The following is a 142,272-nucleotide window of genomic DNA, read 5'->3' as shown; positions in this document are numbered from 1 at the left end:
GATGCAAGTGTGAGGAATAGAGAGAAATGGAAGGAGCCTGGAAGGTAAGAAGGAGCTTGAAATATCAGAGGAGGGATCCTCAACGTAAAAGGGAGTCACTGGAATTTGTTGAGAAGGGCAGGGATAAGACAGTGATTTAATAATTCTCGTTCCCAAGTTTATGATTCACGTAAATGTGAGTTTCTGTATGTCAGGCTTTCTTAAAGCAAAGTACAGCCTGCATCTGATGTTCACACTGTGTCAGAGCCAATACGTACTCAACAGTGTATTACGGGGCAGTGGGCATTATTCGAATCCTTTCTCAGGACTTAGCAAGGTCAGTGAAGAACACAGTAAAATGTGATTAAACAATCAGATGGTGATGAGTGAGTTGTGCCTGTGTATAAAATCTCTCCAGTAACTCAGAGCCAAAACCTAATTCATGTGTGGAAAATAATTTAATAAAGAAAAATGCCACTGCTGGGATGCTGTGTCAAGTGTAAAAGAGTTATTCAGGTATTTTTGACTTTTAAAAACTATGCACAAAAAAGGAGCAACCAAACATCGAAACTGTGGTCAGGAAGTATTTTTCAGTTTTGCAAGTTATCACCTGTTCTCCAGGTGCTTCTGCACTGACCCTTCCTCTTGAGCTGGTCAAGGACTTGACATTGAAAAACAAGTATACTGCAAACTGCCTGACTTTTCCCAAGTATGATTTTACAGCTGGATTTTAATACAGTTTGCTAGTTTTCCTGTACATTCAGTATCTTCTATTGAAACAACTTGTTGCTTCTGTTCGGTCATGTCTGTCTCTTCCTAATCCCATTTGGGGTTGTCTTGCCAGAGATACTGGAGTGGTTTGCTATTTCATTTTCCATCTCATTTTACAGATAAGGAAACTGAGGCAAAAGGTTAAGTAACTTGCCCAGGATCACACAGCTAATAAGTGTCTGAGGCCAGATTTGAAGTCAGGAAGATGAATCTTCCTGATTCCAAGCCCAGTGCTTTATTCTTTGCACTGCCTAGCTGCATACTGTAACAACTTGTTCCACTTTAAATGATCCCCCCAAAAAAAATCCAGAAAGAAATTATAGTTACCCCTCTTAAAATATGGGGTCTTACCTGGGTTCCATAGACTTGTCTTTAAAATATATTTTTAAAAAATATTTTGATAATTGCATTTCATTATAATTGGTTTCCTTTGTAATCCAATCTATTTTATTTTAAACTTAAAATTAGGAAGAAATTCTGGAACCTTATTAGACTTACTGTGCCAAAAACATTTATAAAATCTTAGCAATTTAGTCATCCATCCACCCATCCATCTATCTATCTGTCTGTCTGTCTCTGTCTATCTGTCTATCTACTCTATCATCTAGCTAGCTAGCTATCTTTAAGACATTGAACCTCTACTAAGGGAGTTGTGAGTCATCATCTTTTATTAATTGTACCTTTTTTCTTGAGTGTTCTCAAAGGAACAATTTATTTCTGAACGCCACTTAGGCTCACACTTATCTCAGGCAAACATGAGCTGGGGCTTGGTGTGCTTACTCTTAGGGAAATCAAGTGGTTGGTTACATCCCTAGCTGTTAGAAATGGGTGTTGGTGTGTTTATTCTTAGAGACTTGAAAGGGTTGGTTACATTTCATAACTGCTGCCCAGAGGATGGAGGCTCTATTCTCTAGTGATGTCATAGCTGTGTTTGTGCAGTTAACTCTTAATTGCTTGGAATAATGGAGGGAAGGAACACAGAATATGGAACAAAACAATTGATGTGACTTTGGAATGCAGAATGCCAGATATCATATACACCTTCATTTAGCCTTTTTTCCTTCCTTCCTTCCTTCCTTCCTTCCTTCCTTCCTTCCTTCCTTCCTTCCTTCCTTCCTTCCTTCCTTCCTTCCTTCCTTCCTTCCTTCCTTCCTTCCTTCCTTCCCCAGGCTTATAACTATCATTTATATAGTCTTTTAAGGTTTGCAGAGTCCTTTACATATATTAACTCATTTGAGCTTCGTTATACCTCTGTGATGTAGGTGCTTTCCATTTCATAGAAGTGAAAACTGAGGCACAGAGGTGTGATCCTTTATTGCCCCTTTCAGACTAGACTATGTATCATCTGATTCCCTTTCCTTTCCTCCCCTGATATTTATCCCTCTTGTTTCTTCTAATCACTGCTGCCATCTGAAAGAAGAATGGTGAACTGGTAGAGAAAGTATTTATTGAGGAATTACTGTGTACAGACCCCTCCATCAGGTACTGAGATATGAAAAGAAGAAAGAAAAAGGGAGTCCCTGCTGTCAAGGAGCTCACATTCTAATAGGGGAACAGCACAAGTTTTAGCTTCCAGTCATATGGAAAGGTTGTGTGATCCTTGGAGTATAGGAGTGTAGGGACAAGACAGATGGTGATGCATCTTTTGTGTGTTTTTCTTTTTAATTTTATTGATGTGTTTTGTTTTAAAGGATATTTAACTACTAGTTAATATTCTCCAAATGTTCTGAAAGAAAACTCTGCTTTAGTTGCAAAGCTGGGTCCTAAGTGAAGCTTTATCATTGTAAGTGCTATCAGTGGGAGCTGTAGCTTCCAGCTGTAACAGGCTGGTCATTTTCAGTGATTAATTTAGAAGCTAATTTCCCAACTTTGATTTTATAATAGCTCATCCTTATAGGTTTTCAGAATATGTGCATCATCCCATTTCATCCTCCCAGTAACTCTATGAGGTAGGGATTATTATCCCCATTTTGCTGGGGGAAGACAGGGAAACTGAGGTGAAGGTTCAATGTTACACAAACAAGTGTCTGAGATAGTATGTGAACTCAAGTCTTCCTGATTTAAGTCTAATATTCTGCCTACTACCTTACTATGCCAAAACTAAGAGGAGCTTTATTAAATGTTCTACTTCTATACAAAATCAATCAGTTAATAAACAATGAGTACCTGTTATGTAACAAGCACTGTGCTAAATGCTAAGGATACATGAAGAGGCAAAAGAAAGTCCCTGTCTTTGAGTTTACAATCTAATGGGGGAAGTGACATGCAAACAAATATTTCCAAAGTACAGGATAAATAAGAAGTAATTAACAAAAGAAAGGCACTAGAATTAAAGGGGGGGGGGGTCAGTGAGGAAGGCTTCCTGTAGCATGTGAGGTTTTAGTTGGGGCTTAAAAGAAGCCAGGGAGGTTAGTAGTTAGAAGAGAGGAGGCAGAGCGTTCCAGGAATGAGAAATAGCCAGAGAAAATGCCTGGAGCATAGAGATGGAGTGTCTTGATCATGGAGTACCCAAAAGGGCAGTGTCACTGAATCAAAGAGTATGTGAGGAGTACAGTGTAAGAAGACTGGAAAGGTAGGAAAGGTCTAGGTTATGAAGGACATTGAATGCCAAACAGATCGTTTGGTATTTGCCCCTGGAGGCAGTAGGAAACCACTGGAAGAGTTGATAAAGGGGTGACATGATCAGACTTGATTTTGGAAAATCACTTCAGTGACCGAATGGAGAAGGGATTGTACTAGGGAAGAGATTTGAGGCAGGTAGATCCACCAGCAGGCTATTACAGAGTGGTGGCCAGTTTTTTCAGTCCTTTGTCAAATGATGGGGCATCCTCTGTTTCCAGTTATTTGCTACCACAGATAGTGCGGCTATGGATATTTTAATATATTTGTTTCTGCCTGACTTCGTTAGGGTCTATGCACAATGATGGGATTGCTGGGTCAAAGGCATATGGACTGTTGAATCACTTTTCTTGCATAATTCCAAATTAAAATTCGGACCACTTTACAGATGAACTAACAGTACATGCTCAGTTCTGGTGGGAGGAAGTAGAGGTTTAGTTGTGTTAAGAGATGTTAGAGGAAATACTCTAAAAGGCTACAGACAAATTATGTGGCCTTTATGTAATACCAAATGGCAGAATGTGGCTACAGTAGACCAAGACAAATGGAAGGAAAACACCTTATTTGTATAAAGACGTTACTATAGACATATAATATAATACATTATTATATATTATAACATAAATAATAATGTAGATAATAGATTAATATAGATGATATAACCTCATTTGCTATTCTATTGGAATATAATACAATATAACACAAATTTGTATTTTTATGTTTATTCACACATTTATGGGTCGGCTACAAAGGACCCCTATTGTTTTATTCTGTTATTTATAGAATATTTGTTATATTATTACTATTTATCACTATTGTTTTATTAAGTTCTAGTTTGTGCTTTAATTTCTGTAGTTCCAGTAAATTTCTTCTTTATTCACAGGGCATGAGGGTAAGGGAGAAAAGTCCACCAGTAGCATATAATGGAAAGTGCAGGTTGTTGGTTAATAAATCTCACTGGGAAAGAATAAGTATGCGGGGTGGGATAAGGAAGTGGTCAGAGGCAACTAGCAAAGACAGCATTCTTTTGGTTGATTTCTTAGCATCCTGTTTCTACCTCTATTTACCACGTATCTGCCTAGTAGTGTTTGTAGCTCTGATACTTCTTAAGAGAGACTGCTGTCTTATCTCCTATCCTACTGAGACTGCAGATATGATCTGTGTGGGCTCCTCCTATCACCTCCCTTGGAATTTCCTCTGTGGGAATTAACCAAGTAAAGTTAACATCAGTTCCTGTTTGCTATTCATTCTTCATGATAAAAATTTTTTAAAAGTCTTTATTACTGCGGGGTATATCGTTTTTGATCACCTTGAAGAATTGAGGTTTAACAACTCTTAGACACTGAGTAAAGAACACCTAGAAGAAACAAACAAGTAAACAAAGGGAGGAACAACTTTGAATTCCCTGAATCCCCAGGTGTTACTTTTTCATTAAGTTAAATCAGACTGTAATCTTATTTTTGCAATCTCTATTTACTTGTCTGTTCTATAGGCAACAAACTTCCCTTCTTCTTATGTCTGTTGCTCTCCCACTTATTCCATGTACTAGCTCTCACTGAAACCTGGCCTCTCCCTGATGATGCAGCCTCTCTGGCCACTCTTTCCAGTACTGGCTGCAACCTCCTTTTACTCTCCTCAGCTCACTGGTTGGGGTAAGGGAACTGGAATACTCCTTACTCCCCATTGCCACTCCTAGGTTCTCCTCAAAACAAGAAAGAAGTAAAGGAAGTGAATAGAATTTTAGAAAAGTTAGATATGGTAGACCTCTGGAGAAAATTGAATGGGGATAGAAAGGAATATACCTTTTTCTCAGTGGTACATGGCACCTACACAAAAATTGACCATGTACTAGGGCATAAAACCCCCACAATACAGTGCAGAAAGACAGAAATATTAAATGCATTCTTTTCAAATCGTGATACAATAAAACTTGCATGTAATAAAGGGTTATGGAAAGATAGATTACTTACCACCCAACCAAAGTCCTGGTAGTGATTGTCTGCAGACCCCCAGGTTATTCCCTTTCTTCCTCAATGAGTTTTTCTCTCCTTGCTAGAAGACTTCAACATACATATTGATTCTCCCTCAAATACCCTAACCATTGTTTCTCAACCTATTCACCTTTTATGAGCTACTCCTCCACCCCACCTGAGCCATACACAAAGATGGTCCTAGCTCTGATCTTGCCATCACTCACAAATACACCACCTCTAAGGTCACAAAGTCTGAAATCCCTTTATCCAATCATAATCTATTGGCTTTTTACCTCTTCTTCTGCCTTCCCTTACATACACGAAGAGTAAGTACTCTTCATTTATACCATCACCTCCAGTCCCTTGACCCCTTCAATTCTCTTCCAGGCCATCTCCTGCACTAGCCACTCTTTCCTCTTCTGCCTATCTTGACTTTTTTGGTGAATCAATTCAACTCTATGCTATTCTCTTCTCTTGAATCCCCAGCCCTCTAATCATATTATGATTACACATTGGCCTTGGATGACTCCCACCATTCATCATCTTTGTACCTGCAATTAAGGTGGAGAAAAATCACTCAAACATTTTGACCGAGTCCACTACAAATATATGTTATACTACCTCAACTGGACCCTCACTGCTGCTAGGCAATCCTGCTATAACTCCCTTATCAACTCACTATTCCTCTCTCTACAGCAACTCTTCCAGACTTTTTCATCCCTCCTTATATTTCCCATGGTTCCCTTTTCCCCTAACTCTTTCAACTGAGACTTTTGCTTCATATTTTACAGAAAAAAATGAAGCCATTCACCATGAACTCCCTCTTGTCCTCTCTTCCTCATCTTCTACCACTCAGGTACCTTCTGCCACTCTCTTCTCCTTCACCCTTGTCTCATGACGAAGTGGCCTTACTCCTTACCAAACATTCTATTCCGTCCCATCTCCAACAGATAGTCCCTTCTGCCATCCCTACTCTTTTCACTTATTTTCAATTTCTGTCTCTCTCCCTCCCTCCCTCTCTCTGTCTCTCTCTGTCTCTTTCTGTCTCTCTCCCCCTCCCTCTTTCTCTGTCTCTCTCTGTCTCTCTCTCTCTGTCTCTCTCTCTCTCTCCTGGCTCATTTCCTACTACCTACAGATATACCCTGTGGCTTTAGACCATATCATTTTACCAAAATTGCTCTCTCCAAAATTACAAATGATCTTAGTTGCCAAAACAAAGGCCTTTTCTCAGTCCTCGTTCTCTTTGACTTGTCTTCAGCCCTTGACGTTGTGGATCACTCTCTCCTCATTGATACTCTCTTCTCTCTAGATTTTTGGGATACCACTCTCTCCTGTTCTCCTCCTACCTATCTGTCTACCTATCCTCCTTTGCTGTAACCCCCTTCAGATCACACCCTGAAAGTTCTGCCCTGATGGACAATAGCTTGGAAATGAGAAGTGAAACATAGTGAGTCTGTAGGATGACTCCTACATTGTGAGTCTAAAAGATGGGAGGATGGTGTTGTCCTGTACAGTAATAGGGATGGTAAGATGTAGGGAGGGTTTAAGGGAAAAGATAGAGAATTCTGTTTTGGACATACTGAGTCTAAGCTGTCTGCAGCAGCTAGATGGTACAGCAGATAGGGCACTGACCCTGGGGTCAGGAGGATCTGAGTTGATATCCAGCCTCAGACACTTACTAGTAATGTGACCATGGATCTCCAGCCCTGACTTATCTCCTGAGCTCAGGAGACCCAGCTTCTATCAGCCAGTTGAATATACTGCCAGAACCACAAGCTCCATGTGTCTAAAATGAAAATAAAATTCTTTCTCTCTTAAACTTCTATCTCTTGTAGCACTGCTATTGCTGAAAAGGAAAATGGTGTAGACAAAAGGGTGATGGACTATGGGCTAGAGGACTTGGAGTTCAGGATCCTGCTTTGTGTACATCATTCTCTTTGACCTTCACAACCACATCATTTTGCTGATGAAGAAGCCTACCTAGGCTAGTCAACTTGCCTAGGGTCACACACAAATGAGTGTATGAGGCAGGATTTGAATACGGGTCCATATGACTCCAAGGCAAGTACACTATTGACTACAGCACACTACGGATCCCTAATTAAATCCCTCTAGGTCTTGAAAAAATGCGTTATTTATATGTCATGTGGCTTTGCCTAGGGGAACCATATCAGTGAAAACTCCAGCCACTCTGGCTTAATGCAAGCAGGCAAATCTTATCAAGTAGTCTTATCCATGAAGCTTTAGACACTTAGTCCGAAAATAGACACACACACACACACACACACACACACACACATACACTAGTATGAAAGAATTAAATCAGTTCATTGTCTTCCAGACTCTGCACATTAGATGCTGGGCCTAGAAACTATAAATCACATACATGTAAATGACATAGAAAGCTCTAGGTTGCTTCCCAGGAAGGAGAATGGAGAGGTGGTCAAACAGAGAGGGTCAAGGTGACCAAGTCTTTGCTGCATCTGTCTTGCATATAAGAGGGACAGCAGAGCCCACAAAATCTCTAAGACTGTCAAGAATAGGGAGAGTAGAGTTCAGCCAACTTGGTCACAGTGGCAATGTGGGATTCAGAAAAAATTCCTGCCTAGGCCACCTGTAGACACAAGAAGAGCCTCATTTCTGTCTTCCAAGAGGTTAAGATTGGGGCAGCTCAATGATACAGGGGATAGAGCTCAGGGCTTAGAGTCAGGAAGACGGTGTCAAAATATAACCTCAGGCCCTTCCCAGCTATGTGACCCTGGGCAAGTCACTTTACTTCCATTTGCTCCTTGGTTCCCAAAACGCTTTAGGAAGGAACCATCTGAATCATCCTGGGGAAAGGAAACTTGCCAACTAAGAACCTGCTTGCTTTAGATCTTTTCAGCAATAGCTTGTTCAAATAGAGTAAACTTTGAATAACTCAATTAAGAAGGGCCATCAGAATGTTCTTTGGGGAGCCTGAAGAGTCCATTTGCAGGGTGGACAAGTGTCACTAGTTTATTGCCAACTATATCTAAAATCATCTGGATTCTACACATGCATAGGGCAGTTCAGTGGCCCAGTGGATAAAGCACCAGGCTTGAAATCAGGAAAACTCTCCTTCCTGAGTTCAAATCTGGCCTCAGTCACTTCTAATTGTGTGACCCTGGGCAAGTCATTTAACCCTGTTTGCCTTAGTTTCATCACTTGTAAAAGAGCTGGATGGAAATGTTTTACATGATTGCACATGTATAACCTATAAGTGATTATTTATTGTCCCAGGGAAGAGGGAAGGAGAGATAGAATTTAAAACTCAAAACTTTTAAAAAATTTTATTTTAACCTGCAGTTGAGGGAAATTATATGTATATATACGTATATGTACATATATTCATATACATACACATATATAAATATATTATCAAATATATACACACACATACACACACACACATATAAATAAAATGAGCTGGAGAAGAAAATGTCAAAACACTCCTACTGCCCTTGTCAAGAAAACCCCAAATGGAGTCGCAAAGAGTTTGACACGCCTGAAATGACTGAACAACACACATGAATAGTGTAAAAAACATAAAACAGTGAACTGGACCCTGAATTTTCTTAGGTTTAATCTTCTGTTTCTCATCTCATCTGACCCAGTCAATATTACATCATCAATATGGCAATGGATTTTAGTGCCCTCAGGAAGTAGGGGCCTTTTTTCACAATTCACCTCCTCCCTCCCTTTCATTTATCTTCTTGGTAGCCCCGCCCCAGTGATGACCAGACTGCTACCACAGAGCTTCTGGGTCTTCAATAGGAGCTGGCTGCCCTTTCAGAGTATAGCTTGGCCCCCTCTTACCCCCTCCCCCAGCGACCCTGGTGTGGCTTGTTCTCTGGACCATGCCGAGCCAAGATGAAAGTGAAGTGGATTTGTTGTCACAAAATGTTTTGTGTTTTAGTGCCTTCGTTATCAACCTCCTGGGAGAATAATTACAGGTACGTTAATCTTCCAATACGTTTTCATGAACTTTTTGACTATTAATATTTCTTTTGTGTGAATGAAACAAATTTCTGCCTTATACCTGATCTACATTTGTGTACTGAATACTTTCTACTCACCCTTTCTTTCTGTGGGAAGACCTTAGACAAATCAGACAAATCTAAAAATTCTATAAGTGATTTTCCCTTGGGCTCTGGGTCAACAGCTAGAGAATCTGAGCAAAAAGGCTCCATGATAACCTGCTCCAGGATTGAAGCTGGTACATGTACAGGAGTCCGGAGTTAGGTGGATGCACCCAGAGCTCAGCAACCACTCTGCATGACAGCATATCAAAGATTTGGGGAGATAGCTTAAGTTTGGCTTGACAAACCAAAGGCTGGCAAGGAGGCCATGAATTAAATGAAATTCAATATTTTTAAGTGTCTCTTATACGTTGTGCTTGGCCCTGGAAACATGAAGACAAAAAGTAAACAGTCTGGTTCCAGAAAGCTTTAATTATGGATGTTGGGAGTCGGGGGAGGAGTGGGGGGGCTACAAGAAAGCATCGTGGAATAATAGATCTATAGCTGGAAGGGACTTCAGAGAGCCTCTAGTTCGGTCTCTTAATTTCATGTGTACACAAGTAAGCAAATTCAAAGTGTGTACAAAATAATTTTAGGAAGGAGAGTAGTACTTAGAACTGAATGAGTGTGTGGGGGGGGAGTTGGGTAAGGTCATAAGGAGGAAGGGATGCCTGAGCTGTGCCTTGACAGAAGATAAGTGTTTTCTGAGGGGGAAGTCAGGAAGGAGTGTGTTTCAAACAGGGAGGATCATTTGTGCCAAGGTAAGGAGATAGAGATGAGAGATGGAATGTCACATGGAAGAAATAGCTAGCCGGCCAGTTTGACTGGATCAGAGAGAGCAAGAAGGGGAATAATATGAAATAAGAGTGGAAAAAGTGGGTGGGAGCTAGATTGTGAAGGACATTATACTGCAGGCTGAATGGTTGGTATGTGTTGCTGTTAACAAGAGGAGGAAGTTGGACAGGGAATGACAGAATGTGGGAAAGTTAGATTGAGTGTGTTTGCCAAGATGTTGACAAGAACACAGGGAGAAGAAGAAAATACACAGACTTGTTCAGTAGGGAGGTAGCTAGTTCATTTTCCTGGAGCTACTTTGATGACCTTGGGGCAGAAGCAGGCCTAGAGGTGAGTTGTGTCTGACGACTAGTGTGAAAAGCAAGAGATTGACTCCCACGTGAGCAATCTATAGCCTTATCTATCTCATCAATGGGATTTTTTATAATTTCTATTTTAATTTTTTTATTCTTAACTTAAATACCTCCAAAGTGGGCATTTCCACTCTGTTGTGTTTGTCCATTGTTCTCAAAGAGAACCATGACATCAAGATGATGACATGACTTGCAGTTGACTTTGATTTGAGGGAGGGAGGGCTGTGCTGGTCACCAGCCTCACTTTCTTCTCCAGAGCCATCTGGATCCAGTGGTCAGATGTTCATCAGGATGACTGGGGATGGCCCAGGATGCAATCTGGGACCCTGGCCATTTCAGACTAAGGTCTTCTCAAGTTCTCATTTTGAGTGAGGCAAGCCTCTTTAAGAAGTGAATTAAGAGATAGCCCCCTTAATAAAAAAATAAAAAAAAAAATCAAACTGGGAGGGGAAGATCCTTAGGATTCCAGAGTAAAAGAGAAATGGTTACTAGTTAGTATGTACATACATTTTGTATGTAAATATACATACATGTGCATTTCCATACACACAGAGCACAAAAAGATTGTATTTTGAAACCATGAAATCTCTGTTATGTACCCTCTTGCTTAAAAAAAAAATGTTAAGTTCCACACATTATATTCAAAACTGTCCTGATTTTCTGTGCTTACTTTTGAACACCCTTTTATTTTCCTCTGTGCGTTTTTTTTGAGGCAATTGAGGTTAAGTGACTTGCTCAGGGTGACACAGCAAGTAAGTGTGTGAGGTCAGATTTGAACTCGGTTCTTCCTGACTCTAGGGATGGTGCTCTATCCATTGTGTCATCTAGCCACCCCTTGTGCGTTTTAAAGTAATGGTTCAATAATCTTTTTTTTTTTTTTAAAGCATCACTTGTTGCTAACCTCTCTTAAATCTCCCCATACAATTAAAAATCGGGAAAAAAAATTTTTCTGGGTAACAAATTTGCTTAGTTAAGCAAAGCTAATTCACATACTGGTTGTGTCCAACGATGTTAAATGTGTGTCTCTACACCTTGTGTCTATGACTCTTTGTTAGGAGGTAGGTTACAGGGTTCATCATAAGTTCTCTGGAGACATGAAAAAAAGGAAACAAGCATTTATTAAGCACCAGTTATGTGGAAGGCTACTGTGCCAAGCACTTTACAAATATTATTGATCCTTACAACAACCCTGGGAGGGAACTGCTATTGATATCTCCATTCTGCAATTGAATAAACTGAGGCAACCAGAAGTTAAATGACTTTCCCAGGGTCACACAGTCAGTAAGTATCTGAGACCCAATTTAAAGTCAGCTCTTCCAGAGCCAAGGTCCAGCTCTCTGTCCGATATGCCATCTTGCCACCTAGGTGGTCACTGCTTTGATCAAAGGTCTTAAGTCTGTCTTTACCGTATTGCTGTTATTGTAGAAATTGTTCTGGTTCTTGTCACTCATCACTTCCTTCTGCACAGTCACATAACACTGTTTGTTCAGCCGTTTCCCAATTGCTGGACACTCCCTTGTATCCAATTTCTTTGTCCTTCTCTTTTTCCTTTTAATCCTCTTTTTCAGGAAAAAAAAAGTTTGACTAGTTACTATTCTTTTCCTTATAACTCACTCCTCTCTGTCTCCTCTTATTTCACTGTTGAGTTTGATGTTATTTCTACAGCAAATAGTGTGTGTGTGTGTGTGTGTGTGTGAGAGAGAGAGAGAGAGAGAGAGAGAGAGAGAGAGAGAGAGAGAGAGAGAGAGAGAGAGAGAAGAGAGAGAGAGAGAGAGAGAGGGAGGGAGGGAGAGGGAAAGAGGGGGCTTTAAAACTTTGTTTCAGGTACGATTAATTTTCTTTTGATGCTTGCTTTTCCTGTCCCTTCCTCTATTTGTATATATGTCTCATGAACCCCAGTTATGTGAAATAGCAAGTCCTACACCTCTCTTCCTCTTTTCTAGTGTTTTCCAAAATCCTCTTTTCCCTTTGCCAAGTCCTCAGAATAGAATCAGTCCACCCCAGGTCCTCTGTTTTTCTCATTTAATTCTCTCAGGACCCTTTGAAGATACATTACTTACATTACATACTAGTATGAAAACATCCATATTTTGGACCCATTAAGTTCAAACAAGATGTCCAAAATCTAGCTTTTTTTTCCTTTTCCTACTGTAATATAGTCTGATGCAAACATCAATCATTATAAATTGATACGAGGTTCACATTCTGGAACTTAATATAGAAAGAGAATGCCTGGTGGTTCACTCAAAACCACAAAAGCACTGATTATATAGTTAGTCTAGATGACTTAATGCATCAAACCCTAGGATAGTCAGTCAGTCATCAAGCATTTCACCAAGCTCTTGTTATGAGGTGTTAGACACTGTGTTAGGCAATAGGGATACAATGAGAGGTCAAAATAGAAGTTCACATTCTAATGGAGGAGTCAACAGGAAAATGATTATCTGTGACTCCATAATGACATCATTACGTATGAAGAGACAGTGTAAATAAAAAGTGATCTCCAAGGGAAAGCCCTGCTTGGGGGGGACCTGGAAAGCTTTCTTGAAGAAGGTTGAATTTAAGCTGAGTAGCATTGTAGGCATGGGGGACAGCCAGTTACAGGGAGAAGAATCAGGAGATGGGGTATCATGTATGAGATACAGCAAGAGAGATTGGTGGTGCTGGATAAGCCTGTGGAGGATCATCTCTCCCTCAGGTTCAGCTGCAACCTGAGGTAGGAATAAGGAGGAAAAGGAAAGGAATGGTAGAAAGGAGAGAGAGGGCTGGGGCAGCTTACAGTCCTCAGAAGGCAAAGTAGAATTCTGGAGCAACGAATTCAAGGAGATACCAAAATAAGCCATCACCTGAGGGGACTAATTAATTAACAACGTAGATGAACCCCGCCCCCCAGGTTGTTTTGTTTTTTTTCTGTCTGGGGACAAGGAGATCAATCAATGGTTTCTCAGTGCCAAAGATCTTTTGTGACTCAGAAATAAAATGATCCGTACAGGTGCCTACAGTCTGGCATAGTTGCAATTTGGATTTTGAAACTTTATATCCCAAATGGGCAAGAAAATAACACAGAAAAACAAAGACACTAGGACAATCTTTGACACACATTAGCTATGAAGATGTCACCTCTGTACTACAAAATGACAGACTTCTTTAGATCAATTTAAAAAAAAAACACCAAACCTTTTCTATCCTGATGCAAAAACCCTTGTCTGTGTAAAGATGACTTTGAAAGTCTGGTCCAGTTCAGGTCAAGTCAGTAAGCATTTACTAAGCACCTACTATGTATGTGCCAGGCACTGTGCTAAACATGGGGATAGAAAGAAAGGTGGAAACAAACCCTTCAGTCCCTCAAGAGAAGAGGCAGCTAATGGCACAGCAGACAGCGGGCTGGGCCTGGAATCAGGAAGACCTGATGAAAAAAAAAAAAGCTTGGTGAAATGCTTAATGACTTGATGACTGACCTCAAACACTTATTAGCTGTATGACCTTGGGCAAGTCACTTAGAACTGTTTGCTCCAGTTTTCTCATCTGTAAAGTAAGGATTATAATAGCACCTACCTTGAAGGGTTGTTGTGAAGATCAGATGAGATAACTGTAAAGTCCTTAGCACAGTGCCTGTCACATAGTAGGGTTACATAAATGATTATTCCTCAAGGAGCTCATAATCTAACGGAGGGGACAACATGCAAACAACTATGTACAAAAAAAGACATACAGACAGGACAAACTGGAGATAATCATAGAGGGAAAGCACTTGCATTAAGTTGTTTCAGTCATGTCTGACTCTTCATAACCCCATTTGGGGTTTTCTTGGCAGAGATAACTGGAGTGGTTTGCCGTTTCCTTCTCTAGCTCATTTTACAGATGAGAAAACTGAGGCAAACAGGGGAAAATGACTTGCCTAGGGTCATGAATACAGCTAATACGTATCTGAAGTCATATTTGAACTCAGGGAGATAGGTCTTCCTGATTCCAAGCCCAAAGCTCTATCCACTGCATTAAGGTGCATTAAGAGTCTTAAAAGCTTTTTTTAGAAGGTGGAATTTTAGGTGAGCCTTCGGAGAAGCCAGAAGGGGAGATGGGGAGGACATCACACTGGAAAGCAAATTAGAAATGGGGTGGGTGATCTGAACAGGAATAGGGGGTTGGAGTGGAAGGCATTAGTGAGATCCAAATATATAAAATATTTCAGAGATGGAGGAATATTAGAACAAATAGAGGCCAGATCGAGCATAGCAGGATAACCAAAAATGAACAAACTAGTCCCCAAAACATATTTACCGAAATGCACAAATTCAGGACATCAGTAAGTTGTTTACCCCAGTTTTACTACTAGTAAGTTGAAGTGTTACATGGGGATTTCATTGGTATGAGGAGGTTTGAGTTCTAACATCATTACTAACTGGTTGGATTTCCACTACTTGTTATGGAAGACGGTACTGAGCAACAACACATGATGGGGACAACCCAAGTTTTTACCTTGAAAGAAACAGTTTGCCAGTTTTTTTCCTTCTGAAGGGCATGAATCTGCAGGTCCTTTTGACCAAGAAAAAAACTGCAGGTCCTTTTGACCAGGAAAAACTTCAGGAGCTGACTCAAGTTGTTCTTGTTACAAGAAGAATGTTAGGAATTCAGTAGCCTCCCTATTCTACTAAAAGAAGAAGCCCTCCTATCCTGTTAAAGTAAAACCAATGTTAATTCATGGCAGCTAGTGTGACCCTGGGCAAATCATTTAATTCTGTTTGCCTTAGTTTCTCATCTGTAAAATGAACTGGAGAAGGAAATGGCAAATCACTCCAATATCTTTGCCAAGGAAACCCCAAATGGGGTCATAAAGAGTTGGCCTTGACTGAAATGCCTTGAGGAACCACAAAAATTCATGAAAACCCCAACAGGTTGGGAACTAGCTGACAGTTCCCTAGGAGTTCATCATCCCCTCCCCTGTTCTCTATCCCCTCCCTTCCCCCTGCCCCAATGAAGCACCAGTCCCCCAGGTCCAGGCTCTTTACTCCCGTTCTGCTCAACCCAGATAATAACCCTACAAAAACCCACCACACTTTACCAGTTCTTGTGTCCCTTTCCACAGGGTACCTGTGGACCTTAACCTGTTTCCATCTCTCTCTTTCTCTCTCTGTCTTCCTGGGAGTGTCTGTCTCTGTCTATCTGTGTCTGTCTGTCTGTCTGTCTGTCTGTCTGTCTCTTCTCTCTCTCTCTCTCTCTCTCTCTCTCTCTCTCTCTCTCTCTCTCTCTCTCTCTCTCTCGACAATCGGATTAAGGCCAAATTTGCACTCAGGTCCTCCTGATTGCAGGACGCTGTGCTATCTACTAGGTCCCCACCTGCCTGTCCATCTTTTCTTATTGTGTTTCTTTATTGTGAATATTTACTTTCTGTCTTATGTGTTCTATGTTTCATTGTACAGAACTTTAGTATTCTGAAACTTACTATACCTATAATAAGATAGAGCAGTAATATGGTAACAGGAGAACTGCAGAAATCAAGCAAGGAAAACTAGAATTTGATGTTATTGTAGCATTCAGTTTTGCCCAAGGGATCCCTTCCCAGTAAAACCAAACCAGAATTTTCAGGAAGAAAACAGCATGAAGGATCCCATTTGTACTGAGAAGAAGAAAAAAGGACAGCTAGAAGTCATTCTTTCGATACTCATGCTTTGTGTGCTCTGCTGGAGACGTAGGGTCAGGGATCAGATAAAAGTATAGAATGAACAGCTTGAAACTCAACTGGGAAGTTTCCCACTATCGTAATAACAGACACACAGAACTCTCTGAGAGGGGTTGAAATGAAAGGCAAGAGACGAAGGGAGACCCCAGGGTCTAGCATTGGATGTTTCAGAATATAAAAACAGTTTTAAAACTAATTTCTGTCACAATTTGGAAATCCACCTAAAAAAGTTATATTTGAGTTACTTTTGAGTCATAAATTTAGTCCCTTCTTATCTTGAATGTAACAAATTGCAGGAACTAGATATATATTTTTTTCCTTAGTATTTCTACATTATATTTTTCCAGCTTTTCCCTTCCCTAATCATTAGCTAGTGATTAGTCAGATTAAGGAGAAGTTAAAAAAATGAACTGTGATCGGGTCAGAAAATCAATCAGAAAAATTTTTAAATTTCATAACTGAAAAAACCCATTATTTAAAAATAATTTAAAAATTATTATTATGATTTTAAAGACTGCGGTTTCCCATTTTACTTAGGCTGGAGGTATAGGGGCTACTCCCAGTCAGTTCCACTCTGATGGAACTGAACTTTGACCTGATTTGTTTCTGTCCTGGTTTGCCTTTCTGTATGCAATCTTCTTAAGCCATCTGTCCTGAGTTCACCATTTTGGGACTTGACTTAATGCAGACATCTGATTAATCAGCTTTAGCCCTATGCAATCCAGAATTCCTCAGGTCAGGAGAGCCACCAGTCTCCAACAACCAGGATGTACCACCATGCAAAACCCCATTATTTCTTTTAATGATTTTAATTAATTACGAGGTATTGCTGTTCTTTTTTTTTTTAACTTTTAAACTTAGTTTTAGTTTTAAACATTCACTTTTATAAAATTTTGAGTTCCAAATTTTCCTCGTCCATCAACTCCCCCAGCCCCAAGACAGCATGCGTCTGATATAGGCTATACTTGTACAATCATATTAAACATACTTCCACATTAGTTGTGTCATAAAAGAAGAATCAGAACCAAAGAGGAAAAACCTCTAGAAAATGAGAGAGAGAGAGAGAGAGAGAGAGAGAGAGAGAGAGAGAGAGAGAGAGAGAGAGAGAGAATAGAATGCTTTGATCTGCATTGACCCCATAATTGTTTCTGTGGATGTGGATAGCATTTTCCGTCATGAGTCCCTTGGACCATTGTATTGCTGAGAAGAGCTAACTCAATCATAGTTGCTCATTACACAATGTTTCTCTTACACCATACAATGTCCTCCTGTTTCTGCTCACTCCACTCAGCATCAGTTCATATAAATTTTTCCATGTAAGTTTTTCTGAAATCTGCCTGCTCACAATTTCTTATAGTAAATAATATTCCATTACATTCATGTACCACAACTTGTTCAGCCATTCCCTAACTGATGGGCATCCCCTCAATTTCTAATTCTTTGCCAGCACAAAAAAGCTGCTATAAATATATTTGTACTTGTGGGTCCTTTTTCCTTTTTTTATGATCTCTTTGGGAAACAGACCTAGAAATGGTACTGGTGGATCAAAGGGTATGCACAGTTTTATAGGACTATTGCTTTTCTTTACTGAGCAAAACCCCAAATGCAAAGCAAAGACAGAGTTTAGGACACTATTCATTCAATTTACACAACAAATAAACACAAATAAAACAGCTGGATTCCATTCTTTCCTTCAATAGTAGTGGGAGAAAGTTTTCTCTCTTCTGTCATTTCAGCATTCCACTTTTGACCTTGGTAATCTCTAAGTAGTAATTTTCAGGGTATTTGAGCTATTCCTATTATAGAAAATGATGACTATTTTAAAGGAACTGAGAAAGATTTTTTTCCCACTGCAACCTTGGGTTCTCTCTTTTTTTCCCCCAAGTTCAGAAACTGGCAGAAGGGTGAACCTTGCTCAGGGGGATTGGAGAGATTTACTTTCACAACTATCCACAGATTGCAAGTTCACTGAGAATTGATGTCACACTCTGGAAATTATGGCTGAATGAGAAAACATTCCTTGTGCAATTTTTTCATGATGAATTTTCCTAAAGCATAGATCTAATCATGTCGCCTCCTTACTCAATAAACTTTTTCAGTGGCTTCCTGTTGTTTCTAGGAGCAAATACAAAATAATTCTGTTTGGTATTTGGAGTCCTTCACAACCTAGCTCCATCCCACTTTTCCAGTCTTCTTATTCTTATATCTTACTCATGGCGCAGCTAGGTGGTATGGTGGATAGAGCACCAGTGCAGGAGTCATGGCTAATGGCACAGCAGACAGCGTGCTGGGCCTGGAATCAGTTCAAATCTGAGTTCAAATCTCACCTCAGACACTTGACACTCACTAGCTGTGTGACCTTGGGCAAGTCACTTAACCCCAGTTGCCTCATCCTGGGTCAACTCCAGCCATCATGATGAATATCTGGTCACTGGATTCAGATGGCTTTGGAGGAGAAGTGAGGTTGGTGACCTACACAGCCCTCCCTTGCTCAAAACAAAGTCAAGTGCAAGTTATGTCATTATTTCTCTGATGGCATGATCTTCTTTGGCAACAAAGGGTGAACATACACACCTTACTCACCACTATGCGCTCTTTCATCCAGTGACACTGACTTCCTGACTGTTGTGGGAACAAGACACTCTATTTCTCAGCTCTGGATATCTATATGGCTGTCCCCCATTCCTGGAATGCTCTCCCCTCTGATTATTGATCTTCCTGGAATCCTTTAAGTCCCAACTAAAATCCAAACTTCTTTAGAAAGTCTTCCCCAAACCCTCTTAGTTCTGGTGCCTTCCATTTCTTAATTATCTCCTATTAATCCTATATACAGCATATGTGTTTGCATGTTGTCTCTTGCTTTAGATTGTAAACTCTTTGGAGGCAGGAATTGACTTTTGTCTCTTTTGTGTTTTTTTTTTTAAATTTATTTACTTATTTTTAGTTTTCAACACTCATTTCCACAAGATTTTGAGTTCCAAATTTTCTCCCCTCTGCCCACCCCAAGACAGAATGCATTCTGATTACCCCTTCCCCCAATCTGCCATCCCTTCTATCACACCCCTCCCATCCTTTATCCCTATCTCCTCTATTTTCTTGAAGGACAAGATAGATTTCTATGTACCCCATTGCCTGTATTTCTTACTTCCCAGTTGCATGTAAAAACAATTTTTAACATTCGTTTTTAAAACTTTGAGTTCCAACTTCTTTCCCTCCCTCCCCACTCATCCCCACTGAGAAGGTAAGCAATTCAATATAGGTTATACATGTGTAGTCATGCAAAAGATTTCTATAAAAGTCATGTTGTGAAAGACTAACTATATTTCCCTCCATCCTATCCTGAACCCCACTTATTCTATTCTCTCTTTTGACCTTATCCATCCCCAAAAGTGTTTAGTTCTAATTACCCCCTCCTCCCATTAGCCTTTCCTTCTATCATCCCCCCCACAGCCCACTTTTCTCCTTCTCCCCTAATTTCCTGTAGTGTAAGATAGATTTTCATACCAAATTGAATGTGCATGTTATTCCCTCTTTAAGCCAAATGTGATGAGAGCAAGCTTCGCTTTTCCCCTCTTACATCCCCCCCCCTTTCCTCTCTATTGAAAAAGCTTTTACTTGCCTCTTTTATGAGAGATAATTTGCCCCATTCCATTTCTCCTTTTCTCCTGCCAATATATTTCTTTCTCACTCCTTAATTTTATTTTTTTAGGTACCATCCTTTCCTATTCAACTCACCTTGTACCCTCTGTTTATATGTATATAATCCCTCCAACTACCCAAATACTGAGAAAAGTCTCAGGTTATAAATATTGTCTTTCCATGTAGGAATGTAAACAATTCAACTTTAGTAAGTAAGTCCCTTATTATTGCGTTTTCCTTTTCATGCTTCTCTTGATTCTTGTGTTTGAAAGTCAAATTTTCTATTCAACTCTGGTCTTTTCATCAAGAATGCTTGAAAGTCCTCTATTTCACTGAATGATCATTTTCTCCCTGAAGTATTACACTCAGTTTTAGTAGGCAGGTGATTCTTGGTTTTAATCTTAGCTCCTTTGACTTCTGGAGTATCGTATTCCAAGCCCTTTGATCCCTTAGTGCAGAAACTGCTACATCTTGTGTTATCCTGATTGTATTTCCACAATACTCAATTTGTTTCTTTCTGGCTGTTTGCAATATTTTCTCCTTGACTTGGGAACTCTGGATTTTGGCTACAATATTCCTAGAAGTTTTTCATTTTGAATCTCTTTCAGGAGGTGGATTCTTTCAATATTTATCTTACCCTCTGGTTCTAGAATATCAGGACAGTTTTCCTTGATAATTTCTTGAAAGTTGACATCTAGGCTCTTTTTTTGATCCTGGCTTTCAGGTCGTCCCATAATTTTTAAATTGTCTCTTCTGGATCTATTTTCCAGGTCAGTTGTTTTTCCAATGAGATATTTCACATTGTCTGCTATTTTTTCATTCTTTTGGTTTTGTTTTATAATTTCTTTTAATCTTTAAAGAGTTATTTTCTTCAGTGAGCTTTTGGATCTCCTTTTCCATCTGGTCGATTCTGCTTTTTAGGATATTCTTCTCCTCATTGACTTTTTGGATCTCTTTTGCCATTTGGGTTAACCTATTTTTTAAAGTGTTATTTTCTTCAGCATTTTTTTGGGTCTCCTTTAGCAAGCAATTGACTCACGTTTCATGATTTTCTTGCATTGGTCTCATTTCTCTTCCCAATTTTTGCTCTACTTCTCTCGCTTGATTTTCAAAATCCTTTCTGAGCTCTTCAGTGGCCTGAGATCAATTCATATTTTTCTTGGAGGCTTTGAATGGAGGAGCTTTGACATTTTTTTAATATATTTTATTTGTATACTTTGGTCTTCCTTGTGACCAAAGTATGATTCTATCTGATTCTTTTTCCAGTTTTTGCTCATTTCCCTAGCCATTTGCTTGACTTTTGAGCTCTTTGTCAAGGTAGTTCTCTGCTTCCAGTGGGTCTGGGGGGTTGCTGTCAGCCACTCGATTCTCCCACAATCTGTGGGCCTAGAGCTCCAGAAACAATGGCTGCAGCTGCCTCTGCTGCTGCTGTGGGTGCCTTGAATTCCTCTGCCCCCCCCCCACCTCAGTCACCCTAGGGCTGGGGTCGGACCACTCCACTCTCCTGCACTGGTCCCACAGGCTTTTCCCACCGACCTTCCATTTTATCCTCAGGGTTTTGGGGTCATGAAGTCTGGAAACCACCACAGGTATGAGAGATTCACTCTCCCCAAGGCCTGCTCAGATTCCTGCTGTGCACTAGCTGCCCACACTGGACTGTGCCCTGCTCCCAGTCTAGCGTGATAGACACTTCCTGTTGACCTTTCAGGCTGTCTTGGGCTAGAGATTTGTTTCATTCTGTCATTCTGTGGGTTCTGCTGCTTCAGAATTTGTTTAGAGCCATTTTTTACAGGTATTTGGCTGGGCTTGGTGGGAACACTCTAGAAAGTCTATGCTGTTACTCTGCCATCTTGGCTATGCCCTCTTTTTTATTTATTTTTTAAACAAATTTATTTATTTTTTAGTTTGCAGCCTTCACTTCCATAAGCTTTAAATTTTCTCCACCTCCCTCCCCAAGATGGTGTGCAATATGATATAGGTTCTACATATGCATTCTTGTTAAACATATTTTCACATTATTCATGTTGTATAGAAGAATTAGAATGTATGGGGGAAGAACCATGAGAAAAAAAAGCTGAACAAAAAAAGAGATGAAATAGTAAGCTTCCATCTGCATTCAGACTCCATATTTCTTTGTCTGGATGTAGATGGCATTTTCCATCATGAATCTATTGGAGCTATCTTAGGTCCTTGCATTGCTGAGAAGAGCTAAGTCTATCAAAGTCAGTCTTTGCACACTGTGGCTGTTACTGTGTACAGTGTTCTCCTGGTTCTGCTCAGCATCTGTACATATAAGTCTTTCCAGGTTTTTCTGAAGTCCACCCACTTATCATTTCTTATAGCACAATAGTATTCCATTACATTCATTTAACACAATTTGTTCAGCCATTCTCCAATTGAGGGGCATCCCCTCAATTTCTAGTTTTTGGCCACCACAAAAAAAGAGCTGCCATAAATATTTTTGTACATGTGGGTCTTTCCCCCCATTTTTATGATCTCTTTGGGATACAGTCCTAGAAATTGTATTGCTAGATCAAAGGATAAGCACATTTTATTAACCCTTTTGGCATAATTTCAAATTGCTCTCAGGATGGTTGGATCATTTCACAACTCCACTGACCATGCACTAGTGTTTCAATTTTTCCACATCTTCTCCAGCATTTGTAATTTTCCCAATCTTTTCATATTAGCCAATCTGATGGGTGTGATGTGGTACCGAAGAGTTGTTTTGATTTGCATTTCTCTAATCAATAGTGATTTAGAGCATTTTTTCATATGACTATAGATAACTTTCATTTCTTCCTCTGAAAACTGCCTGTTCATATCCTTGGACCATTTACCAATTGGGGAATGACTTGTATTCTTATAAATTTGACTCAGTTCTCTATATATTTTAGAAATGAGACCTTTATCAGAGATACTGGTTGTAAAAATAATTTCCAAATTTTCTGCTTCCCTCCTAATCTTGGTTGCATCGACTTTGTGCAAAAACTTTTCAATTTAATGTAATCAAAATTATGCATTTTGCTTTTCATAGTGTTCTCTATCTCTTGTTTGGTCATAAATTCCTTCTTTCTCCATAAATCTGGCAGATAAACCATTTTTTGCTCTCCTAATTTGCTTATACTATCAGCCTTTATATCTAAATCATGTACCCATTTGGACTTTATTTTAGTATATGGTGTAAGATGTTGATCTATGCCCAGTTTCTGCCATACTGTTTTGTAGTTTTCCCAGCAGTTTTTGTCAAATAGTGAGTTCTTAACCCAGTAGCTGTGGTCTTTGGATTTATCAAACAATAAATTACTATAGACACTGACTACTGTGTCTTGTGTACCTAACCACTGATCCACCACTCTTATTTCTTAGCCAATACCAAGTAGTTTCGATGATTGCTGCTTTATAATACAATTTTAAGATCTTGTATGATTAGGTCACCTTCCCTAGCATTTATTTTCATTAATTCCCTTGATATTCTGGACCTTCTGCTTTTCTAGATTAATTTTGTTATTATTTTTCTAGCTCTATAAAATAAGTTTTTGGTAGTTTGGTATGGCACTGAATAAGTAAATTAATTTAGGTAGAATTGTCATTTTTATTATATTAGCTTGGTCTATCCACAAGCAATTAATGTTTTTCCAGTTATTTAGATCTGCCTTTATTTGTAATATATAGATTATATATTATTAAATATATATAATATAATATAGATATTTATTTGTAATATATAGAAATGCTGATGATTTATATGGGTTTATTTTATATCCCTCCACTTTACTAAAGTTGTTTACTATTTCAAGAAGTTTTTTTTTTTTTTACTAATTTTCTAGGATTCTCTAAGTATACCATCATATCATCTGTGAAGAGTGATAGCTTAGTTTCTTCTTTGCTTATTCTAATTCCTTCAATTTCTTTTTCTTCTCTTATTTCTAAAGCTAATATTTCTAGTACCATACTCAATAACAGTGGTAACAATGGATATCCTTATTTCACCCCAATCTTATTGGAAATACTTCTAGCTTATCCCCATTACATATAATGCTTGCTGATAGTTTTAGGTGGATGCTATTTATCATTTTAAGGAAGGCTCCATTTATTCCTATACTCTCTAGTGTTTTTAATAGGAATGGGTGTTATATTTTGTCAAAAGCTTTTTCTGCATCTGTTGAGATAATCATATGGTTTCTGTTAGTTTTGTTTTTGATATGATCAATTACACTGATAATTTTCCTAATATTGAACCAACCCTGCATTCCTTTTATATATCTTACCTGATCATAGAGTATTATTCTCATGATAAGTTACTGCAATCTTTTTGCTAGCATTTTGTTTAAAATTTTTGCATGTATATTCATTAAGAAAATTGGTCTATAATTTTCTTTCTCTGTTTTGACTCTTCCCAGTTTAGGTATCAGTACCATATTTCTATCATAAAAAGAATTTGGTAGGACTTCTTCTTTGCTTACTTTCTCAAATAGTCTAGAGATACAAAGAAAGGCAAAAAACAGAAACAAAAAACAGTCTAGACTCTCAAGGAGCTCACAGTCTAATGGAGGAGACAACAAAGTATTGACAAGATAAATTGGGGATAATGAACAGAATTTACTTGAAGAAATGACCTGAGTCATTTCCCCAGGGCAGAGCACCTTCATAGAGACCTGGGCAACTTCCTATAGAGGATAGAATAAGGAAGGGCTGCAAAGGAATATGGGTAATTTGTCTAAAAGCAATGTGTGCTTATAATTGTATGATATATAAGGGTGTCAATCTGGTTGTTCAGTTCACTAGAGAGTACATGATGGCATGTTCCACGAACAATTGTGTATAGGAGATCCATCAGCCACATTCTACCATTGGTTCTGACCAAAACTTGGACTTGGCAGGACTCTCATCTCTAAGAGTATACCCTCTTGCTAGATCAATGACTTTGGAAGTCTAGTTACATGTGTCTCCCTAGCAATGAACAAAATTGTCAATGAACCAGGCATTTTTCAAGAGCCAGGACCTCAAAGGAGGAGTTCTTTGGGCTAGTGGAGAACACAGGGGTGTTGGGACTTTGACAGGAGGATTTAGTCTCTGGGAGAATTACAGCCCTTTGTTAAGGGCACTAACATCCAAAGGACCTAATTGAGCACCATCTTGAATGTACCATTTAATTTAAGAACACTGGCCTCCCATCTTGTTAGAAGAACCATATTACATCACCCAACTTTGGATGAAAGGTGATGGTTTGATTTTGCATCATCTGTAGCAATTAGAGATTAGAATCAGAAGAGTAACCATTTCTTATAAAAGTTTAAAAGTGAATGTCCACTTTGGGGAGCTTGAAACTACAGAAACCTAATGGTTTGTTTGGTCTGGCCACCCTGAGCTGCTGCCAAAAAGCTCCACTAAGGCCTCTAAAAACATGAGCCCCACAGAGTTATAAAGGCACTGGGGGAAAGACGGCTAGGTGATTTACATTATGTCTTCCAGAGCAATAATGGTTAGTGATTCCTTTCAGATCTAGAGAAATCAAACAAAAAGATAAGCCAGAAAGACAGTAAGGACCTTAATAGAACTTTAGCAAAGTTTGACATGACAAATTTCTGGAGATTAATGAAGAGGAATAGAAAGGAGCATATGTATTTTTCAGCTGTGTCTGTCACTTTTATAAAAATTGACCATGCACTTTTGCATAAAGACCTTGAACAAATAAAGAAAAGCAGAAACACTAAGTGCATACTTTCGTGGCACAATATAATAAAAATCATACTCAAAAAGGGGCCTTTATAAAAAAAGATTAAACTTAATAGAAACTAAATAATTTAATCAAAGTATTGGAGGGGTTCAAAGGAAAAAATCACAGAAACATTAGATAATTTCACCAAAGAAAATGTCAAAAATAAGACAGAATACTAAAACTTTTTGGATATAGTCAAAGCAAAGCATTGTCCTTAGAGGAAAATGTATATGTCTAAATACTTTTATCAACAAAAGAGATAACAGATCAATGAATTGAACACGAAAATAAAATAGTAAAGCAAGAAAAAAAATTTAAACCAATTAAATACAAAATAGAAATTCTTAAAATCAAAGAAAAGGCTAATAAAACTGAAAGCAAAAAATTACGTTGAATTAGTAAATAAAAACAGAAGTTATTTAAAAAAAAACAAAATAGATAACCTGTTTACTAATTCATTTTTTTAAGTGAGAGGAAAATCAAATTGCCAAAATCAAAAATGACAAAAAGAGAATTCACTGTTGGGGGACATGTAAAGCTTAGTACTTTGAGATTATGCAGTGAGCCCCAGGTAGTCCCTTCCCTAGCCTCCCCAAGCCCCAACTCTGTTTAAAAGGAGAGACAACTTCCTATGTTGCTCTTGAACATGTCTTGGAATTCTCCCTCTCTGGGACTTATGGTGATGGATCAGGGAAGGCCACCCCTTCCCCCCAGAAGCATGGTAGAGCTGATGACATCTGGGGCACATCTATCAGCATAGACAGACTCCAAATTAGCTGCCTCTTCTGCTTTGTGTCTGAGCAGAGTTGAGTGAACAATGATATGGAGATGGACATTCCTCACTGTGGTAAACCCAAAAGGTCAGGAGCTCCTGGCTCCCTCATTTGGAGCTATAGCTTAGCAGGAGTTTTTACAATTACACCCTTAACAGAAAGGAGGATTACCCCGAGGAAGAGGATTCCAAACCTTGGTCAAGCATTCCAGAAAAAACAGTGGACTTTTAGTGAGTTGTTCAGGTGGTGGAGAGAGCTGGTGTTTGGCTGGGGAGGAAAGGAAGGGCCTTGAAAGTGGGCACAAGGATGACAGACACAACCCCGGAAAAGGGGGAAGTCATTGGGCTCCAGTAGAGTGGACATTGGCATGGGCCCCAGCAAAGTGGGGAGTAGTGATGACTGATAGAGACAATAAATATCACCTAGATGCTGACATTGACATCAATAATGGCAGCCATGTAGGGAGTCCTTTTGTAACCCTGTAACCCTACTGACAAGGCTCCACCATATTGCTGCTAAGATAGTATCCAGTGGTCGGTAAACAACTGGTAAACCTAAGAAGGGTTTGGGGGTTGGTGGTCTGGTGGCAGCACAACAGGAGTTTGGGTATTTGGCTCAAGCATTGGGACTGGTTGCATGAAGGGAAGTAAAGACCCCTTAGCTAACTTACTATAGATGTCACTGACTCATATGAGCATTAGTGAATACACTGGAAGTGTCCCCGACAGTCCTTGTGTTACCTCTGCATATCATCATCATTTTAAATCACAAAATTCACTGCAACTTGCCCTTGATACCACCTCCACCACATAAACTGCATTTCTTCAGGGGACTGTTGTGTAGCTTATGTGTAAAAATACAAAACACGTAAAAATAGAAATCTGAAAATCAAGGAAAAAACAAAACAAAACCAAAAACCAACCCATAATAAATGAAAGTGTCTATCTATATTTTTCCTTCCTCTATTATTGCCTATATCAGGCTTCCCACACCTCATGTTCAAGGTAGTAATGACTCTGAGGCCATTTAAATATCGATGGTCCCCTAGAACCATAATACTCCCTAGTATAGCACAAACCAGATTAAAATGTAATTAGAAAATAGTTAAAATAAACATATAACATATATGTTATAGATATGTTATATGTTATAAATAGATAATATTACATTTTATAACTAAATCAATATATGACCACAGGGATCTTTATATACGGCCCGCATTTCTACTTGAGTGTGACACCACTGCCCTAGAAGACTGGCTATAGTCTTTGATAAGCTCAGAATACAGAGTATTAAGAGAGTCCTCTATTCAATAAGAGCTGCTGGGAAAACTGGATACAAGTTGAACAGAAAATAGGTTTAGATCAGCAACTTACACTTATAGTTCACAATAAGTTCCAAAGGATAAATAAATACAAAACTGAATACAAAAAGTCGTATCATTAAAAAATGGCGGTGGAGGGGGCTGGTGTTTGGCTGGGGAAAAGATGGAATATTTTATTTCCACTTATTCCTTTATCATAAATTGTTTAATTATCCCCTACTGAATGCATACACACTTCATTTCCACTTCTTTGCTACACACACACACACACACACACACACACACGCTACAATAAATATTTTTGTATTTATGGGTCCTTTATTTATTAAGGACATACCTACTAGTGATATCACTGGGTGAAAGGATATCTTCATAGTTTAGTGACTTTGGGGATACAGTTCCAAATTGCTTTCCAGAATGGTTAGGTCAATTCATAACTTATTTGCTCCTCCAGCAAGGGTCATTATTCTTTTTTGTCATCTTTGCCAATTTTATGGGTATGAGGTGGAGCCTCTGAATGGTATTAATTTGTACTCCTCATCTGATTAGTTATTTGGAGCAATTTTTCATATGTTTCTTCACAAATTGTCTTTCCTCTTTTGAAAACTGCCTGTTCCTGTCTTTCGACTATTAAGGAAAAGCTCTTGTTTGTATATGTTTTTGTCAATTCTCTATATATCTTGGATATCAGACTTTTTATCAGAGAAATCAGTACAAATCTTCTCCACCAGTTCACTGTTTCACTTTTATTTCTAACTGCACTGACTTTGTGTCAAAGAATTTTAATTTGATTTTATCAAAATTGTTCATTTTATCTCCTGTGATTCTCTCTGTTCCTTGTTTAGTCAAAAATCTCTTTCCCTATTCATATTGTTTCCCTAATCTGATAATAATATGACCTTTTCAATCTATGTAATGTATCTTTTTGGAGTTTATTGCAACTTATGGCATGAGATACTGTTCTAAACCCAATTTCCTCAAATTGATTCCCAATTTTTCCATTAATTTTCATCAAGTAATGAGTTTTACTCCAAGTACTATTAAATTAGGATTAAATTATCAGTCTCTCTTACCTCACGGTGGGTGTCTAGCCTCTTGTGAGAAAAACAAATGGAACTGATCTCTTGCTTTTGTGGACGAGGAGAAAATGCCTGTATGTAAGTAGGATTTTGTTATCCTATTTAGAGTTGTTTCTCAGGATCCGTGGCCTTGGCATTGTCTAGTCTCTGGGTGTTAGATAATAACTCCCAGAATAGTATCAAGGATTCTAAATAGTAATTCCTAGGACCATAGTGATGGGTAGTCTTACTGAGGCTGCACAGTAAAGATATAGGGGTGACATAAGTAATATTTACTATGCTTGCACAGAATGATGATTTGCTAAAGTTAACCTGTGAGCTTAATGCTGGCAAGATACTTTCTTTGTCTGTTGCCCTATAAAGCAAGTGGGCACTGGTCAGTGAGGGGGGGAAACCACAGGGAACCCATAGGAGAATCTGTGTATGTGCCTTGACTATGCCTCATCAAGGCTTGAGGAGATTTAGGGGAGTGCACAAGCTGTGCCTGTCTCGATCGACTCTTACAGACACAGGGGTAGTTGCCCCCCTTCTCACCTGCCCTTGTGAGGAGGGCGATTAGGAAATGCTATCGCAGCTGGTTCCCCCATTATCAGCAACCATTTGAGAAGGCTAGACTAGAATAAAGCTGTATTAATTACTTCAAAGATGTCTGCCTGTCTGAGCATGTCAAGAGTGAACCTGTTAGAGGCTGGAGCCTGAAAATTCCAGTGCCTTCTGTGTGTTATCTGTGAAACAATACCATTAAGTCCTACAGGAAGAGAAGAAGCACCTTTCTATTTGAACATCTCTGATGAGGTCAGAGAAAGGTCATTCTATCAAGTCTCCATCCTAGTCTCCTGCCTTGGGATGAAGGGAGCAATAGCACTGCTTCAGCTCCAAGAACTTATTTCCTCACCTGACTGAGGACCCAAGTGGACTCCACCCTAAGGCCAAACTCCTGTGGACAAAGAAAATCTCCCTAAACTCATTCCTCAGTGATTAACAAAAACTTCCCTGTAGCCACACTCTCCCCATCCCAGTGATTCTGAACTCCATCGTTTAACTCCATTCCCCATTCTCCATCCTTCACTGCCCACTCTCTTATTCCCATTCCCTTCCACCCAAACTCTCCCCTCCACCCCCATATATACACAACATCCCACTGTAAAGCTATCCACCCATCTACTATGCTTTCTGGAATGCCTGCTTCATAAGCAGCAAACTTGCTTTCATCTTAAATCTTTCCCTTTCCCACTCCTTCTATTTTCTGGTGTTCACAGAAACCTGACTTCCTTCTGATGATACAGTCTCCTTTCCAGTGTTGGCTGCACTTCCATTCATTTTCCCCTGACTTAGTAGCTGAGGTGGGGCATTTGGTATACTCCATGCTTCTCTTTGCCACTTCCAGATTCTCCCTCTACCATCATCACCAGGAACCTCTCTTTCTTTGAGGCTCACTTCATCCATATCTATCACCCAATCAAAATGGTGGTAAGCTATTGTCTACTGACCTTAAAGACATTCTTCTTGTTTCCTCAATGAGTTTAGTGCCTACCTCACAGTCTTCTTGTCCTCTTCAACTTCTATCCTCATACTAGGGGACTTCCACATAAATATTGTTACTTACTAATAAAACAAGTTACTTTTTTATCTTACTCATTTCATATGACCTATTCCTCTACCTCTATGAAACTCAGCCACATACAAAGATGGTCATACCCTTGATCTTGCCATCAAGCATAAATACCCCACTTCCACATTCATGAATTCAGAATTTTTTTAGTCTGATCATGATCTATTGTCATGCCATGTCTCCCCCTGCCTTACAATATCAAAACCTGTTCTTTGTCCAGACCACGACCTTGAATCTCTCAACCTCTTAGTTCTTTTTTAGGTCATTACCCCTGCAATAGCTACACTTTCCTCCCTTCCGTGTCTTGCCCCCCTGGTAAACCCAGTTCCATTCTACACTGCCCTCTCCTCTTGATCCTATCATTCAATAAAAATCATTTTTTTTCCTCTTGCATCTCTCTCTTCCATTGGGAATAGAAAAAGAAAAACAAAATCCTTGTAACAAGCATCCAGACAAGCAAAACAAATCTTCAAATTGGTCATGTCTAAAAAATATGTTTCAATCTGTACTCTGACAAGAGGTGGATAGCATATTTCATCTTGGGTGTTCTGGAATAGTCTGTAATTATTTTAAAAGGAACTATTCCTGCTTTGTTTTGTTGGTAACATACAGAAAAGCCATTGATTTTTAGTTATATCTTATTTCTTGCTACTCTACTAAAGCTACTATTTCAATTAATTTTTTTTTTCTGAATACAGAAGAAGAACTAACCAACCTAAAGTGGTGGTGGTGGTGATGGGGAAATAATAAACCATAAAGGAATAAGATGAAGGATTAAGCAAGGATATCTATTATCACCACTATAATCTGATAAAGATATATAAATGCTAGCTATAGTATCTTATTGGAAAGGTCTTTTCTGTATCTATTAATATTAATGTAATTATTGTTTTGTTATTTATGTAGTCCATTATATGTATAGTCTTCTTAATATTGAACCAAACCTGTATTTCTAGTATAAAGCCAATCTTGTCATGTGTGATCTTTTTTTAAATCCAGCATTGTAATCTCTTTGTTAATATTTTATTTAATATTTTTGCATTGATATTCATTGAGGATATTGATCTGTAGTTTTTCTCTGCTTTATTTCTCTCTGGTTTAAGTATCAGGACCATATATATCCTATGTTAAAAAAACGTACAATCCCTTCTTTGCATAATGTGGTAAAGAACACATGTAATATTGGAAATACTTATTCTTAAATTTTTTGCTGTAATTCTCTTATAAATCTATCTGGTCCTGAAACTGTTTTCTTTTGGGGTTTTCATTATGGCTTATTAATTCCCCATCACCATCACCACCTTAGGTTGAGTTATTTATATTCTCTATTTTCTCTTCTGATAATATGGAACATTTAAAGTTTTTATAAATATTAACAGATTTCACTTAAGATACTCATTTGGTTGGCATGTAATTGGGCCTAATTATTTCTAATAATTTCCTTTATTTCTTCTTCATTTATTGTGAATTCTTCATTTTAAGTATTGGTAATTTGTTTTTCTTTTCTAAACAAAGATTATGTAAAGTTTCATATATTTTGCTAGTTTTCAAAATTAGTTCCCAAGTTTGATTTATCAATCCACATTTTTTTGTTTTATTTCTTTTTTGATTTTCAGAATTTTTATCTTTGTGTTTAGTTGGGCTTTTTTATTGTTCTTTTCTTTTTCTGGTTGTATGTCTGTTTTATTGATCTTTCTTTACCTCTCAAAATATTTTCATCAACAAGAGAATTCCTTAAGAGTACTTTGTCTCATTGTGATGTCTCTGGTGTAATGATCTGTTGCTTCTATGACTTATTATTTGACTACCTGAGAGTTTCTTAGGGTAGTCCACTATTCTTGCTGCCTCTGCACACAGTGCCTTTAAGATTATATTGTCCTATCTCTGGTCCTGCTAAGAGGCTATAAGCTTGTTTGCTTGCCCTCGGACTGATACTAGCTTTGGTGGCCGTTAAACTTCCTATTTCCTATGGGCTTCTGGATGACTTTTTGTGCAGTTGTGAGATGGAAAAAGTCACTGTAGTTTTTCACTGGATTTCTTTGTCATTTTTTGGACTTATATGAACTTCAGGTTTTTACTGGAATAGAAATGTGGGAGCTGTGCATTGTGTCTCCACTTATGTAGTCATATTTACTGGAAGTTTGGATTTTTATGTGTCAAATATATTTCAGGTAAACGATATATTGTCTAACGTCATTTTTTAATCCATTCTGCCATTCTCTTCTCTTTTATAGGTGCCTTTTTAAAGGCAGCATTTCCTACTATCAAAAATAAGGTACAAACAAAGCTTAGAGAGATGCAGGACTCTTGGCTTAGCAAGAAGGCAGATGAAATTCAATTTTATGGTGATAGTAACTATCTGAAGCACTTTTATGATGCCCTGAAGGCTATTTAGGGTGCATCTCAACTACTCAGGGCTGATGGAGCCACACTGATTAGTGATAAGGATATGATCCTAGAGAAATGGGCTAAACACTTCCATAGTGTTCTCAAAAGACCATCATAATCAGTGTTGAGACCACTGACCTTCCCTCGCTTAAGTTCCAACAGAAGAAGAGGTTCTGAATGCCATGAGGCTCCTTTCATGTGGCAAATCACCTGGTGCTGATTCTGTTCCAGCTGAGATTTGCAAGGTAAGGGACCCATTGTTTATACAAAAGCTGACTGAAATTTTTCAGGTTATATGGCAAGAGGAGGCTATCTTCCAAGAGTTCCTCCATAAAGGTAAAGGAAATAGATTGTCCTGTGACAATCACAGGAAGGGATCTCTCTCTTAGTCATTGTTGGCAAGATTCTTACCAGAGTCCTCTTTAATAGGCTGATCCTTCATCTTGAAAATGATCATGTACCTGAGAGCCAGTGTGACTTCAGAAAGGGCCGAGGAATGGTCGATAAGGTGTTTGTTGTCCAACAGCTCCAGGAGAAATGCCAGGATCAGGACAGAGGTCTGTACACAATGTTTGTAGATTTGACCAAGGCCTTTGACACTGTTAGCCGTGAGGGCTTATGGAAAATTATGTCAAAATTTAGTTGCCCAGAGAAGTTCATCAGTATTGTACGTCAATTTCATGATGGCATGTTTGCCCGGGGTCTGGATAGTGGGCAATGCTCTCTTGCCTTCCCAGTTACCAATGGAGTGAAACAGGGTTGTGTGCTTACTCCCATGCTTTTTAGCATGATGTTTTCAGTCATGTTGTCAAATACTTTCAATGAGGATGAACACGGCATTAAGGTCAGCTACCGTACTGATGGTAAATTCTTCAATTTGAAAAGACTACAAGCCAAGACCAAAGTGGAGGGAGTGTTGGTGCATGATTTTCTGTTTCCAGATGATTGTGCACTCAATGCAGCCTCTGAAGTTGAAATGCAACAAAGTATGGATCAATTCTCTGCTGCTTGTGCTAATTTTGGCCTAATAATTAACACCAAAAAAACACAGGTGCTCCATCAGCCACCACCACACCATCCATATGTGGAACCTTCAGTTACAACATATGGAGAAGTTTTGAATGCTGTGGATAAATTCACTTACCTTGGTAGTATACTTTCCAGGGATGTACATGTTGACTATGAGGTTTACGCACACATCACCAGAGCTAGCTCAGTGAATTTATTCTGTTCATTTTTGTGTCTAAGATTAATTATTTCTTTCCCTTAATCATTTTCACTTATACTTTTTCCTCTCTTTCCCTCCTTCCCCTCATTGAAAATAAGAAGGAAGTAGAGAAAGAGAAGAAATCTTATCTACCCCAATGATCTACATTTGAAACAGCCTGTTTCCACTCCTCTCTTCACCTTTTACAGCCCTTAATCTTTGGTTTCTATAATTCTTTCTCTCATTAATTTTCCTTTGCAACCCTCCCCCCAACCCCATGAAATTTGTTTTGCCTATGACTCTGCTCTCCCTTTTAAAACCCTGCCCCTTCACCTACCTATTTACCTATTGAGTTTAATATTTAATTGAATTCTTCTTTAAGAGTTTACTTAAACCCCCTTTGTGTGTATTTAAGTGTGTGTGTTCAAATTTCTTTTTTTCTGGTTCAGATTACAATGAGGTTCATGAGAGGAATAAACCTCTTCTTCCTTATTTATAAATTCTTCTCTTGAACTGTAATTATGTGAAATAGTAAATTATTCTCCTTATTCCTCATTTCCCCTCTAGTTTATTTCTTCTCCCCCAACCCTTTTATTTTGTTTCTTTTTTTTTTATTTTATTTTGTAATGTTTAACAATCACTGCCATACAATTGTGATTTTATCCCCCCCACCTACTCCCCACTCCCCCCCTCCCTCCCCACGACTGCATACAATTCTGTATAGATTCTACATATACTTTCCTATTGAGTATATTTTTACTATAGTCATGCTATGTAGTCAGACTAAGATAAATGAAAGAAATCGTATAACAAATCAGAACATGATACACAAACACATACACATACACAAACATGATCTGCTACAATATGTGAGTGACTTCCATATTTCTCTCTCTGAGTGTGGCAGGCATTTTGCCTTGAGATCCTCCATTGGGATTTTTTTTTTTTTTTGGTAAGAAGTTCTTGTGTTATTACAAAAATCTAAGTCTACCAGAAAAAACTCTCACACACTGTGGTTGTTGCTGTGCATAAAGTTCTCCTGGTTCTGCTCCTTTCACTCAGCATCAGGTCATATAAGTCCTTCCAGGCCTCTCTGAAGTCTTCTTGTTCATCATTTCTTATGGCACAATAGTACTCCATTACATTCATATACCATAATTTATTCAGCCATTCCCCAATTGATGGACATCCCCTTGACTTCCAGTTTTTGGCAACTACATAGAGTGCTGCTATAAATATTTTTGTACATGTGGGACCCTTTCCCATTTTTATGATCTCTTGGGGATATAGTACTAGTAGCGATATTGCTGGGTCAAAGGGTATGCACATTTTTGTAGCCCTTTGGGCATAGTTCCAAATTGCTTTCCAGAATGGTTGGATGCGCTCGCAGCTCCACCAACAATGAATTAGTGTTCCAACTTTCCCACATCCTCTCCAGCATTTATCATTTTCTTGTTCTGTCATGTTTGCCAATCTTATAGGTGTGATGTGGTACCTCAGAGTTGTTTTGATTTGCATCTCTCTAACCAATAGTGATTTAGAGCATTTTTTCATATGATTATAGATAGCCTTAACCTCTTCCTCTGAAAATTGCCTGTTCATATCCTTTGACCATTTATCAATTGGGGAATGACTTGTATGATTATACATTTGGATCAGTTCTTTATATATTCTAGAAATGAGGCCTTTATCCCCGAGCTTAGCTGTAAAAATTCTTTCCCAATTTACTACATCCCTCCGGATTTTGGTTACATTGGGTTTGGTTGTGCAAAAACTTCTCAGTTTAATGTAATCAAAGTTATCCATTTTGCATTTCATAATGCATTCTATCTCTCCTTTAGTAAAGAATTCTTCCCTTCTCCATAGATCTGATAAATAAACTATTCCTTGCTTCTCCAGTTTATTCATGGTATCAATCTTTATACCTAAATCATGTACCCATTTGGACTTTATTCTTGTGTACGGTGTCAGGTATGGGTCTATGCCTAATTTCCGCCACACTGTTATCCAGTTTTCCCAGCAATTTTTGTCAAACAATGAGTTCTTATCCCAGAAGCTGGGGTCCTTGGGTTTATCAAACAGAAGGTTGCTATATTCCTTGCCTACTGCATCTTGAGTGCCAAGTCTATTCCACTTGTCTACCTCTCTGTTTCTTAGCCAATACCAAGTGGTTTTGATAATTGCTGCTTTATAGTACAGTTTGAGGTCTGGTAGCGCTAGGCCACCTTCCCAAGCATTTCTTTTCATTAGTCCCTTTGATATTCTGGACCTTTTGTTTTTCCAAATGAATTTTGATATTATTTTGTCCAGCTCTAGAAAGTAATTGTCTGATAGTTTAATTGGTATGGCACTAAATAAGTATATTAATTTGGGTAGAATTGTCATTTTTATTATATTAGCACGGCCTATCCATGAGCAACTAATGTTTTTCCACTTACTTAAATCTGACTTTATTTGTGCAAAAAGTGTCTTGTAATTGTGTTCATATAATCCCTGGATTTGTTTTGGCAGGTAGACTCCTAAGTATTTTATACTGTCTACCCTAACTTTAAATGGGATTTCTCTTTCTACCTCTTGCTGTTGGACTTTGTTGCTAATATATAGGAATGCAGAAGATTTGTGTGGGTTTATTTTGTACCCTGCAACTTTGCCAAAGTTGTTTATTAATTCTAGTAATTTTTTACTTGAATCTCTGGGATTCTCTAGGTAAATCATCATATCATCTGCAAAGAGTGATAACTTAGTTTCTTCTTTGGCTATTTTAATTCCTTGGATATCTTTATCTTGTCTAATTGCTACAGCTAACATTTCTAGTACCATATTAAATAATAGTGGTGATAATGGACAACCTTGTTTCACCCCTGATCTTATTGGGAATGCATCTAGCTTATCCCCATTGCATATAATGTTTGCTGAAGGTTTTAGATAGATACTGCTTATTATTTTATGGAAAGTTCCCTTTATTCCTACATTCTCCAATGTTTTTAGTAGGAATGGATGTTGTATTTTGTCAAAAGCTTTTTCTGCATCTATTGAGATAATCATGTGGTTTTTGTTAGCTTTGTTGTTGATGTGATCGATAATGCTAATAGTTTTCCTAATATTGAACCAGCCCTGTAGTCCTGGTATGAATCCTACCTGATCATAATGTATTAATCTCGTGATAAGATGCTGTATTCATTTTGCTAGAATCTTATTTAAAATTTTTGCATCTATATTCGTTAGGGAAATTGGTCTATAATTTTCTTTCTCTGCTTTGTCTCTTCCTGGTTTGGGTATCAAAACCATATTTGTATCATAGAAAGAATTTGGGAGGACTCCTTCTTCCCCAATTTTCAAGAATAGTGTATGTAGTATTGGAATTAACTGTTCTTTAAATGTTTGATAGAATTCACTTGTGAATCCATCTGGCCCTGGAGATTTTTTCCTAGGGAGTTCATTGATGGCTTGTTCAATTTCTTTTTCTGAGATGGGGTTGTTTAAGTATTCAACTTCCTCTTCTGTTAATCTGGGCAATTTGTATTTTTTAAAATATTCATCCATCTCGTTTAGATTATCGAATTTGTGGGCATAAAGTTGGGCAAAGTAGTTTCTAATTATTGTTTTAATTTCCTCCTCATTGGAGGTGAGTTCACCCCTTTCATTTTTAATATTAGTAATTTGGTTTTCTTCTTTCTTTTTTTTAATCAGATTGACCAAAGGTTTATCAATTTTATTAGTTTTTTCATAAAACCAACTATTGGTTTTATTTATTAATTCAATAGTTTTCTTAATTTCAATTTTATTAATCTCTCCTTTGGTTTTCAGTATTTCTAATTTGGTATTTACTTGGGGATTTTCAATTTGTTCTTTTTCTAGCTTTTTCAACTGCAAGCCTAAGTCATTGATCTCCTCTTTCTCTATTTTATTTATGTAAGCATTCAGAGATATAAAACTTCCCCTAATAACTGCTTTTGCAGTATCCCATAAGTTTTGGTATGTTGTCTCACTATTGTCATTCTCTCGAATGAAATTGTTGATTGTTTCTATGATTTCTTCTTTAACCCAACCCTTCTTTAGAATTAGATTATTTAGTTTCCAATTGATTTTTGGTTTCTCTTTCCATGGCCTTTTATTACATGTAATTTTTAATGCATTATGATCTGAAAAGGATGCATTGATTATCTCTACCTTTCTGCACTGGATTGTGAGATTTTTATGTCCTAGTACATGGTCAATTTTTGTAAATGTTCCATGTACCACTGAGAAAAAAGTATATTCCTTTCTATTCCCATTTAATTTTCTCCAAAGATCTATCATATCTACCTTATCCAGAGTTTTATTTACCTCCTTAACCTCTTTCTTGTTTATTTTGAGGTTGGATTTATCGAGTTCAGAGAGGGGGAGGTTGAGGTCCCCCACTAGTATAGTTTTGCTATCAATTTCTTCCTTCAACTCCCCCAACCTCTCCTCTAAGAATCTGGATGCTATACCACTTGGAGCATACATGTTTAGTAATGATATTGCTTCATTGTCTATGGTGCCTTTTAGCAGGATATAGTTTCCATCCCTATCCCTTTTGATTAGATCTATTTCTGCTTTTGCTTTGTCTGAGATTAGGATTGCTACTCCTGCCTTTCTTACATGAGCTGAAGCACAATATATTCTGCTCCATCCTTTGACCTTTATCCTATGTGTATCCCCCCGTTTCAAATGTGTTTCTTGTAAGCAGCATATTGTTGGATTATGGCTTTTAATCCATTCTGCTATCCGTCTCCATTTTATGGGAGAGTTCATCCCATTCACATTCACAGTTATGATTACAATCTGTGTATTTCCCTCCACCCTCTTTCCCACCATTTGTGCTTTTAGCTCTCCCGTCTCCCTGCCCCTCCTCAATAGTATTCACTTTTCTCCCCCTCCTCCTGCAGCCTTCCCCTCCTTCTTTTGACCCCCCTCCCTTTTAGTCCCCTTTACTCTTATTGCTTCTTTCCTCCCTTTTAGCCACCCTCCCCTTTCTTCCCCCTTCCCCTCCTACTACCTATAGAGCTAGTTAGGATTATCTACTTAAGATTATTGTTCCCTCCTTTGAACAAATCAGATGAGAGTACCTCTCAAACAATGCTCATCTCCCTCCCCTCCTTCCCTCTACTATAGTTTTGTACTTCTTCCTGTGATATAATTTGCCATTTTCTGCTTCCCCCTTTCCACACCTCCTATTACATTCCCTTCTCATACTTAAATCATATTTTTGACATGACATCATTTACTTTATGCCCGTTCCCTCTACATATATCCCTTTTATCATAATAGCTGCACAGTTCTCAAGATTAACAGGTATCATCTTCCCTTATAGGGAGGTAAACAGTTTGCCCTAATTGAGTAGCAAGTTTTTGTTTTTGTTTTTTCCCCTCTGTTTACCTTTTTATGATTCTCTGGAGACCTGCATTTGAAGATCAAATTGTCTATTGAGTTCTGGTGTTTTGGTCAGGAAGCTCTGGAAATCCCTTATTTCGTTGAATGACTTTCTCCTTGCCTGAAATGTTATGCTGAACTTTGCTGGGTAGTTGATCCTTGGTTGAAGTCTCAACTCCTTTGCCTTACGGAATATTGGGTTCCAATTCTTTCGATCTTTTAATGTAGAAGCTGCAAGGTCCTGTGTGATCCTGACTGTGTGTCCTTGATATTTGAATTGTTTCTTTCTGGCTGCTTGTAGTATTTTCTCCTTCACTTGACAGCTCTGGAATTTGGCAACTATATTTCTTGGGGTTTTGAGTTTGGGATCCCTTTCGGGAGGGGAACGGTGGATTCTTTCGATGACTATTTTGCCCTCTGAGTCTAGTACTTCTGGACAGTTTTCCTTGATGATTTCCTGGAAGATATTGTCCAGACTCTTTTCTTCATCATGGGTTTCTGGCAGGCCAATAATTCTTAGATTTTCTCTCCTGGATCTATTTTCCAGGTCAGTTGTTTTTCCAATTAAATATTTTACATTTTCTTCTATCTTTTCATTCTTTAGATTTTGTTTGACTGATTCTTGTTGCCTCATTGAGTCATTAGTTTCTACTTGCCCAATTCTAATCTTCATCGTAGTGTTTTCTTCAGTTAGCTTTTCCATCTCCTTTTCCATCTGACCAATTTTTCCCTTTAAGGAGCTATTTTCTCCATTTAATTTTTGTACTTCTTTTTCCATTCGACCAATTTTTCCAGTTAGGTTTTGGGTTTCCTTTTCCATCTGATCAATTTTCCCAATTAGGTTTTGGGTTTCCTTTTCCATTTGATTAGCTCTTCCTTTTAGGGAATTATTCTCTCCAGTTAATTTTTGAACTTCCTTTTCCATTTCTTCAATTTTCTTTTTCAGGGTGATGTTCTCATCAGTGAATTCTTTTTTTATAGTTTTAAAATCATTGGCCAGTTTTTCTTTTATATCCTTCTTCAGACGTTCCAGGTAATCTAGTTGTGCTTGCGAGAAATTCATAGTCCCATCTGAGGTTTCAGATGGAAGTACAGTCTCAGCTCTAACCTCTTTGGTGTTTGTGTTTTGGTCCTTATCCCCATAGAAAGATTCTATGGTTTTTTCACTTTTTGTCTGCTTTTTCCGATTCATGATGTTGGCTGAGTGTTGTAGCTTTTGGTTCTTTCAGTCAGAAGGTACAGATCTTTAAGTTGAGCTGATGTGTGTCTAGGCTAAAAGCAGGCTTTTGTTTTTTGTTTCCCCGATCAACCCTGGGGTTAGCTTGTTAGGTATGTGGGAGGGGTGGTCTGTCCTCAGGATATCTCCTCAGCTGACTTGAGGCAAAGGCAAGGTCAGGGGATGGTGATCCCAGCTTCCCTATTGTCTTCCCTTTTCCCCTGGAGGGCTGGGGCACGCCTAGAAGCTAACGCGTGTTCCCGCCCCTCCTTGGGCTCGTCTCCCGGCTCTGAGGCTTGCCTGGGTCTCAGTGCGAATTTTCTCTGCCCTGGGTCGTCTGTCCCTCCAGCCGTCTCCGCTACCGTAGGAAGAATCCCCCTTTGCCACTTTTCCAGCCTCTGGTGTTATGAGACCACCCGCCCCCTTCTGCTGTTCCCGCTGATCCAGGATTAATCTGGGGAAGAATTTTATGGTTCCCTCATGGTCATCAGGGGGGAGGAGAGAGCACTTACTGATCACTCTGCCATCCCAGTTCCTGGAAGTTCAGGTAGTGACCCACCGAAGTCCGTCTTCAGGCTGAAGATTTCAAGGGTTGCTGCGCTGATGTCTGGCACTCAGCAGCTCTCACCTGCTCGGCCTGGCTTATCTCCTGCTCCGCTGGTCTCGCCCACCACTCTCGGGCTCCTCTGGTCCCCTCCGCCCTGCCGCGCAGACTGCGCTGCGCTGTGCACCGGGGTCTTACCCCAGCGGAACAGATCCCTCCCGTGGACCCTCCGGTCCAGCCTGGGCTCCGAATCCGTCAAAGTCCGTCACCCACTGGATTCTACACCTCCAAAGTCTGGTCAGACTCTCCCCCCAGAGATATCCAGAGGAGTTTTTCCAGGAGCTTAGGTGAGTCGTTGCTTTCACTCCGCCATCTTGGCTCCGCCCCCTATTTTGTTTCTTAAACCAACCAAAAAAGACCAAAAATAAAGCAAAGCAAAGCCATAATCAGGCTATGTTTTTATATTTTTCTTAACTCCCTTGTGTCCTAGGTAGATTGTGACCTTTTGAAGGGATATATGTTTCTTCTTTACCTGTTACAAATGTAAAACTTTCATCATTTAGTTCCTTCCAATTGCTCAAAAGAATTTACCTTTCTCGCTAGTTTTTTCTTTACTGTTTTCATTTCAAAGTTTTTATTCAGTTTTGGTCTTTTTTATCAGGAATGTTTGAATGTCATTTATTCACTTAATTATTAATCATTTCCCCCTGAAGTATACTCAGCTTTACAAGGTAAATTATTCTTGGTTGTAAGTTTTTATCTTTTGCCTTTCAAAATATCCTGTTCTAAGATTTCATCTCCTTTATCATAGTTCTAGCAGAGTCTTTTGTGATACTGACTGTGGTTCTTTCATATTTCTGTTCTTTCTTTCTGAGCATTTAGAGTACTTTTTTATTTGACATGGAATATATGAATTTTGGCTATGACATTCCTGGGTGTTTTCCCTTTAAGTTTCTTTCAGGAGGGAGGATCATCTCCAGTCATCCTAATCTATAATCTTGCCACTGGATCCAGATGGCTCTGGAGGGGAAAGTCAGGTTGGTGACTTTGCACATCCCTCCCTCACTTGAATCCAATCCACTTGTAAGTCATGGCATCACCTCCCTGATGTCATGGTTCTCCTCAAGAATGAAGGACAAACAACAACTTTCAGTAGGCGACCAGTGGACATCTATCATTCACAAGTTTCAGATCTGTTTATAGTGACTTTCAATGCCTACCTGATGCAACCTAGTTTCTATCCTCCCCTGACTTCTGACCATCCCTGTGCAGTTCTGGAGCAGCTGACTTTTATTTCTCTTCTGTTTTCTTTATGATTGCTGAGTGTGGGATCCTCTCCAAAGACTTGCTGGGGCTTGTGTTGGGAGAGCTGGACTCCTCTATAAGTTTTCATGTCAACATCTTAAGTCCTCGTTACTCATCTATCAGGGAGAGGCTTTTGTCCTTCTATTTTTCTTATAAAGCTCATATGTAGCTATACAGTTGTATATAACTTGTATATAACAATATAGTTACTTATACAGCTTGGATACCAGATCCAAATCTGAGATATTTGGTCCAACCAGATATCTTTGGTGATAATTATTTTGTAGTATGCCTTAATATTATGGGATTATAGCTTTAGAACTAAGATAAATCTCAGAGATCTTCAGCTCATTCCTTTTATAGATGAGGAAACAAAGAGGTTAATTGACTTGGCCAGGTCACGAAGCTAATAAGTGTCTGAAGCAGGATTCAAACTGAGGTTTCCCTGACTCAGTCCAGCACTCTGTTCACTATACCATCATCACTTTCATTAGTTCTTTTTTCTTTTTTTAGTGTACCCTTTAATATTTTTGCAAAATTTATTTTTCCCATTAAAATCTCAGTATGATTTTATTTAGTTCTTGTTATTTTATTAGTATTGTCTTAGATATGAAAATTATTTTAATTCTTTTCAATAGGGGAATTTCATCCATTTACATTTATTGAAGTATTTAATTCTATTTTGAAGGAGGGCAATTTTTCTTTTTATTGTTGTAGATCTTGTCTGAAAAGAGTGAAATCTATTTGAATGGCCACTAAACCATTTCAACTACTAAAAACTAGTTAATGAAATAGGTTATATTTATGTTTAGGCTACTTATTCTTATAATTCTCTGAGGTTTAATTCCCTTTTTGTCATAGGTAGAGATTTTGCCTTTGAGATTACCAGATTCTCCCACTTTCTCTCATTTTTAATTGTTCCTTAATTGTCTTAAATGTTTTATTTATTAGTAAATTTACAGATCCATTATTCTTCATTTCTTTTTTTGTGTTAAATATATATTTTTAACCTGAACTCTAATTTAACTGTCTATAACAGTTCACATAACTTATATTTATGTGTAAGTATAAGGTGTTTCCAGGAAGATCTTGATGGGCTCCTCTTCTGGGGCCCATATGTTTTCCTGATTCCCTGATACTCTAATTCCCTGAAGGTCTACCTTGGCCCTGAAGACTCTCTAGGGAGCCATGTTAATCCAGCAATCACAAAGCCTCTAAGAGAGGAGGGGACCATATAACTCCAGAGAAAGCAGGAAATAGAGTTGGAAGGCTGGGGGCCAAGCCAGGACCTACATGAAGACAAGAAGGCAGGGATGGAGCAGTACCCTAGACCAAGCCTCCAATATCCAGAGGAGGGATTCCTGGCTACTATGGAGAAGCCAAACTTCTTGGGTCAACTCTTTCCCAGTACTTCTTCTATCTTTTCCATTTATACCACTATAGTTCAGGCCCTTTTCTCCTCTGGCTTGGACTACAGTAGTCTTTTAAACAGGTCTCCTGGCTTTCAGTCTCCTCTCCTATGAAATCTGAACATATACTTTTGTCATATTTGCTTCTTCAATTGTTTCAGTCACACTTGACTCTTTATGATCCCACTCGGGCTTCTCTTGGTAGAGATACTGGAGCAGTTAGCCATTTCCTTCTCCAACTCTTTTTACAGATGAAGAAACTAAGGCAAACTGGGTTAAGCGACTTGCCCAGGGTCACACAGCTAGTAAGTGTCTGAGGCTGGATTTGAACTCAGGTCTGTCCAACTCCAGGCCCAGCACTTTATCCACTGTACCACCTTCTTTAGTGTTGTCTTTTATGAGGTGAGCCTAGCCTTGTGGCACAACAGGTTGGTGTAGTGGGAAAAGCTAGGCTAGAATTCCAGCTCTGACCTTTATCAACTGTGTGACCTTAAGGAAGTCACTGCATCACTTTCTCATCTGTAAAATGCACATGGAAGTAAGACTTGTGCTCACTACAGTATGGAAAGTACTTTGTAAGCCTAATAGTTTTATAGAAAATTATAAGATATGGTTAGTACTAAGTAGGACCATAGATTGGGCCTTGGAGGTCTACTCCAACTTCCTGTTACAGATAAGGCAACTGAGGCTCAAAGAGCTTAATTGTTCACACACTTGGATGAACATACCCAAGGACACACTGGTTGAACTCCACATCTGAAGCTGTCTCTACCATGGGATCCTCTATTTCCCTTACTATTACTATGACCTTGGGCAAATCAATAACTCCCTGGGCCTCAATTTCCTTATCTGTAAAATGAGGAGGTTAGACTAGATGACTTTTGAGATGTCTTCCTACTCCGTATGCATGGTCTTTCCCTTTTGATTCCTAGACTCAACAAGTATTCACTAAGGAACTTTACTTCCTGGTCATCAGTTTCCTTCTCAGTCAAATGAGGGGATTGGACCTCTGAGGTCCCTTGTCCTACTAGTTCAAGTCTCTCCTAGCTCTAAATAAGGGATTCTTAACTTGGGGTCCATGGGGAGATTTCAGGAGGTCTGTGGATATGTGTGGGAAAAAAATTATATCTATATTTTTAGTAACCTCTAACTGAAATTTATCATTACCTTATGTGTTGAATGTAGGCTACAAAGCGTGAGTCTGAGAAGAGGTCCATAGGCTTTACCACCCCACCAAAGGGGACCAGGACATTGAAAGGTTAGAGATCTTGACTAGATCTAGGATTTCCTTGAGGCTGGAGACTATGGCTTCTTTTGTAACATACCCGAAGTCACCCAGATAACAAGGGTCAGGGCAAAGATTCAAGCTTCGATCTGACTCCAAACCCAGATGTCTTTCCCTGGCACCATACTGTCTGTGTCTCATTTGGACTCTCCCTGGGAAAGCTTAGCCTCCAAATTACAGAGCTAAAGAACTTGGAAACAAGTTGCTATGAAGACCTCGGGGAGATACCTTGGTGCTCTAAGACAGCCTATTTATAAGGGAAAAGATAAATAAGCTTGTCTCAAGACTCTCAATAAGTAATCAACACTTAAGAAAGTCATCTGCTAATGAGATGGACATTGTTTGAGTCATGAATGCCCACAGGGAGGTGGGGGCTCTCTGGATTCTTTCTCTGAACACTGAGATCCTGAAGGTGGAGGCCTCAACACCCAAATCTGGTTTTCTCATTGCTCCTCTACCCCTTGGTCTGCCTTGGCAGAATGTTATTTGTTTGACATCTTTCAAATGTATTCTATTAGCATTAGGGACCTGCGTTGAGGTCCCTTACTGTTTAGGACTGAGGTTGTCAACTGGATGATCTCAGATTGTCCCCAGTGTAAGGGTGGGCCAGGCTGGCTTCACTTGAAAACCTGTATGATCTGAGGTGATGCCTGGATAGATTTCTCTGTCATTCAGGGCACCCATGAGAGTTTGCTTTTGTGGATAGTCAGGGTCTACAGTTTTTTAATATGTGGTATATGAAAAAGACTTGGATTTGGCACCAGAAGATCTAGGTTTGAAATTTGATTTTGTATGAGTGTTACCCTGGACGTATCACATAACCCCTTTAGGCCTCAGTTTCCTCCTCCTGTGTAGGATTCCTTTTACCAAGGAACTCCTTGGGTAGAGGGTCTTGACCAGCAAGACCCTCATCTCAGAAGCAATGAATGAGGCGGGAGGCAGGATGTAAGGCAACTCCGTTTATTCAGCTGAGAATCAGGGTTTTTAAAGGCTGTAACCACAATCACGTGCAGGCTGAGCTCATCCCATTACTTCACCATCTCATGACTTACCCACATCCTTGTGCTCAAAGCAAGTAACGAAGCTTATCTTGCTCCTGAAGCTAGTTCCTAAGTTCCCAGACCCAAGTGCAACTTTTCTGCAAAGAACATCAGTATCTGCAGGAACATCAGGTTCCAGGGTCATGGAGAGCTTCTGCCAGGGTTTGTGTAAGCACAAGTCCCATGGGAACAGGCTTTGCCTCAGCTATGGCCTTGATTACAGGACTCGCACTCCCTTTAGCCCTCTACATCTCCCCCCCTTTTTTTTGTAAATGCAGATAATGAAGGTGGGTATGAAAGCAGTCATCTGGGAATAGACAAACATCACAATGGGAGGCCCACAAAGGAGTAATAAGAGAACTGTTACAAGCAAGGGTATCATGGACATGAGTCAATGTACAGATGATTCGAGGGGATTTACGTTTCTGAACCATTTCCATATTTCTTCAGCTGTCATATGTGGATTCAGCTCTTCTTCCGCAGCCTTATTAATGTCTATGGCTAATTTATGGAGCATATCAATATCCAATGCCATCGAACTGTTTTCCCATATTCCATTGAGGTGATTTCTGATATTTGTCCAGTTATAATTACTACTATTATACTTCCCTGGAGTTACACAAAAGAAGTTATATCTATAATTGCACTTCCTGGCTAATCATGCTTCTAGGATGTCCAGGTCATCTCTTATGGCCTCAATGGTATCTTTTAGGACATTGAGTTCTTTATACATTTGTAGATCAATTTTGGATTGGGGCTCAAACCCTCTGCCCACATTTCTCGCTAATTCTTCTACATATTGTGCATTTTGCATATTGCTAACTAGCATTCCTAAGGCCATAGCAGATGTAAAGAAACAAGCATTGTAACTCCCATCACAACACAGCTAATACATGGTTTTTGCCTCATCTTAACAGCCAGATGTTGCACCGTCTCTTCTGTAGGTAATGCATACTCTTGAGTTTGATACCAAGTATGGTTTACTTTAACAGGGAACATAGCATATGTGGGTTGTTGTACAATCATTGCAAATGAGTCTGATTGAGGATTGATACATTGAGATATAGTACAATTTATACCATTTATAACATATACCCTTCCTTCATATCCCATGGTGGTGTGTCTACCCTATCTATTGTTTGGTCTTTGCAAGGAAGGAGTGGTGGCCTAATGAGCGGGGATCCTGATAGATAAATGCAGTCAATCCCAAGTTGGGGGATATTTTCTATTTGTTCCATCATAATATAAAGAGAAGTGATATCTAGGGTGACATTCAAAGAAAAATTGAGAATATAGATGTGTCTGAGTCTAGGATACACAACTGATCAGTGAATAGTAAATGTCATTATGACCCAGTACGTAGTCAATTCAGTACATAGCTGGCAGTTGAGTTCTATATGTGCAGCTGACTACTACAGGAGGAAGGGAGATAACGGTTGTTGCTAGGGCAGGCTGTGTCCTTGAGGGAGAAACTGCCTGAGGTAGTATTTTAAGGCTAGAGAGAAATATGATTTTTAAATGTGATTTTAGCATTAGGGCCCAAGTAAATGCATCCAAACACCCTATCATTCCCCCCCCCCTTTTTAAATGGATGAAACCCAAATCTTTTGGGGTAAGGGATGAAGGTCTCGGTTTCTGCAACTGCTCCTTGCTGAGAGTGGACGTAGAGCTGTCCCTGCCTCTCTCCCTGGAGAGATCTTAGTGGTCCAGAGGGTGATGGGTCATGAACAGTAGGTCATATACAGCCAGAACAGTCATCTTCATAGTGGAAGACACTAAACCTGGAGGAGACAAATCTGGCAAGGAGGTTAAGCAAACAAAGGGAAAAAATGACCAGAAGGAGTTAAAAATGGTAGTTACATCATTTTGCTGTTGTCTGAAAATACTTCCCTACACTTTCTCGACATACTTAAACTCTCTGAGACTGACACAAAAGTACCCAGAGCAACAATCTGGGGATCGGAGGGGCTTTGATGACCCCCATTTGCCCCAACTTCCTATCTGCTTTCCATAGTTTCAATCAAACCTTTTATGTACCCAAATCCTTTGAACCCATCATGCAGACTGCTTCACCGTCCTCAATCTTTCTACCATAAACAGGATAGCTCACAAGTTATTACTCTTCACTAGCATAGCTGTATGGCCTTACACAAAACAGGTTCCTAACTTGAAATTCACAACTGAATAGATTTTCATTGATGTTTCACAGACGTGTTTATCTTTTTCTAGATAATATTCATTCTGGAAGAAAAACTCGTAGAAATGAAGTTGAGAATACATTCATACATGAATTTCAACTGTTGCTTATCAAAACAGCAAGATCTTTTCTGCTTCATAATGCCTTATCTTGCAAAATGAAAATTTTAGTTGGTTTGGTTCTTCCAGAAATATGTCTTCTTCCTTTAAAACAGTGTAAATTTTATCCCGATTTTGAGTCACTAAACATTTATAAAGAAAATTAGTTGAAACCTGTTACAATGATAGTGTTTTTGTCACTGTGAAACAATAAGCCTTTTTAAAATTAAAATTCATTAAAATTTAGTTGGTACAACAATGTCCTCAAGTAATAAGAATTCCTAAAGTATTCAAACAAACCAAAGTCTTAATTATTACAGAATTCCTAGATACCACAAAATGCTTTAGTAAAAATGCAAAATGGAATCTCATGTTGGTAATAGTAAGAGACTGATGAGACATACCAAATATGACAGGATAAAACATCCTTGACTTTGTATGAATCCGAATAAGAGTGAAATTCTCCAATCATTCAGTGCCCCATGTCCAGCTAGTGGTTACCCACTTACCCTAAACTCCAGGAAGAAAACAAGGGCGGTGGTCCTGCCTCAGGCACTATCAGTTGCAGGCACCTTGGGTGTGGTCCTACAATGGCATCTGAGAGTTCCTGGCTGCCTACAATTCTCCCATCGTGTTTTTGGTAAAGTGGGCTTTCCACATAGCATGGTGTATGTTGGTCAATGCATTGCTTAGAGCCTTGAAAAACATTTTTAAAATAAAAGGTAAAAGGCACAATAGCAATAACAAAGCAATAAAACTAGAAACAATGGTAGAGAGTATCTTTTCCACCCAAAAGGTGCTTCTCCCATCTTTACTTTCCTTTTGCCAAATGTCCTTGTATTAAAGCTACTTTTTGTTCAATTGGCCTTGAGACTGCTAGCTAGCTCAATTTAGCCAACTGGCCTTGAGACTGCTAGCCAGTTCAGTTCAGCCTGATGAGATATCTACAACTGGTAAAGTATTTACAACAAAAATCGCCCTTATTGAGATTCGTGATCCTTTTCCTTGAATTGTGTTTGTCCCCTGCTTCTGGGGCTTCAGAGATGCTATCGCTGTCTCCGGAACACTAACACACCTCCCAGTAAGCCTGCTGAAATAAGTTGCTAGTGCCTGAATGAAACTCAAGTGAAAGGAAAGTGTGGCTCGAGTCTCCCCCTTACCTTGACACTGTCTCAGCGAAAAGGTACAAGGTGGCCGACTACTTCCTCCCTGTTCTTCCTCTAACCCCATCTTTATAAGATTGTACATAAAAAAGGTTCCTGGATCAACCTTCCCAGGGTTAGAGAGGTCATATTCTGTCAATTGCTCTCCTACTATTATCCAAGTCTCCAATGTTACTGGAGGTCTCTGGATGACCCAGGGGGATGCCACTTGTACTGTCTCTATAAACTGTCTTATCTTTGTAAGCTGCACTGTGCAGTCTTGCTTCTTAAGGATCTTATATATGATCCTCACGAAAGTATCCATATTGGACATGTCTGTGACAGAAGCTGCCAGCCCCATGATAAGAAAACTTTTTTCTTACCTCACCGAAGGATACTTACCCCTTCAGGTTGCTTCTGGAGTCTCAGGGTCCATGAGCTGATTTCTTCTCTTGTGATTGGTCCAGTTGCACTCCTCTGGAATTGCCTTCCCTTGTCTGATTGATGAGGGGCCTCACAAGGTACGAGGGATCTTCTTCAAGCCCCACGTTGGGCACCAGGTTGTAGGATTCCTTTCACCTAGGAACTCCTTGGGTAGAGGGTCTTGACCAGCAAGACCCTCATCTCACAAACAATGAATGAGGCGGGAGGCAGGATGTAAGGCAACTCCGTTTATTCAGCTGAGAATCAGGGTTTTTAAAGGCTGTAACCACAATCACGTGCAGGCTGAGCTCATCCCATTACTTCACCATCTCATGACTTACCCACATCCTTGTGCCCAAAGCAAGTAACGAAGCTTATCTTGCTCCTGAAGCTAGTTCCTAAGTTCCCAGACCCAAGTGCAACTTTTCTGCAAAGAACATCAGTATCTGCAGGAACATCAGGTTCCAGGGTCATGGAGAGCTTCTGCCAGGGTTTGTGTAAGCACAAGCCCCATGGGAACAGGCTTTGCCTCAGCTATGGCCTTGATCACAGGACTCGCACTCCCCTTAGCCTTCTACACTCCTGAAATCAAAAAACTTAAAAATTTGTTACTTTGGAGATTATGATTTGATGCTTATACTACTTTGCATGATTTATGAAGTGCCTTCTAAAACAATAAGGAGATTGCCAATCTGCCTCAGTATAGGAAATTTCCTTCCTGGGACTTCCTACACCAATGAAAACATTTGTTGTTATTTCTCAGTTGTTTCCAACACTTCATGACCCCATTTGGGGTTTTCTTGACCAAGATACTAGAGTGCTTTGTCATTTCCTTTTCCAGCTCATTTTGAGGAAACCAAGGCAAACAGGAGTAAGTGACTTGTCCAGAATCACACAGCTAGTCTGAGGCTGGATTTGAACTCAGAAAAAGGAATCTTCCTGACTCCAGGCCTGGTGCTCTATCCACTGTGCCATCTAGCTGCCTTAAGTTATAATAACAAAATCTGTAGAAAGAAAGTTTCCTACAACTCCACAATAATGCGGCAAGTTCCTTAATCAACTTGAGAGGCCTCTGCCACCACGGATAGCAGATGATGGCAATTTTTACTTCACCAGGAAACATCCAGTAACTGGATGAGAGAATCAGTTATGCCCCAGGTATGTGGAAGATTGAGCTGAGGCAGTAGATTGGACTGGGCACCCTATCTATGACCACAATCCCCTAAAATCCACTGTGTCCTTGTCCCATCTCTTTTTATGCCTCATGCCTCCCACACCCATTCTTACTTCACAACCTCTAATGACTATCCTTCTCTACTTTTCCAGGGGCATTACTCCTAATTTGACCTTATTTTCTTACCTTCCCAGTCTTGACTATATTGTTAACCAGCCACTCTGCTACTGAACTTTTGAACTTCTTGCTCTGTGTACCAATTATGGCTCACATTGATGTGAACCCCAACCCTGAGTGATTCTCACCATCTGTCTTCTGTAGCCTGACTCACATATTGCTGAACCGTGCTGGAGGAAGTCATATGACCATGTTGACTGTATAAGCTATGAATTTATGTTTATCTAATCTTAGCTAGACAGCCTCTGTGGGTAATGTATATTGTGGTTAAAGATTTGTAGGTTGTAAAGGCTTTGACGAATTTGTAACTTCTTTGCCTGTATATTATCAATCTTCTTATGAATCTGGGCTATCATGGTGGAGTTTAAAATGCTTAGTCAATCAATCTCCATTTTAAAGCTTAGACTAAATAAGAAAAGTGTTTGAAATCTGTTCTGATTTGCAGACAGATTTCATCCTTTCCTCCAGGTCCTGTACAAAAACATCAAATTGGCTGGAATCAGGGAGTTCTATCAAATGGCAGGTCATTCCACACATTAGAACAAGCATGGGTTTTCAGTAAAACTCCTATGGAGGAGCTGATTAGAAGAAAGGAGAGGCCTTTGGCCATGGCCAGATCTTTTCTCTCTCTCTCCCTTAGTATGGTCTGAGGATAACCCTGCATATTTCAAAGAGTCCAGAGGGTTTTGGTCTTCCCATTCTCCCCTCAATGTCTTAGGGGTATCCTTGGATTATCTGACAGCAGCATCTGCACTGAGAGTCACTGAGAGGATAGAATTGTTATAGATTCATCTGAGCATCCCATAAATGAGAGAAAAGGGTTTGGTTTTTTGTTGGTTTGTTTTTTAGCAACTGTAAGTTGTCCCTTTGCCACATACGCTCTCTAAACTTGAGTGTCACTTTCTTCTGGATTCTGGGTATACTCATGGGAGGATGTATCATAGACTTCTGGAGGGGATGTTTTACATCCTTAGTAAATACTCCTTTCAAAAATCTACTTAAAACAAGCTGACTAAATGATTCTCAATCTGGAAGAAGTACATCAACAAGGATCTGATCTTAGGACATTAAAGAATCATCCCCAACTCCTCATCAGTATCCCTAGAATCCTAGGAAGGAAATGTAATATTTATTTTTTCCTCTCTCACTTTTCCCCACCCACTGTAAAGAAAAAGAGAGCAAGATAGAGAACCCCTGTATTACAGAAGTATAATGGTTACATCCAAAAATGGAATTAGTACTTAATAACTGAAAAAATAATAAAATTTTTTAAAAAAGAAAAAAACCTATGAAGAATACAGAGAAACATGAGAAGATTTAAATGAACTGATACAAAGTGAAGTAGGCAAAACCAGGAAAACAATATGCACAGTAACTACAAAGTAAATTTTAAAACACCACCACCATCACCAAAACACTTGAAATTGAATGCTGTGAAATTCTAATTACCAAATTTCACCTCAAAGAAGAGACAGGAAAATATGACTCTCTCTATCTCCTTTGCAGAGGTCAGGGACTTTGGGAACATATCATGTTGGACTTGGTTAATATGTTTAGTTTTGATGAACTATTATTCTTCTCTTTATTCTTGTTTTAAGAGGCATCTCTTTGAGAGGGAGAAGATACTGAGAAATAAAAGTGGTATAAAAACAAAAGATGGCAACAAACATTTTAAAACAACCACAAGAACAAGGCGGAAATGTAATCGTCTGCGGAAGTGACAGAATCATCAGAGTTTATTTGGGCTACACCATAGATGAGGTTAGATGGTCTGACAGATAGTTTAAATCACCAAATCTACTAGACAGTTGTTTGGTAGCTAGAGCAAACCAAATAAGAAAAAAAATTGGTGCAGAGTGGTTTCTTGGTCTATTTCCCTGTTCTTTTGTTTCCCAAGCTTCTTTATGAAGTAGAAAGGACTGCTCTGCCGGGATTAGATGTAATCATCTTTTCCCACAAGCTGAGTAGGGAAAGATAATGTGTATTTGCGGCTTTGCTTTTGTAATCCTGATACCATCTCTTCAGGTTTAGAGGTAAAACAGAAACAAAGATTAAAAGTATTAAAAAAAAAATTAGTTCTACATTGCCTAATAGCCTTCTTTAGAAGACAGCATTTCTCAGGAGGCTGATCTCTACTTACCATTGAGTACAAGAATAAAAAAAAAAACCCAAATGCCTCTAAAATGTTTGGTTTGTTCATTTTCTTTGAAATCACACACAAAAAAAGAGACCACAAAAAACTTCCCCAAGTGTAAAATTATCTAACGTGATTTAAACTCTGGATTTAGAATGGTAACAGAAGGAAAATATTCTATCTGAAAAACTGAAATTGAATGCCACATAATTATAATGACCAAGCTTGACCCCAAAGAAGAAATATGAGAATGTTCCTCACCTCCCCTTACCTTCCTTGCTGAGGTGGGAGGCCACAGTGTGGAATACTGTTGAACTCCATGGATATGTTGGTTAGATCTGCTAAATTACTTTTATTTTTTTTCTCCCTTTTAAAAAAAGTCTTTGCAACATGACTTATGTGGAAATGTGTTTTGCCAATGTCAAATTGCTTGCCTTCTCAATGAGGAGGGGAATGGAGGGAGAAAATTTAGAACTCAAAATTTGAAAAAAAAAAAGTTAAAATTGTTTTTACATGTAACTGGGGGAAAAATATTAAAATTTAGAAAGGGTTTGTTATAAGAGATGTCTCTTTAGTTGGGAAGAAGAGGGGATATAATGGAAAAGAAAGGTGATACAAAACCAAAACAAATTTAAAAATTGTGCTTTTTTAAAATAAAATGTTCTTCCTGGTGTGTGTGTGTGTGTGTGTGTGTGTGTGTGTGTGTGTGTGTGTGTGTGTGTGTGTGTGTGTATGGAAGGTAAAGGAGGAACATATTCCTGGTCAAACTCATTCAATTTACTTATTTATTTTTATCGACAGAATTGGGATTTTATTCCTCTACTTATTGAATATCTTCTTACCCAAAGCTTTCCCCTCCCCTCCCTTTAATGAGAATGAATTCCCAAGTGGATGGAAAGGAAGCTGCAGGTTCTGCTCCCCTGAGAACATACTGAATTTGTGACCCTGGGCAAGTCTTTAATCTCTCAGTGCTTTGAGCAACTTTCTGACACTCTAAACTGCAGATTAGATGCTACCTTCTTATCTACAGCTCCTCCCACCAATCCCCAAAGAGGTAGACTTCAGAACCAGGAAGCTATGGATTCAACTCCCATCTCATCTCTCAGTGCTCCTGGACCACATTTTAAGACTGAGCAGCAGAGGGTGGTCACCTGCACTGGTAGACTAAGTGTTCTCACTTGGGAATTCTCTGTATCAGTGAGATCACATGTATAGTCCTTATCCCTTCTTCCTAACAAGTAACTATATAAAGAATCATTTAAGATATGGTCAAAATAACAAGTTAAGAAGAGGATTGGGTTTTTTTACTTTAATGAATAAAAATACTGAATTTAACAAACACCAAATAAAATGAGCATTTTCATACACAAAATATAACTGAAAAATAGGATTGTACATGAAACTATCTATTAAATATAACTTGTTTTTCTTTTGAAATATGTAATAAATTCAACACAGAGCTTTCAAAGATGCCCTGCTTTGTTTATGATTCTTTCTGACCTTCCATCCATTCTCTTCTGTACATTTTAAAAAATGCTTCAATCAACCTCTTTCCTTTCCTTTTTGCCAATTCTATATATCTATATTCTCTCCTTCCATTTCAACCTCCCTCCCCCCAAAAAAAGAAGAAAAAGAAGCAAAACAAATTCCGACATGTTATATCTGAAAACATAATTTTATTCTACATCTTGAGTTCACCACCTCTAGGGCAGGGACTATTTTCCCCTTCCCCCCCTTTTTTTGTATCCCCAATGCATAGTGCCTTGTATATAGTAGGTGCTTAATAAATGCTCATTGACTGTCAGGAAGTGAGCAGTCTGTTTCATCATTGATCCTTGAGGTTCATGATTGGTCATTAAATGGATCAGAGTTGTTAAGATTTTCAAAGTTGTTTTTTTAAAAAATAATTACTATTATTGCATATATTGTCCAAAATATTTGGAACAAATCTTGCCTTGGTGTGACCCTTTTCCCTGTAGCCCTTCCAACGTTGTCTTTTTCCCTTGTTATCTTCTCTAATGTGATGTATAATAAGGTAGAACCTTAGAATTGTTATTTTCAGTTCTCTAAATATTTATGATCTGGATCATATTTTCATATGCATGAATAGAATGGTGGGACCTATAACTATTCACTCATACATTTCTTTCATTCCATTTGTGGGGATTCAAAAGAGGGGCTAGAACATTCCTTCTGCCGGACTCTATAATCTCAGTGAAATAGATACAGAAAGCAATTTAGAATCTATAAGAGAAGGATAACAGCATGATTTTATATATGTATATGCATATACATATAACCCATATTTGTATGTGTGTACATGAGTATGTGCTGAGGCAACAAAGAATAAAGGAATAAAGTGAAATTATTAGGAAAGATCATTTTAAGAACCAAACGTGTGTTTAGGTTTTTAAGCTAAGGGAGGATTTTACTTAATGAAGACCTCTCCCTACTGAAAGAAATGGAGGCACCAAATAAGATGGAAGTCAAACCATCCTTCACACAGCTTTAGATCATTCCTTTGCTTACTCATTGGCCAGGACTAAGTTTGCACACTTAGGACATTTGCCTGTAGATTATTCAAGATATAGGATGCCTGAACTATGATGATCCTCTTATCTGTCCAGCAGATGGCACTCTCAAGCCTTTCTTGGTGACCCTACCAGCACCTAGTCTGGGTTGGCACGGGACAGTTTTCCCTAGTACGTGTGTAGGCTAAAAAAATAAAAATAAAAAAAAATGGTAAATCCAAATTCTCCATTTGGAGAGGGCACAGAAGTCATCTCTTCCCCTTGGACAAGAGATATCTGCAGTTCTTTCTCAGCTGGGGAGCTGTAGCTACAGTGGCCTTCTGTGCTATGCTGTCTTCCAATATTACTGCCGATGTGCCTACTTCCCACCTACCCCCTTCCCATAGTCCTCAACCACTGTCTGTGCCCCAACGCTGATTGTGCATCACCTAATGTTTCTTGGGCAGCTCAGTCCTGATGCTCAGGGGTGGCCTTATAGCTCAGACTGCTCAGGCAGATTTCACTTAGAGGCCACTCCCAACATGGGGCATGAGTGAGGAAAGTGGGAGCAGGGCTGCTGCTCCTTGCTTCTCACGTTTGGCCTTGGCTGCCTGACCCCATCCCTCCTCTGATTTCCACTGCATTGGCCTCTGGACTGCTGCTTTGAGGACATTCCTAAATTGTTTTTTTTTTTTTACTTGTATTTAATTGTAATTATTTTATTTTTTCCTAATTACATGTAAAAACATAAACCATATATTGTTAAATAGGAGAGTTGGAAGGCATTCCAGGCAGAAGAAACATGGGAAAAAAATAATTCATGACTGTGGGAGCAAGCAAAAACTCTCAGAACTGAGAATTACCAATAGGTGAAGAATTTACGCAATGACTTGGTCTAATCCTTTTATTTAACAGATTATATAACTGTGGCCTACAGCAGTTACACCTTGCTCAATATCACAAGGCAAGTTAGTGCAGGATTTAGAGGGGACCTAGAACCCTGGAAGCCTGTGTTCTTGGAACTAGCCAATTGAGCAACATAAGTCTTCCTTCCTTCCTTCCTTCCTTCCTTCCTTCCTTCCTTCCTTCCTTCCTTCCTTCCTTCCTTCCTTCCTTCCTTCCTTCCTTTCTTCTTTCCTTCCTTCCTTGCTTTCTTCCTCCCTCTGTCCCTCCCTTACTTTTCCTCTTCCTCTTTCCCTTCCTTTCCATCCTCTCTGTCCACATAGGGTATCATACTCTTTCCTGCAGGTGCTCTGCCCAAAGGAATATAAATTTTGATCACTGAAACCATGTTGGACTTCCCTGCTATATTTTTTCTTAAGGACAATGCCTTAACAGCAAATCACCTGACTCTCATTGATTGCCCAACAATAGGCCCCAGGCCAAGCCTACTTGGTCATAGTTCAGGCCCTGCCTGGCTCAGAGTGAATGTAAATAGAAATTGTTTCAGTTTCAGCCAGAAACTCTGAGAATCCTGCCCCTCCCAGATTGATTTTCTGGTTTTTTTGAACTAGGTAAAGAGGCCATTCTCTGCTTGATTTCTTACCTAACCTTAATCACTGAAGGAGTATTCCCTTAGGCAAACTGAGACCTGTTAAAGACCTTAGCTGAAAAAGGCCAAAGTCTTCCACTGCATCCAGGGCCATCTCCAATCATTTGATTTATATCTGGCCACTGAACCCAAACGGCTCAGGAGGAGAAAGTGAGACTGGTGACTCTGCACAGTCCTCCCTCACTTAAATCCAATTTACTTGCATGTCATTGCATCACCTCCCTGATATCATGTGCCTCTTCAAGAAAGAAGGAAAAAAACCAATTCCCACCCCACCCCACCCCGCCCTGCCTCACCCCACCGCGACGCCCCCTCCCCTTGCTCCACCTTACCCTTCCATGAATGCAGGAGATGGGAAGAAAGCCAGTTAAAATTGGCAAACCTGTTGATGGAACTCAATTCTTTTCAATTTGACAAATTTATTAAAAACTTTCAATATTCAGTACTAGACCCTTGAGATGCAGATGACACATTTTGCTGGATGGGGATACAGATGCCTGGACCTCCAATTCCTAATGCCTGTTGTTTGAGGTAATTTCCAGGTGAGGAAGCTCCTTCTACCAATTGAAATCTGCATTCTCTCCAGCAATTTATTATTTTGGAGTAGCCCAGAGCAATGAGATTAAATGATTTGCCCAAATTCACATAACTAGTACGTGCTCTTTCTGACTTACAGGCTTTCTTCCTTTCCCCTGTGTTCCAAATACACTAGAAAACGTTAAATTCTACACATCTAATGTTACAGCCATGTGCCAGGAAACATAAGGAAAAGAAATATGCAGCCAAGCCCACCTTTCCATCAGCTTCCATCCCACCTCTTCCTTATGTTACTTACTTCTAATTTTAAAAGTCAAGGACTAAATGGACCAGATTCAATTTGTTAAGTGCCTACTATGTGCTAGGAATAAGAGACAAAAAGAAAGAGTGAGAAAGGAAGGAAGGAAGGAAGAAAAAGAAAGAAAGAGAGAGAGAAAGAAAGAAGGAAAGAAAGAAAGAAAGAAAGAAAGGAAGGAAGAAAAAAGAAAGGAAGGAAGAAAAAAAGAAAAGAAAGAAACAATCCCTGCTCTCAATAAATTTACATTTTACTGGGGAAATACAAATGAACCCAGAGAAGTAAATACATATTACGGAGGTGATACATGATAATGTTTAATATAAAATTTTGGAATAATCTCTTTGTTCTCTCTGAAGCAAACTCAGAGAGTGCCTCTTCCTATGTCAGCAAAAGCCAGCCAAGGCTGACTCTACATTCCTTAAGGAGACCTTTAACCTAAGACACTATCTTGAATAATGGGACGTTTTCCATATCTTAATATTTGTAGACCTACACTATGTTATGGCATGTTAATGGTAAAGAAAACACAGACATCTTAGGTCGTAATTTCTATTGAACTTTGTTTACCCTTTCCTATGTCAGTTATCTGTTTAGGGCAGGAAGCCTACCACTTACTAGTGGTGGGATTTCCGAGACATATGTTTACCCAGCTTGGAATCCCAAGGCCTGACCAATATTGCTTTGTTAATTGTCCTGTCTTACTGAATTTATGATTTGTTCAACTAGGAGAGTTCCTTTCTCACGGCAAAATGTATATAAGCCAGAAGATTTCTGCACTGGGTAGCCAGAACATTTCTGGCTCCATAATGCATTATGTTACCGTTGTCTTTAATAGGGAATTGATTAATTAATTAATTAAATCATAAAATGTATGCATTTAGCCTGCTGCCTTTTCTTTAACCAAGTTTTCAGGTCAACATACAATATGTACACAAATAAAGACCCAATGTAGACTAGGACTGGATCTATGATTTCAGGGATAAAGAGAATTCTCAAAGGAGAAAATTCTGTCTACTAATGCAGGCCAGAATCTTAATCTGCAACTTAAAGTCTTAGGGAAGGTAAGGGACTTGCCCAATGTCACAAAGTCAGTTATGGTAAAAAATGGGACTTGAACCCAGGATTTTCTGACTTTGAGGCTAATTTTTTCTATCATACTACACAACTAAGGGGATCAGGAAAGGATTCATACAGAAGTGACATCAGAGCTGAGCCTCCAAAGAAAGTAAGAATTTCACAAGGTAGAGGTAAGGAAGGACATATTCTAGAAATGGAGGCAGGAGGTGGAATGTTATTTAGAGAGAACAAATCAACCAGTTTGGCTGGAATGTAAAGTGTGTGAAAGGAAACAATGATCAATAAGTTGGGAAAAACAGAATCCTTGAAATAAAGTTAAGGGAGTGAAATATGACCCATTTGTCAAGAGAAAGTCATTATTAATGCTTTAATTGGGGGCGGGGGTAAAGAGAAACTAATGTGATTTAGATGGTATTTAAGAAAGATTATCTCTATTCTGGCAACCATTTGTAGGTTAGCCTGAATGGGGAGGAAATGAAAACCTATTCCTATTACAGTAATAGAAATTCTTACTGCTGTACTAATTGCCTTCCTCAAATGGCATTCACTTTCTCAGGAACTCCCCAGCCACAATATCTCACCTAACCCCATACTACCTAGACATCTTCTCTTTGCCATCTACCTTGCTGGGAACCTATCCTATTCCCCCACACCTCCAAGATCTTGAACTAAGAATCATAAATCAACTCTGGCATTGTTCCTGGATGGGGCATGGCTCCATGGCTCTCTCAGAGAAAAGCTCTCTGTAGGATTTGCCAGTTTTGAGCACTATATTATCAAGAATATTCTCTCCTTTTAGTGATACTGCTCTCTCTCTCAATCTCTTTTGCTGAATCTTCATCTATGCCAGACTCACTGACTTTGGATGTACTCCAAATGTCTCTTCTCAGTCCAATCCTCTTTCCTGTTTATACTCTCTCATTTGGTGGTCTCATCACTATAGATTCAATGATCACATTTACATGGTTTCTAGAACTATACATTAAGCCCTGGTCTCTCTCTTGAGATCTAATCTCACATCAAAAATTGTCTATTGAACATTTAATTAAATATAGTGTCTACTACATGCCAGGCACTGTACTAAGTACTTTATAAATATTATCTCACTTGATCCTCACAACAACCGTGGAAAGTAGTATGCTCTATTTATCCCCATTTTTTAAAGTGAGCAAACTGAGGTTAAGTGACTTGCCCAGATTCACACAGCTAGTTAGTGGATGAGGCAGGATTTGAACTGAGGTGTTCTTGACTCGAAGCACAATACTCTGTTGATTGTACCACTTAGCTGGCTCATAAATCCAGATGTCTCATTCAAATTCAACACACCCCAAATGAAAGTCATTGTCATTCCATCAAAACATCTACCAGTCTCTGACCTTCCCTATTACTGTTGAGAGCACCATGCTATCACAGAATCTGACATTTGGAAGAGATTTCAACGTCCTACCCATACATGAAAGGCATAAATGCTCTAATACACTGAATAAGTAGTTGTGCAGCTACTACTTAAAGACCTCCATGGAGGGGAAACCCACGACACTTGGAATCAGGCTGTTCTACTTTTAGATAACTCTAATTATTAGGAAGTTAATCCACATATCAAGTCCCAATTTTGTGACTTCCACCAAAAATGCGTAGTTCTGTCCTCTGTGTCCAAACAGAACCCATCTCCTCCACATGACATGCCTTCAAATATTTGAAGACAGCTCTCATGTCCCTTGAGTTTTCTCTTCTTCAGGTTAAACAGGCACGTTTCCTTCAGTCAGTCCTAATATGCCAAGGATTCAGGGCACTTTACCATCCTGGTTGTCCTTCTCCGGACTCTTTCCAACTTACTGATATCTTTCTTAAACTGTAGTACCCAGATATGAATATAATACTCCAAGTGAAGTCTGAATCAGGCAGAGAACAATGAGACTATCACTCCACTATTTCTGGAATCTACACCCCTTTTAATGGTGCCCAAGATTACATTTGCTTTTTTGATTTCCATTTCACATTGCTGACTCATATTGAGCTTACAGAAGCAGGTAGTAAGTGCAGTGGCAAGAACTCTGGGCCTGGAGTCAAAAAGACCTGAGTTCAAATCCTTCCTCAAACACTAACTAGCTGTATGACCCTGGGCAAGTCTTTTAAACTTTGCCTCAGTTTACTCAACTGTAAAATGAGGACAATAATCACAAGGTAATATTTGTAAAGTGCTTTGCTTAGTACACATAGAAGGTGCTAAATAAATGTTAGCTCTTATTATTGCAGTCACTCAAATCCCCAGATCATTATAAGAACTGTTATTTATCCATGCCTCCTCCAACTTACACTTGGAAAGTTGATGTTTTTTGCAAGAGTTGCCATTTATCCTTACTGAACTTCACCTTCTTATGTTCTTCCCCAGGGTCTAGCCTGTCAAGATCCTCTCTCTCATCTATTGGTATAGCTGGGTTTCCCAGTTTTGTGTTATCTGAAGATCTAATGAGCATCATTCCATATATATCTTTATCTAAATCACAAATAAAAATATTAAGTAGTACAGAATCAAATATATATCGCTATTGTACATCTGTGCTACAGGCCTCTTGCCACATTGAAATTGAATCACTAGCAATAACTCATTGAGTCTGGCCATCTAACTAATCCATAGGGTTATACATTAACAGCTAAATCATATCTCCATCTTCTCCATAACAGTAGTATGATAGACTTTTGATAAAATCTGGGCAAACTATATCCATGGCATTTCCAACTTATGCTAGTTTAATAATGCTATTTTTTTTAAAAAAAGGAAATACAATTAGTTTGGTATTACCTGTTGATAAAACTATGTTGGCTCTTTTTACTGACTGTTTCTCTTTCTAAATACTCTCCAACCATCACTTTATTGATTCTTGCTAGAATTTTTGCAGGAATTAGAGTCAAGCTTACTGGCCTCCATTTACAGTCTCTATCCTCTTCCTCTTTCAAATACTGGGACACTTTTTCTTCTCCAGTCTTGTGGGATATTTCCCATTTTCAAACATCTTTTAAATATCACTTACAGTAGTTCATCAATAAGCCAATTAGGTATCCTTACTAAGTTCCCCATACCATAGTTGGACACGCTATAACTTGACTCTATCATAGACAAATGACAAAAACAACGTCATTTTGATACTCTTTGAGAATGAAGGACAACAACCATTTATGGTGAGGTATGGGAAAGAATTAGAAGTAGAATAAATAATTTAGAACAAAAAGTAAGAACCATCATTCAAGAAATGGAATCTCTCAAAACTAGAACATGCTAAAGAGAAATCAATTTTCCATGATCCAGCAAAAAATGTTGGGATAAAATATTGAAATATTGAAAAATATTGAAAAAATAGAGAATACAAGAAAAACAAATGACCTGGAAAACATGTCAAAGAGAGATTGTATAAGACTCATTGGACTCCCTGAAAGACATAATTTAAAGAAAAAAGTCTGGATGTCATAAGAAATCACAATTAAGAATTGATTACCCCCTGAAAGAAATTCTAAAAGGAAAAGCTCTAGGAAAGTCAAGGCCAAAATCCAGATCTCCTACCCTGAATAATACTATAGGAATTCAAGTATCATGGAACCACATTTAGGATAACACAAAATCTTAAGTTTTTACTTAAAATAAACTATCTTAGAATGTGGTATTCCAATTAAAAAAAAGAGAAAGGCTAATACCTAAAAATAACTTATCCTATAAAATTGAGTATAATTCTACAAGAGAAAAAACTGAACTTTAATGGATTGGAGGATTTTGAAGCATTTCTGAAAAAAACATCAGAGCTTGGTGGGAATTTTGAAGTACAAACACAAGAGTCAAGGGGCAACAGAAACATTGAAAGAACAAATCAAGCCACATTGAAAAGTAAGAGCCTACTGAATGCCAGGCATTGTGCTAAGGGCCTGAGACACAAAGAAAGACAAACGAACAACAACCAATCAACCGATCCCTGCTTTCCATGTGCTCATAGTCTAATGAGGGAGACGACATGCAAGCAACTATGTACAAACAAGTTAAACAGGATAAATTGGAAGCCACTAAGAATAAGGCCTGGTAAAGTTTCCCTGCAGAAAGTAAGACCATAGCTAAGACTTGAAAGAAGTCGGGGAAGCCACAAGGCAGAGATGAAGAGGAATAGAAGTCAAGGCATGGGACAGAACCAGGAAAACATTTCCAGAGTCAAATAACAGCAAAGGAAGCCAGTGTCACTGGCTCAGCAAGTACATGAAAGGTAGTAAGTGTAAAGAAACAGGAGAGGTGGGAAGGGGACAGGTGGTGAAGGGCTTCAAAAGCCACACAGAGGATTTTATATATGATCCTGGAGGTAATGGGAAGCACTGTTGTTTGTTGAAAATCAGTTTGAGAGCTGAGCAGAAGACAAAAAGACTGGAGGCAGCGGATCAAATCAGTAGGCTATTACAATATAGGCATGAACTGATGAGGGCTAGTACCAGAATGGTACACAGTGTCAGAGTAGAGAAGGGTGGAGGGAGGTATATGAGAAATATCACAAAGGTAGAGATTTAGCAACTAATTGGATGTAGGGAGTGAGAGAGAGTGAGGAGTAGAAGATGATACCTAGGTTGTGAGCTGAGATAACAGTGGAACCCTCAACAGCAATTGAAAGGATTTGTAAAGTGATAATTCAGCAGAGGGCTAGAGCCAGCTCAGCCAGCCAATTGTTAAATTTTCAGTGTGAGCATTTACTCCTCATATTGTCAAATGCTACAACTCTGGGCTTGATCTATTGTTCTGTTAATTGTCAAGAGTTAAGTGGGGGAGAAAAGGTTAATAATGTAGAGGTCCACTAAGTGGGCAATCACCTCCCCCCTGGGTGGCATTAGAATGATCTGGCGGGGAATTGGTAGTAGCTTTGAGTGCAATTGGGGAGTGCTGAATAAAAATAAAGGGGGATAGAAGCATAAGGAAAGAAGAGAGGAAAATTTTGAAAAACCGTCGGTACATGTTTCATCTACTGTGTAGCAGGTCATAGCAATTACATTATTTTCCAAATAACACAAATGCAAGTTATAACCAATCAGCGGTCAAATCTGCCAACAGCTTACCAAGCAAGTGTTGGCAGGCAAGTGTGTCTCTCACTGTCGAGAAATCTAGAATGCAGGAACACGTGCGTGTAATGACTTGTTTAGAATATGATACTATACAGTTACTGCATTATAATTCAATATTGTGTCATCAAAATTTCAATGCAGGAAAACCCTACAAATTTACAATGTTATTCAATTTAAGATGTCTTTTTAAAAATTATATATCTTTTTGAAATGATGCAAATTTTAACAAAAAACCATTAAAGGATTTTAAAGTAGATTTCCAGGAGGGCACTGAGTAAATTTTTTTTTTTAAATTGGGGTGGTAGGCCAAATAAGTTTGGGAACCTCTGGGATTAAGCTTAAAAATGTGTCATAGTTACCGCTCCCCTCTTACCCCCAAGAGCTAGTTGTTAAATGTTTACCAGCACAGCCTTAAATATAGTGCTAACATTCTGAAAAGGGGAGAAGAAACAAGTGTTACTTCAGAACTTTAAGGTTTTCAAAGAGTACTGAGAGAATTAAATAAAGAAAAGAGAGGTCCTAAGGGATGGATTGATTCAGTTCTGTGGGTCAGGAGAGAAGAAAGAGAAGCAAGGGTAAAAGGAGGAATACTTCTACACTAATGTATAGAAAGGAGAAAGAAGTCAGGCTATTTCTCATAATTGGAGTGTATGAAAAGATTTTACAAACATGTTAGGAAGAGTAGGGAAAGCTGGCACCAGAAGAACCTAACTCATCAGAAACAGAGGGTTTAGTAACACAGTTTGTTTACATCAAAGTTAACGGGGAAATTAAGTATGAATTGAAGGCTGATCAGTAAGGGGGAGGGAATAATCAAAAGCAAAACAAACTTCTTGATACTAAAGGTGGGGGACTAAAAAGAAAAGAAAAAAGAAAAACACAGGACTAGAATTTGAAAGAGTGCTCATCAATGGATGACTGAACAAATAGTGATATATGAACATGAAGGAATAATATTGTGCTATAAGAAATGATAAAAGAGACCAAGTCAGAAAGCCTGGGTAGCATGAACTGATGCAGAATGAAATGATAACTAAGGAGAACTAATTTATACAAGCACAACAACATTATAAAGGAAAAGCAACTTTAAAAGACTTAAAAACTCTAATAAATGGAATGACCAACCATGGCACCAGAGGGCCTGTAGTAAGAAAAGTAATACTCATGAACTCAAGGTATTAAGAGATGTGGCCACTGTGTAAATTCAATTTTCTTGACCATGTTTATTTGCTAAAAAGGGGTTTTCCCCTCTGTTTTTCACTGGGCTAAAGGCTGAGGGGAGAAGGAGCACTAATAACAGTGATGCTAAAAAACCAAAAAAAAATAAAAGAATACCATAGAAACTTTTTTTTATGCACAGAAGAGAACAGAAGGAAATTCAGATGAAAGCCCAGATGAACAGGACAGTTTTGAAAGTAACTTGTGGCATTTACTATACACTTTTTTTGAAAAAGCAATCAGTGTAAACTTTGTTTAATGCATAGAAGAAAACACAAGGAAATTCAGATAGAAGAATAGACAAGACCAATTCCCAATAATACAAAAGCAGGTTTTCAGCCTTACAGAAACAAAAATGCGTAACTTAAAATAAAGAAATGGCTTCCTTTTTCCTAGTCTGAGCTAAACTAAAAGGAAAACACATTTTAAAATTATAATCGTACACATAATGGTTCAGGAAACAGAAGTTCAAGCATAAAGATATGAAGACTCGATACATTTCACAAGGAAAAACAATTCCTGTCTGCAGACAAATTTGCTATTGTGAAAAGGGGACCATTTTTTATTCTCCTTAGATGTTTATTGTTAAACCATAACTGCTTTTTCCCTTTCCTGAAAACACATTAGTTTTTTTTTCCAAATCCTTGTACTAATTACATCTTAAAAAAAAAACAACATACAAACACTAAGCCAATCCAGTTTCCGAGATGAGGTCCCAAAGTACCCCCATTTGATAAAAAATAGACTCTTTCTTCCTCTATTCAGATGCATTATGGAAAAGTTGGAAATCATTAGTCTTTTCAGTGTATCCAAAACTGTCAAAAATGTATCGTAACACATTCAACATAAGCAGAAATAACAAAAGCAGATCCTGTTGTTGGTTGGTTGTTGTCCTTTGTTCTTGAAGAAGACTGAAATTACATCCCAAAGATAAAGTGACATTTCAGTGTGTCCGACTGTGGCTGATCAGACCAATATATGCTCAGAATGCTCTACCACAGGTTGGGCACAGATAGTCCATGTGGATATTTGGGGCGGATACTCCAAATTTGCACATCCTATGTTCACTTTGTGCTGTCTCAATTCTACTTTGGTCATAGAGCACAGCACCTTTTCTGATGTGGGCATGCCATGCTGAGTGGTCCTCTGCCAGTGTCTCCCATGCTGCACAGTCAAATCTAAGGTCCTTGAGAGAGACCTTGAGAGTGTCCTTGTATCTCTTCCTGGGACCACCACGTGATTGCATGCGCCATGTGAGTGCTCCATAAAATAAGTCTTTTTGACAAGCGTACATTTTGCATTCGACCATGGCCAGCACATTGGAGTTGCACTCTCTGAAGCATGGTTTGAATGCTTGGCAGTTTAGCTTGAGCAAGGACTTCAATGTCTGGTACCCTATCTAGCCAGGTGATCCTCAGAATCTTTCTAAGACAGTTCAAATGGAAGCAGTTCAGTTTCCTGGCTTGGCACTGGTAGACTGTCCATGTTTCACAGGCACACAATAGTGAGGTCAGCACAATGACTCTGTAGACCTTCAGTTTGGTAGTCAGTTTAGTACCTCTTCTCTCCTAAACTTTTCTCCCAAATACTGAGCAAGCTCTAACAATGCATGCATCAACCTCATTGTCAATGTGTACATCCCTGGAAAGTACACTACCAAGGTAAGTGAACTTATCCACAGCATTCAAAACTTCTCCATTTGTTGTAACTGATGGTTCCACATATGGATGGTGTGGTCATGGCTGGTGGAGCACTTGTGTTTTTTTGGTGTTAATTATTAGGCCCAAATTAGCACATGACAGAAGTGATCCATACTTTGTTGCATCTCAACTTCAGAGGCTGCATTGAGTGCACAATCATCTACAAACAGAAAATCATGCACCAACACTCCCTCTACTTTGGTCTTGGCTTCTAGCCTTTTCAAATTGAAGAACTTACCATCAGTACGGTAGTTGACCTTGATATTGTGTCCAGAAGGAAAGACCTTGATCTGCATTGGTACTGACCTGTGTAACATTCATTCAATATAACATTTAGCTTTCTTATATTGAGCTGAGAACTTGCTTTCCATAAAACTGCTAAACTTGTTCCTCAGTCTCATAGTCCCTAGTCCTCTTTTAAGTGAAGGAGACTTAAAGGTGGTTATGTACAAACTTGGAAAATTCAACATATCAGGACAGTAATCCACCAGGAGTCTGGAAGCTGAAATCCATACCAGGATTTGCTGGAAACTAGGAGGGGAGGAATGGTATCCATTAAACTTGCTTGACCCAGCTCAGTAGTAGCTGAGATAGGTACTCACCCAAATTGCCAAAGCTTGAACCTATTTTTCCCAAGGACCAAGTAGGGGAGAATGTGACCCCAAGTGTTCAGAGGAAATGTTTGTACTTCTGTTCTTGGTATTTGTAGTAAAAATCTCGTTGTTACCTAGTGTTCATTGATATCAATTAAAGGGAACTGGGGTGTTAATTACTACATCTAACAGTTGGAGAGAGGAAAATATACTGGAGTCGGGGCTTGAGCCAAAAGTATTAGAAAAAGACTTCCTCAGTCCTTCATGGTTACCCCTAGAACTCTCAGTGGGGGAAGTAACCAGTCTTGTGTTTGGGGAGAGTGAGTCCATTCTTTCTACATTAGAAAAAAATACAAATAACCAGTAAGCAAAATTTAAATAGCAGAGAAACATTTAGTAGTAAACCATGATGCCTATTGTACAAAGTCATAAGGGAAAAAGACTGGAGAAAATTAATCATTGTTCTAGAAGTTTATCTGAGTACACATAGTTTGGTCACTCCCTGTTGGTTTCTCTTACTAAACTGAGTGTTAAGCTAGAGAAAGAAAAAGTCTCCAACCAGTTTAAGTCTTGGAGTTAATCTCTTGGAAAGTGTTCTGCATCAGCAGCTGCTGCACCTCCCTTTCATGGCTAGCTGCTTCTGGGGTTACCGCCTTCTGTCCCTCATGTTCACTCTCTCCACAGAGATCCTTCAAAACTTTTAAAATCCTAAAAAATTATTTTTAAATTAATTAATTTATTTTTAGTTTACAACATTCAGCTCCATAAGGTTTTGAGTTTTAAAATTTTAAAAACTGTTGCTGCAGCACAAAAACGCTGCTTTGTCTCTTCCAGTTGTGGGAAGAGCTACAATTCCCAGGATCTAAAGACCCTATAAAGGCACAGCCTCTCCCCCAAGAGGGCCAATAAAATCTTTGCCATTTCAATGTGAATTTTAAAAAATTTATATTCAATTTTATTTTCAGGTCCAAATTCTCTCCCTCTTACATCCCCCCTCTTCCAATGTAATATACTTAGGTCTAGCATTGAGAACTTGTTTAACTAAACCCACAAAGCTGGAGTACTTGCCCTTCCCTGACTTGTACTCAGCCATGATTTAGCCCCAGTTCAATCCTAGGGTATCTGATCTCTAATGAGAGAAGGGCTCCCTTTTCTCACACTCTGGCTCATTAAAGGGGGAGCTAATAGAAGGCAGAGTGGATTGAGGGAGACAGTGGTCAGAAACAAAACAGACTTTTGAGGCAGAACAGCTTAAAAAGATAGAGAAAAGGATAAAGGGGAAAAATTGAATGGAGCAAAATACACATTAATCATAACTATAAATGTGAATGGGATGAACTCACCCATAAAATTGAAGCTGATAGTAAAATGGATTAAAAACTAGAATCTGACAATATCTCGTTTACAAGAAACACACATGAAATAGAGAGACAGAGAGTCAAAATAAGGGAACTAAGCAGAATCTACCATAATCTAGTTGATCTAAGGAAAAGCAGAGGTAGCAATCATGATCTCAGACAAAGCAAAAGCAAAAATATATGTAATCTAAAGAAATAAGCAGGGAAAATATATTTTGCTAAAAGGTACCATAGACAATGAAGTAATATCAATACTAAACATATATGTATCAAATGGCATGGCAGCCAAATTCTTAAAGGAAAAGTTAAATTAGTTATAGGAGGAAATAGACAGTAAAATTATACTAGTGGGAGATCTCAACATTTTCCTCTCAGAACTAGAAAAATCTAACCACAAGATAAACAATAAAAAAGTTAAGAAGATGAATGGAATTTTAGAAAAAATAAATATGATAGCCCTCTGGAGAAAACCGAATGAAAATAGAAAGGAGTATACCTTTCTTTCAGCTGTTCATGGCACCTTCACAAAAACTGACCATGTATTGGGACAGAAAAACCTCACAATCAAATTCAAAAAAGCAGAAATATTAAATGCACCCTTTTCAGATCACAATACAATAAAAATTACATTCAATAAAAGGCTATGGAAACATAGATTAAAAATTAGTTGTATGATTATCTCAATAGAAGAAGAAAAGAGAGGCCTTTGACAAAATGCAACACCTATTCTTGTTACAAACACTAAAAAGCCTAGGAATAAAGGGGGTGTTCCTTAAAATGATAAGCAGTTTTCTATTTAAATCATTAGCAAGGTTGTTTGTATTCGTCCTTCATTGCCAAAGAAGACTATGCCATCAGAGAAATGATGACATGACTTGCACTTGACTTTGTTTTGAGTGAGGGAGGGCTGTGCAGGGTCACCAATCTCACTTCTCCTCCAGAGCCATCTGAATCCAGTGACCAGATATTCATCAGGATGATTAGAGATGACCCAGGATGCACTGGGAGACCTCGGCCCGTTAGGGCAAGGTCTTTGCAAGTACTCACTTAGGGTGAGGTAATACCCATTCATTGAATAGGCCTGTTTAAGAAGTAGCCAGGTGGTGGCCCCTTAATGCATCCAAGAAAAAGAAAGACATCAGGCTGGGAGGGAAACAGCAACAGTTATTATTGATAATCACTCTAAAGCCAGGAGGGTCCAGAAGAGTCCTTAGGCAGGGACCCATTGGTGTGCCAGCTTCAGAGTGTAGTAGGTTTAAGGTTTTGGGAGAGCAGAGCAGAGCAGAGGAGAAGAGAGGACAAGACAGGAGAGGACAGGAGAGGAACTAGCCAGTAAAACTCAGTTATTAGCAAGGTTATCTGTAATGGGGATAAGCTAGAAACCTTCCCAAGATTGGGGGTGATGCAAGGATATCCGTTATTACTACTATTATTCAATGTTGTACTAGAATGCTAGCTATAGCAATAAGAGAAGAAAAAGAAATGGAGGGCATTAGAATGGACAACAAGGACGCAAAACCACAGACACACCTCATTTTATTGCACTTCACTTTATTGTACCTTTTCTGGTTTTGGTTTTTTTTTTTGCTTGTCTGGTTGGTTTGTTTTTACAAAATTGTAAGTTTGTAGCAGTCCTACACCAAGGGAGTCTCTCAGTGCTATTTTCCCAATAGCATGTTCTCATGTTATGTCTCTGTCACATTTTGGTAATTCTCATACTATTTAAAACTTTTTAATTATGATATCTCTTATGGTGATCTGCGATCTTTGATGCTACTGTTGGAATTGTTTTGGGATACCACAAACCGTGCTCATATAAGACAGTGAACCTAATCGATAAATATATTTTGACTGCTCCATAGTCATTCCTGCATCTATCTCCCTCTCCTCAACCCTCCTTATTCTCTGAGACACAACAATATTGAAGAATATTACATAAACTTAGTTGACAAAGCAGTGACAGGGTTGGAGAGGATTGAGTCTAATTTTGTAAGAAGTTGTACAGTCAATAAAATGCTATCAAGCAGCATCACATGATACAGAGAAATCTTTTGTTAAAGGAAGAATTAATCAATGTGGCAAGCTTCGTTGTTATCTTATTTTAAGAAATGACCATGGCCCCCTCAAGCCTTCAGCAACCACCACCTGGATCACTCAGCGGCCATCAGCAGAGAGGCAAGGCAAAGCAAACAGATTATGACATGCTGAAGATTCAGATGATGGTTAACATTTTTCTTTAGCAATAAAATATTTTAAATTCAGGTATGCACCTTTTCTTTAGACAAAACACTATTGCACACTTGATAGACTATAGTATAGTAAGCATAACTTTTAATTGAACTAGAAAACCAAAAAATCCACATTACTTGCTTTATTGCAATATACGCTTTATTGTAGTAGTCAGGAAAGGAAACCACAATATCTCTGAGGTATGCCCATATCACCGTTTGCAGATGATATCATGGAAGATTTAGAGAATTCTAGGGAACTAAATAACCAGTTGAAATAATTAACAGCTTCAGCAAACTAAACTCACATAAATCATCAGCATTTCTATATATTACCAACAAAGTTCAGCAAGAAGAACTTTTAAAGTCCATTTAAAACAACTGCAGACAATATAAAACACCTGGAAGTCTCTCTGCCAGGAGAAAGACAGGAACTATATGAACATAATTATAAAACACTTCACACAAATAAAGTCAGATCGAAATGACTGGAGAAATATTAATTACTCACAGGTAGTCTGAGCCAATATAATAAAAATGATAATTCTATCTAAATTAATATACTTATTTATTCAGTGCCATACCAGTCAAACCACCAAAAAATAATTTTATGGAGCTAGAAAAAATAATAACAAAATTAATCTGGAAGAACTAAAAGCACCTGAAGCTAAACACTATGTGATTGAGTTATGTGCTCATAGCTAAGTCACAACTCTAAGGGCCTCCTTTTTTCATTTTAAAAATGGGGATAATAATACTTTTTCTTTACTACTTACTGCACATGGTTGTTACATGTTATTATATATCATAGTAGTAGAATTTGGACAGAACTCTGAATTTTAATAGTATTTGTCCTCCAAAGTCTATTAATCGGAAGTTCTCACTCACTAGACCAACAGATTGAACAGGAAGGTAAGGCGAGTATTTAAAATTCTAAGCTTCAGAGGAGGGAGTATGGGGTAAGGAGGACACAGAAACACTTGCCTCACTCCTCTTGTACAATCTTGTGAGAACTTTAAGAACTGTGCTCTGGAAATGGAGGAGGAAGCCCGGAAGGAGCCTCCCAGCCCTATATCAGAATGTAACAAACAGCTGTAGCAAAGACTCATGTTCAATAGAAGAGGTTAGAAAGCCTAGGAATGTCCCCTTTCCTCCTTGCTTTGTAAAAACCGAGGTCTTATAACTGCTCTATTGTTTTAGACTCCACCCTTTTAATAAAAGTCTATCTTTACTGTGATAATATAAAGTGATTTAATTTTTCTCTAAAAAAAATTGTTGACTAGATTGTTTTTTTTAGGTAAAAAAAAAATTCAAAAGCTCAGGCTCTTCTTTTAAAAAATTTTGGTGTCCTTGTCACTCTCTTACCTATCCATCTGCCCCACATCACTGGGTCCATGACCCAGGAAAAGATCTATCTATAGCTACTTTTGCAAAGCAAAGACAGAACTGCTCACTTGGATTTAATCAGGATCAAATGGAAAATAGGAGATACAATTTATAAGGAGCTTATGGAATCAAAAGGACTTAGGGAGATTTATGGGAATGTTTAGAGAAAACATGGCACCTGAAGCTGTACTTTACCACACCACCCGGGACAAAAGTTATCTCTTCTCTTTGGTTTCTCAAGTTTCTTCACTTCATCTGTAAAATGAAGAGCTTGACCCATGAAATGCTGTATCTGAGTTGTTCAGGTTCTCCCAATGATTAGAGAAATGTTAATTAAGACAACTAGAAATAAAAAACTGGGGGAAAAAAGATAAAAGTTAACGGTGGCCAGGCTGTGGAGAAACAGGCATTCTGTGACTTTGTTGTGGAGACTGCTGCCTGGTGTAAAACTCTTTGGAGAACAACGTAAGGCTATTCAATTAGAGTCACAAAACTGATTATTCCATTTGACCCAAATATCACAGAAGCGGGAGAAAAGGCATGTCAGTAAAAAAGAGCACACAGATGTTTTATTGGTAATAGTGAAAAAATGTGGAAACAACCTACATATTCAGTTGGAGAATGGCTGAATAAATTATGGCAATTAATGTAATTAAATATTATAATACTATAAAAATGGTGAAGATGAATATAATAAATATGGAAAAACTCTATAAAGTGATGCAAAATGAAATCAGCAGAATTAGTACCTTATATACATTAATTACAATAACTAGATATGTATAATTTAGTGACCTGTCCTGTGATTTCATCAATGTGAGGAACTCCTTCTACAGAAAGTCTTTAACAATGCACATTAGCAACTCATCTAAAATTTGCAATCTTGGCTACCCAGGACATAAGAGAAATTGTGACTTGAGTAGGTATCAGATGTAGGACTTGAGTCTAGGTCTTTTTTATTCTAAGGCTAGCCCTCTATCCTCTCCACCATGGTACCTATCCTAAACACACACATTCTAAGGCTAGCCCTCTATCCCCTCCACCATGGTACCTATCCTAAACACACACATTCTAAGGCTAGCCCTCTATCCCCTCCACCATGGTACCTATCCTAAACACACACATTCTAAGGCTAGCCCTCTATCCCCTCCACCATGGTACCTATCCTAAACACACACATTCTAAGGCTAGCCCTCTATCCACTACACTTTAGTATCTATCCTATACATATGTGCGTATGCGTGCACACACACACACACACACCTCAGAATTAGTGGAAGTTCATATGAACATGGAAGAGGACAGATAGCAAACATTTTAAATTTGTCTACTTAGTGCTACATTGCTAAAGGTTTATGTAAGATTTTATTCCTTGTTTTGTATGATTAGTTGATTTTGTTGATAGCTATTAACTTTGTAATAGAAGCAGCCTAGGCTTGAGAGACTGATTTGGGAATTAGATCTAGTTTCAGATCTGCCTCCGGCACTTACTAGCTGTGTGATTCTAGGTAAGTAATTTTTTCATTTTACTTTTATTTATTTTTTTTCCTCAATTAACATGTCAATAAAAATTTCTAACATTTAATTTTTAAAATTTTGAGTTCCAAATTCTTTACCTCCCTCTCTGCCCTCCCCACTTCTAGAGAAGACATGCAATTTTATACAGATCATATATGTGTAGTTATGCAAAACATTTTCATATTACCCATGTTGCAAATGGGCAAACCGTTTAGTTTTTACTACGTAATCTATATACTTTGAACAACTCTCTCCCAAGTACTTAACTACTAAGTTGTAAACTGGTCATGATATGTTTGAGTAAGGGAGTTTCCATACCAGGAGTTTACCCATTCTGACTGAATTATAGGTCCTTTCCCTACTTACATGTTAAATTGATAATTGCACATTTTAAAAGGAAGGTATAATTTAAGACTCTTGCAAAAACATGTGACTTGGATTGTAAGCTCACACACAAAGAGCATAATTTTCCAAAATGAGAAGACTCCTTAGAAATACGAAAGAAAATGACAACAAAATATCCAAGAATCAATAAAGATGTAACATTTAGTTTGATTTCCAAAAAGAGCAGGAATTTCTTTATTGAGTTGACTTAAAAAAAGTTCCCTTTGCAAAGCCTTCTTGAGACAAATACCAAACTTGTTACGATACAACATGTAAAAAATATATTTGCCATAATACTGAACCCATGAAATCTTCCAAAGATAGAACAACTTACACCTACTTCCAAAGCACTCAGGTAACCCAACTGGCTTCCCAGAGCTGCTTTTGAGCCAGCCATTCAGAACAAAGATCCAGATGGAGCTGCCGAGTTCAACTGTCAACTGAGCTTCCCTAGACTACGGTACTTGGTTCCCAGGGGACCCATCCCTAATCTGCGCAAAAGCTATTGCATCTGAATGGTAGATAGATACTAAAACTAATGAGTCAAAATGCATTAAAGAATAATCTAATCAGACATTAATAATTATGAGCCATAGTTAGATTCTCTTGTTTCTTTAGTAGCTAGAATGACTTGGGCATTAATAATCCTAATAAACGCACTTGGCTGTGGTTCAAATAGAAAACTGTTTGCCCTTTTAAGGAAGAACATTTGAGCTGGATGGATCTGAGGACCTGAGATCACATATTCACTCTATTCTTTATCAGTTGGATAAACTTATATAACTTGGATGTAAACTTTATACATGTGTATACAAAGCATGTATATATTAAGAGTATACACACAAGCATATATGGCATATATACATACATATGTCCATATGCACATAAATATATTATGTATGTGTATATAAAGTTTACAACCAAGTTATGAGTTTATCTAATATATCTGTATGTGTGTGTATGTCAGATAAGTTATATAACCCGGGCAAGTCACTGGACTGATTTTTCTGAACCTCACTTGCAAAATGAGAGTTTGTTGTGAGATAGATCAAGTAAAACTATATCCATAAAACATTTTATAATCTTTTAGATTCTAGGATTTAAAGCAAGAAGGGACCTTAGAGGTCATCGAAGTTCAACCTACTTATTTTACAGATGAGGAAAATAAGTCCCAGAGAGGCTAAGGATTTGCCTAGGATCATGCTGAGTCAGGATTCAACCCCAGGTCCACCTCCTCCAAATCCAGGGCTCTTTCTACTGAATGATGCTGTCTCCTGCATGCTTTAATTACTTAAGCATTTGTGATCTGGTGCTTAGGGTATTATTATTATTAGGAATAACTATTTAAAAATAGGGCACTTTATCCCACATGAAACAATATAGCTGTGTATTTATGTATGTTCTGAATAAGCTGAGACCAGTGTTAGATATTTACAGATAATAGCCAATGGAACTTGAGAGGTAGAAAAGACCTCTCTAAACAGAATGAATCATGGCAACCACGACATCAGGCTCAAAAAGCTCTCCTCTGAAACCAAATCTGCTAATCTCTTTTTGGAAATTTGTTGTGTATCATAGACTCAATTATTAAGGACCTCCATATTTGGCTTTGTAGATTACCAAGTCAGCTTCTTCTCCTTTCTACTGTCAAAATTTGGACATCATTAGCAATAAGGGAGTGGGAGGCAGGGCAGGATGCCAAGTCCATTTCAACCTAGCCCTTTGGGGGTTTTTTTTGAGTTATTTAAGAGTCTTTATTCATTATTTTTCCCATATCAGATGAGTGGCGTGGCTAGATTTGAACTGTATCAGCCTAGACCTTTGTTAACAACTTGAGTAAGATGTTATATTGTTGGAAAAGCTGAAGGTACTGAATAGAATGTGATTTTGAGATTATCTGAGTATTCCACAATAAATGTTTCCCAGTCATCCTGGATAGTTAAGAGCTGGGTTGCATTTTTTCATGTTTTTCCTGGAGAGGGTCAGGAACTAGAAATATACAATATAACAGGTTATCTTTTCCCATTCTGCCCTCCCCTCCTTTCAATGTGAGAGAGAGAATGGTCTCTCTTCTTCCCATTGTAGTTTTAAAAGGAGAACAGGAAATTCCTCCCTCTCCTCTCCCACCCCGTTATTTTGTGGCATATCCAAGGATGTGAGGCCGGACTATCTTCCAGGAGACGGGTGCCTGCAGGTGCTGAAGGTTTAGTTTGGAGAAGCTGCCCCCCTCCAGGGCTTTCCAGCTTTCTCTGGTCAAGTCGCAACCATCAAATACTAGCTGCCATGTTGGCCGAAGCGCTTGTTGCCAGAAGAAATTCCAGCTGGATGGTTCAGCTGCCACGTGTTCCATGAAATAAAAAGCACCTCCCTAAGAAACGAAATCATTTTAGGTATTTTAGACCATGCAAAGTCTTAAAGTTAATGCATTTTCTCCAGCTTTCCCTCATCCACAAATCAATTCGTAACAAATTATTTGTCAATGAAAAGGCAGGGGAGCCTCACAATTGTACCCATGAGAAGCTTTAAGTCGATTCTTTCAGCCGCCTCCCTTCCCTGCCCTCTTCCCCTAAGGATTTACCCTGGAGCTATCCTGGGATGGAATGGAAACCCAGAGCAGCAGAGCTATAAATATCTGTGGGCCCCAGTGAAAATCTGAAGAACATTCAGTATAAATGTAGTGTGGATATTTTCATATTTGAGGAAGATAGTTACGTTCCAGACTCTCCTCTGCTTCATCTTTTAGGACATGTGTCTTTCACCTTTGGGAGGAAGGTGAAATTCCTACCCTATCATCTAAGATAGGGGTAACAAAGAATTAGGGTGGACATCTGGCTCAGCAGAGTAGCCCTTGGGTACTTAACCTTTTTGGTGTTGTGGACCCCTTTGTCCATCTGGTGCAGCCCATGGACCCCATTTCAGAATAATGTTTTATTATAGGATTATAGTATTAATATTTGTCATTTTATATTATTTATGCAATATTACATAAGACAGTTATAGATGACATGTATATATTAATTTTATGCTCTATATTATATTTGTAACTTTATATTATATTATTATTATTACAGGATTATAAAAGACATAAATTATAATTAAATATAGCTTTCAAAATTAAAAAAAAATATCACAAACCTCTCTAGGTTAAGAATCGCTGCCGTTCTATTCTAGGCCTGAAGGACAGGAAAGGGGACAAGATCTGATCCTGGCTCTGCAGTTAAGATACCAGCTGGAGTCCTAGAGGCTGACACTCCCTAGAATTCTTGCTCTTATGTAGCCAAGGCAATGACAATTTCCTGAATGCAATTTTTCAGGTATCATTAAATTTTTGTCTGTGGTGTAAGTGTCTTGAGGCAGACTTTAGTTGGGATGAAGAGGAGGACAGGGTAGAGTGTGGCAAGGGCTGAGATCACCTTAGACAGCCACAGTGTCTTATTTTAACCAGTTATTATTCATACTAATTCAGTGCTAAACTCTGTTGTTTCCATTTTCCTGGAAGACTACCAGTACTGTCAGCATACTCTTGATCTAGCATACTTTAAGTAAGGCACCCTGTAGTAAAGCCCTAGTTATGTCACCTTAGTTAGAACTCTACTATGTACTAATAATTCTATTGAAATATCTTCCATCAAGATTTATGAGGAAGATTCTAAATCTATTTCTAAAAGACTTCTCAACTTTACCAGGGGGATAGCTGCGGCAAAAATAACTTCGATGCCTTACTTATTATCTGAGCTGAATTATTCATATATACCCTGTTTTCTTAACTACAGCTGGGGAGATGCCAACTGAATGGTCTGTATTGTTTCAGTAAATTCATGCCTGAATTTCACTCTTCCTTTGGTTCTGGGGATAGCATAAAATATTAGACAATAGTGATCATGGAAACACTCCAATCACTTTCAAACATTTTTCTTAGAACAAAGGTTGTATCGTTTCAGACCAGGCTAAAATCACAAGAAGACTTTCCAGGGAACATCTCATATGCAAATTTCCATCAACTAGAAGGCTTCTGATAAAAAAAAAAATAGTTGTACTAGAATAATTTTCTGGCATTTCAGAGCTACTGTATCTGTATTATAATATTGTAATCAGAAAATAATAATCAGCTTTTCAGTTCTCAGGGCAAGACCACCCAGTCACAGTTATTTGGATAATTCAAGCCAAACACCTTTCTCACATTATCAAGGAAATAGAATGTGGGCACAGCCATCAGGAGATGTTAGTCTTGTACCCTTGCTTTGCCAGCTGCTACCTATATGACCATAGGCAAGCAATTTTACCTGTTAACAATCTCTTCCAGCTCTGAAAAAAACTGAAGTTTTCTGTTCTCCTGCAAAGACCTTTGTGCAGTCTAAAGCGCACAGGAGAGCTAGGAACCACCTACAATGTAACCACAGTTACATAACTAATATTATATAATTCCCTGTGAGTGGGTGGAAGAATGGGGCATTGGGAGGGTCTAGTGTACTAATTCTTATCCTGGATTTATAGAAATGTCCTACGCTGTCCATGAGCAGGCCATGTTGACAAGGACCCTTCTTGTATCCTCTCTCAGACTCACCGGCCTCAGCACTCGGCGCACCTCTTTGATGAATTTCTCTTGCTGCTGTACAGAGCACAGGACCAGGGTGCAGACCACCACATCCATGGAGTCATCTGCTATTTGATTCATGTCTTCCCCTGAAGCTACTATGAAGCGTTCAAACTGCAGGTGTCGGCTTTCAGCAATGCTTTTGATCAGAAACTTCTCAAAGTTGGGATTGGGGTCAACACAGGTGATCCTGCAGCCAGGAGGGTAGAACTTAAAGTTGGCCCCAGTGCCGCAGCCAACCTCCATCAAGGATACCTTCCCTGAGGATCCTGCAAAGTCCTGTATGTTGCTAAAGAGCTCCTGCTTCTTGGCAGCCATCTCTCTGTTGTAGCTCTTGGTGAACTGCACCAAGAAGTAAGGAAAAAGCTTTTTGCATATCCAGTCCCACAGACCCAAGAAGTGGAGTAGAAAGATGGGGAACATGATGACACAGATGGCCAGCTGGACAATGGAGACAGTGACCGCCATGAGCGCAAAAATGAAAAGGCCGAGCTGATTCCAGGAGAATTCGCTGCTTTTTAAGGTTCAGGACCCAGCTCTCTGGGTGTTTACAATCCGATCCAATCAGCTACTGAGGAGAAAGAGCAGGCTGTGTCAGAATAACTTGGCTCATATCAAGTCAGCTATTGGGCAGCTGTCCCAGATTTCTGCCCAGTGAACAGGCTTTAAGGGCTGAATCCTCCCTGTCCTCCCCTTTCTTCTCTCCACCCCCTTACACCTTTTGGCCTAAAAGAGAAAGTTTATTATATTCTCATTTCCCTCCTATTTCTCCTTTAGGGTTTGTGATTTGTGGCTTTTCTTCCAAGGGTTTTTCCTCACCAGCCACTTCTCCTATACTCCTCATTCCTGCTTTTTACTGGGAAACCAGAAGCAGTGCGTGAGGGTTTGGCTGAAACAAAATGAGGTATTTCAACAAAAGGCAAATTCCTATTTTTAAAGGGAAAAAGGGACTGAGAAAGGTAAGCATCCTAACAAGAAAGAGAAATAAGAACTTTCTTCTCTTTTACTGTCAGGCTGGAAGAGAATAAAGATCAGTCCCCCAAGGGGGTGAGGTTAAACTAGCTTGTTGAAAGCTTAAATTCCCTGAGTTTCAGTTTCCTCATCTGTAAAAGGAAGAGATTGGATGATAGAATTCCCTAAGCGCCCTTTCCAGCTCTAGGTTTGTGAGCCTGCAATTCCAAAATTGAGTTTCCAAAAATCTAAACCAAGAGGTGAACATCTCTCACCTCTGCACCTCTGCACAAGCAGTAACCCCACACTTGGAATACATTCCTCCTTTTTTTTCTTTTCAATTTCTAGCTTCCTTCAAAGTTCAAAGTGCCATCTTCTGCACAAGACCTTCTCCAACCTACTCCCGAGTCATCACCATTAACTCCTAATTGGAAAGACTTTTCACTCATCTATCCATAGTTTATATTTATCATTTGTATGACTATTGTATCTATCTTTCCAGAGCTTGCACTTACCCGAGGACGAGGATGGTGACTTTCGCTTTGTGTTTTTGCTTTCTCCAGGATGCACCGCTGTGTCTGGCACATATTCAACACATATTCAGAAACAACAACAGCAAATAACATGTCCATGGAGCTTACTTCATTAGAGGAACCATGTGCTAAGCAATTTACAATCATTATCTCACTGAATCCTCACAACAACCCTGGGAGGTAGGTGCTTACTGCTCAGGGGACTCAATGCTTGCTGAATTAAACTGAACCAAGAAAATAATTTCTGGAATTTTAAAGTCAGAATGTCTGACTAGAACAAAAAAAATTGAGACTCAAATTATCTGGAGAATGGCTTCGTTTCTCTATTGTATGTAAGGGAAATTGTAGTGTAAGTAAGGTGGATTTTAGTGTGGACAAAGGGAATTTTTGTTATTATTTCTTAGAGTTCAGTTTCCCAGGATCCATCACCATAATCATCTCCCGTTCCCAGGTTTGAGATATGAGTTCCCATAATTACGGTTCAAAACATCGCCACCATGCTTGTACAGTGTTATATAATGATAAATAATATAAGCATCCACTGCGACTGGGAAGGGAGATACAGGAACGAGACAATGTAAGCTTGTGAGGCCATTGCTGGCAATGTGCCTTCTTTGTTACCCTATACAAGGGGTGGGCATTGGTCAATGAATAGGGAACCTTAGGGCTGAAGGTACAAATGCCGTGTGTGTGCCTTGATCATCCCCCAACAAGGCTTGGGGGGAATTTATGTTTGCCTCAACTGGCCCCCATTGAGGATTTAGGGAAAGTACAAGTTGTGTCTGTCTCCACTGACACCATCAAGACATGGGGGTAGTTGTCCCCCTCCCGCTTTGGAGAAGGGTGACTAAGGAGTGCTGTGGGAATTCGTCCTCCCATTATCAGTGATCCTCTTCTCAGAAAACTAGACTAGAATAAAGTAAGATTATTACCCCCTTCTTTGTATCTTTCCTATCTGACCAAATCAAGAGTGAACCTCTTATGAACTAGCAGCGCTCCTGTGGCTGTGTTTATCTGCGTTACACCTACGTAGTTGTTTCTAAGACCTCGTAGGGATTTCTGAAACATCCTCTAGGCTATACATAGCTCACATTTACATGGTGCTTCAAAGCTTGCAAAGCATTTTTACAAATATTAACTCATTGGATCCTGGTAGATAGGAGTTATTATTACCTCCATTCTACAGTTGAGGAAACTGAGGTAGACAAAAATTAAGTGATTTGTCCAGGGTCACCCAGCCGGTGAATGTCTGAGGTAGAATTTGAACTCAGGTCCATCCCAACTGCAGTTTCTCATTCTATCCACTACACCACCTATCTACTTCATATAATTCCCAGCTACAGATAGACTGAGGCAGCTGGGTGGTACAGAGGATAGAGTGGAGATAGGCCTGGACACAGGAAGATGACTTCAGACCCTAGGCAAGTAACTTAACCCTGTTTGCCTCAGTTTCCTCATCTGTAAAATGATCTGGAGAAGGAAATAGCAGAGTATGCCAGTATTTTTGCCAAGAAAACCCTAAATGGGTCAGGAAGAGTCAGATTCTACTGAAACAAATGAATGAACAATAGATAGACTCTGTAGATCCAAATGAGGACACATCTTTTTTGACAAAAAATATTGTCTTTTCTCCTTCAGAAAAATAAACTCCTTGAGAGCAAGGCCTGTTTTTGCCTTTCTTCATATTCCCAGCCAGTCACATAATGAAGGCATTAATACTTTTTTTTAAATTTAATCTAGGCTAGTCACTTAAAACTTTTTCAGTCTCAGTCTTCTTATCTGAAAAAATGAGAATATCTTTTGAACTTACCTCACAGAGTTGTTGTGAGGCTTGGAGGAGTAAAAGTATTTAAGGCACTTTGAAAACCATAGCTTTATATAAATGCAGGGCAATGTTGTTATCGTTATATTTATCTGGATAACTTTCTAGAGTCACCTCTTTTCAAGACTGTAGCCTGAGACCCTTCACTCTTGTTAGTCTATCATATCCAATCTAAACTCTTTCCATGGTTCTGACCAGTTCTCCCTCACCTTTGCAATTTCCTGAGCCCCACTTTTGAAATCCTTCACACAGAACCTTTCTTCTGGCCATGCTGAGGTATTTGCACTGCCTTGTTTGCTGACGGCAAACTTCCTCACTCTACTCATGCTAGTCCCTCCACCTGCAGGACCTTTCCCCTTCCGTCCCTGCCTATCCAGGTCCTTGGCCTCTGTCAAAACCTGGCTCAGATTTCCCTTCATTCTCACTCGCCCTCTCGCGGATACTTTTTTCTGTCTATAACTAGAGAGTGGCTTGGTGCCAACTACACAAAAGCTTCTGTTTGTTGGTTCTTGCAGGTGTCCTCTGGTGGTTCTCCGCTGTTTTGGGGAATGCCAGATGAAGACTTCCATGCACGCAGATCAACAACTTAGGAACCATTTATTTTCTTAAATAACTACCTGGCACACACAGAGAGAGATTGCATGAATCACCCAAAGTCACATATCTGATAAGAGAAGTAACATGAAAACAACTCAGGCTTGGCCTACTTCAAGGATAATTATCTATCCACTGAATCTTGCTGCCTCTCAAATACATATCTGCAATTGTTTCCTGTAAATGGTTTTTGGCTTTTTTCCTGTGTAAAACACAGAAACATAAAACATGTTGTTCAGTTGTGTCCAACTCTTCATGACTTCATTTGAGGGAGATAACTATAATATACCTTTGCCATTTTCTTCTCTCCCTACAGATGAGGAACCTGAGGCAGAGGTAAATGACTTGCTCAAGGACACATAGCTAATATGTATCTGAGGCCATATTTGAACTCAGGAGGGTGAGTCTTCCTGACTCCAGGCCCGGTGCTATGGACTATGGCACCACCTAGCAATCCTCTATATCTACATTTTTCAACTAAAGTGCAAATTTCTTGGAGATGAGGACAATTCCTACCATTTCCTTGGTACCTTCTGACCCCAGCAGGTTCTAGATAAAATGATATGAAATGATAATAATATCCAAGAGAGAACAACAGATGCTGCAGTCATTCGTGCACCTCTTAATTCCCCTGGTGGATTGTAAGGTTCTAGAGAGTAGAGAATGTCTTATACATTTGCTTGGTGGCTTTTACATAATAGGTGCCCAATAAATATTTGTGGAAATAATAAATCCCGCAATTATGGAAAAGGAACTAATGGAGGAAAATGTCAAGGAGAAGTCAACAGAAGAAGTCAATGGAGCAAACACCACAGTGTAAGACAAAGAGAGGCTATCTGGAAAGAGGGGGTAGGGTCAAACACAGCTGGATTAGCTGGCTACCTCATGCCTGGACTACTGCAGTAGCCTTCTGGGTGGTGTCCCTGCCTCAAGTCTCTTGAGCCTGATGTCCACTCAGCTGTCAAAGTGATCTCACAGGTCCTACCAGGTCACCTTCCCATTCAATAAATTCCAGTGTGTGACAGATGATTAATTGGATCCCTATTTTATTTTAATCAGTATTAATCAGTTTGATTTGACTCCATAAGGGTAGTGATTTTCTGATATTAGTCCTCAAAGATGTGAACCTCCACCCTTGTTTTCCTTGTTGTGGTGGCCAATTATACGGAAAGCCCCCCCAGCTATATTTGTTGCCCCTCCATCCCCTGTCATCCATCTATTTGCCAACATGAGGAGGTGATCATGAGCAAGTAGCCAATGAGTGACCGTGGTTGCAGGCCTACAGACTACCTTTTTACCAGCCCATGAGTGTGCTCATCAGCTTAGTAGGACCTCCTGAAAGGTCAAGATAGGTCTGTTAAGGTCTGTTCACTAGTCCATTTGTCAACCAATGAGATTCTGTATTTTTGTAGACCTTCTTGGTGAGTCAAGGGCAAGGTCTTTTCACTAATAAGACTTTAGTTCTGTATTGCCCAGGTATCAAGCATTATAAAACTAAGACCCTGAAGGAAAGTGGCATTGTGAGGAAGATCTGAGGTTCATTTCGTTAGAGGGGACTATGGTCTCTTTAATAAAGTATCATTGACTCAAAGCTCCATCTCTGTGGGTTTTCTTGCAGACTAGACAATTCTGAAAACCCCCACAATGGCTCCCCATTACCTCAAGGATCAAATACAAAATCCTCTGGCTTTTAAAGCTCTATATATCCTGGCCTCCTCCTACCTTTCCAGTCTTCTTACAACTTATTCCCTCACCCCTCACTCCTATGCTTTGTGTTTTGGCCTCCTGGGTCTTTGATCCTCAAGCATAATACTCCCCAACCTGAGCTTTAAGCATTTCCACAATGCTGTCCCCCATTTGTGGAATTATCTTCCTCCTCATCTGTACCTACTGATTTCCCTGGCTTCCCTCACATCTCAGCTAAAATCTCACCACCTGCTTTAGCCTTATCTCTTTGGGAAGCCAAGTAGCTCAACAATGAACATTTATATTCTATATCAGTCATACCTCACCCATCACAGTGATTCTGAACCCCTACAGGCCATTGTTCACATCCCATTCCCCATCCCCCACCACCCAAGTCCTCATTCCCATCTCTCTCCAACCTCATACCCCAAGGTTCCAACCAACCAATGCCCATCTCTTCCACTGTGCTATCCAGAATGCCTGTTTCATAGGTAACAACATTCTCTTCATCCTAAATCTTTTCTTCTCCTGCTCCTATCTTCTAGTTACTATTGAAATGTGGCTCCCCTAAATGTGGCCTTCCTAGTCATGCCTCCAGTACGAGCTGCATCTTCACTCATTTCCCTGGACTACTTTTGCACTGTAATATGTATGTTCACATATAAAAATTTTCTTAAAATTTCTTAAAGAATTCAAAAATAAGTTATTCACACAAAATGTGTGTATTCTGTAGTGATAACTCTACATCAACATTATAAATGTGGGAAAAAAGATTAGTCAGTGAGTCAATTAGCATTTTAAAGTGCCTACTATGTGTCAAGCACTGTGCTAAGCCATGGGGATAGAAAGAAAGCAAAAAGCCACACTATTCTTTACCCACAAGAAGCTCACAGTTTAACCTGATACACTGTTGTTTATCCTTCATTCTCAAGGAGGACCGTGACATCAAGAAGATGATGCCATGACTTACAAGTGAACTGGATTTAAGTGAGGGAGGGCTATGCACGGTCATCAGCTTCTCTTTCTCCTCTGGAGCCGCCATCTGGGTCCAGCAACCAGATACAGATGAAGATGACTGAAGACGGCCCCCAACCAGACAGTAACAATCTATGGATCAATAATCAAGTTCTACCTTTAATTAATGAAACCTACGTTAATTAAGTATAAGGGTTCTGAACCACAAGATTTCCTTCTTTTTTCGTTGTTCGTAGATAGACACAGGTGTGCAATTCCTTAAAATCAGTTAGTCAACAAGAATTTATTAAGAGTTTACTTGATATATGTCAGGCCCTGTGCTCAAAGCTGGGGATACAAGGGGAAAGAAGAAGCAAAACCCCAGTTCCTTCACTTAAGGAACTCACGGTCTAATGGAGGAGAAATGTAGTAGTACACGAACTATTACACGTATATAAGAAATATGTGATACGTGCAGTGTAGAGGGGAGAGCGTTTGCTGTTGAGGGAAAGGCATCTGAGGGAGACCTCTTGCTGAAGGCGCATTTAAGATGAGTCTGGAAGGAAAAGCTGGGTAGTTAGGAGGGAGAGCAGTTCAGACATGGGAGACAGCCTGCGCCAAGGCAAAGAAGTCTCCTGTGAAAGGTGCAATAAAGAGACCCAGGTCTGATAAAAACCGGAGGCACTTGCAATTTTTGGTAAATTAAACACGAGGACAACAAAATTCAACAAAGTGACTGTCTGTTATGACTCCGTCTGGCTTTGAACAACAGTGGGGACTGTTTTCTCACATTCTCATTTGCTTTCTGGATAACAATTAGCAGGACTGCTTGTTCAGTAGAGACTGAATTGATATTAGAGTACATATTATACATACGCTGAACTCCAACAATTCCATATAAATAGATGATACCATCTACATCTCCGCCATTTGAGCCATCAACACCACTTCCTCCTGGCCATGAGCCTTGGACTCATCCTGGGCTCTGACTGATGAGCTTTGGGATTCCATTTATACCCAATAACCCACCTCTTCCCATTATGTGTTATTTTCCCCCATTAGAATGTAAGTTTCTTGAGAGCAGAGCCTGTCTTTACTTGGTTATATTTGTATAACCAGCTCTTAGCTCAGTGTCCAGAAAGGTAATAAATGCTTATCAATCACTTATTTATAGTCATAGACTGTTGGATGAAGCCTCTTTGATAAGAACCTAACTATAGGTTTATTTGGATAATCATCTGAGAAGTTTTTAATTAGTTGAAAGAATAAAAACATTGATTAGATGCCTATTATGTGCTAGACATTATGCTAAGTGCTTTACAAATATCTCTTTTGACCCTCACAATTGTTTGTGTTCATCCTTTGTTGCTGAAGAAGACCATGCTATCAGAGAAATGATGATATGACTTGCACTTGACTTTGTTTTGAGTGAGGAAGGCTGTGCATGTCACCAGTCTCACTTCCCCTCCAGAGCCATTTGAATCCAGAGACCTGATATTCCTCAGGATGACTGGAGATGACCCAGGATGTACTGGGAGGTACAGGTACTCACTTAGGATGAGGCAATGCCCATTCATTGAATAGGCAATAACCTGGGAGATATTGTCCTCATTTTATAGTTTAGGAAACTGAGTCAAACAGACATTAATTGACTTGCCCAGGGTCACACAGCTAATAAGTGACAGACTGGATTTAAACGCAGGTCTTCTTGACTCCAGAGCCAGTGCTCTATCCACTGTACCACCTATCTGCCCCTGACACCTTTAAGGTACCATCCTCAAAGGCTATGCCTTCTGTCCCAATATAACTGACCTCCACTGAATAATAATATTGTTTTCAGCTGTTGCTGTTGACACTGACAAGTTATAAAAAATTGAGGTCCAGTATCTTTCTGGTACTGAGGGCAACTAGATGGCTGGGCTCTAGATAGAGCCGGGCCTGGAAAGAGGACAGATCTGAATTCAAATATGACCTCAGACAATTACTAACTGTACAACCCTGGGCAAATCCTTTGACCTTGTTTGCCTCAGTTTCTTCATCTGTTGCTGGAGAAGGAATGACAAATCACTCCAGTACCTTTGGAAAGAAAATCCCAAATGGAGTCATGATTAGTCAGACGTGACTCAATAACAATCCTTAAGGCCCTGTTCCCCAAATGTCTACATTCTTTGTTTATTTTCCAGGACAATATGATCTCAAAACAGCAGGGAAAGAAAGGACACTCCTCCCCCTCCCTCATATTTTTATTATTTTCTGTTTTCACCCTGAGTAACCAGATTCTGAATGAAAATAATTTGGCAGCTGAACAAAATTGAATTTAAAAGGTGAGGTATTTAGGAAGTTTAGAATTCCTTCTTACTGGAAGAACTTGGACTCTTTAGATTCGACCATGTTACTCAAAGGAGTAAAGAAAGCAATATGAGTAAATTAAATGAGTATTAATTAAATGAGTAAAGTAAAATAAAGTAAATGAATAAAGACTCACAAACTCTAGAGGCTATCACCTCTAGGATCAAATACAAAATCCTCCACTTGGCCTTCAAAGCCCTTCATAGCCCCAGTTTCCTCCTAACTTATACTCCCCCCTACAAACTTTGATCCAGTGATTGTGGCTTCCTGCCTCTTCCATAAACAAGACGCTCTGTGTCTCAGCTCCTGGCATTTTCTCTGGTTGTCCCTCCTGCCTAAAATGCATTCCTTCTCATCCCTACCTCCAGATTTCCCTAGCTTCCCTCAAATTTCAAGGGAAATCCCACCTTCTACACAAAGTCCTTCCCAAGTCTTCTTAATTCTAATGCCCTCCCTCTATTATTTCCCATCTATCCTGCACATAGCTGATTTGTACATAGGTGTTGGCTCCCCCACTAGAATGTGAACTCCTCAGAGGAAGAGAATGTCTTCTGCTTCTTTTGGTATACTCCACACTTAGAATGACGTCTGGTATGTAGTGAGCCCTTAATAAATGCTTATTGACCGACTCAGGAGTAAGCCAGTGATTTTTTATTGGCTTGGGGAACTAGTGAAAATGAAGTTTCTTCTACCCGTGCAGTAATTTGCATTTTATAGTTATAGAGAGTTGCAAAAGATGCCCCGCCCCCCCACTCACACCCCCCCCATTTAGGGATCCAAACATTGTAGGTTCATTTAACTACTTAATAGATTAACCTTTACAAAGCAATAGTTACTTCCAAGGTACAGCAAGAATAAACACAAACATCTGTGCCCACACACACCTGGAGAGGAACATAATCCTGGCTCCACTCCCCTCAATGGGGATTAGATTCACTGCTTAAATCAATTTATACATAACCTATTAACAACAAGTTTCAAGTCAAAAGCCCTGCCTAGGTTTGCTTCCCAAGATCCTGTTTTCTCAGGGCTGTCCTGCTGGGCTGGTTCCTAGACTCCAAGGTTACCGTGGATAGAGAGAGATCCCTGGTCAAGGACTCCTTGCACCTGGAATTGAAAAGGACAAATGATACAGACCTAAAACTCAAACCTATTTCTCAGGTCTACAAAGCCTAAAGAAAAGAGGAACATGGCCTGTCCCCTCTGAGAGAAATTATTTTTTTTATTATATTAATAACCAATTTTGAAATTAGGATTGAGGTTTTTCCTTTCTACTTCCTCATTAAGGACAAGCCCTTGCAAGTCAGTTAGTCAGTCTCTAAAGGATGTGGCTGAGAGATGAGACTGCCCAAATCCTCTGGGTACATGCTCTTTCATCTTGGGTGGGACTCTACCCAACTAGAAGATCTTACAAACAGTAATCTAAGTAAATTCTTGCCCATAAGAAGTAAGTCTATGCCCCTGCAGCCCCCCATGAGAGTATAGGGGAAGCTAGCTTATGAAGGAGAAAATCAACCAGAGCGGTCTGGATGGAGATGAATTCCTTTGTCCAGATTGCTGGAGGTGGCTGAGTCTCATGGTCAAGTCATTCTCTCAGCAGGAGGAGCTAATATTACCCCTCATCATTAATATGTCTACTCCTTTATTATTTGTTCACCAATCAGGATTGATCTTCATCTGTCAGGACACCTTCATTTCCAGGGGTATTTAAGTATTTAGTGGTCTCCATGGTCTTGTCTTTGGTTGCTGAGAGTACTGACTATCAATTTATTGATTATTTGCTAATTAATAATATTGTTAATTAATTATTCATTACCCAGAAACTTTGTCTCTCAGGCTTTCATTTGTCACACCTCCCACCTAATTGCATGGTGGCCGTGCTGTGGATAAATGAGATCTTTACGCCTGGATGCTACTGGAAAATGAGATGTTGGCTGTACCTTTGTCAGTCAGATTCAAAGCCAAGACTGATGGAAAGAAGTTAATCCCAGCAAACATAGCATGTCTTCTCCCAGAAGCAGATCCTTGACATCTCCTACATGGGTTCCTCCATCTCTGCCATATGCCAGCGTTCTGTTGCGCGCGCACACACACACACACAGACATGGAGCTTTGTCCTCTTTCGTATTAGGAATCTCTTGCCAATTATATGCAATAGGCCAGGCCTGACTTAAACTGGTCTAATAGTTACAAGACAAGACACTCCTAGATCATTTCCAGTTGACAAAAGCTTTACTGAGTCAAGCATAGAAAGGATACTCAGTAAGCTTGCAGTACTAGTTCAAATTGATGTAGCCCTCCTTTGTCCCCATACAAAAATTCATCTGGGTCACACACTTCCTGTGAGCTAATTTCTTCTGGAATCTGAGTCCAAAGCCCTAGACTTAGTGCTTTGAGCCATTCAAGTCTTAAGGACAGCTTTCTTACATTTAGGAAAAATTAGCCTAGCCTTCATGGTGGGCTACCCTGGCAGATACTGCTGTTACCATATCAACCTACAGCCAGGTGTAGCGTCTTCTGGACGCCTCCTTATACAGGCAGGATATGAATTTCCAGAGAGGAATGACCATCATGCAGCAATGACTCAAACTCTAACCATGTTGTGGGGGAGAGGAAAAGGGTGAAATTAGAAGGGGGAAAAGAAAAAATATCATGTATTTGCCTACAGTTGCCTAGGTGGCATAGTGGATAAAGCTTCAGGCCTGGAATATCTGCGTTCAAATTTGACCTCAACTATTTACTAGCTGAGCAACCATGGACAAGTTTTCTCAACTGTAAAATGAGGACAATAACAGTATCTACCACTCACTCATTGTTCTGTGACCCAACTGCCAAAATCTCTCTCTCCCTGAGAGTTACATCAAGGGAATGATACAAAATCTTTCCCCCCTTAGACATCTCTGTGGAAGGGCTGCCCTTTTCTTCCATGGTCTGACTCTTCCTCACCCTCATCCAGTGACTCAGAATTGCCACCAAGTCAACTAAGGGAATCTTCTTTCTTTCCAGGTAAATATATATCCACCATAGAATGAAAGATTCCTTCCAACAACCTTGGTTCCCCAAAAGTTTTCTGGAAAAGAATTACCCAAAGGAAAGGAAGTCTGTCAACTGAAGGGGCCTGTGCTGCTTCTCCAGGGTGTATGGAGCCATCTGAAGAGGCAACGGCTAAGGCAACCCCATGCCAGGAAAGGAATAAGGAAGAGTCAGAGAGGATCAACTAGAACTATGTCCAAAAACAGTCCATTATTATCAGGCAAGGCTTCCTAGAGACTGGAATCAAGAAACTTCTTGGCAAGAGAGCCGTCTTCCCAAGGTAATAGCAACTTGTCTCCAACATGGATTCTATAAGGTTGGACACCTTACATGGGCAGCCAGGTGCAAAATAATGCAATTGTTCATTAGCAGGGGTAACACTCTTACCCTGAGATGAGAGAGTTCCATTTTGCCTGATGGCTGAGGGCTACTTGGGTTAGAAATAGCTGTGAATGGCAAAGATGTGTCACCAAATTGTGAGACTTTAAGACCTTGTCTCCTGGAGGAGTAAGGAAAGGCTTAGGATTTCTGACATTTGGACTCCTCCAAATTTGTGGGGGAGAAGGTATGCTAGGAGGACTGTCAAATATAAGATTTGGGACTTAGTCCTCAGTGCTGTTTTTCTTTTTCCCCTTCTTTAGCACTAGCCATGACTAGAGGACTGGCCAGTGAAATTCTTCTAAGCATTTAAATGGTGGAAGGTCTTCCAGATGGTGTCAAACTCTAACAGAAACAGATCCCTGCAGGCAGCATATTAACTTAGAAAATCACAAATTAACACTATCTATGTTGCATTATATTTTTATTTATTTTTGTTAAATATTTCCCAATTACCTTTTTGTCTGGGTCAGGCCACCTTCAGGAGTTCTGACACAATCTTGGCACCTCTGCTTTAGAAGATCCTAAGAACCTTGCCACCAAGAGGTGGTATGTGATAGGATCAGTGTTTTCCACTCCTGATCAGGGGCCCTGACTTCCCTTGCACAGTTTCCTCCCCCACACAAGCCCCATACAACTTCTTCAGTCCCAGCTCCCCTAGCAGGTTCCCTAGTACAGATTTCATTCCCTCTCACGAAACCTCATTTACCCCAGAATCGCTGACAGAGCTTCCTGACCTAAGGCTAATTAAAAGCCCCAGACACATGGACTGAAGGCCACTTGGACTTAGTAGGAGCCTAAGACCATGTGAGTTATCATATCCTACAGATCTGCAGATGAATTGCATTTCTGTAAGGAAAGAAGAAAGGCTGTATCAACCAAAGCTGAGGATAAGTGTTGCTGTATCCTTACTGAATGTGTTTTCTGTGTTTTCTTATAAACTTCCTTCATTTCATATTCAATGATTCACAAGTGCCTCATTTTGTTCCAAAATCAAGCCTGCATTGAGTGTGTTGCTGTTAGAGCTGGACCCACAACAAACGTCCTTCTTGAACTATGGCATCTAGAACTGAACACAATGTTCCAGATGAGATCTTATAAGAGCATGGTACAGGGTATAGTACAGTACCACAACTTACCTTTTCTTAGATGCTAGGCCCCTCTTAATGCATCCCAAATTCAGAATAACATTTTTGGCTACCGGGTAACCCCAATGCACTACTGTCTCATATTGAGTTTGCTATCGACTATAATCCACAGGAGTTTGATTTTTTTTTTTTAACACCTGCTCTCTCTCCAAGCTTCAACTATCTTGTTCTTTTGACATTTTTGTACACAAGTACAAGACTTTACAATTATCCCTCATTAGCCCAGAGGCTGGCAAACTACAGCCTGGGTTTGCCAATCCCTTCTATTGCCTGTCAAATAGGCAATCCTATTTTGATCCTATCGCCCAAGGCATCTAGATAGTACAGTGGATAATTGACTTAGGAAGAGCTGTAGTTTAAATCCTGACATACATTTCCTAACTGTGTAACCTCAAGCAAGTCATTTAACTTGTCTTAGACTCAATGTCCTCATTTGCAAAATTGGGTTATTACAGCACCTACCTCACAGGGTTGCACTGATGATCAAAGGAGATGACATTGCTGTTCGGCCTAGAGGCCGATGAGCTACCCGAGCCTTCTTACCTTTCGCAGGTCTTCGGTGGCCAACCAGATAAACGTATTGAGAGAAGAGACTTTCTAGAGTCAAACAAGGGTTAGGCTTTATTCAGGGTCTTAGTTACGTTTCCATATGCAGGGCGAATTCTTCCTCAGGAGAGAGGAATCCTCCTCCTCCCAAGGGGCAAGGATCATACAGCAAGAGGATGGGAGTGGAAGAGGGGAGGAACCCTCTTCCCTCTAAGGGCCCCGCAGCAAGAAGAGTCCCTGGAGGGGACCCCACATCCAGAAGAGGGCCTTCAGGCTTTCTTGTCCCTACTTAAGCTCTCCAGCTGCATAGTTTGCACGTGAATACCATGCGTGCTCTCAGTCCCTAGCTAATTAACAACAGGTGTGCTCAGACCACGGACCAATCTCAAGGGTGGGATGCTCTCCCCAGCAAGTTTCCCACTGAGAAGAGGTGGAAATACACAAGATAGCCCGTGTTTCACGCCTCAATCCCCACCTGTTCCCTGGGGGGCCTCATGAGAACTCTGAGGTTTAGAAGTCCTCACTTTTACCTGCCCGAGACTGTCCACGTGAAAACTGAGCTTACACCCCAACACATTGCCACATGAATTTCCTTATCAATTCAACTGGCTAAAAGCAATAAATAAGCCAGCATGAATCAGAAGACAGGCTTTGTTACACCCAAGAGTGTGGCATGTCTCACCAGCAGTTGATGGGTAATATATTATTCACTATTAAGCAAGCAATATTTATACATTTTATGAAATAAATTTTAAAAAGATGCACATTAAAATGTAGCTGACCATGCTGAGAAAAAAAATTTTATGTTTGTTAAAGGAAAATAAACATCATTTGCTAGAGGAGACAGATAAGGGAACTTTCTTGTTAGCATAGTTAGTTCCACTAAATCAAAGGGAACTACCTGTCAGGCTAGATAAGGAAGAGGAACATTCTAGAGATTCTAAAATCCTCCCCTTTTCCCCTATTATGTCTTCTTGTACTGATAAGAGGAGGAAAGAATCTACTAAAGGAAATCAGCTGCTACAGCTGCATGCAAGGGTCATATACAACAACATGGCTGATACAGAACAAAATGATATGTTATTATACTCTCAAATTCACTTTCAACAACGCATACAGAGCACTTTGCAAATCATAAAGTGCTATATAGATGCCAAGCCAGGGTACTACAAAGCTCATCAGATGTAGCTTTGGGCAAGGCAGAGAAGCCCCAACAACTCTTCACTCAATAGAATTTGTGTCATCCAATCATCTCCTGGCATCTTCTTACAGCAAAAGAAACATCACAGCAAATCTCTTTTGGCTTCTCTCTATGTGATTCTGCTTCATCCCACCAATCTCACATCTCTAGCAAAGCAATTCCACATCTTACATTTCCCATTTCATTTTTCCCTCTCAAATCAAAAAGTAGTAGACAGCAACAAGCAGAGTACATCATGCCAAATTCTAATTTGGATGAATGAGAAATCAGAATTGAGGTTGCCAGGAGAAATTGTCAACAATCTCAGATCTGAAGATAAGATCATTCACAGATATCACTTCACAAAAAGTGAAGAAGACTTAAAAAGCCACTTGGGAAGGGTGAAAGAGGAGAATGTAAAAGCTGACTTGAAGCTTACCATTAAAAAAACTGTGATCATGGCAAAAAGAAGGAGAAATGGAAGCAGTATCAGATTTTATATTCTTGGGCTCAAAGGTCATTGCAGATGGTGAATCATGAAATTAAAAGACACTTTCTTCTTGGAAGGAAAGTCATGGCAAATCTGGACAGTATACTAAAAAACAGATATGATCTTGCCAACAAAGGTCTGTATAGTCAAAACTATGGGTTTTCCCCAGTAGCAATGTATGGTTATGAGAACTGCAATATAATGAATCAACACTTTTAAATTGTGGTGCTGGAAAAGACTTTTGAGGGTCCCTTGGAAAGCGAAGAGATCAAATCAGTCAATACTTAAAAAAATTAATTCAGGTTATTCACTGGAAGATCAAATATTGAAGCTAAAGGCGAAATATTCTGGCCACATCATGAGAAGACAGGATTCACTGGAAAAGACCCCAATGTTGGGAAAGACAGAAGGCAAAAGGAAACGGCAACATCAGAGGATGAGATGGATAGACAGTGTCACGGAAACAATGAACTAGAGCTTGGACAGACTTCTACAAGGGCCTGGTGTGCTATGCTCTATGGGGTCACAAAGAGTTAGACAGACAACCTTAGTTCAAACCACTGCCTAGTTCAGTTCTATTCTGATCAATAGTGCCCTATTCACCTTTTTTCTTCCAGCCAAGCTACAAAGCAGTTAGACGGAGGTTTAAGTACAACTCTTTCCTTCACAGATGGATGGTCCATTCTTTTCTTACTGGTTTCTTAATTGTCTATAATAGCTCAAATCAGAGCCACTTGGTAGTCAGTGATTCATATTTCTGCCACAGAAGAGGGGACAAAACTATCCGCTCGTTAGGAGACAGAACTCATGAAATCTACCTTTCGGTCAGGGATGCAATCAACTTTCCTTATTCATCTCGTAGTCTTCAGTGATTTCATTTGCTGTTAGTTTTTATTCCTCAAATTCTAAAACAGTCACAGGAAGATGAGCTAAGGAACCACAACGCCCTGCAGTCAAAGCTGAAAACAGATCATCTCAGTCTAGTCAGCTGAGGGGCAATTTTGTCCAATCCTTCTAACATCTCATTTTAATGGAAAAGCTGTTTCTTTAATGGAAAAGCTGTAGATTTGTATCAGTTTTTCATGCACAAAAGTTCTTTTTCTGTTCCTTTCAGCCACCAAATGATTCACATATGAGAGGAGTAATAACTTAGGTCCTCTACAAGTTCATTTCATTCCTTTTTTTTTTTTTTTTTACAGAAATTACTATTACTGCTCCTTTCAACAACCAAATCTCAAATAAGAAAGGGGCAGAATCTTACATTGGTAATGGAGAGGTATAAATTACTTTCCTCATAAAAATAATAGTAATAAAATAGATTTAACTAGCTTACTGAGGAGGCAGTTGTCAAAAAAAAGCTAAAAGATCTATTTTGCTGGTTCTGATGAATCTTGACCATTGCTTCCTGGCCTCTTTTTTTTTACTGATGGAGCCTCTTATACTGGTATCTAATCCATGGAGCTAGCAGGTGCTTTGTCACCAGTGCAAAGTCTGAGTGAAAGAAAGCTTTTGTGCTGTTACAGTTTTCCCCTAGTTCCCATGCAGCTTGGATTTCTGGCTAAGTCATAACCTAGGTATTTCCCCTTTGGAAATATTATCTGTGTCACAAGGTCTGCTCAAACCCAACCATTGGAGGAAACCTGGCCAAAGCCTGCCACACTCTGACAGATAAACAGAAAAGACAATGGAAGTTACTAGCCTTTGATCACTTGGGGGAGGTGGGGTGGCACAGTCCCGTCTCATAGATGGCCATGCTCAAGTGAACTTGGAGAGAAAATAAAAACAACAACAGAAAATCAGAAAGACAGAGACATCAGAGGGTCTGGACGGGAGAATAGCTAAGCAACAAAATGATTTTTCTTAGAGAGCTTGTAGAGCTCTCAAATGTAAAAGAAACAAATACATCCTCTCTTGGGTGAAGCATGTACTTAAACCAAACCTCTCACAACAATTAATGTAATGATGAAGGCCTAGATTGGAGTACATTCCGCTAAGCATGCGCTGAACTACCCTGGCAACAACTTTTAGGGATCATGTGGCTCAATGCTGAAGAGCTTGGTACTTTGGCATGGTGCAGCAAACCTTGGGTGGTCCCTTGGTCAGGGGATGAAAGAGAGAGAGGAGGAGGAAGGTAGCTGCTACATCAAAGAAGATTGAACACTAAAAGCCAGGAGGAATGGACCATAAAGCCCACTGAGTGGACCTTAAAGGGAGTGATCTCTTTCTCTCCTTCCTTCTTTCTCTCTTTCCCTTTCTCTTTTTCTCCCTTCCATCTCACTCCCCTCCTTCCCCTTTCCCTCCCTTTACTCCTTTCTCCCCTCCTTCTCCCTTCCTTTATCTTTTTTCTCTCCCCTTCTCCCCCATCCTTTCCTCCTCCCTTCTCTCCTCCCTCCCTCTCTCTCCCTCCCTCTTTTTCCATCTTTTCCCCTACTTTCCTCCCTTCTCTCTCCCTTTCCCCTCTCTTTCTTTTCCCTCTCCATCCTTCCCTCCCCACTTTCTCTTCTTCTCCCTCTCCCTTTTCCCCCCTCCTTCCTCTCTCTCTGTCTGTGTGCCTCTCTCCTCTCCTCTTCTCTCTCTCTCTGTGTCTCCCCTCAGTATGTTAGGATTTCTTAAGCCTTTCCCTGGAAGAGTACAAGTGGGGCAGTTTGACCCTCCCTGACAGCATGTCTCCCTCACTGAGAACACATAGCAGAGGGTGTATGTCCTGCCTCAGCCTGCCTCAGTTTGAGTCTGGGGCCTCTGGCTGCACCTTTTACAATGCGTTTCTTTTCCATGCATAGATGATTGAGAAATCCTGAGATGGGTATTTTCAGCCTTTAAGACAAAACCTTGTGAATTCCAGAGTTTAGAGCCTTGGGACAACTACTCTGGTGCTCCTTATAGAATGGTAGAATGCAATCCCTGGCCTGGCTTACCAGAAGACATGGAGGTTATTGTTTGGACAATTCAAAGTCAAGGTGAAGGTAAAATGCCTGTTCAGCAGTCCTGAAAATCCTTCCTGTTTAACTTTAGCCTCACAGGGAAATACAAAAGTACTACTTACTACTGCTGATTTAAGTTCTTTGTTAATGTGTGCTTGAGAGTCTTTTGCATTTTTACATGTTTGGTGTACAAAGGAGCTGCTATTTATTGTCTATTTCCATTGCACTCCCTCTCCTTTAGGGCTACCCTAGACATGAGCCAAAACTGAACTGCAAATGATCCTCCCAGAGGCTCTGGGCTGGAAATGAAAAGAATGAGAGTTTGAGAATTAAGAGTCTGGTCTTTCTCTTTGGAAGTCAGGACTGAAGTCCATCTATGAACCTGAGTACTGAGGGGGATCTTAGTGTAGACAGCAAGAGAAAGCACTGTAGTGTCTCCTGGAGGTCATAGGGGTAATACAATAGATTGTCTTGGGTAGGATTCTAAATTCTTGTAGGCATAAAACTATGTTTTGGAACTACCCATATGGCTCTTCTTGCCAAAGTCAGCCCCTCAACATATTCCCCTATTTCATCTCATTGTATCCTCACAATTACTCTATAAGGTAGGTGGTATTATTATCCTCATTTTACAGATCAGAAAACTGAGGCTGAGAGGTTGACTCCCTGAGTGACTGAGATCCTACAGCAAGCCACATTACCTGTGGCGCCAAGAAGTTTGGCCAACAGACTAAACCAAGTTAAAGGTAACTGACAGGACTCAAACCAGCCAGTGAATTAGGGGAATGGCTGCCCCAAGCATGTTTATTTGAATCAGTTCTCATCTTCCCATGCTTCTCTGCATTCATTGTATTCATCATTCATCACAGCACAGTAATATTCCCATTCATGTGCCAAAAATTCTTTAGTCATTCATGACTTGATGGGCATCTCTTTTGTTTTCAATTCTTTGCTGCTATAAAAAGTGCTATCATAAATAGCTTGTAATATTTATAGCAGCTGTTTTTGTGAGGGCAAAGAATTGGAAATTGAGGGGATACCCATCCATTGTGAATGGCTGAACAAGTTGTGGTATATGAATGTAATGGAATACTACTGTGCTCTAAGAAATGATTTTAGAAAAATCTAGAAAGACTTTTATGAACTGATACTGAGTGAAGAGAGCAGAAGCAGGAGAACACTATCCACACTGTGTGATGAACAACTACGACAGACTTAGTTTTTCTCAGCAATATGATGATCCAAGACAATTCCAAAAGACTCATAATGGAAAATGCTATCCACATCCAGAGAAAGAACTGATATACAGATTAAAGCATTCTATTTTCAATTTGTTTTTTTTCTGTTTTTTTCCTTCTATTCTGTTTCTTCTTTCATACGACTAATGTGGAAATATGCTTGACATGATTACACATAACCTATATCTGACTGACTGCCATCTTGGAGAGGGGGGAAGCGAGGGAGAAAAATCTGAAACTCAAAATATTATAAAAAATGAATGTTGAAAAATATCTTTACATGTAATTCGAAAAATAATATTTAAAAATAAGAACAACAACAAATATTTTACTATACAAAGGAACTTTCTTTTTATACTTGATTGCCCAGGGTATGTGCCTAAAATTTCTGAGTTACAGTACAAATTGTTTTTCAGAATTGTTGGGACAATCAATACATCCACCGGTACATCAGCATACCTCTTTTTTACAGTCCCTCCCACATTTAATAGTCTCAGTTTTTGTCACCTTTGCCAGTTTGATGAGTGTGAGTTGAAACTTCCTATTTGTTTTGGTTTGTATCTCTTTCATTATTAGTAGCTGGGTGCTTTCTTTCATATGGTTCTTAATGGTTCACCATTATTCTTTTGAGAAGTGTGCACATATGCTTTTGACCACTTAACTATTCGAAGAAATGACGTATATATATTATACACTTTTCTTAGTTGTCTATATATCTTGGATATATCTTGGACCTTTGGATTCCAGAAGCATCACTGAAATGGAGACCACAATTAGCACCTTATTGATCCGTAGCACTTCTGAGTCTACGAGGGCTAAGAACAAAAAGGGAACTGGGCTGTCACTTCTGGGTGTGGGGCTGTGCCAGCTTGTCTAACAAACGAAGCCTAGAACAGAGAATACGCCCCCTTGATTTAGGTCTGAATGGAACTGTAGGTCTAAGTTTAGTTTTGGGGAACCAGAGTCTCAAAACTTTTTTGATTATACACCCCTATCAGAAAAAATTTTGGATCACACAATCCTAATGTGTGTGTGCATATGTATGTATAGACACATATATACATGTACATGTATACATGAGGGTGTGTGTATATATATGTACTTACTCATTTATAACCTATACACATGTACTACTATACTAGTAATTGTATGGATTATAAGATAGATAAAATACACATTTTAAAAGGAGAAAAAGGTGAAATGTTTTATTGATATAAAAATTTTTTTGCTCGTTAAATATCAATGATATAATGATACAAATATGATTAGATATTCTTCATAATTTCTGAAAATCCTGGTTTAACAATGGTGATACAGTAAGACTACTTTATTTGACCTCATGGCTTGGGTTAAAACAAAGACTTGGGTTTTTTGGGAATTTCCAGGAAATTGGACTCAGGAAGCTGATAATTTATATATATTAAGAGTTTTATTATTATGTGGTATAGCAAGCAGGCAAACAAAAGTACATACACATACACGTATGTATGTGTGTGTAATCTCCACATGCACATATAGAGGGACGTGTATGTATGTGCACACACACATGCGTGTGTGTATATATATACCTATACACACACATATATAATATACATATACACACACATATATAATAATAAACAGACAAATGTTCATCTCCCCCCAGCTGCAAGAACCTCACATGGTGCAAAGTGAAGGCAGATAATTTGTGGGAACACGCTCATAGTTAGGGTTCAAGTGGCAAAATTTTCCACTCTAAGAATATGCTTGGTTGTTGAACAGTTCATTTGGGACCAAATGTTCAACTAATCAAAAGCCACATTATCTGCCACATACACATGTACATACACATATGTAGATAGGTAGATATAGATACACATAGATCAGGACAGTGGGAAAGTACAACCTGTCTGTATTTGCTTACATGCTTTATGGACATTAGGATTACTTAGCCTAAGTGAGGGCACTTAGGTGGGACAGAGTGCTGGGTCCAGAATCAGGAAGACTTATCTTTTTGAGTTTAAATCCAGCCTCAGATTAGCTTGTGTGACTCTCAGTAAGTCACTTAACCCTGTTTACCTCAGTTCCTCATCTGTAAAATGAGCTAGAGAAAGAAATGGGACCACACAGAGCTGTACATGACTGAAACAACTCAGCAAAGCCTAAGTGAATCCATAATGGAGTTCTTTCATTATAACTATAACATCAAACAGTGGAAAGTTTACAATTATTATACAAACTAATTGGAAGAGGTTATATTTTCATATTTTTAACAGATGGTTTCAAAACCCACTGAAAGTCTTCATTTGGAAGATCTTAAAATAGGTTAGAAAATTCTATTTCCTAGTTTTTTTTAAATGGACAGATATGAATGTTTTTATAGATGACACTGTTTTCAGCAACCTACAAGACAGCATAAGAATTTAAGAGGAAAGCAGAATATGGTCAACAACGTCAAATACTACCAAGGTGGTCAAGAAAGATGAGGATTGAGGAAAGATCATTATAGTTGACAATTAAGAGATTACTGATAAATCTGAATAAAAATCTCAATTAAGTGTCAAGGATGACAAAGAGGCTGAGAACCTAAAGACCAGAAAGACAGCAGTGTCCTTGACAGAAACAGACAAGTTCCAAAGATAGGTAGGTTTGTGGGAAACAATGGCATAGTGTAATGGTTTCCATTGGAGAGTCTGTGGCAATGATCAAAGGGATTCATGCTAAAAACTCTTTAGTGGCATCTTAAGCAGTAAATTGCCCAGTTATGTTACAAACATATTTCTCCTCCATGACAATAAGCATGTGCATATTTGAAGCATTATAAGTTTGTTTCTGAAAGGATTCAAAACTGTCATGATCACGGGCATGATGATTTGGGTGTTTACATGGTGAATACACCAAACTCTTACCACTTCTATGCACAATATGTTCATTCATAGTTTCTCAACTTGTCATCAAATTGTTTCTAAGCCTTCACAAAGTTCAATATAGTGCCCATGCTGATTCTCAAGGGATGCTCAAATACACGCACATACTCTCATTTACATTCTGTACACTGCACCAGAATAACGCCATCATTCCCTTCTGTTACCCCATAATCAACCCTCACCTGCTGTGTTATCACATGATCAACATGTTATAAACATTTATATTCATGATTATTGTCTTGAACATCTTACAAGTTGTAGAACTTGTTTTACTATATAATATATATTCATCCAAGCTTGTATAATAAAGAAATGTGATATGAAGACTTATACATAATGGTAAGCATATAAGGTCTTTCTGGATTACTTCTTTGAATTCTTACAGAATTCCCCACAGAAAATATTTATAATTAGTTTATAAAAATTACAAATTAAGAGTTTTCATAATGCTAAGTAAAATAAAATTTTATATTATATAATTATACAAATTTTAATTCGGAGCTTTACTGGAAAAAATTGTCACTGTAGCTCTTATAAGCAGTTAAAGAATAAAAGAATATTATAAGTAGTTTTTAAATTACCCTGAGGGTTCACAGTATATTTTGTTGTTATTGTTGTTGAAAGGGGTTTGTGGAACAAAAAACAATGGGAATCGCTAGTGTAAATGAGGTCTATGGTGCACATCATAATACCAGGTGAATCATTCTGTGCTATTGCTCTTTTGTGTCTACTTTCTCATTAACTCAGGTGTGCAGAGTCCACTCATTGAGGGGTATCTGTGGCAGCCATTAGTGATCTGGGGAGAAGGGTATGGAGACACTAAGGATAAGGCCAGGGATCTGTCTGCTCTGCCACTCCTGATGTCAAAAAGACTAGAGAGAAATGGAGAAGTGGAGTTTAAGAGAGCCAGGGTGAGAAAGGTAAGAAAAACACAACCCATTACAAATATGTAGAGTCATGCAAAATAAATTCCTGCAATAACCATTACCCAAAATTTTTTAAAAAATGAAAAAAATATGCTTCAATCTGCATTCTGAGTCCATCAGCTCTCTATTTGAAGGTGGAGAGCATGTTTCATCAAGATTTTTTTGGAGCTGTGACTGGTCATTGCGTGGATCAGAATTACTAAGTCTTTCAAATTTCATTATCTTATAACATTGTTCTTATTGTATAAATTGTTTTACTGGTTCTGCTCACTTCACTTTGTATCAGTTCATACAAATCTTCCAGGTAATACAAGTCTTCTCAGGTTCATAACTGAGTTTTATGGGTCTCAGGCCAAAAAAATCCACATAGGTACAATACCCATTGCCCCAGCTAGATTGGGTGGTACCCTAGACAGCTCTGTGATGCTGGGTACAAGGGGGCAGATGTCATTCCTAACTGACCGAGACACCTCTGAGCCCATGACACTGCATATGGCATAAGGAAAGGACAGAGACCTCAAAAAGACTAGAAAGAAATAAAGACGTGGAGTTTGAGAGAGACAGGGTGGGAAAGGCTAATAGGAGCCCCAGGAACCACAGAATATGAGAAAAACTCACATCCCAATAGATCTCTTTATTCCTAGCATCTATACCCTCAGAAATTACCAAACTGGTTTCCCTGGTAAGATTGTTCTCCTACTGGTTGAGCTTTCATCTTGCTCCTGAGTCACAGTCCATCAACTCTTGGGCCTTCTGTTACCTACCCTGCTCTGTATAACTTCCCTTGTTTACTTTTTGTTTGGATAAATGTTTGCTATCCATAGTTGTCTCTTCATATAATAATCATATGGTGGGAGGGAGCTAAGTTGGTCAAGAGTAAGCTGTTACTTTCTGCTTTAACTTTTTGGAGTCTTTACATGTCTGAATGAATTTCAGAGTCCTAGTTTGAGAGTTCAAGAGCACTTTTATAGGTGTGTCACAGCAACCACGCAGGGAACTAGGAAGAGGAGGAGACTTTCATCTTACTCCCATTTCCTGCCCCTACACACATACACTGGCCAGTGGACCAGTAGTAATGCATCCATCCTGGAGCAGACACTGAGGTTAGACATGCAGGAAGACAGACAGTCATCTAAAGGAAGAAGCAACCTTAAGAAGCATGATGTCATGAGCATTGCTATGGACTGAAGAAAGATGCTGATTCCAGGAGCCCAAATGACTGGCCTGCCTGTCAGGCAACTTGCACATATGGAAAGGACTCTACAAAGAAAGAACTTTCAGGCTATGCAGTAACAGAGTTGTGGGTCATCCTTTACCACATGTATAAATTACCTTGGACAGTGTTTTCTACTCTCTAGGCCTCCGTTTAGTCATTTGGATGATAACCTGAACTATTTACATCAGAAGACTGCTGTCAGGATCAAATAAGATAATACATAAAAAGTATTTTATAAAGTCTCAATACCATTATACTTTAAATTTGAACTATGAACACCATGAGCATTTGTGGAAGACTATGTCCTAAGTTTTTTGGGGAAATACTTTGTATCAACTGTTCTTATTATTTTGCTGTTCAGTCATTTCACTTGTGTCCAACTCTTTGTGAACTCATTTTGGGGTTTTCTTGGCAAAGATATTGGAATGGCTTGCCATTTCCTTCTCCAGCTCATTTTCTAGATGAGGAAATGCAGGTAAACAGGTTTAAGTGACTTGCTCTGGATCTCACAGCTATTAAGTGTCTGAGGCCAGATTTGAACTCAGAAAGATGAGTGAGTCTTCCTGACTTCAGGTCCAGCACTCTATCCTGTGCCACCTAGGTGCCCCTGTTCTTACTATGCCATCTTAGTAAATACTTTTGCTAAGAACTAGTTACGTCTACTGGCTAATTATTAATTGGAAGTATGCTGGAGGAGGCTCATGAGATGTAGTGGTAGGAGTAACCACCCACAAGGTTATCTCTGATACCTAAGAATAGATGCCTGTCTGAGAATCCAACCCAGGAATACAAATACAAGTTGGGGGAGTACTCTGTAGAAAGTGCTAATCGAGCACAATTTGCTCTGCTAACCATCCAATGACAAAGGCATGAAGTTTTGTCCATAAAACAGTGATGTGCTGGGAGATATATATTTTAGTGAAAACTAACAAGATATTACAGAGAGTTGTTCCCAAGAGTTAAATCATAGTAAGGTAAGTCTATATGAGTAAAGTAAAATGACAGAGAGTAGTCATTAGTCACTCCTATCTAGCTAGAAATATGGACTAATTAAAGATTTAGGAGATGCCTTTGCTCGGCAAAGAAGAACTTCACCATTAAGAATCAGATTTCAATATCAGCGTTCAGATGCTACTAAGCCGTACTTGAATCCCTGAAATAATGACACAATATGATGATACAGTGCCATTGTATGAAGTGCAAGTAGCATAGGCCAAGAAAGATGCAAGTACCTTTTCAATGGTAACATTGGCCTTGTAAGCTTTGAAAAGTTCTCTGTCAATGGAGAAACAAGGGCCTCTTTCAGGAGTCCACATGTGTAGGGAATCCACAGTGTAGGACTTATGTCTAGTCCTCCTTACCTATACTCAGCTGCCATTTAAACCAACAATGTTTAGTCCCTCATGTGACCTGCTTATGGCAGGGTCCTATTAGGTACTGACACACCCTAGACCTCAGAAATGGCTCAGAAGGTAGTATCAAGAACAGTGGTGATTTTGAAAGATATTCATCTGTACCAACATCAGCACCTTTGACATCCTCAAGGGGCATGACCTGGCACGTAAAACTTCTTCAGGGTCTCACAGAGAATAAGGTGACATGTACAACATAACACAGAGACCTGAGGAAAAGCCACCCCAAAACAAAAGACTCTAGAGACCATGGCTGCTTGGCCATAAGTCCGATCTAGCTCTTTCTATTCGAAAATAACAATATTTGCATTTGATTGGCAGACAAAAACATCAACAAAGAAGACTTTTTTCTCCCCATTTTTGTCTGCTAGTTGTAAGCAGCTCTGGCATGTTGGAGAGCAGTTGTTAGGAACAGCTATCCTTCAGCACTTCTGACAGTGCCCTGATCTCTTCCCACTCACCATATACATATTCAGGTCTCTACCAGGCCCTGAACTGAGGCCAGAGTCTAAGGAATCTTATCATTGTTTCAGACAAACTGAAAACAGGGGACTCTTCTTTCACAGAGGAGTATACATTTCCTAGTACTGGGACACCTGACAGGTTATACTAATGCAACTGATTCTGATTTTTAATTGTCTGAATGTTACATATGGAGAATGAATCCCGAAGGTTTGATTACAAGTTGGCTCACGACTTGCATTCCTAGCACACTGCTGAGGCATTTCTTCTTGGCATTAGGGATAACCCCAGAATAGACAAAAAATATAATTTTAAGATTGGCTTTAGCCAAACATACTTATGAAGGTAAATTGCTGCTACAAAAACAAAAAACTCCAACTCCAAATCATATAATAAATTCTGAAATCAAACTGAAAGAGTATTTGAATTTTCTACTCTTTTGGGTTGCTTATACTTGTCCCTCTCCCTGAGCATAGATAAATCAAAATGAACTGTCTTAAAGTTCTTCACCTAGAATTAAAATAAAAACCACTTGTCTCCATGACAAGAGGAAAGTCACGAGACTCACAAACGACAAAATGCTATTTCTTATTTGGATGACATAAAATCTAGTCTTTAAGATATATGTAACAAATGTACTTGAGGAGAGCAAGGTGTATATAGAAGGCTAGCCTTTCAGGCAGAAGAACTAAGTTAAAGCCCTTCTTCTGAAATAGACTAGCTATCTGACCATAGGCAAGTCACTTTCAGGACTCCAGACAACAAAGACTACATAAATGACAGAGAAGTTGATGATCTGTAGCACTGGAGGGAGTTTCCATGCCTGGAGTTCCCTATAACAATTAAATCACAGGTCTAGATTAGAGGGGAAAAATTAAACTAAAAAAATCATTGAATATACTTTATTACATATACTTTACATCAGATAATTATATACATTATAAAGTACATGCTGAAATATATATTTGACACAAACTGTGGGGAATGTATTATAAATAGGAAGTACTATTATTACATAATGAAACAATACAGTAACATCAAAGGAAAAATATATGGCTCAGTATCATATTAAACTGTGTACCTAAGCTGTCCGAACTCTTTCATTCCAATGAGAAATACTGATATGCAAAAGTCAGACAATTATGTGACATGAAGATGTGAAGAAGAGACATTACGTGAAGCTGCCTTGGTCTTAACGCTTATATGGGTACAAATAATATGATAAATACCATAATTGTTGTAATCTTTCCCTGTACAATATTCATTTCATTTTTGCCTGTAGAAACTTCCTGAAGCCACTCATATTTTATCCATGTTTCATATAACTGCACCTCAGTATAAATCCCAGGGAAAAATGGTCTGCCACAGCCGACTCCAGCACTGGTAATACCCATTAGAAAAAATCTTCCATTTTCTGGAAAGTAACACATCAAAGGACCTCCACTGTCACCCTATGAAAAAAAGGACCCCAAATAGGGTAAATTAATTCAATTACCTGTCTTAAGTTGCAAAAAAAAAAAAAAATCTAGAATCTTAGTAACATTATATAATACCAAGTAACTAAAGCAAGAATGTTCTACTTATCCTCAGTCTACTAATAACTATTTCTTTTTTGATCACTTCAACTAAAAAAGAAGTGCTATCGTTATTACTAAAGAAACTTAGACTTGTATGAAATAATGCAAAGAAAAGTGAGAATAATTAGGAGAACAATTATTACACCGACTATAACGTTGGACAGGACATTGACGTTGGAAGATGTAAGAACTCTGATCAATATAATGACCAGTCACAACTCCCGAAGATTAGACTCTACACACAAAATGAGACATTTAAAGGCATCAGCTCAGATATTTTTTCAGGCAACATAGGCAAAATTTCCAAACTGTTCAAAACATTGCTCAAAATAAAAAAAAACTTAAAAATAATCAGATTGGACCCCAAAATGGCATATCCTGTAAACGTAAACTTACTGTTTGAAAAAGGAAGACTTCAAAGGCAAACAATATCTAGAATAATTTTTTTAATTTAAATTTTTTTCAGTCAACAAAACAATTTCTTTCATCTCCCTTCTGAAAAACCACCACAACAAAAACTACAACTCTTAAACAAAAAAAAAATGCAGTCAAGTAAAAGAAACCCCAAAAAACTTCTATTTCATTCTGCATTCGAAGTCCATCACGTCTGTGTCAGGAGCTAAGTAGCATGTTTCAACATCGATTCTCTAGAACGATGACTGGTCATCGATGATAGTTCTTAAGTCTTTCAAAGTTGCTTGTTTTTACAGTGCTGTTACCGTATAAATTGTTCTCCTGGTTCTGCTCGCTTTACTCTGCATCAGTTCATTATATCTTCCCAGGATTCTCTGAAACCATCCTTTTAATCATTCCCTATGACACCATTATACTCATATACCAGAATTTGTCCAGGCATTCCCCAGTTGATGGACATCCCAGTTGTTTCCAGTTCTTCACTTTTACAAAAAGAATTACTATAAATATATTTATATATGTGGGTCCTTTTCTTCTTTCATTGAGTAAAAGTTTTCCTCATCTCCTAAATTGTATAAATATTTGTCACTGAAAGTTTGGGAGTCTTGATTTTAAGCATTTCTTACATGGTGAAGGAAATACATAGCTGCCCTAAACCTATACAATGAATAACTTTTCTTCATTCTATACAATGAATCAACTTTCTGTTGATCCCTTCTGGGAAAAGCCTAAATATGTGCCATCACAAAGCTTTATTTAAGAGATTTTCCCAAGGACTCTGAGTTAGGGGCATAATGATCCATAGGGTACAGAAGGAAAAAACAAACAAAAAACATGAATTGCCTCTCTTTGGGGGTCAGACTCCCCCAAGAATGAACCTGGTCTTAAGAGGCCAGAGCTGGAGTTCTTCATGGGGACATAATGCCTTTGCTTAGAGTGACACAAGAGCACTGGATCTGTCATCAGCCAAAAATCTCCTGGAAAACTGTATCGGTATTTTACATTTTAAAGGATCTTGAATATTTTAAAATTATAGTCTTACCGTGCAAGTATCAACATTTCCATAACTTTCACCTGCACAAAATGAAGTATTAGGAACTCTTCCTGAATAACTTCCTACTGCATTACATGTATTCCAAGGAATAAAATGTATTTCAGCCTCTTGTAATAAAGCTGTCAGTGTACCTATAACAAAAATCCATATACTATTTAAGACATCAGTCCTTTTTTTTTAACAAGGGGTGAACTAAGAATCTTGGTATTTAGAAGATTTCCTTTCTCAGCAACTCCTCAGCACCTAAGCTGAGAGATTGACTTACCCTTGGTTACTTGGCTAGAATGTCAGAGACATGACTTAAATCTGTATTTTCCCCAACATATTTTTCCAGTCCCACTGGACATTATTTCCCCTCCTACGGTCTGACACAGACAAACTGGTCTCCTCTCTGTTCCTCACCACAACATTCCATCTCCATCTCTATGCCTTATGATTTTCCCTCTCACTTCTGCCTCATAGGCTTCCTTTAAGATGCAGATGCAACACCATTTTCTACATGAAATCTTTTCTGACCTTCCCAACTGCTAATAATGCTTCCCTCCTAACCTACTTTGCAGTTAACAACTTTCTATAAATTTATTATATTAAATTCATATAATACATACATATATATGTATGTGCGAATAGTTCATATGTACTTACTGTTACCTCATTAGGATGTAATTTCTTCATGAATAGGGTTGTTTCATTCTTTCTACTTAGGCCTAGCACTTACCGCACGGTAAGCTAGCACAGCACCTGACAGATAGCAGGTACATAGCTTAATAAATACGATTCCTGTCTCTAAGATCAGCCTTTTATTCACTGTGCCAGGTACTACTTTGTATACAGTTGGCATTAAATATTTGTCAAATAAATGACTGAATTAAATTTGTCAGTGACACAAAGAAAGGTAAGTAAATTTCTCAAGCACCACCATTGAATTTACTCATATACCTTCCAGTTTTGCTTCTTCCCAAATTCAAAGAAGACCATCAGAATGACACATTCCAAGTTGTCTAACACTTAGAGATAGATTTATGTGGTTGTTTCTGATTCCCCAAGGAGGGGAAGAAGAATCTATAGGGGAACAGCTACAAACCTGACTTCCCTGCCTTTCATACACTGTTGCCAAAGTTGCCTAGAAAATGCCATCTGTGTCTCTAGATGAAAGCTACGTGACTCATAGCCCTAAGAGATTTCCTAAGAGAATAGTTCCTGAGACCTAGAATAACCAATAAGGAAGATGGGAACAACTGACTTCTCATCACCTCTTTTGTATTTGGTAGGTAATGACTACTAGGCATCTCTACCTGGATTTTCCACCAACATCTGAAATACCGCTTGAGGTTTGTGATGGGTCAGTTTGGTTTGGTTTTTGACCAAACCTGTGATTTCCATTGGTATATGGAGTTCCCAGGAAGGCACTTCCTTTACCAAAGTATATCAGCATCTTCTCTAACTGAGGCCCTTAGAGAGCTGCCTGGGCCCGGAGAAGCCAACAGCTGAAATATTACAAGTTGCCAACATAAGTCTTCATCTTCCTCCAATGTCCCTGCTAGCATTGATGGCCCAAACACTTTTCTCATTCCTACTAAGCTCCTGATCTTACAGTCACTTTCAGGTCTTTGCTCCTCATCTCATTCCACCCCATTTCTAATCTTTACTAAATACTGTTGACTCCTTCTCCCATCTCTTAGATCTGTATATTTGTCTATAACAAATTCTAGAAGATCTGCAGCTGACTTTCTACCTTATAGAGGAAGAAATGCTACTCTTATTTTTATTGAGAGTTTGTAATTTCTTGCATTAAAATTAAGTAACTTGGTTTCCATCAGGACGTTTATGTTTCCACCTACTTCCATGCTACAGTCTTGCAAGAAATATAACACAAACATACTATACTGTCTCCCTGGCCACATGCGAGGGAACAGCACCACTTTACATCATTTTGAGAGGGGATACTGTGCATCTCTACCACAAGATGGCTGAAAGGTAAAAAAAAGTAGGATGACTGAATGAGGTCCTCATGATATGTCCAAGACATTCCAAAACCAAATGCAAGATTCTTAAATTATCTGTCTTTTGACAATCCTTCCCTATTTGCCATCCCTGGTCAAGATAAATGAGTTTCACTACAGCCTTAAGGTTTTTATTTGCAAACATTTGTCATTCCTTTTAATGATCCTTTTGTCACTCCAAATTATTCTATCACATCACTCCTTTAAACACTGTCTTTATCCCCTTAGCACTTTGTAAACCATAAAGCATCATTTAAATGTAAGGTGGTATTATTAACATCAGGGGACCTACTGTCTAAATGAAACTCAAACCTCTCACTAACCTTCAGAGCCTCCAACAAGTTGCTATGACTGCCCCAATTCTCCATAATTTCATTCCTCACCACCCTTAGCAAAGCGATCTCAATAATATCCCCAACACCCTATTTACTTATTTTAGCCTCTTCCTATATTTTTGCTGATCATTTCCCTCATCTAAATTTGTCTTGGCTCCCACCTTTCACCACTCCTTTCCCCTTTCAGAATCTTGGTTAAGATTCACCTCCAAAAACCTTCGTCAAATAATCTCACTCTACCCTGCTATCTCCATTACCCTGTACTTCCTTGGTACTCATGGACTATTGATACTGTACTGCAAGATATCAATTAACTGGAATACTGAGTGAGAGAAATGATTTAGGATCATGTGGTGTTAGGAGAGTAGATCAAAAGCAGAAAGGGGCCTCTTCAGCCATGTAGTCCAACCCAATAAGGAAACTGCGGCCCAGGGAGGTTACATCATTTTCCCAAGGTCACACGTAGCAAGAATTAGAGGCAGGATCTGAACTCAATTCTTCTGACTTCAGGCCTAGAACTTTTTCTATTGTACTCTCAATGTTAATCATTTACTTAAAATGTGTACTTTCCTAAGTAGAGTATCAGAATATAAAAGAATCTTTCCTTGTTATCTGAAGAACTTACAGTAGTGTAGAACTTTTATGAGCTATAATTAACATTGTACAATATTATCAACATAGATGCTGACAGTAAAAGAGGTGAAGCTGAATGTATGCTGGAACTTTGGAACTTGCTGTCTTAAAGAACTGTGGGGTATTGATTTGAATTTTTTCTGATGCCACATGCCATTTTATGAAAAAAAATAGCGTCCAGAAAAAAATTCACTTTAGAGACTTTCATTGAATTGGGTTCTAGTTAATTTAGGTTTTACTCCATGTAGCTTGGGAAATGTTCTCAGATCATACATAGGTTCATTTAGACCTGGAAAAGGCCATACAGTCCAATCCCTTCCCTTTGAGATGAAAAACTGAGGTGCAGAAAAATGAAATGATTTGCTCCAAGTCAGGCAAGTAGTAAGTAGCAGAGTTGGGACTTGAACCTGGGTCCTTTTAGCTCCAAGTTTATGCTATTATCCTACACGATTTGTCCTCAAGGCTTTCATGTGGGTAAGGCCTTTATCAATTAATGAACAAATGCATATTTGTCCCTTATTAATTAATCAACAATACAAATACCTAACACATGCTCAGCCCTGTGCAAGATGCTGTAAGAAAGTCTTTGCTGTTAACTATTTCAAATGAGAATATCAACTTCTCAAGAGCAGAACTACTTTTTCATTTGATTCCACTTGTCAGGTACCTGTTAAGCAATGAGGACTGTGTTGGTTCTCTGGGGGAACACACACACACACACACACACACACACGTCCTTTTTTCTGGGTTTACAATGTAGCTAAGAATACAAAATGTGCACAAATGAAAGTACTGAAGACACCTAGCAATAATAATACAAATTCATTTAGTAAAAAACAAACATAAATACTGAGTGACAGGAAAGAAGAGGGATAATGGTCTAATGAACACGAAGAAGGATCTTTCAGGAATCAAGCGGAGTTGCATTGTGGGGGGCAGAAAAGGAAAGGGGACAGTTCATTACCCCTCACTGGTGTTTTTGGAAGAGATCTTCAGCAAAGAAGCTTTATAATAAGACACAATTTACATCCTGTATTGGGATAGTAAGTCATATGATCTTTTTTTCTGAGAATTCTTTTTAAAAATTTACTTATTTTTACAAACATTATCTCTCCCTCCCACTGCCCCTCATTAAGCAATTTTTGTGAAGAAAAAAGAAAACCCTCATAACCAACATGCATAAATCCAACAAAACCAATCCTTACATTGGTCAGTCATGAGATCCTGAAGGATTAAAAGAATGAATGCAACCTGAAGAGGCAGGGAAATCATACTTTTTGTTACAAAGAGAATCAAGCATAAGGTTTGTTTTTAATCCATTAATATGAAACTAAAGTCTATCATATATCAACAAAATCAAGTCAATATTTACCTTCTTCTCTTCTTTTTCCCCAACCGCTTATGAAGCACCGTTTGGTTTTGTCTATTTTTGGCACATTATTAAAAAATGGCAAACAAATAGGCTGAATAAAATCGTTATACGTCACAGGATCTTTTAAATGAATCAGTGCAATGTCATTTTCAAAAGTATCTTGCTTGAATTCTGGATGGATGATGATACTATCAATTTTTATTCTCTTGTGCTTTATATGGCTCTGTAAAATATTATTAACTCCAACTATAGCTATCCAAAATTGTGGATCTCTGGAATAAAGCAAATACCCTTATTATACCATTGCATACTTAACTGACTTTTTTTTTTACTTTGTGGTGTTAGCCTACATAGCTTTATTTTTAAAAATACCATGTATATAGTACAAACCAAATATACAAATAAAAAAGCAAAAAAATCACTAAAATAATTTGCAGTGGTCATTGAAAGCATTTTATAGTCTCTTCTCTATGGTTTACTATTGACAGTATGTAAGCAGAGAGGACAGGCAACCACTTGTTAGGGGTTTGATGGATGGTATTCATGTTTCATAAATGGGGTTGGACCAGATGATCTTTGAAGTCCCTCATAACTCTCGGATTCCAGACCTTATAGGGTCTCTAAAATTGCTGACGAAGTATTCAATAAGTCTTTAATTTTAGGGGAAAGAAGGAAGTACAGGTAAAGAAAAGAAACCTACATAAAACCAAAGAAGGCAACAAAGATTAAGGAGGCAAAGGAGTAGAGGAACAAAAGACAGATAAAACATGCTTGGACAAATGAGGAGCTGTAGAGGGGAGGGCACAGACATCTGTACTTTGTAACAACTCTCCTCTTTCTGGATTACAGGAGCAGCGATGGCCACTGCAATGGCATGTGTCTCAGAATAACTCTCTCTACCCCATTCCATCACTGTCCATGAGAATCAGTGAGATTGTTGTAACCATGTCACAATCTCAGTATAGACAAAAAAAAGACAACTTTGGGGTACTTCTCAGTGTTCCTCTTCTTTTGGGGCCTCTCCATTACAAGGGATACCTCTCATAGTTTCAAATAGTTTCACTTCATTTTAAGAACATGTTATTCCTGGAAAGGATTTTACACTTGACTTACTTTCTCTATAGATTATATCCAGCAACAAGCTACTTCTGTGCCCAGTGCTCTGACTTTTTGAAGTTCTTAGTAGTTCCTTCAGTAGCCCATGTATCCTACACCCTGGATCAGGGATGGGACTGAATTTACACAGTCTGAAGACCAATTCCCCTCCAATTCCAGGCTACTGTGACTATCATATTGCTGGTGTAGGTGTTCAGCCTTCATTTTTGAAGAAGACCAATCATATCGAAGGGTGATGTCTTTGACTTGCTCATGAATTGGATTTAAGTGAGACAGAACTGTACAAAGTGGTCACCTTCACTCTCTCTCTTCTGGAGTCATCCAAGTCCAGTGGTAAGACAAAAGTCAAGACAACTGGGAATGGCCCAGGAGGCAAAGGTCTAGGCAAGGGTACAGATTATTTCTGCTGGGGTTCATCAACCACAGGAAGATCCATTTAAGGTTTTTTGCTTTGTTTTGTTTTTGTCCAGACTTATAATTTCATCTGTGTTGGGAACCCCATAGTGTGGAAACTCCCTAAGTCTTAGAGAGCTGCCTGGTGCACCAAGAGGTTAAATGGTTTACCCACAGTCACATAACAGATACATGTCAGAAGCAAGACTTGAAACCAGTTGACACCAGATGCAGTCCTCTACCTACTATGTGCTTGCAGACACACAAGTAAAAAGCAACTTCTCTTGAGATTCTTGCTGGGTTTGAAAAAGAAATGTAAAAGCTTCAATTCATCTGATTTTTAAATTAAGAGCAACTTTGTTTCTCAGATCCTTTGACTTCTACCTCTTAACTACCAGGGAAAAATGGGCAAACCCCTAGCTCACTGGACGCACTTTAGGGAATGGCTACTTTACTCCTAAGGATTCACATGCTGGTCAGAAGAAGCTATAGAAGGACACTCTCAAGGTCTCTCTTAAGAACTTTGGAACTGATTGTGTGACATGGGAGACAGTGGCACAGGACTGCTTAGCAAGGTGTGCCCTCATCAGACAAGGTGCTTTGCTCTATAAACAAAGCTGAATTGAAGCAGCTCAAAAAAAAACCAAACCATGAGATGTGAAAATTAAGGAATCCACCCCAAATGTTTACATGGACCATCTGTGCCCAACCTGTGGCAGAGCATTCTGAGCTCCTATTGGTCTGATCAGCCACAGACACACTGTATCTTGACTCTAGCATGCTGATGACATTTTGGTCCTCTTTGAGAACAAAGTTCAACAAAGAACTTTGCTAAGCCACCAGTGCGTGCTCCAGGTTTGAGCTGCCTCAATTCACTTAAGTAGATTCCAACTTGCCTGTGCCAACAGTCTGGCTCTAGCTAGTCAAGCCTCTAGGCAGCACAACTGGTCTCATTTGCACATGCATACGTAGATGTCCGCACAGTTATTCCCTAATGCCCCGTGACTCCTAGGGAGGGAGTCAGACATTCAAATAACAAAACCATTCTCCTAGCTCGTAGTTACCTTCCTTCCACTGGATCCATTCTTGTTATCCCCTCTCCAGGTGACTGAAGAGAACTACTCATTGATATGTAGATTACCAGGAAGTTTCACCACAGTGAAAACAAAAGGAGCATTAACTTTAAACTCCCAGGCTAGAAGCTGTTCCAGTTAATAATCTGCATCAGGTTCTTCTTTGTTCTCCCAGCGAAAGATAGCAAGTAGATGAGGAGTTATGGTTCCTTCTCCTATCCCCCAGGCATAATAACGATGTTCTTATGTTTAAAGGCTTAGCTTCACTCAATCCCAGTTCAGGCTGGCTGTCAAAACACTTCCACAAGCTTGCAAATGTGGTACAATTAAAATTCCAACTTTCAAATTTTGAGGGCTGTCATATTCTGGGCTTTCCTGATTCTTTATTAGGTAATCTTTAGAGAACCCCCATTAGGGTTTCCTAATAGCATCCCTTGACCCCATTGCTCCACCAGTGACAAAGCACCTTCCATGTCAGGACTGTGTCTGGAAACCCTTCCCTAAGGCCCAGCCCTGAGCAGTTTTAAGTCTTTGACTCAAACACATATCGCTCCATATCTAGGCCACCACTGTTGCTATCCCTACGGGATGGTAAGGGCAAGGGAAGCCACGTCTGTCTCTGTCCTTAATTGAATCTCTGTTCACATCCTCTGATAATCTGCCTGGATGTATTGATAAAACATCTTGAACTCATTTCTAGTGTTCTGTCATTCTTCTGATCTCCACTCCTGATAGTCTGTTGGAGCTTTATATGGCGGAGTTCTCAAACATCCTAAATTCAATATTTGTTGGGAATGGTGGGGAGGGAGAGGAGGAAATCATCTCACCACCATGAACTCCCACTTCCTGGATATCACTGGAGCAACTGCTACCTAAAAGTCCTGGGCAGCCAGCAAGAGAGTCTTTTGTTTTCTGGATGGTGGTCCTGGAGACTTCTGGCAGCTCACGTTTAAGCTTCTTTTACTGGTTTCTTTCTAGCCATCCTCTCCCAACATCACTGCCAGCAGAATGCCAGAATCACACCAGCAGGTTGTAAGCTGTCAGCTCCAAATCCAGAATGACCAGAGAGTGAAAGATAAACCCAGTGACCAATCCAAAGTGCAGCTTCTCACCTGGTGTAAGGTGTTCCTGGGGCTTTAGGTTCAATATTAGAAAAGAAATTAAATACTCGTAGACCAGTTAGCAAAAGGTTGACTTTGTCTTAACATGGAAAGTACAGTTAACAAAGATGTATCATGGATTCAGCTGAGTGCAGCTTCCCTGCTTATGCTGGCCCTGCTGGATGCTTCTGAGGAAATAGCTTCTAATTCCTCCTGTGCTGGTGTAGTCTACCCCTAAGTTATGTCAAGTTATGTCAAAAGCCTGGGCCTTGGTCCCTAATCCAAATGAGTCTCAAGGATGATTTCAATACCTATGAGGAAAAAGTAGCCTCACTGATGTGGCAAATACTACTCCTACCAAACCATCTTTTGGGAGTCCCTCAGGAACAGAACATATTTGGTGAGTTCTTTTACTCTACTTATTATAATCTCCTGTTTAGTTTCATACTTCCTCTTTTTCTCTATCACCTAGAGATTGATGAAATTCAGGGGGAAAACTCCACACAGATTGAAGGACTACTTCTTCAGCAAGTGGGTACACACTTCATCCACCCAAGGAGGCGAGGGGAGAGGGCATGAATTCCAACTCACCTTACTCAGAATTATTCTACCTCCTAAATCTCTGATTCTGAATTCTCCCATCTCCCAACTCTTTAGCTCTCAGTGAACTTGTCCTTCACCTCCTGGTGCCCTAACCCACCTTATATCTAAGTCTGTCACCTCTGTTCTAGTTTCACTTGCCCTCCTACCCAATCCTGACCCCATTAATCACTTGACTCCACGACTAGCTTACAATAAAAACTTGTCTCTCCTCTTAAATATCTTACCCTCTGAATGTCCTACACTAAACTGTACCTAGTTAACGCCCACTATGAAACTTCTTTGAATTATGACTGGATCCACTATAAATTCATTCTGTCTAAATTCACCTGGGCATAATAACTCTTGAATTCACTTATTATTGATTCATCACATTTGCCAATGAGACTATTCCCAACCCTCTTACTCTTTTCAAGCATCCATCTCTAGCCCCAAGCCACTACCCAATTTGAAACCTTGTTTCCTGTACTGAGATAAAGCTCATCCAATATAAGTAAAAACAGATAAAGCTCATTCTTTTCAGTTCTCTCATTTCACATCTCAAAAGATCTCTTAACTTACATTCTCTGCTTCCATGCAGACTCAGAGGAAGATAGAGGATTTCTGAGGAGGTATAACATAGCAGGCCCAAACTATGACCACCTTGACATGTGAGATACACATACACCTGCCACAAAAGAGTACCACTTGCAGGGAGGTGGGGGGGGGGATAAAGTGAGACAGTCTGCTCCCTGACATTTATCTTACTTCCTAATATGATACTGATCTCACTGGACTTAATCTCTGTTCCCTTCACCAGCAATTATTGGCTATTCAATCCCACAAATATTGGCATTCTGAAGAAATATTAATTAGTCACCAGGTTATGAGGTGGCACTAATACATATTCATCAGCAAGTTCCACTATTACCCTGGTAATTTACCCATGCCTGGCTAGGACGGAAGTGCTAAGTTAGCACTTTCTTTGGGGTTACTAGAGAGTCAGTGACTTTTTAGTTTTCATTTCCACCTTTCTCTATAGGCTGGCACCAACTGTTGTTTCGAGGTAGGAGTGTGCTTCCAGGTCTGAGTCCCCATCCAACTCCTATCCCAACTGCCTTTAGAACTGGAGTACTTAAATGTATAATTTCAACTTGATGCAGTATTTCAATGAGTGCTAGTAATATGATCTTGCCATAATGGCACTGGGTTTCACCAGGACTAGATACATGCAACAATGCTGCATGCAGTCATTTTACTCTTCACATAGATTCAAAAAACAAATAAACAGCATGATTTAGAGGTAGGAGGGATTGTAAAAGTTACTGAGTCCAAGTCCCTCACTTTACAGATCAGGAAACTGAGGCTAGAAAGGTGAAGTGACTTGCCCAGGGTTACAGAGCTAATAAACGCTGCAAGCAGGATTTGAACCAGGTGTTTTGAACTACAGGTTCAATGCTCTTCCCCTAACCCATGCTGCCTGAAGCACAAGTGGAGAGAGGTGGACATGAGCAATGAAAGCAATGACTGTCTAGTAACCACAGAGAGACTGGCGCTCACTTATCACGTCAGTCCTAGCCTGGGGCAGGTAAATTACCAATGCATAATGAAATAAAAACATTTACTAAGAATCTATTGTTGCTCTCCTAAAACTCAGACTGGAGACCCAGCAGTTCTAGGACATTCGCAATCTGAATCCTCCCTTGAGCAGGGACAGGCATGAAACCACAGTCCTCCTAGGATCCACAACTCACCACTTCCTTTAGGACCAGTCATTAAGTACAAGCAGAGTAGCTCAGGAGTGAGGATCTCAGCTTACCATTGCCCTCAAACCTTCCCTTCTTCTTAATGTCTCTGTTCTGTGGAAGGTACCACCACACTCCCAGTCCCTCCAAAATCACAACCTAGGAAACATCCTTGACTCCTCCCTATCTCTCACTGCTCTGCTCCCATATCCAATCAACTGCCAAGTCCTGATGTTTCTACCTTCTTACATCTCTCATGTAAACCTCCTCCTGTCCTCTGACACTGCCTTCACCCCAGTCCAGGTCCTTATCACCTCACGCCTGGCCCACTGCAATGGCCCACTGCTTGGTCTGCTTACCTCAAGTCTCTCACTACTCCGGTCCATGCTCCCACTCAGCCATCCAGACGATCTTCCTAAAGTGCCAGTCTGACCATGCCACCCCGCCACCCTACTCCCTACCTCCTATAGTTATATAAATTCCAGGGGTCCCTGTGGCTTTCAGGATCAAATATAAACATTCTGCTTGGCTTTCAAAGACCTCATAACCTGGACCCTTCCAACCTCTCCACTCTTCTTACCCCTCACACATATACCCTCTCTAAGTATTCCTCAAACTAGCCTCGAACTGGCTTCCTTTCTGTTCCTAGCACAAGACACTTCCATCTCACTCAATCAATCAATATTTAATAAGTACCTACAATGTGCCAGGCATTGTGCTAAGGCAAAAGACAGTCCCTGCCCTGAAGGAGCTCACAATCCAATGGAGAAAACAACCAACAAATATATGAATATAAAAAAGCTATACAGAGAATAAATGAGAAATAATTAACAGAGGGAAGCTACTAGAATTAAGAGGAACTGGCCATCTCCCAATTCCGACTATTTTCACTGGCTGTCTCCCATGTCTAGAATTCTTTCCATCCTCATCTCCGCCTCCTGACTTCTTCTACCATGTTTCACCACATAAACATCACACTCTGTTGGGTTTTTTTTTTCAGTCCAAAAATTGGTTTATAACCTTCCATCAAGTAATTGTCACACGGTATAATTCTGCTTGTCACATTGCTTAAAGGGTAAACAGACCAACAATGTATTCACCCGCAGCACATGGATACCAATTTACCTCTGGCGCACCGGGAGTCGCAGCGAGCCGAGAATTCTCAGAGCACATTCATTGTCAGTACATCTCCAAAAGCTGACTTTCGTGGTTTAGAGTGTTTAAGTACTAACAGTATTGTCACTCAACCCAATGAAGAGCTGGCGGCTGCCGTGAGCAAGTCACAGGACATGGTAAGACTTACATCTTCCTGCACAAATCATCTGCCAGCAACACAGGTTAGTAACAAATGATTTTTAAGTCATACTGGCACAATTTTTTAAAAAAAGTTTCACATAATGGTCACATTGCACTTTTTTGCAAAACATTTGGTATAAAATCTGTGATAATTACGGAGTGAAATACAATTAAAAGTATTACCTTCTTCTCCAAGGTGGAATCAGTCTTTCCAGATCCCCCTTAATACTAATGCCTTCCCTCTACTGACTTTATCTTGCTTATGGCTTATTGGGACACAGTCATTTACATGTTGTCTCCTTGTTTTTTGCCTTTCTTTGTATCCCCAGAACTCAGCCTGTTGCTTAGCACACAGCAGGAGCTTAATAAATGCTAGGTAACTAAGAGGGTCAATTAATCCAACTCTCTCATTTTACAGATGAAGAAACTGAGGCTCAGTGGCTTACCTGCAGTCCTACAGACACAGTAGAATAACTAACAGAAACAGGCCTCAAACCAAGGCCCTCTGACAGTGCTCCTTCTTTGCACCATGCAGTCTGCCCTGTTTCTCACTTAATATCTAAGGTGTGATCTGCATACAAGATGCACTTAAATGTTTGTAGGAGAGCCCTCTACCCTAAGGCAATTGTGTGACCACACCATGAGGCTATGTCAAAGGAAATGTTTATGTAAACATGCTAGGAAATATAGTAGGGACATAATAGGCTCCACGTGAGGCAAACTGGGCATGCTCAACAGACCCTTCAGGGGTAGGAAGTGAGTACGCCCAGAGAAGGCTGGGTTGTACTTTGTATTTATTTTGCTGTATACGTGCTTCTCCCAAATAAGATGTAAGCTCCTTGAAGGCAAGGACTGTTTCATTTTTGTCTCTGTATTACCAGTGACTAGCAACATGTCTTTCACACAGTAGGTGCTTGATAAATGTTTTCTGAGTTGAATTCAATGGCTTTGTTATATGTGTAACTCAGCTTTGGCTTATGCTCAGATCACCAAAGCTGGAAGAACTGAGGTGGGAGACGGCAGGGACCTGCTTCTGAGTGAAATTGGCCTTCATTCTCTGACTACATGGGTGGGAGCAGCCTCTTTCTCAATGGTTACATAGTTGGAACAGGCTGCATCTTGCCATTGTGGGACAGTTTCTCTCTCTGTGTCTCTCACTGTCTGGTGGCATCCAAGAGTTAAAGGTCCTGTTCACCCACAGTATGGGAACTCATGATGAATCGCCTCCAACCTTTCAATAAAATATGAGACAAAGTTCTTAGCTGAGAGAGCTCAGGGAAGAGAAGTCACAGGAAGTTTAAGGAAGAATTAAAAGGCTTGGTGGAGAGTGGGGCAGTGAGCTAATAAGGAAAGTGTGGCATGACTGCCTAGTGTCAGTGAGGCTATCTAACATAAATGTGGAGTGGACCCAGTCGGAGCAGTTCCATGATTTCCTTTACTTTGTTCATCAAAGTGTGAGAATAAAGGCAGCAAGCAGATGGTGGGAAGGATTCAAGGCCTCAGACTGTCAGGGAATGATGAGTAATATGACAAGGGGGCAAGGGACTCGAAAGGGCAGTGGAGAGCTGAACTGATTCCCCAAGGGGTACAGATGAGGAAAAGGGGAGAGAATGGCTAGTGCAAGGGTGATGAGCTGGAAAAGAACGCAAACACTTGAGATGGCTGGGGTCTAGCCAAGAATGCAGACTGTGTGCAGAATATTCCATGACCCAGGGACTGAAGGAGGGCCAAAGAAGGAAGTGCTAAGACAGAACAAGATCCCAGGGGATCCTTGAAGATGGTGAGGACTGGGTGCCAACTGGCAGCTCTATCACTCACTACCCAGTTCTGGGTCACAAATCCACAGCACACTGAGGAAGGGACCTGTACTTAGGAGTGGTTTCTGAGATGAGTGGTTTTTTATCTTAGCTGTATACTGAGCAAAGAACAAATTCAGAGACAAACAGCAGATGCGTGGTTCTGATCACAGGAGCAAAGCAGAGACTCAGCATTAGCCTTCAGCCTAGGTTAAAGCCTGTGGTAAGTAACTAGGGGAGAAATCCTAGATCAAAAGGGAGCCTACAGTTCTGTCATTCAGACCCTGCAGAATTTCCCAGCAGGCTAATAGTGTCTGACTCCAACAACAGTCTACTGAAACTTTCAAACAGGGATAAGCCTACGGAGGTTTTGTTCTGACTCAAACCTGGGTCAGGAACTTGCAGAGCTCAAACCAGAAAAGCAAAGAAGAGACAGATCATATCACTTTGTAACTGCTAAAAGTGAAGGTCCCCGACCTGATCTGCCCCTGAGAACTGGAAAAAAAAAAAGACACTCAATGCTACAAGAAAATAGCAGAAAGACACAAGAGGAGAAAAGCTCAGCTCAGACATCATCTCTAGTACACAGAACCTAAACCTAACATCAAGTCCAAAGTTAAGAATGAGGCTGGAAGAATGATCAAACACAGAAAGAATTCTACCATTACAATGCTATTACAATAACAGGGAAGTTTAGGTCACAAGCCTAGAAGAGAATAATTCAAAAATATCTGAGGTAAAATTTGAGGCAAAACCTTAAGAAAAATGAAGCTTTGATAAAAATCTAACCAGAATTACTAGAAGAGACTAAGCTAGAGTGTTAAAAAAGGAGCTAACAATTATTTTAAATACCAAGTGACAGCAGTAATCAGAAAATGGGGAAAGATGAGAACTATGAAAGAAAGATTTAGAAAAAGAATTAACAGCTTGACAAAAGAGGTCCAAAAAGTAACTCACTGAAGATCAGAATGGACAAAACAGGAATTAACAACTCCATGAGATAACAGAAAACATTAAAACAAAGTCAAAAGACTGGGGAAAAAATTAAAGGAAATATGAGATATCTCATAGCAAAAATAAAAAAGTATGACATGGAAAACAGATTAAGAAAAGATAATGTCAGATTCACTGGACTACCTGAATGCTCTAACTACAAAAGAGTCTTGTCTAGTATAAGACTATTAGTATTAGTCTAGTATTGTACCTAACAATACACCAAGAAATCACAAAAGAAAACCACCCAGATCTCTTAGAATATAAAGTAGAAAGAGTCTACCAGTCACTTCCTGAAAGAAAACCCAAAATCCAGAGTTTCCAAGTCAAAGAAAAAAATACTGTAAACAGGCAAAAAGAAATAATTCAAGTACCAAAGAACTACAGTCAGGATCACAGAAGTTTTTAGTAACCACCACCACAAAGAAGGGGAGCACTTGGAATGCAATATTCTAAAAAGCAAAATATCTAGGTTTACAACCAAGAATAACTTACTAGGTAAAACTGAGTACAAGAAATTGATGACTCCCAAGAATTTCTGATGAAGATACCAAAACTGAATAGAAAGTCTGACATACAAACACAAAAATCAAGTGAAACATAAAAAGTAAGCATAAGCAAGCAATTATAAGGGTTTAAACAAGGTTAAATTGTTTGCATTCCAGAGTACTCTGGAATAAAACAAAATAAAAAAAATTATTTTTAAAAAGTAGGAAAAGAAGAAATTTAACAAAATTTTTATCATGAGACAAATATGGTCTTAAAGCCTAATCCAAGGAAAGGTATAACAGGGAGGGCAGGGCATGGGTGGAACCATAGACCATTATCCCTAATGAATATACATTAAGAAATTTTTAATAAAGTAATAGCTTAGAAAAACAAAGAGTGCAACTATAACTATCTGTTTTCATTGTCAAGGACAGTGGAACCACCACATCATAGTCCTATAGAAGAGGTAGAAATAGCACTAAAGAAAATAAGAATGGGGAAGAGATCAAGTCACTTAGATACAGTATATATAGAGGAGATGCATACCAGAGAAGACATAATTATGAAAGCATCGAGGAATTTATGTACAAGGTATCTAAAGTTGGGGAAGGCACCAGAAGTATAGAAGAAGCACAGTCAGACTATTAATAACAAAAAAAGTGACTGAGAAAATAAGAACAACTACTACCCTACATTCCTATTCTCTTATACCTATCCACCTATACAAAAACTTAATGCTAGAAAACTGTACACAAACTGAGAGTATCTTCAATGTGGATATTAGACTGGAACAAGCATATTTTAGCAAGGGATAGTTAACAATGGGTCACATCTTTATCATTTCACAATTGACCAGAAGATGTAAAGAATGTAAGATCTCATTGTGTTATTTGTTAATTAGGAAAACCTTTGATTTGGTAAAGTAATAAATGTACTTCTTTAAAGGTTCTTTTCCAATAAAACTAATCTATACATCAAAATCATTCAAGATTGCTTGAAAGATAAAATAACACATATAACCCAGTTCAGTGACTCTCTGATCATAACCATCAGATGAGACATAAAATAGGGAGATGTATGCTCACCAAAAGTATTCAAAGGGCAATGGAGAAGATTCAAGTTGAAGTCCAAGTTGAAGAGGGATCCCCTGTGGATGGCTAGGTCCTCCAGATGTCCCTGTTTGCAGATGACCTTGTGCTAGTTGCATCAAGTCCGGGAACAGCTTTGAAGAGCATCCTGGAAGACAGCCATAACCATTCAAAAGAGTTTGGCCTGAATAGTTAGACAGAAAAGACCAAGTGGATGATGACTATATATTGCCCTGATTATGCCTATGGATGTAAAGTTTATAGAGCTTGTCCATCTGTACATGTATCTGGGACCAACTGTACAGATGTTCAATGAGCTGAGTACAGAGTGGAACAGGAAGAGAAAAGCAGGCTAGATTGAATTTAGGAAATTGCAAAGTTTCTTTAATGACTCCAAGATTCCCATGTAAACAATGGCCCATCTTTTAAAATACCAGCATTCTGTCAGTGTTCTTTTATAGCAGAGAGACACAGAACACAACACTTTCCAAATTTAAAATGGAAGCACTTATGATAGGTATGCAGACACTGCAAAATATGAACAATAGAGAACTTAAAACATCAGGATTAAAAGATGTTACCAAAGAAATGTCTGATGGGAAGAAAGAATAGGCTGGTCACATGGTAAGAGTGAGGAATGGCAGGCAGACAGACAGAATTCTCCACTGATACCTTTGCTATTTCAGGAGAAAGTGAAGAATTCCTTCAACATCTGGTGAATTTATAGGAGGATATAAATAAGAGTCACAATGGGCAGGCAAGCATAAGTTGGCTGCCATCTGCATCACTGGATCAATTTGAGTATGATTCTTTTCTTACAGATATGTTAACTTTAAAAGTTTTTATAAATAAATATTCATATTTGTTACATAATTTTTACTGTCTCTGTAACACTTCCTATGGGCTATTTTCCCAACTTGCACTTAACACTCCTGGCTTGGGTGCCCAGAGGTCAGCTGTTGCCTTGGGTTCTAGGGGTAACCCGTAGCTCAGGAGGCCCCCCCACTATGACTCTCCTTCACGATAGGATAGTAGACACAATTCATTCTTAGCAAAAGCATTTACTAAAATGGCATAGTAAAAACAAAAAAAACCCAAAAACCAGTAGCTACAAAATGGGATCAAATTTAGAGTGTAATGGTTGTGATACTCCATGCTACTGTGAGGCAAAGGCAATGCACAACTCCTGTTACTTAAGGTGTTGGAAGTCCATTCTCTCTTCAGAGAGTCCTTGTGCAACTCTCCTGGCATCCTTCTTTGGGTTTCCAGGGTCTACTCCTTTTCCATAGCAGGCCTTCTTCTCTGCTGCCAAGGGTCCTGTTTCTTGCAGCTGTCTTCACCTTTGAGTGACTACATTTCTATTATCTGTGTTTCTCTGGAGTCTGTGTCCCTGCTCCCTCAACTGTTCCTTTAACTCTCTCAAACTAACTCTCAAACTGCTGGACTGGATCTCTCTCTCTCTGTCTCTCATTCTCTCTTTCCCTCTGCCTGTCTCTCTCTCTTTTTCTTAGTATCTCTCTCATCTGCATCTGCTGCTGGAAGGCATGGTTAATAGGGGAGAGGGAAGTCCCTTCCTACCTTACCCTCTACAGAGATATCCTGAATCTAAATTTTCCCCAAACCAAACCTCAGTTCCAGGGGGTCTGTTTCTTTAAGGTCTTGCTACTACCAGTCACTTCCTTTAATTCATTAAGAGAAAGACACAGTATGTGCAAAGTCATGAAAGTAGGAGATGGAATGTCAAGTTCAGGGAACCACAAATAAGTTGTTTTGTCTATAATGTAGAATTCATAAAGGGGACAGTGTGGAATTGGTGGAGGTAGGCTGAAGACTGATTTCAAATGGCTTTAAATGCACTCAAGTAGGGGTGGAGCCAAGATGGTGGAGTAAAAAGATGACCTGTAGAAGCTCCCCAACATCACCCATAAAAATACCTGTAAAAAACGACTCTAAACAAATTCTAAAGCAGCAGAAGCCACAAAACAACAGAGTAAAAGGGATTTCCAGCCCAAGACAGCCTGGAAGGTTAACAGAAAAGGCCTAATGTACCAGGCATGGAGTGGAGCACAGACCAGTGTGAGCCGCATAGCATGGACTTGGAACAGGCACCAGCAGCAGCAGTTCCCAGATTGCTCAACCCACAAATGCAAAAGACAGCTTCAAAGGTCAGTGAGAAAGCTCCTTCACCCAGGAGAAGGGAATGCAGTCTGGATTGCCAGTAGCAGCCACTACAGCAGAAGTGTCCATTTTTGGAGCCCTCCACCTAAAGCCCCTGGGGGTATTGAGCAGGTGATCTGAATCCCAGCCCTGAGTAGAGGCCCTGGGGTGAGGAGGAGCACTGGCATGGTGGAACTGGAGGTGGTTGTGGAAAGGGAATTCTATTCACAGATTCTGGGCAGTTTTTGGTTGTTCCCACACCAGTGTGCAGGGCAGGAGAGGAGTAAACTCCTCTCCCTTAATTGTGCCACTGTGGAGGAACTGAGAACTTACAGGTCCCTGGAGTATACCCTACTCTTGACAAAGGACTCAAAAGTCAAGTAACTGGTTGGGAAAATGCCCAAAAAAGGGGAAAAAAATAAGACTATAAAAGGTTACTTTCTAGGTTAACAGGTATTTTCTTCCATCCTTTCAGATGAGGAAGAACAATGCATATGGTCAGAGGAAGTCAAGGCTTCTGCATCCAAAACCTCCAAAATAAATATGCAATGGTCTCAGGCCATGGAAGAGCTCAAAAAGGATTTTGAAAATCAAGTAAGAGAAGTGGAGGAAAAACTGGGAAGAGAAATGAGAGTGATGCAAGAAAATCATGAAAAGCAAGTCAACAGCTTGCTAAAGGAGACCCAAAGAAATGACGAAGAAAATAACACCTTGAAAAATAGGCTAACTCAATTGGCAAAAGAGGTCCAAAAAGTCAATGAGGAGAAGAATCCTTTAAAAAGCAAAATTAGCTAAATGGAAAAGGAAGTTCAAAAGCTCACTGAAGAAAATAGTTCTTTCAAAATTAGAATGGAGCAGATGGAAACTAATGGCTTTGTGAGAAACCAAGAAATTACAAAACAAAACCAAAAGAATGAAAAAATAGAAGACAATGTGAAATTTCTCATTGGAAAAACAACTGACCTGGAGAACAGATCCAGGAAAGACAATTTAAAAATTATGGGACTACTTGAAAGCCATGATCAAAAAAAAAGAGCCTAGATAACATCTTTCATGAAATTATCAAGGAAAACTGCCCTGATATTCTAGAACCAGAAGGCAAAATAAATACTGAAAGAATCCAATGATCACCTCCTGAAAGAGATCCAAAAAGAGAAACTCCTAGGAATATTGTATCCAAATTTCAGAGTTCCCTTGTCAAGCAGAAAATATTGCAAGCAGCTAGAAAGAAACAATTCAAGTACTGTGAAAATACAATCAGGATAACACAAGATCTAGCAGCTTCTTCACTGAGGGATCGAAGGGCTTGGAATATGATATTCCAGAAGTTAAAGGAACTGGGATTAAAACCAAGAATAACCTACCCAGCAAAACTGAGTATAATATTTCAGGGAAAAAATGGTCATTCAATGAAATAGAGGACTTTCAAGCATTCTTGATGAAAAGACTAGAACTGAATAGAAAATTTGACTTTCAAACACAAGAATCAAGAGAAGCATGAAAAGGTAAACAGGAAAGAGAAATCATAAAGGACTTTCTAAAGTTGAATTGTTTACATTTCTACGTAGAAAGATAGTATTTGTAACTCTTAAGACTTTTCTCAGTACTTGGGTAGTTGGAGGGATTATACACACATACACACACAGACACACATATAGAAAGAGAACACAGGGTGAGTTGAATAAGAAGGGATGATATCTAAAAAATAAAATTAAGGGATGAGAGAGGAATACATTGGGAGGAGAAAGGAAGAAATGGAATCAGGCAAATTAGATCTCATAAAAGAGGCAAGAAAAAGCTTTTCCAATGGAGGAGAAAATGGAAGAGGTGAGAGGGAAAAAGTAAAGCTTATTGTCTTTCACATTTGGCTTAAGGAGGGAATAACATGCTCGCTCAATTTGGTATGAAAATCTATCTTACACTACAGAAAAGTGGGGAAGAAGGGGACAAGTGATATGAGGGGAATGATAGAAGGGAGGGCAAATGGGAGGAGGGAGTAATTAGAAGTAAACACTTTTGGGGAGGACAAGGTCAAAAGAGAGAATAGAATAAATGGGGGGGCAGGATAGGATGGAGGGAAATATAGTTAGTCTTACACCACATGACTATTATGAAAGTCTTTTGCAAAACGACACATATATGGTCTATATTGAATTGCTTGCCTTCTCAGTGGGGATGGGTGGGGAGGGAGGAAGGGAGAGAAGTTAGAACTCAAAGTTTTAGGAAAGAATGTTGAGAATTGTTTTTGCATGCAGCTGGGAAATAAGAAATACAGGTAATAGGGTACAGAAATCTATCTTGCCCCAGAAGACAATAGAGAAGATGGGAATAAGGGAAGGGAGGGGTGTGATAGAAGGGAGGGCATATTGAGGGAAGGGTAATCAGAATGTGAGGTGTTATGGGATGGGGGGAGGGAAGAGATGGGGAGAAAATGTGGAACTCAAAATTTTATGGAAATGAATGTTGAAAACTAAAAATAAATAAATAAACATTAAAAAAATAAATGCACTCAAATAACAAATACAACACTAGAGAGTACCGAGGAGGGGAGTGCCATAGACAGACTCATGCTTTAGGAATATTATTTAGGCAACTGTGTGGTGGATGGACTGAAAGGGGCATGAGAATGGGAATGGGGAATCCAATTTTGAGGCTCACTCAATGGTCCAGATCTAAAAAGATGGATAGCAGTTTTGTGAATAAAAAAAGAAGGCTGTGAGAGTGTAAAACTACATAAAATTGATGAGTATAGATAAGACATGGACCCTGCCCTCAAAGAACTTTTGAAATGTTTTCTCTCCCTCAGTTCAAATCCTACTCATCCTATAAAGCCCAATTCAAGACCCTCAAATATTACTTTATTATTAACCAAAATAGCACTTTATAATGATGATGATATAATATTGCACATGTAAGTTGGTGTTTCTTGGAGAACAGAGACCTTCTATACTTTGCATTTTCTTTAGTGTCGAGAGCAGAAGTTCTTAACCTGGAGTCTGTGAACACTTTTAATATGTATTTGGATAACTGTATTTCAATATAATTTATTTCCTTTGTGATCCTATGTGTTTTATTTAATATACTTAGAAACATTATTCTGAGGAGGAATTCATAGGCTTCATCAGATTGCCAAAGGGGTCTACAATATAAAAAAGGTTAAGAACTTCTTCCCTAAAGTAATACTTTGCAGTCACTAAATTGGTGTTTGATAAATGTATTTCTGTTTGTACCTAAGACTTGAGGAAAAAGAAATGATGCAAGCAAAGGCGTGGAGACATGAAAGTACAAAGTATCTGTTGGATTGCTGTGGGGATGGTATTGGGTTTTGGGGGTGGGGGATTGAAGAAAGGGGTTGAACAAAAAGTAGTTAGGCTTGTTTAGAGTATATTCTGGAAGGCATCATATCCAAGCTCCTTATTTTGATTCTCTATGGCTGTTGATCTTCACCCTATTTCTCTCCACCACACCTTTTAATTGGCCAAAATAGGGATAATATGTTTTAAAATATCCTGAATCAGGCAAGAAAAACCTTTTGGGTGAATCAGACCTTTTATCCTTATCATAACCTCTTTTAAAAAGAAGTCCTAACTAAAATAAGTTGCTTTTTACTTGTGTGTGATCAACTGATTTTATTTTCACCGTCAGGGTTCCTGGTAAGAAAAGTTTCTTTGCCTCAAAACTGGCAGTCATTAATTCTATTTTCTATAATATAATACAGCGTAATAGAACATAATAGAATATAATGTAATATAATGTAATATCCCTATCCTATATATATATATATATATATATATATATATATATATGAGGCTAAAACAGTAGTCTCTGGAGTTGGTCACCCCCTCTTTATAAACCGTGACGGAACCTTCCAGTTGAATCCGGACCGCAAACAAACGGGTCAGGAACCCCACGGGGGAGAACATGATCAACGCCAAGATCCCGCCTGGAGAACAAGAGCCCCCAGTCGCGCTTAATACATACCTAGACACTTTAAAGCAGTGGGCGGCCGTGAGGACCCACGCCTCTTTAACGAGGGAGCCGCCACACATATGAATGGACTTGTTGAGAACTTTCAGAAACTGCAGGCTGACTATCCAGGGCCAGGCCCCCACGCGAGCCTCGTGGCCACCCACAATCCGAGACCCCGAGAGCGCGTCGGCCAGCGGCGCTGCCCCGCAATCTGCACAGACAGAAAGGGAGCGTGACCGACCGCGGGCTCGCAGCGCCGGCGGGCGCTCCGCCTTCCCTCCCTAGGTGCCTCCCACTCTCGCCCCTCCGCTCCGGGAGGCAAGCGTTGAAGGAGAAAGCCAGGCCGCGCCTAGCACGCGCCGGCAAACACCGGGAAAGGTCGCTCTCCGGCCCGGAGGCCGCTTGCTCAGCACAGAAGGAAACCAAGAAATTAACAAAGGGCCGCACGAACGGCTGGCCAATGGCGCTCCAGCCTCGGGGCATGCGCAGACGCAGCGCCCGCAGACGGCCCCAAACTGACCCCTCCCTCCGCCTGACTCACGAGTGGTGTGACCAGCCGGTTTCCGCTACTGCCCGGGTACGCCCTTCCAGGCCGGGCACCAGCCTGAGGGACTGAGGCCCCGGGGTCCAGGCTCTGCAGTCACCTGGGCTCAAGGGCCGGAGCGTCGGCCCCCGCGGGCACTGCTGCTCCGGGCCGGGCCCTCTCCCCTCCTCAGACCAGGCCAGACCCACCCTCCCCTAGAGCAGGCCGAAGCGCAGGCGGGGGCACTTACTCTTCCCCCTGAACGAGAGCGACTTGTAGCCGGTGGTGTACGCGAAGCCGCCCCAGACTAACCACCAGACGGCCCCCACCAGCCAAGGCCCCATTGTCTTTTTTTTTGTTTTTTTGTTTTGGTTGGGGGAAGAAAAAAAAACGGTGAGGGTGGGGGAGGAGCTGTCGCGGGGGTGGTGACGTCACGTGTGGCCGTTGGGGCGCGCCGGGGCGGAGGGGGGGGGGGGGTCTGTTTCCCACATCCCACCTCGCTCCCACCCTAAACCAGAATCCCGGACACGGGGGCGGGTATGGCCGGGAGTCGGAGACATAACGCGCACACACCCCCTGACTCTTCTAAGCCAGGAGAAGCTCTGCCCTCTGATTATGTCTCCGGCCCTTGGGGCTGGCCCAAGTACAGGAATGTATTTTGGTGGATTCCATTTGTCTGTAACGGGTTCTGGTTTTTTTGCTTTTTGAGAGGTGGAAAGGAGGAGAAAAAGAGGATCTTCAAAAAAGGGACATTTTAAAAAATGAGTCTGGCCCAGATCCTGCTTATGTGTCTGATCCGTGAACCTTCGGTTATCTCTTGAATGCCCTGCCCTCCCTCCGGAAATGGAGCTTAATCATAACTTAGAATCTAAACTGCCGTCTTGGTGTAAGCCATCCGGGGACTGCTGTATTTTGGTAAAGTTTATTATCTAGGGGTAGGGGGAGAAACTCCTTATACCTGGTATCCTTTTTCAACATTTCTTAACCAAATCAGCAGCAATCAAAGATTCTTAACCTTCTTTGTATCCTGGCCTGCTCCACCCTTCTCCCTCTTTCGTTTTGGCAATGTGGTGAAACCTATGGACCCCTTCTAAGAATGTTTTTAATTACAAAAAAGCAATTATAAAGGAAACTAAGTATATTGAAAATCAAACCTCAAGTTTGGGGACCTCTGCTTAAGAACAGCTCTTTTAATTGTACCAGAGGTCACCAATAAAGGCAGCTAGGTGGTGCAATGGATAGAGCACCAGTGCAGGAGTCAGGAGGACCTGAGTTCAAAATCTCACCTCAGACACTTGACGCTCACTAGCTGTGTGACCTTGGGCAGGTCACTTAACCCCAATTGCCTCATCCTGGGTCATCTCCAGTCATCCTGATGAATATCTGGTCACTGTATTCAGATGGCTCTGGAGGAGAAGTGAGGCTGGTGACCTGCACAGCCCTCACTCACTCAAAACAAAGTCAAGTGCAAGTCGTGTCATCATTTCTCTAATGGCATGGTCTTCTTTCTTCAGCAACAAAAGACAAACACACAGGTCACCAACATCCTGCTCCAGTTGTCTGTGCTGTGTATCACCTCTGTTTTGTTAAAGTCGATGCTTCTTAATGATGAGAATGTTTGTATTCCTTTCTGTATCCTTTCAGCAAAATTGCCTTATCCATTCAGAATAGAGTATGTTCTTTGATTTTGTTGTTTTTCTGTGTAAAAGAAGACTTGTCCGTCATGCCTGGGATTTTCTCCCTCTTCATTTCTGCCTTGTGGCTTCCCTGCCTTCTTTCAGGTTCCAGCTAAAATCAGTCCTGCAAGAAGCCTTTCCTGATCCCCCTCAATTCCAAACCTATCTAAAACTACCTTCAATTTGTCATATATATACTACATATATACACACATATATATATAATATCTGTATCTTAATCATTATACATATACACATACATATATATGTATATATGTGAATATTTTGTTCCCCTTAGAGCATGTATGTAAGGAGAACTTTGTTATTCTTTCTTAGAGTTTAGTTAGTTAGCATCCATGGCAATCTCTAGTTTCCAAGTGTTAGATAATACATCCCAGAATAGCTCCAAGGATTCTAGATAGTAATTCCTACAATCATAGTGATAGACAGTCCTACTGCATAGTGAGATATAGAGATGACATAAGTAATATTTACTGTGCTTGCACCAAGTGACAATATTGCTAAAGTTAACCTATGAGACCGTTGCTAGCAATATGCCTTCTTTGTCAGTTGCCCAATAAAGCAAGTGGGCACTGGTCAGTGAGTGGGGAAACCTATAGGGCAATATGACAGACTAGACTAAAATAAAGTAAGATCATTAACCCCTCCAAAGCTGTCCTCCTGTCTGACCAGATCAAGAGTGAATCTGTTAGAGGCTGGAGTCCAAAAACTCCAGTGCCTCTCCTGTGTTATTTGTGAAACAGAGTGTGAGTTCCTTGAGAGTAGAGACTTTTTTTCCTAACCTCTCTTTGTTGTTTTTGTTTATCTTTGCCCTTGGTATCAGGTAACCAAGGACCACGCTAGGTGCCAAAGATATAAGCTGTATGCAAAAACAGGATAAGAAGGAATTGCACCTTTGTGACCAAAACACTATGCCTCTCCTTACCCCTTTCCAGGATTGTAACCATAATCCTGACCAAGATGTTACTTTTAACTAGTTAGCCAGGGAAGGTAGCCAAAGTACGTTCACTATCAGTGAGAAGAGTAAACATGCATAAGAATCACATACAAGGAAATTCCAAGTCATGTGAGTGATAATGTGGAGGAATAGACATTTCTCTAGTCCCCACAATCTCTCAGACCTCTCCAGAACAAAAATTGTATGTGAAAAACAAAGTAACTTCAGCTGTTTCCATAGTCCTAGGAAAGCTAGTCCCTAAAAGAAGTAAAACAAACCATGAACTGGTGCTCACTGACCTTGAGTTCACTCAGCACATCTTCCTCACACCCTACACTACTACAACAAGGCTACATTACACTACCAACAGAAAGGCTACACTAGCAGTCCCAGGTTGGTACTTATAACAAAACTCAACCCCACACCCTCGATTCACCTCCTTCTTTCCAGTGCTATAGAGAGCCCAAATCCTGGCTATGGAAATTTGCTTGGGCATCAACAGTCAGTACATCAGCTGTTCAAGAGCAAAAGCCCATTGTGGACCACAACCCCATAGTACTAGTGCAGCAAAGATCTGAACAGCCAATGCTGGGCCAGAGAACTGAGGAACAGAGGGAGCAGGAAAAGACTATAGGACAGGACAACGTGTGTGAGGGAGAGATGTACAGTGTTCCCCTAAGCTTGAAAGAAAGAGTACAATATCCAGCTGGGGTCAGTTCTGACCATTCAAAAGTCATTTGGGGCAAAGACCTAGGCTGGTGAACTGTGAATTATCCAACATGAAAGTAGACTGAGAAGCTTAGAAATCCAACCCCAAAGGAAACCATCATCAGAGTCAGAAGGTGAACAGGGGAAAATCAGTGAGGGGCACGAGGGAGAGAATGAAATTACCAAAGATCTCAGAAATAAGAAAGTTCAAAGACCTTGAATTGAAACAGATAAATCAACAGGAAAAATTGTAACAGAAGGAAACAGAGCCTCCAGATCTAGTGAATGAGTTGAGGTATCTGTGAATAAAAACTGTAAGAAAAAGAAAATGACCCAAGCTTTTATGAGGCAAGAGGATTCTGTAGAGTGTGGAACATGGAACCATAATATGATGCTCCTGAGTGGTTCAAAAGAGATATTAGAATTATGAGAGCAGAATTTACGTTCTGAACAATAAAAATAATAGGCATCTCAAACAGCAAGTCTTGCTAAAGAAACTAAAGAGAGATAATAGATGCAGAATGCAAATATACAGAAGTGAAAAACAATCTAGAAGAAGAGAAGTAAAAAACAATAATGGTAAAAGACAATATGCTCACTATGCAAGCAAAATGATCTCAAAGACAAAATGCATGGAAATAACCTAATTATAGGTCTCTGAGATAAAAAACAACAAAAAAACCTTAACAGAACAAAAAACTTTACACCAGAATGTAGGAAATAATAGAAGAGAACTGTCCAAAACTTCTGAAAGTAGAAAATGAAATACCATTTGAAAATATTCACAGATGATCTCTAGAAAAAAGCCCAAAACTCCAAAGCTGCAAACTCCAAGACACATGCTAGTGAATTTTAACAATTAAATTCAGAAATAGCAATTTCTCCAAATGGCTAGGAGAAAGCCTTTTAAATACAAAGAAAAAGAAATTAGACTACTGCAAGACTATCTTGCACTCACCAGAAAACATGGGAGGAAATGGAAAAATATGTTCTGAAGAACAATAAACAAAGCTCAGGATGCAGCCCAGAGTTTAATTATGCATGAAAAAAGATGGATGTTCAATAACAAAGAAGAAATTGAAACATTTTTAGGAAAAAAAACCCAACTGAAGAGATTAATAGCTTCTTGAATGCCCCAAATGACAGAAATTGAGAAAGAGTGAATAAATGCAGCTTCCAAGGACAATAACAGCAAAATAGTGACGACAAAAATCAGTAAGAGAATTTCTAAATGTATACAAGGAGTCAGGAGTGAAAGCAGAATTCCTGTGGAGGTAGCAGCAAAGAAGTGGACTGGGAACGTTATGGACAAAACCTGGTGAAACCCTGCCTACAGATAAATCAGTGTATTTTTTTTTTTTGTGAGACTACATTAAAACATGGGAGGATACATGAAATGAGGGGAAGGGAGCAGGAGGATAGAGAGGAGAGTGTTATGTGCCAGGGTCAAACTGAGGGCTAGCAATGAGGGGAAAGTGACTCCTTTGTTCTCAGAAAGAGAAGAGCCTTTAGGGGAATGGGTGAGGAGGAGGGAGGAAGGACTGAAAAAAGAGGAAAAGGAGGGAGGCTTTGCTTTGGTGCTGATAGAGGGGTTCTCCTGATAAATGCTCCTGTGGATAAAAAGAGAGAGGGTTGGTGGAGGGAGATGTGAACCTGCAAGATTTGAAGCTTTTGAAAAGTCTGCTTGTCTTACCTCAGGAGGTAGGGAGTTGGAACTCCTGGGGGCACACACCTAGAGAAGTGGGAGAATGTGGACCAAGGGAAAAGATTTTGAGGCAAATGAAGAAAAAAAGGTAACCAGGAAAGAGTACAGGTTTGAAGTGGGCTGCATAAATCAGGGATGAGGTAGAGGAGGGATCCTATCATGGGATCCTCTCAGCACCTCTCTGTTACCCGTAATAATTAGCATTGTTCTGAGTGTGAAACACATTGTAGAAGGGGAATCCATATCTTGGAGAGGAGGAAGTAATTTTGTCCACTTTTCCCACAATGTTTATGTCCTTTGAACCAGAGACTCCATTACTTGGCTTGTACCCCAAGGAAGCCATTGATAAGAAGAAGGTTTCCACATACACAAAAATATTTATAGCAGTGCTTTTGCTGATAGCTAAGAAATGGAAACAAAGTAAATACTCATCAAACAAATTGTGTTATATGAATGTAATGGAATATTACTGTACTGCACGAAATGATGTATGTGATGAATTCAGAGAAGTATAAAAAGAATTATATGAACTAATGGAGAATGAAGTAAGAAGAGACAAGAAAACAGTATACATAATTATAGTAATGTAAATCAAGAGCAAATGTAACAAAATTATAAAGATTAAGCAGGACTAAATTGAAGACACATGAGAAGACATCCCCAATCTTATCCTTTGTGGAGGTGGGCAGTGCATAGGTGTTAAATATTTCACGTTTTTCCAAGGTATTGACCAATTGTACTGAATTGTTTTCCTATCTAAAAAATTGTTTGTTATGTGGAATGGCTCTTGGGGAGGATTAGGGAAGGGACACTTGGAATAATGAAGATGATGTAAGAAACAACAAAAACTTATTTTTTTTAATAATTTCTTTTTTAAAAAAATTATTTGTTTTCGGTTTTCAACAATCACTTCCATAAATCGTAAATTTTCTCCTCCTCCCTTCCCACTCTCTCCTGAGACAGCATGCAGTCTTATATGGGTTCTACACATACATTCTTATTAAATACATTTTCATATTAGTCATGTTGTACAGAAGAATTAAAATGAAAGAGAGAAACCATGAGAAAAACCAAAACCAAACAAAACGTAATACAAGAGAAAATAGTCTGCTTCATTCTGTGTTGTGATTCCATAGTTCTTTCTCTGCATGTGGATGGTATTTTGCCTCGAGTCCTTTGGGAATGTTTTAAGTCCTTGCATTGCTATGAAGGGCTAAGTCTACCAGAAACAGTTCTTGTACATTGTGACTGTTACTGTGTACAATGTTCTCCTAGTTCTGCTCATTTCACTCAGCATCAGTTTATATAAATCCTTCCAGGCCTCTGTGAAGTCCTCCTGTTCATCATTTCTTTTTTTTTTAATTGAATTATTTTATTTGCTTTCAGTGTTCAACAATCACTTCCAAATATCTTAGATTTTTTTTCACTCCCTTCCCTTCCTTCCCACCTCCTTCCTCACTCCCTCCCTGAGACAGTGTAAAGTCTTATTTATATAAGTTCTACACATTCATTCCTATTAAATGCATGTTGCATAGAATTAAAATGTATGGGAAAAACCATAAAACAAGACAAAACGTAATACAAAAGGAAATGGTCTGTTTTTCTGCTATCCAATTCCATAGTTCTTTCTCTGGATGTGGAAGGTGTTTTGCCTCATGAATTCACTGGAAATTTTTTTTAACTAATTAATTTCAGTATAATTTATAATAGTAATATCGTGTAACATATTGGTGCACATAATTGTCAATATATACACAGACAAATATGAGTCAATGGCTCATTTTTTTTTTCAATCTTTAAATGTTTCTACAGGAGAAATACATAGAAGTAGCTTCAGAATTAATTGTTTATACCTACTTCTTTTCGGCCTCAGAAGAGGTTATGCCTGAGGTATGTGACTTTTTAAAATTAATTTTATTTATTTTCAGTATTCTACCATCACTACCATATAACTTAGATTTTTTTCCCCTCCCTCTCCAAGATGGTGTACAATTTTATATAGTTTCTACACATACATTCCTATTAAATACATTTTCACTATAGTCATGCTGTGTAGGAGAATTAAAATGAATGGGAGAAATCATATAACAAACCAAAACATAATACACACACACAAAAAATAATCTGCTACATTCTGTGATTGAATTCCATACTTCTTTCTCTGGATGTGGAAGGCAATTTGCCTTAGAAGACCATTGGAATTTTTTTTAAGTCTTTGCATTGCAATGAAGTACTGTCTACCAGAAAAATTGCTCTCACTCCGCGGTTGTTGCTGTGTACAAAGTTCTCCTGGTTCTTCTCCTTTCACTCATCATCAGTTCATATAAGTCTTTCCAGGCTTCTCTGAAGTCTTCCTGTTCATCGTTTCTCATAGCACAATAGCATTCCATAACATTCATATACCACAATTTATTCAGCCATTCCTCAATTGATGGGCATCCCCTTGATTTCCAGTTTTTGGCCACCACAAAGAGAGCTGCTATATTCTTGTACATGTGGGACCCTTTCCCATTTCTGTGATCTCTTTGGAATGGAGTTCTAGAAGCGATATTGCTGGGTCAAAGGGTATGCACATTTTTGTAGTCCTTTGGGTATAGTTCCAAATTGCTCTCCACAATGGTTGGATCAGCTCACAGCTCCACCAACAATGAATTAGTGTTCCAACTGTCCCACATTTTCTCCAACATTTATCATCTTCCTGTGTTGTCTTGTTAGCCAGTCTGATAGGTGTGATGTGGTACCTCAGAGTTGTTTTGATTTGCATCTCTCTAATCAATAGCTATTTAGAGTATTTTTTCACATAATTATAGTTAGCTTTAATTTCTTCCTCTGAAAATTCCCTGTTCATATCCTTTGACCATTTATCAGTTGGGGAATGACTTGTATTCTTGTACATTTGACTTAGTTCTCCATATGTTTTAGAAATGAGGCCTTTATCACAGACACTAGTTGCGCAAATTCTTTCCCAGTCTTCTGCTTCCCTCCTAATCTTGGTTGCATTGGGTTTATTTATGCAAAAACTTTTCAATTTAATGTAATCAAAAGTATCCATTTTGCTTTTCATAATGTTCTCTATTCCTTGTTTGGTCAAAAATTTCTAAATTCTTCATAAATCTGACAAATACCCTATTCCTCTCTCCCCTAATTTGTTTATAGTAGCAGCCTTTACACCTAGATCATGTATCCATTTGGACTTCATTCTTGTGTATGATGTCAGGCATTGGTCTATGCCCAGTTTCTACCAAAGTGTTATCGAATTTTCCCAGTAGTTTTTGTCAAACAGTGAGTTCTTATCCCAGAAGTTGGGGTCCTTGGGTTTATCAAACAGTAGATTGCTATATTCATTGACTCCCATGTCTTGAGTACCTAACCTATTCCACTGGTCTACCCTTCTATTTCTTAGCCAATACCAAGTGGTTTTGATGGCTGCTGCTTTATAATACAATTTGAGATCTGGTAGGGCTAGGCCACCTTTCCTAGCATTTCTTTTCATCAATTCCCTTGATATTCTGAAACTTTTGCTCTTCCAGATGAATTTTGGTATTATTTTTTCTAGTTCTAGAAAATAATTTTCTAGTACTTTGATTGGTATGTCACTGAATAAGTAAATTAATTTAGATAGAATACTCATTTTTATTACATTAGCTCGGTCTACCTGCAAGCAACTGATGTTTTTTCCAGTTACTTAGATCTGACTTTATTTGTGCAAAAAGTGTTTTATAATTGTGTTCATATAGTCCCTGGGTTTGTTTTGGCAGGTAGACTCTCAGATATTTTATAGTGTCTACTGTAACTTTAAGTGGGATTTCTCTTTCTATCTCTTGCTGTTGGACTTTGTTATTAATATATAGAAATGCAGAAGATTTATGTGGTTTATTTTGTAACCTGCAACTTTGCCAAAGTTGTTTATTTTTCAAGTAGTTTTTTTACTTGATTCTCTAAGTGTATCATCATATCATCTGCAAAGAGTGATAACTTTTTTCTTCTTTGCCTATTCTAATTCCTTCAATTTCTTTTTCTTCTGTTATTGCTAAAGCTAACATTTCTAGTACCATATTGAATAACAGTGGTGATAATGGACATCCTTGTTTCACCCTTGATCTTATTGGAAATGCATCTAGTTTATCCCATTGCATATAATGCTTGATGTGATGCTGCTTATTATTATCACTTAGATGATACTGCTTATTATTTTAAGGAAGGCTGTATTTATTCCTATGCTCTCCAGTGTTTCTAATAGGAATAGGTATTATATTTTGTCAAAAGTTTTTTCTGCATCTACTGAAACAATCATATAGTTTCTGTTAGGTTCGTTGTTGGTATGATCAATTATACTGATAGTTTTCCTAATATTGAACCATCCCTGCATTCCTGGTATAAATCTTACCTGATTCACAATGTATTATTCTCATGATAAGTTGCTGGATTCTTTTTGCTAATATCTTATTTAAATTTTTTGCATCTATATTCATTAGAGAAATTGGTCTATAATTTTCTTTCTCTGTTTTGGCTCTTCCTAGTTTAGGTATCAGAACCATATTGGTATCATAAAAAGAACTTGATAGGACTCCTTTACCAATTTTCCCAAATAGTCTATATAGTATTGGAAATAAATGTTTGATAGAATTCACTTGTAAATTTATCTGGCCTTGGAGATTTTTTCCTAGGGAGTTCATTGATGGCTTGTTCAATTTCTTTTTCTGAGATGGGGTTATTTAAGTATTTTTTAATTAATTAATTTATTTAACTTTTAACATTCATTTTAACAAAATTTTGGGTTCCAAATTTTCTCCCCTTTTTGTCCCCTCCCCCCCAAACACCAAGCATTCTAATTGCCCCTATGACCAATCTGCTCTCTCTTCTATCATCCCTCTCTGCCCTTGTCTCCATCTTCTCTTTTGTCCTGTAGGGCCAGATAACTTTCTGTACCCTTTTACCTGTATTTCTTATTTTCTAGTGGCAAGAACATTACTCGACAGTTGTTCCTAACACTTTGAGTTCCAACTTCTTTACCTCCCTCCCTCCCCACCCCTTCCCTTTGGAAGGCAAGCAATTCAATATAGGCCAAATCTGTGTAGTTTTGCAAATGACTTCCATAATAGTTGTGTTGTATAAGACTAACTATATTTCCCTCCATCCCATCCTGTCCCCCATTACTTCTATTCTCTTTTGATCCTGTCCCTCCCCATGAATGTCGACCTCTAATTGCTCCCTCCTCCCCATGTCCCCCCATCCATCATCCCCCCCA

At 39.3% G+C, this 142,272-nt stretch overlaps 2 protein-coding genes and 2 long non-coding RNA genes across 6 annotated transcripts; 1 reads left to right on the top strand and 3 right to left on the bottom strand.

Annotated features, from left to right (window-relative positions):
- Positions 1 to 46,048: 46,048 nt before the first annotated feature.
- Positions 46,049 to 51,578, bottom strand: LOC140534060 (uncharacterized). The gene is made up of 2 exons (XR_011977155.1): positions 49,984 to 51,578; positions 46,049 to 49,135 (listed from the first exon to the last, which is right to left on the bottom strand). It is a non-coding gene; the product is annotated as an uncharacterized lncRNA (long non-coding RNA).
- A 23,516-nt stretch (positions 51,579 to 75,094) lies between these two features.
- TMT1A (thiol methyltransferase 1A) lies at positions 75,095 to 80,134 on the bottom strand. Its single transcript, XM_072654683.1, has 2 exons — positions 79,498 to 80,134; positions 75,095 to 77,301 (listed from the first exon to the last, which is right to left on the bottom strand). The coding sequence occupies exons 1-2, from the start codon at positions 79,993 to 79,995 to the stop codon at positions 77,065 to 77,067; spliced, it is 735 nt and encodes a 244-aa protein (XP_072510784.1). The 5' UTR covers positions 79,996 to 80,134; the 3' UTR covers positions 75,095 to 77,064.
- Positions 80,135 to 80,231: 97 nt separating this feature from the next.
- Positions 80,232 to 105,050, top strand: LOC140534065 (uncharacterized). Of its 3 annotated transcripts, none has more exons than XR_011977157.1 (4): positions 80,232 to 80,486; positions 81,042 to 81,191; positions 86,046 to 91,729; positions 103,004 to 105,050. It is a non-coding gene; the product is annotated as an uncharacterized lncRNA (long non-coding RNA). The 3 variants fall into 3 exon arrangements; XR_011977158.1 differs by lacking the exon at positions 103,004 to 105,050 and having other exon boundaries at positions 86,046 to 87,611; positions 91,423 to 92,784; XR_011977156.1 differs by lacking the exon at positions 103,004 to 105,050 and having other exon boundaries at positions 86,046 to 92,784.
- On the bottom strand, positions 100,528 to 132,420 carry LOC140534061 (transmembrane protease serine 12-like). Its single transcript, XM_072654678.1, has 5 exons — positions 132,228 to 132,420; positions 131,467 to 131,665; positions 113,661 to 113,932; positions 109,306 to 109,448; positions 100,528 to 107,723 (listed from the first exon to the last, which is right to left on the bottom strand). The coding sequence occupies exons 1-5, from the start codon at positions 132,319 to 132,321 to the stop codon at positions 107,472 to 107,474; spliced, it is 960 nt and encodes a 319-aa protein (XP_072510779.1). The 5' UTR covers positions 132,322 to 132,420; the 3' UTR covers positions 100,528 to 107,471.
- Between the last annotated feature and the right edge of the window lie 9,852 nt (positions 132,421 to 142,272).

Source organism: Notamacropus eugenii, chromosome 3 (genome assembly GCF_028372415.1).
Source record: "Notamacropus eugenii isolate mMacEug1 chromosome 3, mMacEug1.pri_v2, whole genome shotgun sequence".
NCBI lineage: Eukaryota > Metazoa > Chordata > Mammalia > Diprotodontia > Macropodidae > Notamacropus > Notamacropus eugenii.
The sequence above is the reverse complement of the archived record's forward strand: the minus strand, read 5'-3'. Positions and strand labels throughout refer to the sequence as shown.

Coding starts and splice junctions, on each gene's coding strand:
- TMT1A (XM_072654683.1), bottom strand. CDS start 79,995: ATGGCGGTCACTGTCTCCATTGTCCAGCTGGCCATCTGTGTCATCATG. Junction 77,302..79,497: donor TGCGCCGAGTGCTGAGGCCG/GTGAGTCTGAGA, acceptor TTCGTTTCTTAG/GGAGGTGCTTTTTATTTCAT.
- LOC140534061 (XM_072654678.1), bottom strand. CDS start 132,321: ATGGGGCCTTGGCTGGTGGGGGCCGTCTGGTGGTTAGTCTGGGGCGGC. Junction 131,666..132,227: donor GCTCTCGTTCAGGGGGAAGA/GTAAGTGCCCCC, acceptor CTGTCTGTGCAG/ATTGCGGGGCAGCGCCGCTG. Junction 107,724..109,305: donor GAAATGTTGATACTTGCACG/GTAAGACTATAA, acceptor TTTTTTTCATAG/GGTGACAGTGGAGGTCCTTT.